The following is a 144,179-nucleotide window of genomic DNA, read 5'->3' as shown; positions in this document are numbered from 1 at the left end:
GGTTGGGTCACTGAGAATATGTCCCTTTATGTGGAAAAAGAATTAAGAGAACTTCTAAGCTCTTATGAAACAGTCTTAAGAGATACAGATGACTTCCTAAATAAACTAAATACGGTTATGGAAAGCAAAAGGGATGACTGTGACTTCTTGTTAACCACCTTAGATGTTAACAACCTTTTTACTACTATCCCAAATGATATTGGAATAGAATCCATTAGAAGGATACTATCAACTAAGAAGACCCTGGAACAACCTCCCCACTTCTTTAACCATAATGTTTTGTTGATGATTAACGTTGCAACTGGGAGTCCACACGGAACAGAGAAATACAAACCTTACAGAAACTGGAACAACCTCCCCACTTCTTTAACCTCTGCTCCTTCACTCACCATATTCAAAAATTATCTCAAAGAGCACCTAATGAATAAATTGTTATGCCCCTGCATCACATAACAATCCACATTTTCAATCTATATGCTGTAAGCATCAGGAATCTAATGCAAACCTAGAATTGTAATAAGTTGTTTTTCTACATCCTCTTTCAAGACTTGTTATTATGTTATTTCAGTATAATATCTCAGCCTCTTACTCTGTAATGCATAACATTTAACTGTAAGTATGTTGTTTCTCCATGATCTACTTTTGACTTGTTGAATCAAGACAATACCTTAGTATGCTGTAATGTTTTCCTGCTCTTCGTTTAAATCTATGTATCCTTATGTAATATGTAAATGTTTTATCATGTCAGCTTCTATGATAACTTGATGGAGCTTTTCTCCCCGGGCCTCTGCTGTAAATGGACATGTGCCCAGTTGGACTATCCCGGCTAACAAATGTAAAATAAAATAAATAAAAATAAATAAAGACCCCAGCAGAAACCCAAATTATTTGTGACTTGCTTGAATTGATCTTGGAGAATATTTTTTTTATACATGGTGAAAAAAGTTATTTACAGAAATGGGGGTAGCCATGGGCACCCCCTGTGCCAACAGTTATTCAAATTTAGTCCTAGTGGAATGGGAATTACAGCATGTTCTACACACTAATAATCTGTGGTACAGCAACATCTTGTACTATGGACATTTTGTTGATGATTTATTCATCTTATGGAAAGGTGATGTGGAACAATTCCAACAATTCCATAGGTACCTTACTACTTCATATCTGACATTCACATTGAATTATTCCAGATATGTCATCAGCTTTCTGGATGTAAATATTAGACTCAATGAGACAGGAAAGTTGGACATTGAATTGTACAGGAAAAGTACATGGAGAAATCATTATCTATTGAAGAGTAGCATGCATCCTAGGCACATTACGAAAAACATTATGACCAACAAAACTATTAGAATTCATAAATGTTGCAACCGGAATCCACATGGAACAGAGAAATACAAACCTTACCGAATAATCTCAAAGAGAGAGGTTACAAAGAGCAAGATCTACAGCCTATTATTAGAGAACGAAATGAAAGGTCCACACAAGAGAATACCACAACCATGTTTCTCTTAACTTATAGTACTGATAATTACCAAGTCCAGAAAGGGATAAACCAGTTCTGGCCTGTTTTAACACAATATCCACAGTTAAAGGACATAGTCGGAGAAAGGCCACAATTCAGTTATAAAAATAAAAAGAATATAAAAAGATTACTGTGTATTAACCATCACAATAGAAATTTAATAAAAGGGGGAAAGGCACAGTTATGTGTAGCAATTGTAATATTTGTCCACTCATAGATAGTAATAACCAGTTTGAACATCCAGTAACCAATAGAAAATACACCTTTGATGCTAAGGCAACATGCACAACCTATAATGTAATTTACTTGGCTACTTGTAAATCTTGTCCATCTTTCTATGTGGGAAAGACCAACCAGATGTTTAAAAAACGAGTACAAAGACATCAAAGAGACATCATTAATAAAGATGTGCATAATGCCCTGGCTCTTCATATAGATGCAAACAGAGGACATTCATTTCTATTTAAAGTCATTGAGAGCATTTGTATTGGACCAAGGAAGGGTGATATTGAGAATATGACTGAATTAAGAGAAACCAAATGGATAATTAATTTAAGAGCTGATCAGCCTCCAGGTCTGAATAGTATTTTCCCTCTAAAACCAGTATTGAAACTGAGAAGACTGACTATAAAGAAACAGCATATTTAAATCAATGGTTCACACTATGAGCTAACATTGGTGTGTTTTTATCCACACGTATTCTTTCTCATAAAGGAGACCTATTATTGATTGAATAAGTTCTACATTCATCGTAGGATCCTTTTCAGTCTTATAAATAATGCAATTCCTACTAAAATTGATGCTATTAAGAGGTCACTATTTTCCAATTGTGATTTGTAATTCTTGTATTTTGACAACTTGGATTGGTTTAACTTTATCCAATCACTATTGCCCTCTGACTAGTTAAAAGCGAATCGCTATTGTTAAATTGATCATACCTCTGTTTTTGCAAAGAAATCCGGCCTATCTTTGAGGAATATCATATTAGTATATAAAATAAGATTGAATGACCTACAATATACGTTAGGTGAAATGAATTGTTTTCATAAGATACAGGAAACATATGATACCCATATGAGTTGTGTAAATCTCCATAGCGATATGGGAAACCATCCAAGATGTGCAGAATGGGACTTTAACATCCCTTTTATTGTTTAGCGACTTTGATTGGCCTTGGAATCAAATCAATCATCTAGGATTGGTTATTTTTACAGACTAGGAGCTTTTGATTGGCAAATTATGTCTGCTAGTTTTCCTATTGACTATCATATACCAAGATATCAGTGGAAACTTGATTGTCACATAGAAACCCCTTGGATGATATGTTATTGAAATTACATAGGAAGCCTTTGAGTTCCCTAGAATGAATTCTGTGATGGTCATAACTTGTTCATTAGAGATATAGCAACACAGCCACAACTGTCTGTCAGTTTAATAATGTGTTGAATGAGACTACAGCACTTCTGCCATCTTTTGAGCGTCCTTGGTTGGCCATAGAGATTAGTGAATCAACAATGATAGGTTGCTTTTACACTCTGAATATTTTGATTGGTCAATTATGCTCCGTAGACCCTTCGTGGATTCTCATATTCCAAGATATGAGTGTGAACCCGACTATACAACTAAGTATTTTATCACATATGAACCTTTCAGTTAATTCAGTATCTAGTTACTACTTAAGAGGTTTTTCATCTTTTTGGATTTTTTGATTGGACATGATTTTTGTGTACATACATCGACTGGTTTGTGCTTGGCATGACTGGCGGGCTTTGTGTTTTTGGAACAGGGATTGGCTGCTTATGCCTGACAAATCATCTCTTCCCCATTGAGACAGGGAGTATTGGGATCACAGATTTTTTTAACAACCACATTTGTTTTGGCTGACTAATGCAGCCTTACTGAGACCTTTATACTATGGAAGCAATTTCAGTGATCTTTGGTAGGTATATACAGACGAATTAGAATTATCATAGTAAAGCATTATACTATTGGGATTCCCGATTGGGTACAAATTATACCTAATTTACATTCTATCTAGGATCTGCATTCTCTAAGTGAATAGAAGCCATGCTGGCAAAGAGCAGAAGTCTTTGGCTTCATATATGTAAAATGGGTGGTGTAACTATTTTTACTGTCTGTGGATTGGACGATCAATTACTGACATATTATCTAAATATGAACATTAGTCCCACACTCCACTACAATCTGAGGAAGATTTTATCGAAAGCGCTTATCGTGTGTTAATTAAGGGACTTTTATTTCGTTTTTTTTTAGTTCTGTTTAAATTAAATTGATTTTAGAAATTCCTTCATTTTGGACCTCATTTGAGCCACGTTTGCCTCTCTGCCGGACTAGCCTAGGTGAATTCACTGTCGTCGTTTTTTTGCTACCATAGAAACTAATGGGTGTGCACCATAAAAAATTGTGACAAATAAGAAAGGGAAAGCAGGCGTGACTTTTGGTGTGTTAATTTTCAAAGTAAATATTTTAAAAGTCAGTATCTGTTAATATGTTCAGTTCCATTTTACTTGATACCTGAATAACTTAAATCCACTTATACAAAAAAGATGACCGAATCACAATAAAGTATATTAAAAGGGAGATGAGTGAATGAAGGTAGGCATCCCATCTATTAACATATAAAGATGTGTATCACCCCAAATGTAATTGTCAGCAGTGTTGTGCTAATGTCAGTAATGAAGTTACTCATTTGCTTTTCATTTTTGTCTCCTTATCTTCTGTTAGCTATTTGCATTTCATGCAATGAAAGTATTCATTAAAATGGGCATAAAGTATTTTTTTAGAAATCCATATACTGTCTGGTGTACAACTATAGTAAAATACTGCAGTGGTAAGTTGTAGAAAGATCATTAGTGCATAGTTATGCCTCATTATAGCATTACTTCTCACAACTACCCAATACTTGAAAAAATAAGATTATGTGTGGACTGGGTCAATATCATATACATTTTTCCCCCTCAGCCATGCTGTGGATAAATAATGGCTGTCTTTTGGGGGAAGGGGCATTTGACTCTATGTGTGAGGCTTTGAAATCTATGGGGGAGAAAAGTATTGGGAACAGATTTCTAATAATGCTACACAGATGGGGAACTAGACTAGTGTATCACTATCACATAGTCACCATTCAGCAATTCAAAATTCAAGCAACCAAACCATGGTTCCAGAGAGTTTTATTATGAATATCTGTATATGAGAAGTACAATAATAATGCACAGACTGCTTATCAGAAAATATAAAGAAATCTTCACAGGGAATTCTTAGTCTGGTATTGCAGAGGATCAATGCTATGAGCTGTTAACAAGTTGGTTTCTGTAGTCCAGGGTTTGATTCCCTCTGCTTCCAATTGGCTACTGTTTTTCTTTGAGCAACACACTTAAAGAGAACGCTCTTGTGTTGCCCATGAAAAGAGGCATTTATATCCCATAGGCTTACAGGCTACACATAAATAATAAAAAAAAAGTGTTCTACTTACTGAATTATGTTAACATACCAGTGAGTAAAGAAACTCATTAATTTTGCTAGAAAATCTAAAAATTTTAGCTTCCTCTGATATAATAAAGCTGAGTTAGTAAATTAGTTTGTGGAGCTGTGGAGGTGTTGCATGTTGGTAAACATTCACTCTAGCATACATTTGTTTCATGTGCAACAAACCAGATTAATGTGAGTGTATTACAGTATTCCAGGCACACTGCAGTCTCTGTGATGGATATGTTAGACAACTGTAGTATCTTGGTGATTATATTTAGCAATCATTTTACAAATTACACTACTGGGTCTGATTACCAGAAATTCAACTAAAGAATAATCATAATTTTGCTAAATACTTATACTGATGGCCTGAGAAGCTTCAACAATAAAATAAATTTTCAATAAGCAAGTACTTTAGATTCTAAGTAAGCCAGCATGTATATCATAAACTCAATCAACTGCAGTACCTACATTTCATGTGCTTCTAATTTTTTTCAACAGTCGTATTTTAGTATCACTTAGAATTCTTTATGTGACAATGTGACAGTAATTCATGTGATACAATTAAGCATCTATGCTTACAGTGAAAATTATGAAAAGGTAGCAACATCTTCTGTGTAGGCATGTTGAAATACTTGCACTAATTTTTCAGCTCTTAAGGCAATCAGATTTTGAAAGACTTTTATATCTATTCCGTAAATAAACTTCTGTAATAAATTAGTGATATTCAGCTAAGCATATGTCTTGCAAAAAACTTACACCGTGTTAATTATTTTTTTCATGCACAATCTTCTGGGATGCTTCTGTTTACATATGCTGTCTGGCAGCCAGGGGAAAGCTATGTGATTTGTTTAGGGTAAAACAGTGCTTAAATCACGACTGTGAAAATCACACATTAGTCTGAAAAACATTAAGTATATTCGCAGTACATTATTTATCCTGTATATTTTGTTGCCTGTCCTGTAATAATACTTAATCCCACCTTTTTAATGACAGTTGACACATTGCATATTGTAAAATGGGGAAAGTAATTAATCAACTGAGATATGATTTTAAATGTAATGTCTAATACAATTTTACTGTGAAAAATGCACTTTGTTTTGTTATTGGTTTAGACCACATCTGTTGCAAATTAAACAGCCTGTTGAAATGATGGATTGCTACACAAAAAGAAAGACAAAAGTGCTCCTTAGCTGTGTTAGGACTGTCAAAAGGGTGACACTGTTTTGTGCTACTGCTGTAGTCTTCTTTTGGCTTTTCCCGGGTAGGGGTCACCACAGTGGATCATCTGTCTGCTCATGATTGACAGTGGAGTTTTACAGTATCAAGTTGCCAGCCTGGTGCCCAAACTTCCACAGAAGGCACACACACACACTCACGCTAATTTAGAGTATCCAATCCACCTATAGCATGTCTTTAGGATGTGGGAGGAAACTGGAGCACCCGGAAGAAACCCACACGACCAAAGGGAGGACTTGCAGACTCCACACAGAAGACACCCCAGCCAAGGATCAAACCAAAGAACTTTTTGCTGTGAGGTGGCAATGCTAACCTCTGCACCACTGTGGCTGCCCATGCTACTGCTACAGTAATATCTGCATACAGTAATATCCTTTATTTACTTCTCAAAATAAGGCAACATGGATATCCTGCTACATTTCAACTAGGACAGCAGAGATTATGTTTGCCTCAGAATCGTAGTAAAACACTGATTTTCCAGACTTATGGCTTTAGGTATCAGGTGACAACAAATGCCAAACCACATTCTCAGACAGTGAGTCATGCCTCAGGGCTGGACCAGACTTCAAACAAATTCAGAGATCAAACAATATGTGGTATTCACACTGACTAAATAATGTAGTACTTACAAAGTCACTAACAGGTAAAGACATACTTATAGAATAAGATGCTAAAACATGAAGTAGCCATAACACTGAATTATTGGCTCTAGATAAATTCAAGTGGTTAGTGGATAACTGGATTCTTATGCATTACAGAATTTGTAATTTTAGCAATAAGAATGCTGTATGAGTGACTATGGTGTCTGGAGTCACATATTTTAATTTCACTAAAATTGAAAATCTTGGGAAGTTCTCCAGGTGTACAAGCAGTTGATCAAAAATATATTCTACATATCTTACATCTATAAATGAATGGCAGGAGCAACGGGTCTCATAAAAAAGAATTTGCAGCCATACTTGGATATGCTACTGAAACATGTAACTCTGTATGACTTGCAGGAGTCACTTCTGGGCACAATGCACGTGCTGCAAAAAGCACCTCTGGCTATCATCAAAGATTGAAATAATACTTATTTCATAAACTTCAGTCATACTTTGACTTAGGGATGTGGTCCATTCCCATCATGGTATTAGAAAAGCAAAAGGCTTGGAGAAATTAAACCGGGAGAGACACGCATTTGGTAGAAATGTGCTTTGATGGAAGGGTCACATTAGATCTACATTCAGTTGGGATGCAGATTAGTTGACCTGTGGTATAGTTTTGTTGACTATGTCTGTTTTTTTTTTGTTTTTTTTATAAAATTTTCACTTTTGTCATGGTTTTGTAACCTTAAGGTTAGTATATGCAACTAAGGAGGGCTTAGGGAACAAAGACCACATGTTGGGGAGATGGGAATATTATACTCCTACACATAAATGGATGGTAACACTATCTTGAGGCCCATATATATATATATATATATATATATATATATATATATATATATATATATATATATATATATATATAAATATATATATATATATATTTTTTTTTTGTGGAATACAAACCAGTCTATAACATAAATGCTAGCATTCATCTGTGTACTGAAAAGGAAGAAAAATCAGAACAATTTAACTGCAGTTTTCCAAATTGCAATGACTTAAGTTTAAATTGGTATGAAATTAACATTTTTTCAATAATTTATTATTTACATTAGATTTTCAGTTGTAGTTGCTTTGATGTGTTTCTATCAATTCTTAATTTTTTGATGGATTTTTAAATATCACTTTGTATTATCTTGAGTTTCCTTTTGTAAAGTAAAAAGAAGATAAAAAAAGCATATTTTTTTTAAATTGTTGCAGGAATGGTAAAGAATGCCAAAGCCTTTGCATTTAAAAAGTATGAAACTTTCACAATTTAGGGGTGGCACAGTGGTGCAGCGGTTAATGCTGTCGCCTCACAGCAAGAGGTTCTCCGGTTCGATTCTCGGCTGGGGTGCCTTCTGTGTGGAGTTTGCATGTTCTCCCTGCATTCGCGTGGGTTTCCTCCCACATGCTTCTGGAGCATTTCTCCCCGAGCCTCCACTGAAAACAGGATCTGTGGAACCTAGTCGGACTTTCCCAGTCAACAAATGTTAAATAAATAAATAATATCTTGTCAAAAGTTATATCTATAGCCATGTCCACATCCATATATCAGTATATGTAATTTCATCAAACTACTTCAGTGAATGGCTAACAACTGAAAAAATTGATTGCAATATAACCAGTAACAACTCCTGGATGAGCTTTAATATCTCAAACAGGGAAGAAAACCCACATTTCACCAGCAAACAACTGCCACTCAACTCTGTGGTAAGCTTTAACATGGGTCTAGAAGTGGGGCATGTTCAGTACAATAAATTTGACTGGACATGCTTTAAGCACTTATTTTTCAACTCTAAAGTGTTTTGACCACTTTGTCATTGATCACTTGAATGTGATACCCCATATCAGTATCTAACCACTGCCTCTCTATCTCATATATCCATATACATATCTATATCTTTATATCTATATATCTATATCCACACACACAAATAATAGGATACATTTACTTAGTTGAAATATATAATACAAGGTCAGGAGACACTAGAGAATGGGAAACTGCCCTTTTTTCCAATCTTCAAAGCTCTTGAAGCTGATATATGTATAAAGTTGCAGAGGCTTAGAGGGCACAGTCCACCATATGGGGGGTGCAGGGAATCTGGCCTGCATGCAAGAACACTGTTTCTAGAATGTTTTTAAAATTAGGTATTCAGTGTGAGCCTAGTTATTGATAGTGTGAGATTCACTGTATTGAATTATCTATAGAGCATACTGATAATTCAATATATGCATATATATGTGTGTGTGTGTGTGTGTGTGTGTGTGTGTGTGTGTGTGTGTGTGTGTGTGTGTGTGTGTGTGTGTGTGGACATCTGTGTGTGCAGATATATATATATATATATATATATATATATATATATATATATATATGTATATAAATGTAAAATCTATGCCACAGCGTATATTTATAGCTCTCTCTCAACAAATATATAATACACAAACACACACACACACACACACCAGCTATACAAAAGCCCTCCATCACTGACTGCCAAACTTTGAATATTGCTTAAGTAAGAAAGAGTAACTCGCTTATAATTGTGGCAATGAGCTGCATACAATTAATACTGTATAAAACACGGAGGAGTTTTCATTATCTCTTTTGTAAGTTAGAATATATATTACAAGATAAACCGTTAAGTTCAGATCAGGACTTGAGTCTGCTGTTTTAAATATCACTTTCAATTATACTAAGTTTCCTTTTCCTAAAGCAAAAAATAAAGTAAAAATCATATTTTGGAGGAATGGTTGAAAATGCCAAAGCCCTTACATTAAAATAAAAGGACGAAACTCCATGTACAAAGTAAACATGATAAGAATATATAAATACTGCTTAAATTAATAATAATATGTTGGGGAATATTTAATGGTTTCCACAAAAGAACAAGAAAACAAAAACTGTTCATCCATGCAGAATCCTTTGAGAAAGTTATTAAAATAATAACCTTTCACTCACAGAAATTAATGTCTCCATTCACATAAATCTAGACGAAATGGACTGAAAAAAAGTAGTTAGGAAATTAGTGCATCATTATCTATAATCCACAAGAAGCCATTCCTTGAAAAAAATTGTAATACAAAATTGTATAGCTCAGCATTTCAAATAATAACATTGAAGAAACTAATGTCCTGAATATGATGTTTTTTTCATATTAAAAGCTTTTCAAAGACTGTCTGTTTGTCATGGGATATATATATATATATATATATATATATATATATATATATATATATATATATAACATACAGTTGAATGCGATTGATATTGGAAGGCAAAACATCAAGCATAACTGGTCAAAATTGAATTAATCAAAGTAAATAAATAAAAAGTAATAATTTTTTTTTTGCAGAGGGACTTAACCTCCATGCACCCCTACACTGCTTGCTAATTATATACAGCAACTCTAAGATCAATGTAGAATGAAAGAAAAGGGCTTGCCCCCCTGCAAAAATGTAAAACGAGGAAGATTTTTGTGGTGTTTTTTTTTTTATGTTCAAGTTTTCAGAAACTCAGTCATATGGTCCTGGCCATATGAATTTTCAGTTTCTGAAAACTCTATCATCTAATAGGGATCCATATATTTATAACAAAAAATTTATATACATATATATATATATATATATATATATATATATATATATATATATATATGTATATATATATATATATATATATATATATATATGTATATATATATATTTATAAAGACAGAGACAGAAATAGGCATTGTTTATAAAAATCTTTATTTCACTGTCTGAAAAGTGATTCTTTAGGAAGGAAAATTAAATTTTTATTTAAAAAAAAAACACTACAAAATTCATATTAGACCCTGGACATGTAGTTTAAATCTGTCTGCAAGAAACTGCTTCTTCATTGTGAGGTAAGTCTTGAATCACAAGAAGGGGATCTGCAGAATCATCTGTAAAAAAATCAGTGCCATAAGCTACAGAAAGAAAGAAAAACGGTTCCCATTTCTTTTCCTTCCACTGCAGAGTAGCAAATTCGATAACTATGAAGAGTGTAATTTACTCCTTGTCATGTTACTGTCATTTCTATCTGCTGTCATCCAGCGTACTGTGAGCCTGTTCATCCATTCACATTTTAAAATAAATCACCTCAGCAAGCAGTTGTGCACTTCTACATATTTTTATCATCATTTAGCTATGTAGCTCAGTTTTGCAGCAATTCTGCTGAAGTGTGATTCATGTAAGAGCTTCAACAATTGAGGATGCAAAGCAATAATTGCTGACTAAATAGACAACTGTTTTATGAATGCAAACAAGAGATATTTATTTTTCATTGCAGAGATATTCCACTGGCAGGATGAATGATTCATTGGTAAATGTTCTTTTCTCATTGATCTGACAAGGGGGTCTGTATAAGTGTTCTAAAGTAAATGTTTTTTGCATATTTTTTTACTCCTGTTCATCACGTCTGACATGACTTATCGCAGGACTTACTAGGGTGGCATCATTTTGAATAATCCACACAATGTTCCTCCTGATTGTTCCTTGGCTGTGTGGAAATGTAAATAAAATGAGTATGGGTTAGTTGTAATACTTTACAGTTATTTCTGTCAGTATATGTTCGATCAAGACCCAGTTAAACAATATCTTTTCACTTAAAAGATAACGTGTAAAACTCAGAATTGAATCATTGACATTCCATGTCCATCCTAATCCAAAGGGTTTGGACTTGCTTAAATAATTCCATGTGCATTTTTTCATAAAACTGTATTATTTGTTTGTCAAAGTAACTTTTAAAAATCCCTGATGTCACCTTTGATGTTACAGCCATTTCTAGCATGTGTTAGGCAGGCCTGGATTCATACACAACCTGACAATGTGTTTTTGAAACTGGAATTCTTCAGAAATTTATACAGAAATTTTGGAAGCATTCAGATTATGTTCTAAACCATTTTGCAACTCAATAGAGAAAAATCCTGCTGCCTTTTTTTCTAACAGAGACACTTAGCGAAAAACGGACTGGCATAAAAATGTATTCTAAATCATTCATGTAGTAAGTGGCTGTACATGTCAAACAGCTGCTGCCTTTGGGTAAACTTTCATCCACTGAGGAGGCAGTGCATCAGTCATTATCATCAGCATTTGTTGCGGGTTTTTAGAGGATAATCACAACTTTGGGCAGTACAGAGCTATCCAACTTTTGTCACATTGCAAAGACGTACTGGACATAGTAATTGTCAAATGAGTATTCAGAGTATACCAAGGAGGCTGGAGAGTTTGTATTTAAATCAAGATGCAGCACAACCACCCCAATACTTGCAGTGATACAGATAATGGAGAAGAAGTTGAAACTGATGCAAATGTTCAATTGGATATTCCTAGTTTTGAAGAAAATATATGAGAAGGTCCAGAGAAATCTGATTTGGGCAGGCCTGCAATGGTTCTAAGTCGCATAAATATTGATAGATTTAGTGCAAAATGACACAAGCTGGAAGGGCGTTCAGACTCAGGGAGCTCTGTGCCTAATTCTGTTCATACTGGTAATAGACTACATTAGCAAACAGCTCAGAGCGGATTGGTCAGTATCACTACTGTATGCTGACAATGTGACACAATAAGCAGAACTTCTATAGAATATAAAGGGCTAGAATGCAAAACTGAAGGTACATGGGCTGAAACTGAGTTCAGACAAGGCAGTGATCATACTGGCAATTGAGAGAAATTGGGGTTGAGAGGAAGTGACATCTAAAAGAGGGGATCAAAGCCAGAATCAGACACATGGCAGCAAGCCAGCACAAACTGTCAGGGATAGCATGTATGAGAGAAGAAAGCCAAAGAAGCTGAAATGCAAAACAGTGGTGGGACAAATGCATTTATTATAACAAAAACCTGGGCAATGAAGGTAGGACAGCTGTTATAGAGAAGGTAAAAAAAAATAACGATAAATTGGTTACATGCAGGAAGGCAAAAGATGATTTGATAAAACAGATTTGGGAGATATAAGGAAAGAAGAGGTGAGGATATACAGTGAAGAGATGACTGGAATGTATGAGATAAGACCTGAGGCAGACAGGCTTGATCATTGAATAATGTAGTTGAGCGGCTCTGAATCAAGAATAGTGGTGATACAACACTCCGACCTGATAGAAAAATAAGAAACAGAGAGGTGATGATGATGATGATTTTTGTGAAACTCTCACTTTTGTTTGTTCAGTAGATATCATACAGTATGGTCAGTATGCTTCCTGCCTACTCTCAGTCTTCTTATATTTGGTCAGCCACAATCACTCACACTAATGCCTTAACTTACTCACTTCCGCAAGGGCAATGTGTTACCAAGCATGACATGATGACATGATCATTGGAAGTCCTTAGCCATGGGGACAGCATGGACTTTGAAAATTAGCATATTTTACCTTCCTTATTTAAATAATTGCAGTACTTTGTTCAGTGCTTTCAACCCTTTCTGTAATGGGATTGTTCAGCCAACATGTACAGCAGCATGTTCAGTGAGAGCGCCACCATGTACTCTTTCTGCATTCGCAGAATCTTTAATAGGCAGGCACAGCTGTGGAAGCTAGGGTAGTATCGTACCCCCAAGGACAGCTATTGTATTTGGTGTATGTGAGACTTTTCTATTTGATGTTAAATAACCTTTGATAAATTGATTGAACTACTGGCATTCACTGAAAATATTTAGTTTAAGGTTTTCTTGATAAGGCAACCTCTTTCTGTTTCTCTTCTGACATAGAACAGCGCTGCCTTGTGATAGTTTCCCAGACTTTCAACAGTCAGTAGGATAAATTGGTAAAACAGACTACAGTATATACAGGACGCATAAAACTACAGTAGAGAAATATCATATTCATTGCTCTTGACTTCCACTATATATTTTTCATTCCTTGTCACACACTCATTTGACAAGTAATGCAAAACACTTTTGCAAGACACATAAATCTAAAACGTTGAATACTTACTACATACCAGTGCAAAAAACAATCAAAGTTACCTTGACAGAATTTCAGCATATAGATTCAGCAAAGCATTTATTTTATGCCTTATTTATTTAGTGGCTTGGGTCCTTCAGCCACAACCCAGTTGAAATGAAAATGAGTTAAAACAGCAAAGCACGTGGCACTCAGCTGTCCTGAGTCCTACCCTGATCTCTCTAGTCATGTGATTATAGAGTGTGCGATTCTGCTGAGTGATTTACATCATGACAAGAGCAGATCTTTAATTAACTTAGCTTATTATATCATATTAAATAATGCATTTAATTGGAATTCAGTAAGATATTCTGAGCTAAAACCCTTTTAAATCAGTTTAGTTATAGTTGTTCATACAACCAGCAAGATGCTTTTCCTCTAGCTTCAGATGTTGGGCAGCCACGGTGGTGCAGTGGTTAGCATTGTCACCTCACAGCAAGAGGTTCTCCGGTTCGATCCTCAGCTGGGGTGCCTTCTGTGTGGCGTCTGCATGGCCTCCCTTTGGTTGTGTGGGTTTCCTTCCTCCCACATCCCAAAGACATGCAGTAGGTGGATTGGACACTCTAAATTGGCCCTTGGTGTGAGTGCGTGTGTGTGTGTGTGTGTGTGTGTGTGTGTGTGCCTTCCGTGGAAGGTTTGGTGATGGGCTGGCAACTCAACACTGTAAAACTCCACTACCAATCATGAGCAGACAGGTGATCTGCTGTGGAGACCCCTAACTGGGAAAAAGCCAAAAGAAGAAGAAGTCAGGTTCAGATGTTAGACAAATCGCTCTTTAAGACATTCCGTGCAAGTAATTCATGGTGAAACAGAAGCTTTTAATTTCCACTTCAAACAACAAACAGCATTGTTTTTTATGCAGTGGTTAACACAATAATGGAAAGTGGCCAACAGTGCTGTATACATACATATATATATATATATATATATATATATATATATATATATATATATATATATATATATATATACGTTGAATGGGCATGCCTTTGTTGAAGGTTGGGTGTCGGGCTGGCAACTCGACACCATAAAAACCAACTGCCAATAATTAGCGGACCGGATTTCCGCTGTGGCGACCCCAAACTGGGAAAAGCCGAAAAGACAAACCAGTATATTTGTAACAGGATTTATCTGCCTGGTAGATGAGATGCCCTAGTAAATGTAACAGTCCCAGTGGGTGAGAATTAGACAGCTAGGCATTATCATTCATGTTTAAAAGTTCTCTTTGCCCCCAACAAAACCCAGTGTGTTCAAGGCTTTACTTGAGCTCTGGTTAAGTAGTTTCAGAAGCTGGTGGTAGCGACAATATACAGTTAAGTTATTTTTGGTGTGAACAAAATGGAAATTTCATTAACCAGTGTAATGTGGTGACTGAATCAGAGGTGTAGCTGAAATGTATAATTTATACTCGAACGGTATGCTGTCGCTCCCCCAACAGACACACATCCCTATCATTTGAAAAATGTACTGAATTATCAAAATACTGCCGATATGCACTTCAGAAAGGGACACTTTTATTTTAAATTGTTGCCATTTGTAACCATAAAACATCTGTTTTAGAGATACAGAGAATGTTTTTACAGCCGGTATGATAGATAATTGTCTAGTTCTAATCATTATGTTCTGTTTGAACTATTAAGTTTCCAAGAGATGTCAGGAAAAAATGTATTCACTTGACTACAGTGGTATGCCTATCTACACCCCCGGACTGAATGGATCCAGTACAGACTGTTAATCTGTGAGACTGCAGCTTCAAACTTGTTTACAATTGCTTAAATTTATTTCCATCGTACAACAGTAGACTACAGCTTTTTAGAAACTATACAACAAAACGTGTGGCAATAATGTGAATGGGTGCCACCTTTTCAGGTGTCTGAAGTGGAACATTTTTTAAGGAAACATGAAATTTTGAAAGGCAAATCAAATTTGGAACAGGTGCAAATAACTGACCTTCACTTATCTCACAAAAACAAAAATTCACTGTTGTAGAATTTGATTTGATTATGTTGTACCATATCGTGTTACATTATGATCAAAGCCATGAAAAATATGAATATGTATCTTTTATTTATTTATAATCATGCACCATGAGATCACAGTTTCAAATTAGCCTTAAATTATGTGCAAGCAAACACTAATTAAATGTATCCTCACTACTTACTTAATTATTTTCTGTTTTGAACCAGACTTTCAGTAGTCATCCGAGGTGCCCACATCTTGATAGAATACAGTGGTTTGGTTAATTTCTACATTTCTGTGTTCCAGTGTCTTTGTGTTTACCCCAAAAATGTGCTTCCATAAGTACTATGTGAAATCAGCATCTGGGATAAAAAATTCAGACTTCCAGCAACATACTTTTTGAAGTGACATGCCATAAATACTATGCTGACAATATGATTCCAAAACAATTAACTGATAAATTGTGTAGTACAATACTAAATACAGATTCTGAACTTTAAAGTGCCTCATGGAAAAGAACACATAAACTATGGTAAACTCTTTGCAAAATTTCTTCCTAATAGGAAATTCTGTAGTCACTAAATATTATCAGATATCCAAACATAATAGTGGCACAGTCCATGAAGTCAGGGACCACAGACTGCACTGTGCCAATCTCAGTTTTAAATAGTAAATATGGCATTTCTGTAACAAAAATATGCATAAATTGCTTATTTCAGTTAACAACAATCTCCAAAATAACTGAATATGTATTTTTGGTCCAGGAAAGAAAGGTCTCATGGGAGTCTTGCTGTTACAGGGATGGATCCCCTTTGACTGATACCTGTGGTGTTTACTTATTCCTCAGTCTGAGTGGTCTTCTTTTGACAATACTAGGGTCCAACACCATCAGGTCAGACAGTTCCTCTGGTTTGAGTAAGCTACCTGGATGGTAATGTGAAATAACTCTATTAAACACTTGTCAGTTTTTGATTTAGTACAACAGCTGTTTTGATTAATTATAAAAGTCCCTCCACCTACCACAGACCATCTTACACTTTGAGTGGCACTGATGTTGCCCATTCCCTTAGGGTTTCCTATTTAATTTTCATGCTGAAGTAACAAAAAAGAAAAGAGGAGAAAAGAAAAGAAAATGAGTCCATCTGTATTGTCACCAAGCCCTTACACTTTTATAGGTTCATAGGTTCATAGGTAGGTACTAGGCTATCTGCCCGAGGACATTTATAAGACTAGCCAGAGTGTGTCAGCTTTCGATGCCCCATTGATTAATTAACTGAGCCTCTGTCAAGCAGAGCCAATGAAGTGATACCAGGGGTGTATTTTCTGTTTCCCATCCACTCGTCAAGGTTTCTCTTCAAGAGTGTTAGTGAGGGGCTCTGCCTAATGTAGATAGGAATTTTGTTCCAAAGCATGGGGAGTCTCTGTGACAGGAATCTATCCCTCCAGCATGTTCTATTTATTCTTGTGGCGAGGTTTAGCTCACTAGAGCACATGGCTTGCAGTGACTTGGATTTCTTTAGGTGGAGCATGTCCATCAATTCTGAGTTGGACATGGCTTTGTAAGTCAGGCAGAGATCACCTCTGAGTAAGCGATATGCCACTGAGTACAGCTGGAGTTTTTTCAGTCGGTCTGCATAGGACATATGTTTGAGACCAGTAATCCTCTTGATGAGGTACTTTTGTGGTCTTTCTAACTGTTGGAAATGTCTTGTGATGTACATCCCAAATGGGGCATTGTATTCTATGATGGGTCTGTTGAGTGACGAGTAGAGGGGCACTATAACCTCTTTATTTCTAGATGTGAACCCTTTAGTAATTAGATTGGCTACATAGAAGGATTTCCTAACTATTTTGGCAATATGATTGTCAAAGGAGAGATTACTATCTAACTGGGTCTCCAGATCTCTTATTACCTCTTCTGTATTAAGGGGGCTGCCACCTATGTGGTAATTCATTGGTGTTTAGTTTTTCCCAAATGGGATGACTATGCATTTTTTGGCATTTAACTTGAGGCCATGACTTTGATACCAGGTGTCCATCTCAGTAAGGCCTTTTTGGAGGATGTCCGTGTCAGCTGGAGAGTCAATTATGTCTCCCAGTTTGCAGTCATCGGCGAACTTGGTTAGCCATAGTCCTCCTGTCTTTGCCTGTACTTCTGGGAAGTATATGCCGAACAGTAGGGGTCCCAGGACCGAGCCTTGCGGGACACCACTTGTGACTGGTTTAGAGTTGGACCTGGAGCCTGCTATTCTTACCGCATGAGTTCTGTCTGTAAACCAGTTGGCAACCCATCTTGTGATATAGGGGTTTATGTTCAGGCTGGTGAGTTTTTCTGTAATACCTGAGTGAGGAATGGTGTTGAACTCCTTGGCGAGGTCAAGGTAGGCTGTGTGAACCACCTTTCCCTCGTCTATGGCCTTGGTGACTGTCTCAAAAAAGTCAATCAGGTTTAGTAGGCATGATCTGCCCTTAACAAAGCTGACCTGGGTTGGGCCAAGTGTTTGGAGGCTCCCAATGTCTTTGTTAATGAGTTCCATGATGATGCGCTACATAGTCTTGCAGACCAGGCTAGTCAGGCTTATGGGGCGATAGTTACCAGGGTCAGTTTTGGCCCCTCCTTTGTGTTTGTTCTACATGTCTATATTCACCCTCTCAAAATCATGAAATTGTCTTCACTGAACAAAAGACTCACTTCAGGATGGGAAATGAGTTCAGCAATTCATTGTTCACAGTGACATTTTAAACAACAAGTTGTCAATATTAAGAACATTTAGCAATAACAAGAGACTGGCAGATTGCTGCCTTAACAATTGCACTCACCAAACCACTAGGCTATGTGTGTGTGTGTGTGTGTGTGTGTGTGTGTGTGTGTGTGTGTGTGTGTGTGTGTGTGTGTGTGTGTGTGTGTGTGTAGATATATCTATATATCTATATGTCTATATATCCAGATAAAATGTCATTATAATAGTGGCAATGGTAGTAATATCTACATAACTGGCTGGAATTCCCTCACCTCCTACTATACAGTCAACTCACAGTAGCCCATAAAATACTACATTAGCCTTCAAAAACTCCCGTACTCCAGAAACTACTAAACCCATACTCCAGTAACAGAATTCTCCATTCCAGTAATATAAGGCATAATATAAAGCAATCAATAGTACAATACAATCATAGTGCAGTACCACAATAGCAAGCAATAGCACAATGCAAGTTCTGGGTATTTTTAGATACTAAAAACAAATTAAGATAAGGATGTTAGAAGATCTGATGAGAAAAAGTAATAGAAGTGGGAAAAATAATTAACTTGGAGAGTGACAGGAGCACAGCCAATGACTGGTAAAGTATTCCTTTAGGAGTCATTTGAACTGATTGTAAATAGGATTTTTTGCTATAGTCCCTGGAAGAGCGTTCCAGAGTTTGGCTATTCAGTGTAAATAGAGGGAGTCACCTTGACAGTTGTGGGAGTTGGATATCTTTAGAAAAGTTTGGTTTAAGAAATGAGAGATCTAAGATTAGTACTAGGTTGAACTAAATAGGAGATGGCAGGGCAGTTGCTGGGATGGTAGATTATTTTGTAGGCTAAGGTTAGTTGATTAAATGATAAAAGGTTGTAGAGCTCAAGCCACTTTAAATGTGTGGGTGATTAGTGGCAAATTTAGCGAGTTTATTGTAACATGATTCTAGTTTGCTGAGGTCCAAATTTCAAGGTTTGTGAATATGAGACAACCACACAGGAGGGAAGATAGTAGGTGTGAGCGAGCAGTGGCTAGCCTGGCATTGGGAGTTAAGTATGGTTTGGCCCTGTATAGGGTGCCTAGTTTGATGTGGACATTTTTATAGTTTGGGCAACATGTATATCAAATTTAAGGCTATCATCTATGGTAACACGTAAAAGATTAGTGTGATTTGTGGGGACTATTTTGGTTCTATTTGTGGAGAAGATGAAAGGGAGTTGGGAAGGCTTGGGTTTTTTGTTACTGAAAACTATAATTTTGGTTTTGTTGGGATTTAAAATGAGTTGGTGTGGAGACATGTAAATCTCAACGACCTGAAAAGAAGATTGTATTTTTAGTTGGAGTTCTTGTGGTGAGGAGGCAGAGCAGATGAATGTAGCATCACTGGAATACTGTACTATGGAGGCTAGTTGAGTTGTTGAACTAAGGTTGTTTGTGAATATGATAAAGAGAGGTGGACTGAGTATAGAACCTTGGGGTACACCAACGGAGATGGGGAAAGAGAGTTTTCCATTCAGGAGCCTGTTGTCAATTGGAAAGGAACCAAGTTAATGAGGATAGACTGAGACCATAGGAAGACAGTTTATTAAGTAGTAGCATATATATATATATATATATATATATATATATATATATATATATATATATATATATATATATATATATATATATATATATATATATATATATACACATATAGGTCCCCTTCAGTAGATTGAACGTTTATAAGTTCGACCCACATATGGCCGAGACCATATGTTCGAACTTGTAAAAGTTCGATCTGACTGAAAAGAGATCTCTGTACTGAGCGGAAAGGAAAGATTCCCCATTTCCACAATGTAGTGAGATCTCGGAGTTTGTATATTTAAGTAAGGGGAGTGGGGGGGGTGCAGGGGGGCACAGCCCCTGCTATAGATGTTTAGTTTTGTGCTTTTTGGTTTTATGTGTTTTTACTTCAGTGTTCAAACTTTTACGAGTTCGAACATATGGTCTCGGCCATATGTGGTTCGAAATAGTAAAAGTTTGATCTACTGAAGTAGAACTATAGATATACATATATATATATATATATATATATATATATATATATATATATACTTTATATATCTGTCAATGTATATATATATGTGTGTGTGTGTGTGTGTGTTTGTGTGTGTGTATATATCTATATATATATATATATATATATATATATATATATATATATAGTCGAGACCATGTGATTGAGGTTTTGAAAACTCAAAGCTTTTGAATGGAGATCTCTGTACAACAAGGATATATATATATACTTTATATATCTGTCAATGTATATATATATATGTGTGTGTGTGTGTGTTTGTGTGTGTGTATATATATATATATATATATATATATATATATATAGTCGAGACCATGTGATTGAGGTTTTGAAAACTCAAAGCTTTTGAATGGAGATCTCTGTACAACAAGGATGGGGATATTTACCTTTTTCTTCACTGTGGTGAGATCTCAGAGGTGATACAGAAATAATTATAATTTGCAGGGGGGAAAAAAAGTTTTTGGAAACTTGATCATATGGTCTCTTCTGTATAAATTTCGAGTTTCAAAAAACTTCATCATCTGACATAGATTTGTAACACATACACACACACACATATATATATATATATATATATATATATATATGTATGTATATATATATATATATATGTATATATATATATATATATATATATATATATATATATATATATATATATACACACACATAAATATGAGTCTGTGTTAAAAGTTCCACTCTTTAACTAGTCAAATTTCATATGATCAAACTCATATGATCGGCTATTTAAAAAGTCAAATGTTTCCCTAATTACTTATTCAGCAGATTGTCCTTTTATGTACAGTGCACATCAGGAAATATGCCATTTTCCCCACTGTAGTGCAATCTCAGAGTCGGTATATATAATTAGCATTGGGTGTGGGAGGTGCTATATATAAAACAGTTACATGTATTTTCTAAGGAGAAAAATTCTCTTTACATTTCAGTATGACTCTGTGTGTGTGTACAGTATATGAGTATGTGCAGGCAAGTGATATGTGCATGGGTGTATGTGTTTGTACATGTGTGCATGCACACGTTTGTAGATGTGTAATAAATGACAAATGAAATACACTGTAATGCTTGATTAGGATGTGGGTTTAAGGGTGACAGGTAAAGTTATAAGTCACAACATGACTGCTACCTAACCACATATTCTATTTATTTAGTTATAATTGGAAATGGCCAAAGTTATTGAGTTGAGTTGGTTGTGAATAATAACTATGCTTTAGCTGATGTTTTATTCAAATGGACAAATCTCTAGATCACAGTTTATTTTATTATTATTTTTGTTTTATTTATTTATTTATTTTTGTGGTAACTCACTGCACAACTGCCACAGTCCTAAGTAACAAGGCACACACAACTACCACAGAACCTGTAAGATAAGCACAGAAAACCTTCATCAAAAGGTGGTGAGAGTTTGAGCAAAAATGAGAAATTGTTGCATAGATTAAAATAATATATCTTATAAATTCAGAATACAAATCAAAGCATCATAATCTAATTTATCTACAACTAACATCCATTTGTAAAGTTAGGGTAAAAATCAAAAAGCTACAATCTAACTTGTTAACTCCAACTAACCATTATTTATACATTCAGTTTACAAATCAAAACATTATAATCTCAATCATTATTAACAGCTAGGCTCCATTTCTTATTAGCCAATAATCAGCAGTATATGCACAATACTGTTCCAAAAGGTTACCATGGTAATGGATCTGTCACATCCATTGGCTAGACTTAGAAGAGAATGCCTTAAATTTAGTGCTAACAAAGTCTCTGAAGTGAAGAAAAGTGAGATTGTGTGACCTAATTTCTGAGTCTCCAGGGGATTTCATAAGAAGTCATGAATGAAATTAAAGCAATCACCTGGTACAACATGGAATATTAAATGAAGGGAACAGGAAAGTCATTCTCATGAACTGTGACTGGCACCATTAAATGAATACTAATTGTAGATGGGAATAGTAGCTGTCACTGACAAGCTCCATGTGTTAATGTATGCATATAAGATAGTTATCTTCTTTAGAAATCCTGCTTTGTACAGACCACGCAGACAGCAGGTTGTTTTATTTCTAACAGAATTCTACATTTGAAAAAATGACCTGCACTTTGGAATGGAAAGTAAATGATTTGTCTTTTGTGCATAAGTCTTTTAACAAGATATCTGAGTGGTATAAACACCTTAAGAAGATGTCATCATAACAGGCAATGGCATGTCATCACATTTCTCTTGGCTGAACTGCAGTTATTCAAAAATTACAGAATGTGCAGTGTTAGCCTTTCTAAATAATTCATTATTTAAAAACTGATCAAAAAATAGTAGTACATATTAATTACTGTTGAAGAGAGCAGATCATATTCCAGAACATGAGTACTGGTAAAACAGATATCATATCTGTACACACAGACAACAGAGATGGCCACAAGGTAAAACTGACAGCCTCCGTATTATGCATGATGAACCTGAAAGTGAGATTCACCTTAGGTTAGCTTTTAATTTCAGTCTTCAGCTTTCAAATATGTTTGATAAATGGCTGTCATAAATAATTGAAATAATAAAGTAGAGATGATGTAGAATTACGTTCAATCATTTTAAATTAAACAACTATTTGTTATATAAAATGATATGATTTTCTTTTTGACTGTGTTTTGCTTGTGATTTGTTTAGTGTATTTACCTCTAAAGAAGTGCATTGTACACATGAGTCCTGTCAAGACATGGTCCTTATTACAAACATAGCTGCTCTATAATCATGAAGCCAAATAAACTGAATTGATATGACTATTCATGCAGAAAGTAATTAGTAGTTGACATTTCTCTTTGGCATTCATACTGCCAGAGTGGTCTTAAAATGATAGGAAAGGTTAGAAATGAGGAATAATTCCATTTGGTGATAATGAAAGATGTTTCCCATGGCCCACATCTGCCAAGGACCCTGCATACTGCTTTATTAATTAATCACTTCTCTCACCTAGTAGAAATGAATAAATCAAATGTCTGTCTGGTAGCATAGAATCTCATCAGGCAGACTGAGGGGTGCCAGTGTATAAGTACATGGTTTGTGGTCAGTCATAAAAAGCTGCTCCAAGATAGAAGGTAAATGCATTAAGGGGACATTGGTGAACATAGAATGATCTTTAGATGTCTTGACGAATAAACAAGGAGAGAAGTAGCAAAAATACAACATGAAAACAGTATTGTTATGCATATCTGCTGATAATTCTGTCTGTTGGAGATAAAAAATGTAGCCTGAATCATGCAGGAAAAAGGAATAGGTTATGCCTTGCTACATATGCAGCTACTGCAGAAAACTACATTTCTAGGCGATTTACTTTGCGCTTCACTGCTGTTTAAACAACAGCTCTCATCCGTATCCATTTTTTCCTACAGGCAATTGTGTGCATCTCTTGCCAGTTATGATATGTCCTGAGTGATTTTCTTCTTTCAGAATGATAAATGTATCCTTAAATGATGTCAGTATAGTTGTTTATATGAATGCTACTAAGGACAGGAGCTGGCAGTTGTTGAAAACTGATTTCTTTGGAACACTCTATTTGACATTTTAATAATACTTTTATTGTCATCTGATCTACAACATCTCACACGTATAGTGCAAAAAATACTCTTTCAGCAGCCATACTACATAGACAAATACAAGACATACCAGCAAAGATCTTCTTATCATCCTTTATACAAGGAGAAGTGAATGCATTTATTAGGATTTCCAGTAATTCAAAATCATTCATGAGTATGTTATGTGAAACCAAGAGGGACCCCTAGGATCAGGTGAATTCCAAAAATTCCAATAATACCATTATAAAATATTATTGTTAAGTCTTGTTTCAGGTTTTGCTTAAATATAGTTCCCACAGCTGTGCATTTTCTATTACATGATTATAAAAATCAAAAAGCCGTTACTGTTATCCACAGACACTGGATGCTCTCATGCCTTAAGGTATTACTGTCTGATAACAGCAGGCATCTGCTTGTTTGAAAATGAGTCTTAATAGTTCATTTTTGATCAACATTTTGACTTTAATCATGTCCTTTACTACAGTAACAGGTTAAAATGTATTTTATGGCCTGACTACTTAAGGAAAATAAACAAAACTAATACATATTGCAGTGAATGATTGATTAGTTCTGGATTATCTACATCAAACCTTGTGCTCCTTTACTTCTGAAAGTTATGCTTCATTTACCATGGTACATGTAGAGATGAAGCACGCAAACCTTCTGCATCCTGATCTAGTTCTAACAGTCTCTGTGTTAGCCTAAACCAAGCCTGTAGTGCAAATCTAATTGCACAATGCACACACCACATTAAGGTATTTTGTTTAGCACTTCCTGACCAGCATCTTCTATCAACGGTCTACACATTTGCTTATAGAAATATAAAAACAGAAAAAAATACAAAAAAATGTAGGTTGGTCGCCACAACAGTAAAAAGAAAAATTCTTATTTATTTGTTGGCACTTTCACAGGGCTTCCACTTCTTCAGGCCAAATGAGACAACAAAAAGATGCAGTCTATATAAATACAAATAGTCACCCAATAAAAACATTAAAAAGCATCAGCAAACTATAACCAATAAGAAGAGAAAGCTAAATTAATTACCGCCACCCCTTCAAAACAGGCTTAAGGGGTATGCTACAACTCAGTCCAGGCATTTTATGTGGTTGAAGATCTACAATCCACTTAAGCTCCACTCTCTTAATATAATTGTTAAAATCACCACCTCTTGTATTTAGTGAAAGCAACTGTAAAACCTTAAAACTAAACCTACTATGTCCTGGACAAGAAGAGGCATGGCTTGCTAATGCATTACTCAACACAGAGTTAAGAATATTATAAAGATGTTCCAAAATGCATTCCTAAGTTGGCATGTGCTTTATCCACATACATACTAGAACATGTGCAAGAGGTGGCCAAATAAACTAAATTACTGTTCCTACATGTTGCAAAAAACCTGGGCGAGAAAACCCACAGAGAAACAGGATGGCTAAAACCTGTATCTGAAGCATAAAAATTGCATACTCTGCAACCAAGGCAGGAAAAATGCCCTTCCTACCATATAGAACACTATCAACATATACATTCTGGGAAGGTCCATTGCAAAGCATCCTTTTAAGGGACAAAGTGTTTCTAAACATAAAATGAGGTTCTCTCCCAATCAAATTATTAATCTTGTTGTCAGCCAACAAAATCAGCCAATTCTTCCTAACAACCTCACAAAAAGGATGTACATTACTTGAATAAGTAAACATAAACCTGGGAGGGCCATTCAAGTGCTTGCATGTGGGATGCACATTAGTCCTAGTGACACAAGAAAAATAAGGTGCTCCTCTGCTACCCCTACAATCATAAGTATCCTTCAAAGAGGCAAATACCTGTCCCTTACAATAACCTCTCCCCATAAAATCTGCACAAAGGGAGACCATACCCCAGTGAAAATAAAGGTCATCTGTCGATAGCCTGGAAACCCTCAAAGTCTGCCCTTTGAGTGCCTTGGAAAAATACGGGGAGGGTGCATACTACAATGATGCAACATTCTTCCAACAAGGTTTCCTGTACATCCTGGTTTCAAGGCCTTTGTTGTTATTCTTGGATACAGTCACATCCAGAAAGTCAATGGACACCAAAGAATAATTCATAGTAAACCTCAAAAAACAAGATGTAGACTCCAAATATGAAACAAATTGTAGAAGATCCTGTACTTTCCCATCCCATAGGAGAAAACTATCATCCACAAACCTGGCATAGTACCCAATTAATTCAGAAAACAAATTATTGTTATGGACAACTTTTTCCACGCATTGTACCAACATGAGATTGAAATAACTGTTGGTGCATAGGGCCCCCATTGCAACACCAAGTTTCATAAAAAATGTTTTCCTTCAATCAAAAAAAATTGTTATTTAGAATAATGTCAAGCAATGTGCAAATAACAGTAATCATACTATGGGTGTTGCTGCTACGATGCGTCAAGAACATTCTAATGGAGTCCACTCCTTCCAAGTTCGGTATGATTGTAAATAAGGTCTTGACATCAAGTGTCACCAAAATACATCTAGTCACATCCAGACCAACAGATTGAAACAAGGAAGAAAGAAAATGTGAGCTGTCCCTAAGAACAGCTGGTTCTTGAGACAACAAAGGTTTAAGCTTATCTTCCACAAACAAGGACAATGGCTCAGTGAGCCACCACATCCAGATACGATCGGACACATAGGTGGATTGACTAAACTCTTGTGAATCTTAGGTAGTCCATGTACTACAGGAGTTAATGAAAATTTGACAGAAAGAAAATCATAAATGGGGTAATTAATCAAACCACACATAAGCAAGTCATATAAATCATTCCGCACATCACTTATGCGTTTTACAACATCCTGCTGAGGCAACAACAGACTCTCCTTTATCAGCAGGCCTAATACGTATTGAATTAATGTTTCTAAGTTCCTGTAAAGCCTCTCTATCTCTCTCAGTTAAATTGAAGAAATGATAACCAGTTTTACTAAAATTATTAAACATGTCAGATTAACATAGCTTAACAAAAGCTTCTAACAAAGGAAGCAATGATGGATTAAATGCACTTGGCTCATGAAAAGGCTTATTAGTACCTGAAGTAGAGGATGGAGTTTCCTTCCCATAAATATACTCCTATATAACCTTCCTCACTAAATGTCTGACATCAATAACGACATCTGTAAGGTCAGACTTATTAGCTGGTACAAAATGAAGTCCTTTATCAAGAACGTCAAGTTGAGCATTTGTTAGTTGAAAGCAAGACAAGTTATAAACTAAGCAGCCACTCTCCTGATAGCTAGCTGTTGGTTCCTCATCATTGGAAGGTCCTTCCTCAATGCCTTCCATTTCCATGCTCCTCTGCTCAATGAGGGCCCCCTCCTGGTTGTACAGTTCATCCTCACTGGCAATGGCAGAGACATGAAAGGATTCGAGTTAAGAAAAGGAAGTATCCCACACATTACCGATTTTGCTACATGCTCCCAGATCATAAGTCTTATCCAAAAAAGCAGTATTTCCTATCAAAGCAGGCAAAATACTAGAATTCCTAGACTTAAACTCACCAGTAACCATGGCAGATGCATTATTAAGCAGGACAGATTTCACCGAAGTTTCAAATGCAGAACTAAAGGCAATATCACGAGGCCAAACAAAAATATTACCTTTAGCAAAATCAGAATGGTCCATCAAAAGTTTCTTATATTTCTGTTGCAGTAACCTGTTCTCATACACAGAAACATCAGTACACAACTCATCTAACTTCAGCATGCAATCATCTCCTGGAAACTTGGTTATGATAGTACACAACGCTCATTCAACATTCACTCATAAAGTCTTTTCAACAGGTGTAAAGTAGTCAATCAGAAGGCTGAGGTAGTTAAAACTCAATTCTAAACTCTTTTCTTGCCAGTGTTTAAGTAAATCAGGTTGATATTCACCCTGGGTAGACATTTTCAATACTCATAAGCCGCTAGGAATAACTTTATATTCCAAACAAGCTTCAAAATGAAATCTGTGCCATTCAAGTTTTTTAAGTTTATAGAGGAAGCTCTCAAGCTGTTTCATATCTTCCAGGAAATCACACATGCCATGCAACTCATCTTCTTGCTGGCCATCTCAAGTGGATAAATTAGGACCTAATAAAGGGCTAATCTGATTCCGAGCAAGTCTGGTATACCTGTCCACGCAACTAAGATTTCCAGTCACAGTCCCTGCAGATGCTTGTATATCACTGGATAAATTCACAGTGACATCCAGTTTCTCAGCCATGTGCAGTGGGGTTATTTACTAAAATTCAACAAAAAACAAAAAATCAAGATACCTCACTGCTTAAGGCAGACCTACCACAAAGAAACAAAACAGAAAAAAAACATAACCACCACAGCAATGAAAAGAAAAAAATAATACTTATTTATTGGTTATTGCTTTCACGGGGCTACCACTTCTTCAGACTGAATGAGACAGCAAAAGACACAGTCAATATAAATAGAAATAGTCAACCAATAAAAACACTAAAAAGCATCATTAAAATACAAAAAATAAGAAGAGGAAAAGTGCAATGGATTACTGCCTCCCCTTCAAAACAGGCTTAAGGGGTGGCCTGCAATTCAATCCAGGCATTCTATGTGCTTGAAGACCTACAAGCCACTTAAGCTCCACTCTCTCAATATAATTGTTAAAATCATCACCTCTTATATTTGATGAAAGCAACTTCAAAACCCTAAAACTAAACCTACTAGGCCCTGGACAAGAAGAGGCATGACTTTCTAATGCATTACTTAATACACAGTTATGAATATTATTAACATGTTCCAAAATGCATTTCCTAAGTTGGCGTGTGGTCTTACCCACATAGAAACCAGAACATGTGCAGCAGGTGGCCAAATAAACTAAATTACTGCTCCTACACGTTGCAAAAAAATTAGGGGAGAAAACCCACCCAGAAACAGGATGGCTAAAAACTGTATCTGAAGTGATAAAACTGCATGCCCTGCAACCAAAGCAGGCAGGGAAAAGTACCCTCCCTACCAAGTATTGCTTTCAGCAATTATAAGAGGTGGTGAGTCCTTCTCATCCTGGAAGACATTAACATCTACATAGTCACTGAGACATGGTTTAAAATAGTGGAGAGCAATCCAGCTCTGCAGAGCTATAACACCTTCCACATGTTTAGACCAGCTACTGCGCAGAAGTGGAATAAAGCTAGAGGTGCATCACTCTACATCCCAAAGAGACGCACATCATGGCTGATAAAACAGCACGATGCACTACAGTTTCTTCATGTCAAAGTAACTATCAGACAGGTCTTGTACCATATATTAATTAGCTAGAGACAGAACTCCCTCTAGGACAAAGGAATGCCACAGTGCTTTTCGACAAGAACTAGAATCACTCACTATTAAACCCAAATCCATTTTCCTGTGTGATCCAAACTACCCAACTATAGAATGGGAAACCTACGTCATTACTAATGAACAAGCACAGAGATTCCTGGACTTTGTCAGAGTACCAACCAGGGAGGATAACTTCTTAAATCTGGCCCTTACTAATATGGGAGCATCTTGCACAATCCCTTGTATATTTTCATCAGTTGTTAGGTTTGACCACAAGACAGTTTCCTTCAAAATAAAAGTGAAACTGGAGATCAGTTTCACCCAAAGTACCTTTTGAGATTTCTTTAAGGCAAAATACCTACTCCTAAGTGACACATCAGCAAGCTTCAAATCCCTAACAAACCCTGTTAACTCCATTGAATATGTAGAAATGTACATCACCACACTAAGAAAGCATATAAAGAGCTGCACAGATGCAGCTGTACTTCTTACAACAAGTGCAGGGCAAACTCCAGAAACAACTCGCACGGTGGAACAATAATAGTCACTGAAATAAACAAAACAACTCAAGAGCCTAATAAACTCTACCAAAGCCAAGTTTGAGGTTAAAATAGTTACCCAAAGACAATCACAAAGAATTTTTAGGGATGTTGATGATCTCAAAAGCACAACACAGCAATGCCTGAGTTGATTGCGAATGATGTTACCTACACTGAGGCTGAGAATATAGCAAGCATACTAGCTCTCACTTTGCCACGCTCTCCCACTCCACCTGTCCATCAAGATATCACTCACTAAGTGCCAGCCAAGCTAAAACCTGACTAACCATAAATAACTTGCCTTAGAGATTTATTGTGGCAGCTAAAAGTGGATGCAAGTAGAAGCCAAGATTAAATGATGCTGTTTCCTTAGTTATTCTGTTGAAACTGAGGGCAGCAAAGTTATATTTTTTGAACAATTTTTTTCATTTTTAATGTTTTTCCAAAAAGTTTTTAAATTATACATCATAAACCTTTTATAGTGCTTTCTGACAATTTTGGAATGTTTTACATATACAATACAAAAATTACCACAAGGGCATTTTGCCACAAGCCAATAAGTCCAAAAAATGATAAAATTGGCAAAGCACAGCAGAAAAGCAGGGAGGCATATACTAAAAAGTCAATCCACTTTTAATAAATAGTAAAAGTTAAGCGCTTTCACAATTAACAATTGCTTCATCAGAACTTACTAGAAACATACATCATTTCCTTTTATAACATCACACATTCAAATGAACCAATCACAGAACATAAATTATTTAAAGAAACACATTCTTAAAAAGCATATACAAAACGTATAAAGCATCATCATTTCTTAAGTTTCCTGTCCCTCAGTCTAGCAATAATGGCTAGATGATCATTTAGCCCTTTGCCCAAATGTGCTCTAAGTTTAATAATCCATCTGAGTTCCTTATTCTCAGTGGTATTAGAAATATCACCTAGTCTAATGCCCTCAGGCACCAACCTTAGTACAGTGAATTTAAATAAATGCATGTCTCCTGATTCCAGCATATGTCTGGCTATGGCACTATAAGTGTGTCCTTTCCTGTGACAGTATACATGATCTCTAATACACTCATGCAAACATCTGTTGGTTTTAATTTTCTTCTGGTGAAGCCATTCTTTAGTTGTTTTGGATGTATGCTTGGGGTCATTGTCATGTTGAAAGGTGAAATTCCTCTTCATCTTCAGCTTTCTAGCAGATACCTGAAGGTTTTGGGCCAAAACTGGCTGGTATTTGGAACTGTTCATAATTCCCTCCACCTTGACGAAAGCCCTAATTCCAGCTGAAGAAAAGCAACCCCAAAGCATAATACTGCCACCACGATGCTTCACCATGGGGATGGTGTTCTTTTGGTTATGCGATGTGTTGTTTTTGCGCAAAATGTACCTTTTGGAATTGCAGCCAAAAAGTTCAACCTTGGTCTCATCAGACTATAACACATTTTCCCTCATGCTTTGGGAACACTTGATGTATTATTTTGCAGATTTTAGCTGGACCTGGATGTTTTTCTGTGTAAGAAAAGGCCTCCGTCTTACAACCCTACCCCATAGTCCAGACATATGGAGAATACGGGAGATTGTTGTCACATGTATTAGACAAACAGTACTTGCCAGAAATTCCTGTAGCTCCTTCAGTGTTGCTGTATGTCTCTTGGTAGCCTCCCTGACCAGTTTTCATCTTGTCTTTTCATCAATTTTGGACAGTCATCCAGTTCTTTGCAACGTCACTGTTGTGCCATTTTTCTCCCCTTTTTGATGACTGTCTAAACTGTGTTCCATGGTATATCCAATGCTGTGGAAATTTTTTTGTACCGTTCTTCTGACTGATACCTTTCAACAATGACATCCTTTTGATGCTTTGTAAGCTCTCTGCAAACCATGGTTTTTGCTGTAGCAGGCAACTGAGTAAATGTCAGGAAAATCCTACTAGGACAGTTGAACTTTATTCGGGGTTAATTAGAGTCTCTCTAATTGATGGCAGGTGCGTACCCAAGAAGACTGAATGCTGTAATTAAATCAATAGGTGCTTCAACAAAGTATTAGTTTAAGGGTATGCACACTTATGCAACCAGCTTATTATATGCTTTTTATTTTTTATATTTTTTCCCAAAACAGATTTGTTTGTTTTTCAATTGAATTGTACAGGTTATAGGTCACAATAAAGGTGGGAAAACCTTTGAAATGATTTATTGTGGTCTCATTTTTTTACATCACAAAAACCTGGCATTTTAACAAGGGTGTGTACACTTTTTATATCCACTGTGTGTGTATATATATATATATATATATATATATATATATGATATATATATATATATATATATATATATATATATATATATATATATATATATATATATATGTGTGTGTATATATATATATATATATATATGTGTGTGTTTTACATGTATGCTTGTAATACAGTCTTTTTGATTGGTTCTGTGGTGCTATTATTGGTGTTAATATCTCTTTAATTGAATGTTAGAATCTTGTCTAATTATTTATGTAAATGTTTAGGTGATGATTGTTTATTTAAATAATGTCCTAATGATTCGGTATATTACATAATAGTGACAAAGAGGAGACCTTTTAGTTCTGATGAAGTCCTGACATTACAGCACAAAAGTGCTTAACTTACCGGTAAATAAATTTGTTTATACACCAGTGTAAGTTCTTTGATTGCTTTTTAAGCCAAACTCTTTGTGGTTGTCCCTCAAGATATACCTGAAACTGGCTCACCTCCAGCTATGACACAAGACCAAGTCATAAAAGTGCTACCCAAATCTAGAAATGGGCCCTGACAATATGCCTGGATACATCTTAAATAGCATGAAGCACAATTTAGCAACACCCCTAACAACACTATTCAGTCTTGGCCTCCTTACAGGATTTGTACCAAGCAAATGGAGAACAATTACAGTCATTCTCCTACATAAAAAAGGAACTTCCAAAGACCTAGGCAATTACAGATCCATATGTCGGACCAGCCTCATATGCAAAGCCATGGAGAGACTTATCATAGGATTAATTAATCAGGACACAGGGAACCTTCAAACACTGGACCCATCTAAGTCTGGATTTGTCAGTGGCAGGTAATGCTTAACTCAACTTGTTGGATTTATTTAAAAAGGTCACCAAAGTAATGGAAGAAGGTGCTGAGTTGATTGGGAATGATGTTACCTACACCAAGGCTGAGGATATAGCAAACATACTGGATGATAAATTTAGCCCTCACTTTGGCCCACTCTCCCTTCTGTCTGATCCCTCAAGACATCAAGAATGCTTAGACCTAGTCAAGGTTTTTAACACATTTCCCCAGACAAGCATAGTAGAAAAGCTAAATAAACTGGGGATAAATCCCTGCCACCCACTGGATTGTCAACTGGCTCATAGATGGAATGCAGATAATCAATGCAGGGGAAGTTACCTCCACAAAGAGACAAGTCACTAGTGAAAGTAAATGCCAAAAAATACATCTTTTTTTCATTTTGCTACTGTAGCACAAACTTCATATTGCCACTGTACCATTTAGACGTTGATTAACAGATGTTTGTTTTGTTTCAAGTTACCTCTGAAAATAGGCAGTGTCATGTCAAGTAAACTTACTTACACCAGAAAACATAACTAATACACACTGCAATGTAATCTATTTTTCTGACTCCTTAAAATATCCATCAGTCCAAATGATCACCATTTTTCATGCTCAAACTAGCACAATAGTCCATTTGGTGGCAGCCAAAAATGGTATGGAAATACCCTCCTCTTGAAATTCCTCTTTAGGTTTGACTATCGCCTTCATTCATTCTTACTGTTCTAACAAAATTCCCAAGGCTAAGACTCTGCACAGGCATTGTGAGTGATGCCCTGAATTTCAGGACTAATACAATTGTCTTGCCTGGCAGGATGATATGCTTTATTTATTTTAACATTCACATTTGTATTAGTGTTAGCTACATAATCTAGGCAAACCCAAGACTGACATAATGCAGCTTCAGAAATAATTAGGAGGACCCAGTCCCCTTAAATGAAAGTGTATCCATTAGTCAATAGTGAAGCTGGGAGGATTATATACTCCTTAATTCCAGTATGTTCTCTGATTGTCTGTTAACGTAGGCCAGTAAAAACCCAAATTGTCCTAGAAAACAGAACAAAGTTAAATTGTTATGAATCATAGCAGGGCACCTCTCTGAATTCTATGCCTTTTCTATTGTCAGTATGCTTAGTAATAGAGCTATCTCCTAAAAAATTGGGTTTCTCCTTTTAGCTGTTTTTATTGTTAGCTCATTTGGTTTACTTACTTGTTAAACCAAAACTGACTTCCTCTACTGAGGACCTTTTTCAATCAAATCCTGGGACACAACAGCAAAGGAAAATGCACTAATACTGTTTTGAGGAGCTTATTCATGGAGAGTGAGTAAAAACATTTAAGTTTAGTGATTATGTCATGGCCGGCCACAGCATTGCATAATAATATGGGAGTATAATGGCAATGAGGCAGTTTAGAAAGGGATGCTTTATTTTTTAATAAAATTGCAAATACCATTTAGGGAGGATCATGGTTCTCCTGTTGGCAAATTCTGCATTACCACAAAGAAATACAAGCATTACCTTTTACTCCCTTCATGATGGTAACTACTTAGGCCTGAAAAGGATGTGATGTTTTCCATTCAAAGGTTTGGTAGCTTAAGACATGCTTTGTGATGATTTGTGGCTAATGCAGTGGTAAATGAGGCCTTACTGTCTCATGTCTCCACATCTGCAGCCCATATCGTTATGCTACACCCCTCCAAAAGAAAGTATCATTATTTTAACTAATTTCTATCCAAATGGGCCTATGCAGAAGGCACTCATGCTGAATAAGAAACTGCGTGTGTAGAATTCAAGACTTTAAAATTCTTTGCCTGGAGGACATAACAGGCATGTTTTATATCACACTGTACATGATTTGTAATAAATTCTCTGATTTCATAAGCCATTGCAAGATACAGCATAAGACCATCTAATGCTGAGAGAAAAAGTTTAGCGATAAGCTGTCTTCAAGATTGCATGATGAGAAGACATCTTAAACAATCAATGTGGTAGATGATGCTCTTATCCTAACCAGCAGCACATAGCCCTCTGGTTTAGCATCTTCAATCAGCATACACCCTTCTTGGCACAACCATATAAGACAATTTTATGTAATGGCATCTAAAAGTAAAATAATGCATCTTGAAAGGTGTCAACTTCTGTCCTCAGTATGAACATAAAAGTTAAAATTATTAGAATCATGTTGGGGCACTATAGTTTTTCCTTATCTGAGAAGCAATTTGAAGATTTAAAGAATAAGAAACAGACTCTGGAAGATAACAAAACTAAAGTAAATATCTCCCGAAATCAAAGAAAGATGATTTAAAATATCTTGATAATAATAATAAAAAATAATAAATCAACGACTGTGACTATCATAAGAAATATGAAATCCTTACTGAAATATATACAATAAACCAAAGGAACCCCTGCTGAATGCAGAATAGCATTCCTACTAGGAATACCTCTGTGAAATTAAAAAACACTGCTTGTACTAAGCACAATGCAGTACATTTATTTAAAATGCAGCTGGCGCAGTAAAGACTACTACTTCCAACTCTCTAAAAGTAACTGCTGAAAGGAACTAGGATGGAAATGGCAGATGATGTTTTTTCTGAATGGCCTTTGAGATGATTTATTATAATCATTTCCCATTTGTTAAGAAACCTTCCTCTGGAAACAGTGTATTTCACTGGAGAAATCAACAGGTCAGTTAGCTAAAAGATGAGTAATTTTATTCTACATGACAGAATGCAGTTATGCATAAAAATGGCACAGCTTCAGTACATCGTATTACAGGACTGCTTACAAGGACTAGTTCATCTCTCCCCCCACTCTCTCTCTCTCTCTCTCTCTCTCCCCCTCACTCTCTCTCGAACTCTCTCTCTCCCTCCCTCACGCACTCTCTCTCCCTCTCTCTCTTTTATCTACGTTGACAGCTTTTAAAACAGAGAAATGATACTGGGCTGCAGGCAAGAGATTATTCTCATTATTCTTGCTAGATGTTCTCAACAGAGAACTTCTTTAGGCTATTTGGACGTGCTGGGGCTTGTGGCTACAACTGAAACAAAGTCTGGTTAGCATGCTTTATTATACCACTAAGGCACGCCAACGTTAAATGCATGTATCAACAGGTTCTTGTCAGGTCCTGTTACTTGTTGGGGGTTTGCAGCAGGATCATCATCTGTCTTGGTTAGGGAGCTCTAAGACATGCCAGTATGATACCCACTGTCCTTGGGGGGGGTCTTACAACTGATACACTTTCATTAATAAAATTTTCTGGCCAAGAAAAGTGAGCAACAAACTGTTAAAATATAATAGTCTGCAGGAATTGCATTAATGCCTTTAATTACATTAAATTACATTTACAGCACAAAATGTTGACACCTCCAAAAGATACAGAATAAATGCTATCTCACATGGCGACAAAACCATGGCATTATCCCCATGCCCGCTACAAGGTGGCAATGATAACACTCATACACTGAAAATGAGGCTGTTCCTTCTGCTATTTAACTGGTTGTTAACTGGTACTCAGCAAAGTGTTTAACATATCAGATAGCATGGCGAGAAAACCAAAAATATTCATCAAGGCAATCACCTCAGCATGACTGGCTGGTGGCCTCTCCCAGGCTGTGTAATTAAATGCACGCTCATGTGCCGTCATCTGTACATGCTGCAGGCTATGCAGATGGCTTTGTAATCTGTATATTTCATGATTTATTAATTTTCTTTCATTCCTTTAGTATTTTTATGCTAACTGCATACATAGTTATCTTAAAGAACATCCACTAGATCAACAAGCCAAAACTCAGGTCTAAACTTATCATTAAAGATCAAACAAAACAAACATCCTTTACAACAAACAAATTAAAAAGAAACAAATGTTAGCATTCCTTGTGAGATCTTATTCAGGTGTAATATTGGTAATGTAATACAGACCAAGTACCTGTTGCTGAGCTAGAACCCCCAGTTCTTAACTGTCAGTGTGCACCCTACTGACCTGCTAATACAAGACAGAATGCAAGTTAATGGGTATTTTTAATTAATTAATCAACCAGAAACAAGAAAAAATCCAGTGGCTAAAACTGAAAGACTTAAAAGTTCAAGTAGCAAAGTGTGACTGTGCTTTAATATATTCAGACTCTGAGATGGCAGTAGCTCACTGAAATTCCCATGATACACCAAAGAACAGAGATCTTGGAGTTAATAGAGATACAAGGGGAAGACAACACAGCCCCCATCATGGTGGGGATGAGCAAAAATGCTTTACATGCAATTGTATTGATTCTGAACATTATCTGCCTGTTACTGAAATCACTATCTCTTGTTTAGGAATGGATAGCAGAAAACACTACACTGGGACACCAGGGAAAATTCAGAATTGTCTTTAGTCCTGGGGCATGTAAAGCATTTCTTTTTTCAATAAAGCAACCTTCTTTGGTCATTTCTCATGAGCCATGCTACGTACAGGTACTATGCAGTAATACACTCAGAAGTCAGTTATAAGGCCATCACTTCATTAGCAATAGGAAACTGCTACTGCAGAAGGATGTATTCCACACCAGTAATCATTCAATTTTAGAAAATGGGCAGAACATGGAATAAAACTTTACTAGACAACAAATCTTCTGCAAGTATTAATGTGTGATGAAAGCCTACAATAAAAAGAGGTTTGCAGCTTTACAATAATGTATGAAATCAAGGTGTAAATATGTATGTACTAATCTCTCTCTCTATATATATTTTTGTGTCTTTCGGCTTTTTCCGGTTAGGGGTCACCACAGCAGAACTCTGGTCCACTAATGATTGGTAGTTGATTTTTATGTGCCGAGTTACCAGCCCTGACACACAACCTTCAACAAAGGTACGCCCATTCACGCATGTCTCCACGCAGAAGATGCTCTAGCTGAGAATCGAACAGCATCTGACTGTGAGGCGACAATGCTACCACAGCACCACCACTGCGGATACACACACACACACACACACATATATATATATATATATATATATATATATATATATATATAGATAGATATATATATATATATAGATAGATATATATATAGATATATATATATAGATATATAGATATATATATATATATATATATATATATATATATATATATATATATATATATATATATATATATATATATATATATATATATATATATACACCCACACAGACACACATGTGTGAGTGCGTGTGTGCGTGTGCGTGCACGCATATGTGTGTGTGTGTGTGTGTGTGTGTGTGTGTGTGTGTGTGTGTGTGTGTGTGTGTGTGTGTGTGTGTTGTGTGTGTGTGGGAGTGTGTGTGTGCGTGTGCGCGGGTGTGCGTGCATGCGTGCGTGCGTGTGTGCGTCTGTGCATGTGTGTGTGTGTGTGTGTGTGTGTGTGTGTGTGTGTGTGTGTATGTGTGTGTACATGATGTCCTTAAGGGGTCCTTAGGGGATCATTTGTATATATTCCACGGGTCTCCATTACAGGAGGTTTGACGTATCATACAATAAAAGTTGTAGCTTTTTTACTGAATAGTTTGTCTGTCTGACCTTTTCCCCTTTAGCACTACACTGAAATAATAGACCTTAAAACACCCTGGGTTGTCTTTTATGTCCATGTAAGGGACTTCTATAATAAGGCTATTATATGCACAGTTTAATGTCCTATTGTCTGATTCTCAGCAGAAGGAAATAAAAGACTTTGGTCTTTCTTTTTAGTGCAGGTTATGTAAATTTTCCAAAATTACGTAGCTCACTACACAGCAGACTTTATTTGGTGATAGTACTGATAATTCTTTCAAAAAACAGCTTCTATTCTACTTCTAAATACTTTTGAATAAAGGGCAAACCTATCTTTAGTCACAGCCTAGAATAGTGAGTACAGGACCTTCCAAACTCATAGTTTTCAAGATTCCTTTTGCAGTTGTTTGGCTGGCTTTCAGATTGTAGGCATTGACTGTAGTGTTGACTTAGGGGACAGGGAGAAGGTCAGTTTTACATTTATTTTCACTTCTTCCCCCTGTTTGAGATTCTGTGACCTTAATGAAAGTATTTATATAGAGCGGGGGTATAGTAACTTCTCACCACAGTGTTTGAGGTTTGCTGCCCCCTGTAAAAACAAACAAAACCAAACAAAAAATAAATGGTGAGGGGGTTACAGACTGAGAAGTATCTTTGTATGAGGCTGAGACCATCTGCGGTATTAGATCTTTAAGTTAATCACTTGGAAAATAACCAACACAACCATATGTGTTTACATTTTCAGCTGTGTAACAAAATCCTACATCTTGTTTGGTTTTAAAGGCACTAGGCCTTTGTTGTTGAGTTGTACTACAACTCACTTTTTACTCTTAGGATTACATGCAGTCAATTCTCTACCATATGCATGGAATACGGTTTTTGAATTACTTTTAGATAATGGCTGTTTGGGTCTACAACAGAACTTCAGTATAGGTAACATAGATGAAGACCCTACCTGATTTGTCATTACAAGTATTACTATCAGCCTCCTATCAAGGAATTAGTCATTCTGAAATGCTTGTATTTGATGTGTCTTGTGGCATTTTTTTTTTTTTTTTTGCATTTTTCCTCCTTGATTGTCATCTATCCTCCCCTAAAATAACTCACTTGTTATTTCTATGGTCTCTATCTCATCTGTCCTAGGACACAGGCAGAGGGGTGTCATCAGCTGATGTTTATGAACATCATATAGTGGTGGTTTGGAGATTTTTCATATGCTTCTAACTCCCCATCCCACCAACTGGCAAGAAAAAAAACATGAAACAATAACCACTTGTAGGACCCAGTACATATACACATTTTAGGGCTTGGCCTATGCACTGCTGCAGTTGTTGCCCCTCCAAAGATGGGCAAGTGGGCACTGGTTGCTTATTCCCATCATTCTCTGGGCAGCTCTTGCAATACCCCAGCACTAGTCAAGCCCAAGTTGCCTTGGATATAATTGGAGTACCACTTCTATGCTGCAGGAAGAATCAGATGCCACTTTTGCTGATGTTGCCAATACAGTCCCCTTTGGCTCTCCAAGAAGAGTGTGTTTTTTTCCGCTGGTCTTGGTTAAATGAAGACTGGTTTCCAGTTCTTCTGTTGTACATATACTTGATCAGGGCTGCGTTGCTTAATGCTGTCATGCTTAATGTTGGTTTGGTTCTGCAGCTAGGATATGCAGTTACTAACCTGGCCCCAGCAGCACAAACATGCAGTGAGCTGGTGACATGTTATTTTCGACAGTGATTTATAGATGACTTGCTGGACTGTTTAGTGGTGATCTGGTGGCATGGTATTTGAGACAATGATCCATGTATGATTTGTGGAATGTTTAGTAGTGATCTGTGGAGATGGTATCTAAGACAGTGGTCCATGGATGATTTGGTGGAATGTACAGTGGTGATATGGTGACATGGTATCTGAGACAGTGATCCATGGATGATTTGATGATTTATACTCCTCTCAAATCATTAAGTGGACCATGGAACCCAAACATCAACCTTAAATGTCTGGACTGTTCTGCCAATATAACCTTCAGTTGCTAGCTTGCATCATATCAATAGTTCCTTTCCTTTTCACATAGATGAGTTATGATTGTCTATTACAAGACTTGTTTTTTTACTGACCTTTTTGTCAGTTGAGGGAAGAGCAAAAGCTGGTAACCCTCAGTGGTCCTCATGTTATACAACTTATACAGACTTTTGCTGCACTTCCTTGATGGCTTTCTTTATATAAGATGACTGTTTACTATTTTTCAACTGTCACTCCCTGTGGCCTTTGTTGCCAAATTTTGCAGCTTATGTTATCTGTTTTTTAGAATGATGAGCCTGCCTAGCCAAGTGTCTATCTTTTCTATACATTCAAATGTGCATCAGATAAGATGCCATATTTTTTCCACTAAGCACAAGCAGTCACACTACATCCCACCTTAATTTAGGCAACACAGCACATAGAAAATATTTATTACTTTTTCATGACATATGACAATTTATAATGTCATATTAGTCACATGACTATTTTAAGTCATCTGATGTGACATTAAAAAATATTTATTTAAATTTCAGTGCAAGGTATTATGAAATAATGTTGACTTTGTCATCTGGTTGTGCAGTACTGTCTCAAGCATAGCTCTCAACCTTCCATCTCCAAAATGAGGAACACTTGCCTTCATAATGTGGAACAAATTGGCAAAATGTGGAACACATACTAAGGGTTTGCTAACAACTTCAACTAGAAAAGTCATAGAATGTTTAAAATATGCTGGTTTTACTCATAAAGAAGATCCTTTAATGAATTAATATGATTAATTTCTATTTACCATGGATTTCACTTAAAAAAATTCCTAACACTGAATGTGTGAGACTCTTTCAATGTGGAACTTTGAGGAACTTCGAGGAACATGAACTTTTTAAGACTCCAAATGAGGTACGTTCCTCGTAATGAGGTACACTTGAGAGGTATGGTCTCAAGAAATGCATTTTCAAAATACTACACTATTGCAAGGACATTTACATCTGATATATGTTAGAAAAAAACAAAGAAGCACAATAGTAGCAACATAGATCACTGGCATCTTACATCTGCCAACGTCACTGTCTCAGGGTCCATTATCTAAGAAAGAATAATAAATACACCCCCACAAGGATTCATTAACAGCACCCAGAGTAGGCCATACAGAAAAGTCCTTGATCACATGATTCAGTATTTTATGATTCAATGTGACATTAGCCATAATGAGGAAATACTTCATTTTAGGCTAATTTGCATGTCTCTGAATCACAGTTAACTACCTCAAAGAGCTGTTCAGCATTACCCATGGTAGTTGTCTGTTTTGGCTAACTCATGTAAGTACAGACAGCTTTCCCTGCAATCGTTCTCCCACACACACAAGCATACAGTAAAATATAACCCCACATATCCCATGCCTGTCCCTGGTGTCATAATGCCCCTGTTGTCTCCTTTCTCCAGCAAGGATGGCCACAATCAATCCTTAATACCAGGCACTCAAGTTTCACAGTTCCTATCATTTATTAAATGCATGCTAGGGTGAAAACCATTTATGAGGAGGGCAGATATGCCTAACATTTCCCGTACCTCCTCTTCATATGTTATGACATGTTGCAGGCACTGCATAATTCCCAAGATCCTCATTATAGAGAAAAAAAAACCTGCTGCAGTAAGTTATCACTCATTGCAATACGCTAATGTAGGAGTGACTTGTTTCAAGGAAGCATGGTTCAAGTCCCCTTCCCCAATGATTTTTTATTTTTATTTTTATTTCTGTTACAAATCCTGTGTGAATATTGTTCCATGAACCCCCCCCCCAATGCCATTCTGTTTACATGCTTTAAGGCACTATGGATTGCTACTATCCCTGGAGTTGATCCCTGTGTTGTCTTATGTGTCATTATGGCATGGCAGTAGTATTCTTGGCATTTAGTAATCTCTGCAGCCTCCATTCCAATCCATTTTAAGTGCTGCAGGGCATGAGAGTGGAATCCCTGATGTCAAGTTACCCAATGTTGCAGGCCGTGCTTGCTACACTTGGGTTGTATGACAGCCACCCACATCTAACTACCCACAGAAGCAAACACACACGCATCCATTCAATGGCAATCACTCACACACTCAAACAGTCATCCATATATACACACTCTCACACACCTAATGTAACCCTTCCACACCCCTGCTGCTACCTCTCCAGCAGACACATACTCACAAATATGCTCACACATGCAGCCCCTCTCATATAAGCATGCATTACCCTCCTAACCATACCTTACCACTAAACTCCCCAGCATTTACCTCTTTTGTGATGACTGAACACAGCCTTTTGGCCATGACAACACAGTAACATGGTAGGAGTAGCAATGCAAATCTACATGACAAGTATTTGCTTTCCTGGAGGTGGTCCCAGGGGAGGGAGCTCATAGCTGATTAACATATGCTTCTATCATGAGATGACACATTAGCATACAGCATGGTCTCAGAGACGATCTAATGCAGTGCTGTACGTCTTTGTACAAAAACACCATGTTAGGGCTCTCTCTGAATACAAAGGTGTTATCTTTTATATGGTCCACTGTCTTAAAAAAAAATCTAAAATAATAGTCAGCTTCAGCAAAAAGCAGCGATTTATTTCAGGTTCAGCAGACAGAGGACAAAGAGGAAGGAGACCAAAGTGAAAACCAGGATCTTCCAGACATTACCAGTTTTGCTGTTCAGGAGTTTAAGCAGTAAATTAGTTGGTTAATGGTCAAGTGTTGGATATATTTACTTGGACATTCTAAACTGGCTGTAGATATGAGTGTGTGTGTGTGTGTGTGTGTGTGTGTGTGTGTGTGTGTGTGTGTGTGTGTGTGTGTGTGTGTGTGTGTGTGTGTGTGTTTGCATGCATATAGTATGACAGAGCATCCATGGTAGGTCTAGCACCCAGTGGTGTGAACAGTGGCTCTAGATATTTGTCACTGTTGAACTGACACCCTGGCCTTACATGAAATAATTGGAAAAAGGGTGGTGGATGAATAAAAGTAAAATTAGGAAACTTTGTTAAACTATTAGTAGTACCTTACGAAAGCCAGACAGCAGAAGATGTAGCAAACATCTCTAATTAAGTTAAAAGTGGAGCAAATAATGGATACCAGCAAAATAATAACAATACTAAATACATACAAAAAAATAAAAACAATTTTATGAATGCATTTGTCAGTTCAGACCCTTCACTTACAGTACAGGCAGAGTACAAGGCTATATGCCCCCATTGTATCCTTTTAGGCAGAGTCCAGCTAATTGCCCTCCCATCCTAAAACTAAAGCAAATCAAGAACCAGACAATATCAAGGTAGCACTGCTCAATATTAGGAATCTGAATAACAAATGTCATGACCGTTAGGCTCTGCTGCATTTGGAGCATATCCAGGTGTGTTTTATTACTGAAGCTTGGTTTAAAAGAACAGACAGCTCTCCTACTATATGAAGGTTTTGTGCCTACCATGCCTTTATACAAGATGGAAACTCTATTGAAGTGTACATATTTATTAAAGAACACATTATCTTCAGGGAGATTCCTAGGCATTCACAAACTGAACTTAATGAGTTAAAAATCCACTAAATAAAACCAATTATCAGATCACAACATGTTACAGGACCCCCCCCCCAATGTCTCCTGAAAACCACATTAGATACCTAAATATACTAGATGAACTTTTTTGTTTTTATTTTGTTTCATTTCATCTTATGCAGCCTTGGTTGGGTCCCCTTCACATAACCAAAATGCCACTTACCTGACTTTCAGATTATCAAGCCGAGAACACCAAAAGTACAAAACACTGACCGCTCAGAACACTGACATTTAACTAACAGGAAGTAACCCATTGGCCAACCCAACAAACACACTAAAATGGAAGCAAAGAAAACACACCAATGTGGGGGGCTTTGCCCCCCCCACACCCCTAACTAAATATACCAACTCCGTGATCACACCACCATGGAGGTCAGGGGCAAAGGTCAACATACTAGCTAAGCAATTACTTACCATCAGTTACACGGTGTTCGGAGCAGTCAGAGTTTTGTACTGTCAGTGTTCTCGGCTCAATCATCTGAAAGTTGGGTAAGTGGCATTTCAATTATGTGAGGGGGACCGCCTTGATTACATCTGATGTTAAGCTGTTGATATGTCCCCAGTCATACATATTACTGATCCTGGTATGCATTCATGGCACATGCTTTCCAAAGATCTTATTTTATAAAATATACATTTAATAATTTCTTGTGTTATTTTTAGGCACTACTGTTCTCCTGAATATTGTACACTTCTCTGTGCCAGTTGTAATTAATAGTGAAATATTCAATGAAGATGTTTGCTATTTCTCATGGGTATTCCACACTTGTTCATTTCCACAAGGAGGCCATCTTAGTTTTACATACTCTAGTTGTCAGTTCGCTTACCTAAACAAGTTCTTATTGTCATCAGGTTTCGTAATCAAAGAGTACTTGTATAGCGATTTACAATGCCTGTTGTCCTTTTCATTTTCTGATTTTTCTCTTAAGCTGAAGTTAGTTTCCACATGCTGGGTACTTTTTATAGATGTGAAATTAGTCCCTCCCCTCAATTCAAATTTAAGGCTCCTTTCCAACCAAGAGGGCAATGTTTGATATGACTTTTTGTTTCATTTTTTTCCTAAGACCATTATCTAACTTTCTAAGGTTAGTATTACACCCTTGTGTTACAGTTTTACATTAAGTGAGCAAAGTATTATTCTTAATGGCTTCAAAATCTGCTCTGCTATTATCATATATATTTATGGTGGATAATATCATTTTTGGTGGGGAAATACCAACAAGTATTGCATACTAATACAATACTCCTATTAGATTAAACATGTCAAACTTAATAGTTAATATCTTAACATTTCTTGATATCATGTCTAGTCTGTTATTATCCATAAAAGGTTTGTTAAACAGTTTTCATATGTTAAAATAAAAATAAAGTTTTCATATATTATTCATATAGATCCAACACTGGGTGGCTAGCCCTGCCACAGTAGTTCATCTGCGGTGCAGTGGTGAGGTTGTTAGCTGTGTCACCTTATAGCAAGAGGTTCTCCAGTTCGATTCTTGGCGGGGATGCCTTCTGGCAAAGTTTGCATGTCCTCCTTGTTTTCGTGTGAGGTTCCTGCTACATTCCAAAGGCATGCAGCAGGTGGATTGGGGTTGAGGATGGATGAATTCAGAACAGAAAGCTCTATACAAGCATACATAAAATGATAACTAAGATGCAAAACAATCTGTTCAGAGTATCAAAATCCTTGCAATTTACAAGACATATTCTATAACAGTTTGAGAATGAAGATAAACATTATTATCAGAATAAGATACTAAAAATATGAAAGAAAAAGCAAAATAAACTGAACAGACATTGTTAGCTCAGCAGGTAACCATGTAATAAGTTATGTGAGCAACAAATTTCACAATATATCTATGTTTCAGAAATTATTTATATGGACCATTTAATATGGAAATGTGAGTCTTTTTTTAATTGTACAAATTGTGCATATTACTAAGTAACATAAAAGCAAGTGTAAATATCTCGGAGAACATAACATTTTACAAGTGCAAACAGTGCAGATGGAAACAAGACAAAGCTACTATAGGATGATTTCTGTTATAACAATGCTCAGAACACCATAGCAGGAAGATCAGTAGATTGTGTTTGTCAAATTAAGGGAACATTAGTACCAGCCTGGCCTCACACTTCCTCTAGCGTTGCACACAGACAACAGGAAAAGGTGAGTTTCAAATTTCTTTTTCAAGCTTCTGTAGTTCGGGCATAGTTCTCAAAATGCCCCAGTTATCAGATATAAGTTTCCTTATACTGTTCCTGCATCATAGTGACATTAATATGCTGAATTCGGACCGTCAGATGATGAATGATGTCACCATGATATCACCACTGATATTTTCAATTATTTTACTATTGCTTGTCCTGTCCAGTTACTTATTTTAACTGTTCTAACCTTACATTTCGTACACCCATTAATTAATAGAACATATACCTTTAAACATTTTGCAACCTGTAATTCTATCAATGTGGTATGCCTTGCAACCTGTAGGACATGCCCTAGTTTTTATGTCGGGAAATCTACGAGGAGATTAAAAGATAGAATTATAGAACATAATTCAGCTATTAGAAGGAATGTACTAACTAATTCATTGGCAAAACATATTAGTGATACTGGTTCATCCCATACTTTTACTTTTAGAAATATAGATGTAATTACTAAAAACATGAGAAGGGTCGATCTAAATAATAGACTTGAGGTTAAAGACTATAAGTGGATACTACAATTACAAGATGACTGTCCACCAGTATTAACCAAGCTATTATACGTAAAGCAGTGCTTAAGTTTAAACAATCATGCTTGAAATAGTTTTATGTCAGAATTTTTTGTAGGTAATTGCTATGTGTTTTTAAAAATGTAAACTGTTTTAATTTATTTCAAATACAACTACTGTAGAACACACGATAAATGCAAACCACCAAGAAAATGAAACCAGTGAATAACAGCTCTACTTTCCTGAATAAAATTTATTCCACAATGCAAATTTCTCTAGCGCCTCGGCCACAGCCTTTACAGAGTAAAAATTCATCTGTTAAAACAAGCTCTTTTTATATCCTTATATAACAATCTAAGCATTCAATTAAACAATTAATCAATTAAAATACATTCACCCATTAAAGCTAAAAAACTAAATTAAACTTTGCCAGTTGCATTCTTTGTTTAATCCACAAGGAAATAGTGTGTTATATTTCATTATTAACACAGATTCTTTATGTCTCAACATATTTTTTTGTAATTCTGCATTGCCATATTGCATTGGTATGCGTTCCAACACTGTAACATTCATGCATTTTATATCTCCTTGATGTTTATCATTAAAATGTTCTGCTATGGGGCTCAAAATTTTATTCTTTTTGACATCTCTTACATGCTCTTTTATTCTTTCTGCCAATGTTCTTTTAGTCTCACCTATATAATATTTTCTACATGAACAAAAAATAACATAAATTACTCCTCTGCTCAAACAAGAATATGTGCCTCTAGTGTCAAAACTTTTTCCTTTTATCTTGTCTACTTTAGTAACAATATGCTGACAAATAGAACATTTTCCACAAGGTATAGTTCCCACCATATTAACATTAACCAATATATTATCCCTTGGTTTTTTTATATATGCTATGCACTAAAAAATCTTGAAGGTTTCTTCCTCTTTTATAAGATACTATCAACTCCACATTTGTTAATGACTCAATTTCTTCTTTTACTTGTCTCCAGTACTGTTTTACCAGCCCATTCATTATATGGGAAAAAATTGTATATCTAGTAACAAAAAATATTTTTTCTTTATCTTGTTTACCCTTCTTATATATTATCTTTGTATGTCTATTATCAAATTTGATATGTTTGTTTGTTCTATCATTACCATATATTTTATCAAAACTTTCTTGTACATCTTGTTGTTGATACCCCCTGGCAATAAATATAGAGGCTACTTTATGTGCTTCTTCCTGTGCTTGTTTGCTATTGCTACTAAGCCTTTTTATCCTAAGTAGCTCCCCATAAGGAATGGCTGCCAAGGTGTGGCTAGGATGACAGCTGTTACCAAACATTTTACAATTTATTTGATTAAACCTTCTATGTATACTAGTCTGAATTTTCTGTTTTATTATCCCTCTTAGTGTTATATCTAAATAATTAACTTGACTTCCTTTTTGAGTGTCATCAAACTTGATACCATAATTATTAACATTCAAATTCTCTATAAATTCAGATGACAAACTTTCTCCACCTTCACAAACAAAAATCAAATCGTCAATAAATCGATAATATTTCACCACATATTTTCTAAAAAATTCATGTCTATAAATATACATATTTTCAACTAAACCCATAAATAAATTTGCATAAACTGGGGCGAAAGCCACCCCCATTGCTGTTCCAGTCTTCTGCTTATATAAAATACCATTAAATTCAAATATATTGTGTGTTAAACAAAACTCTATCAATTCTAATATGTATTGTGTTTTAGGACTCTCACCTACAAAATACAATATAGCTTCAAGACCAAATTTATGAGAAATGTTGGTGTATAAACTCGCTACATCTGCTGTTATAAAATACATTTCTCTGGTCCATACTATATCTTTTATTTTATTTAAGAAGTCAAAGGAATCCTTTATGTATGAAGGTAACTTCAGTGCTGCCTGCAATAAAATCTCATGCAATAGACAACTAAGGTTATATGTAAAAAAGCCATTTGCAGACACTATAGGGCGACCTGGTGGTTGTACCAATTTTTTATGAATCATGGGGACACAAAAAAAATTTTGCCACCCTACTGTTCTCAATCATAATTTTACGAGTTACATCACTATCTGTAAAATAGTGTAATCTTATACCTTTCCTTAACAGAATTTGAAAAGCATTTTCTGCTTGTTTCAAATAAATCTCATCTATCCTACTGTAGATATCACTATTATTTAAATGTTCCATACACATTGTTAAATAATCCCCAGAATTCATTACCACCAGTTTGCCCCCTTTGTCCGAAGGTTTAAAAACTATGTCTTCATTTCTACTCATACTTTGCAACTTCGTCCATTGTTCTTTTGTTAAGTTATAGTTTTTGTCTGTACTTTCAAAATCCCTAAGTTCTTTATCCATTATAATATTTAAAGCATTGTTAAACCTCTGTATGTTAACATTTTTACACTGAGGCATAAACGAGCTAATATTTTTCAGTTTACTTGTGTCTAATAAACTGTATGCATTAACTTCCTGCTCAGAATCACACGAAAAAAAACTTTCATTGCTATCTGAATCTGTTTCATCAATACATTCAGTTATGTCATTGTAATCAGTATTAAAAAAATATTCTCTTAAATTCATTTTACGAACTAAATTGCATATCTCAATTTTTATCTCATGCCTTCTAGGTATACATGTCGGTATGAATTTTAAACCTTTATCCAATACCGACTGTTCTATGGCATCAAATGTATAACTAGATAAATTAACGACATAATCCAGTACCATAGTACCTGTTACTGTATTGTTATGTCCATCTACCTTTTTTATATCGTCCTTCGCCCGAGTCTCTTTGGCATTCATATCCTTGCCAACCTCACTTCCTGGTAGTAGTGTTCTGTCCATTCAAACCCCTGTAGGTTCTCCAAAATGATTCTGGGTTAGCAGCCCCTTGTAAATTCGGAAAATCTTCATTTTCTCTTTCCTCCTCGTCTACCGACGACGCACCACTCTCACCAGAAAGGAAGCTTCTGTTTTTATGCTGGTCGGTAGTGGTATTCCCTTTTTGAAAGGTCACGCTCTTTGTCCTTGTCTGCTGATTGGTGGAAAAAAGAAAAGCCTTTTTATATTCATAGTCGTGAATATCCCTCTGCAACTTATACTTTTTTCGATCCATTAGATCTTTCTCATAACTAGCCAACCTCGTATTGATGTTCAGTTAGAAAGTCTCTAATACTGAACTAGATGTAACATTGACAATCTGTTCGCATACTTGCTTGGTCTCATTAATAAGTTTCTCTCTTTTTATGTTGTCTCTTTCGATTAGAATGGTAACCCATTCCAAACTGCAGCGATGTACTGCTGCTATCCATCATTCTTGAAATTTAACTTCAGTCTCTTCAGATATTTCAAAAGGGGAGGAGGGATTTTTTATGGACCTAAGTCCTCTCATGTTATCTCCAATTCTGAATATCTTTGTAGACTTCCGATATTGTAAAATACTGAAGTCTCTTTGAAAATCAATTTTTCCAGCCTAGAGCATAACTCTTGTGCTGCTGGAATATCAGAGACTTCCGATCTTTTACCCACCGTGGCAAATGGATTTGTTTTAGTCCTTTGACGGGAATCTTCCCATTTTTTCATTATTCCTATTGCTGCAACACCTTGAGCATCTGGTACACCATTCTTAGTGCCATATACATGGCTTTCATTATTATTACTGGTTGTTGGTACATTACTGCGATTCACTGTCTCACCATTTCTGTTGTTGAATTCCATGCCCGTTTCACGAAAAATACAGGGAAAGGAGCAAAGCGATTCACTGGTCATAGTCCAAATACAACTACTGTAGAACACACGATAAATGCAAACCACCAAGAAAATGAAACCAGTGAATAACAGCTCTACTTTCCTGAATAAAATTTATTCCACAATACAAATTTCTCTAGCACGTCGGCCACAGCCTTTTCAGAGTAAAAATTCATCTGTTAAAACAAGCTCTTTTTATATCCTTATATAACAATCTAATCATTCAATTTAACAATTAATCAATTAAAATACATTCACCCATTAAAGCTAAAAAACTAAATGAAACTTTGCCAGTTGCATTCTTTGTTTAATCCACAAGGAAATAGTGTGTTATATTTCATTATTAACACAGATTCTTTATGTCTCAACATATTTTTTTGTAATTCTGCATTGCCATATTGCATTGGTATGTGTTCGAACACTGTAAGCTTCATGCATTTTATATCTCCTTGATGTTTATCATTAAAATGTTCTGCTATTGGGCTCAAAATTTTATTCTTTTTGACATCTCTTACATGCTCTTTTATTCTTTCTGCCAATGTTCTTTTAGTCTCACCTATATAATATTTTCTACATGAACAAAAAATAACATAAATTACTCCTCTGCTCAAACAAGAATATGTGCCTCTAGTGTCAAAACTTTTTCCTTTTATCTTGTCTACTTTAGTAACAATATGCTGACAAATAGAACATTTTCCACAAAGTATAGTTCCCACCATATTAATATTAACCAATATATTATCCCTTGTTTTTTTATATATGCTATGCACTAAAAAATCTTGAAGGTTTCTTCCTCTTTTACAAGATACTATCAACTCCACATTTGTTAATGACTCAATTTCTTCTTTTACTTGTCTCCAGTACTGTTTTACCAGCCCATTCATTATATGGGAAAAAATTGTATATAAAATACCATATAATTTAATGTTTAAATTTAATGTTTTAATAATTTAATAATGTTTTAATTTATTTACTGATGGTGAATGTATATTGGCTGTGTGATTCAGGTTATAGTATTTAAATAGAAAGCTTTGCCATTTGAATATTAATGTATTTTTATTTGCTACATTGTTAAGTTTGTTTTACTGCTGCTGCACTTTTGTATGAGTCTATGCTTTACTTTGATTCTTAAGTTTATGCTGATTTTAGTCTTTGCTGTAAGGGTCCAAGAAGTGCTGCTTTACTTTGTTTTATTTCTCCACACAGTCATTTTTTTTTAAATGAGACAAAAACTAAATGACATGCTCACTGTTCATTCTAATCCTTTTTTATGTTTGATGAATATTACCAATTTTGTACAAGATGTGAATACTCTTCTGACTGATGACGATAACAGTTTTTTCCAGCGTTTGAATTCCTTAGAATGGAAAGTTGAGAAGTGTAAAGCACTACAATGACAACTCTTCAGTTTTTTGGCATTCCTGGAACTAGGCATCATGCCATGTGGACTGAGGATCCTTAAGATGCCTTCCTTTGGGAATACTTATCCTATGTTTTTGAATAGGTGGGAGGAACTGAATTTTTTCCTGGCCGAGGGACAATGGTAATAATAAATACAGCAACAGAAATGTAAGTGGGGCAGTAAATATTAATAAAAAGGGGAAGATGTCAAAGCAGTCCATGCACACACAGTAGGACTCACAAATACATACTGTAAATAGTGTGTTGTTAATTTATTGGATATTGTTTTGACATCAGCTGACTTGTGCTTATTGAGAAAGGGTCTGAAGTTTGTTCCAGCCAATATTGACACTTTGACTGATGTAATTACTGATTTGAAACTATTTACACAGAGATTGGACCTGAAATTGACTTTTAAAGATTCCTCAGCTGCACAAGACCGTAACTGTAAGCGTACAAGTACATTTATTCCTTTTAACCACCCTGTCGTTAATGCTTTCACGATGTTTGTGAACTATATCTACATCGATATTATAATCAGAAAGAGTTTAGGAGATTTTATAACTTGTCATGTGAAGAATGTGAAGCTCTTCTGAAATTGGAAAAGAATAATGATATTGTGATAAAAGAAGTTGGCAAGGGTGGGGCTATTGCTGTAATGAATAAAAAAGATTATTTAGAATCAATGTTCTTAATTTATCAGATGAACATATTTTTAGGGAAGTGTCTGATTCTGACGTAAATAAGCTTAAATCTGAATTAATATGCTGATTTTTGATCTTCAGATGATGAATGACATCACCCTTGATATTTTCAATTACTTTCCTGTTCGTTGTCCTGTGATATGGTATTATATGGATTACCACAAAGTTCACACATCATTAGAACTCTCCCGATGAGACCAATTGTCTCTGGGAGAGGGGTTAGTCTACTGAGCCCATGTCTTTCTACTTATAGATCACACTATTTCAATATCTTAAGTATGTAAAGAGTTTTATCAAACATACCAGTGACTTTTTGAGGCAACTGAATGAGTGGTTTAGAAAAAGGACATGTGTGTACATTTTCAAATGATTGTCCTTGACATAAAATCCTTGTTTACAGTGATTCCTAATGATTATGGTGTGTTATCCATTAGGGACCTGTTATGTAAATATAGCGAACTTCCAAATAGACAGGTTGAAACCATGTGTGAGTTACTTGAAATTGTTTTAGAAAATAACATCTGTATTTTTGATAAGAGGTATTATCCCCAGGTCTCAGGTATAGCGATGGGTAGTCCCATCATTAACACATATGCTAATCTAGTATTAGATAAATGGGAGAATGAAGTTATTTACAATGGCCTTGAATGTTTTACAGGTAAGGTGGGCTCCTTTAAATGTTTTGTGGACATTTTTCTTATTTGGGATGGTGAGACTAATGAGCTTATTCAATTTATAGATTTCTTAAATAACAACTCACATTTGTTTTAATTTTTTTTTACCACTGCCTCTTCCAGCAACATTGAATTTTTGGATGTTGCCCTAAATTATGATGGGAATGATATGCACACATCTATATATAGAAAGTCTGTCTATAAAAATAAATATTTACATAAAAAAGTATGCATGCACCTCGTGTTTTTAGAAGGATCCTCAAAGCACAGATAATTCATATGATTAGGTTGATACTGATTCTGGGTGGCTGTGGTGGTGCAGCGGTTAGTGTTGCTGCCTCACAGCAAGAGATTCTCCAGTTTGATCCTTGGCTGGGGTGCCTTCTGTGTGGAGTCTGCATGTCCTCCCTGTGGTCGCGTGGGTTTCCTCTGGGTGCTCTGGTTTCCTCCCACATCCCAAAGACATGCTGTAGGTGGATTAGACACTCTAAACTGGCCCAAGGTGTGAGTGCATGCATGTGTTTGCCTTCTGTGGAAGGTTGGGTGCTGGGCTGGCAACTCGATACCGTAAAACTCCACTGCCAGTCATGACGGGACAGGTGATCCATTGTGGTGACCCCTAACCGGGAAAAGCCGAAAGAAGAAGGTTGAATACTGATTCTGAACAATGTATACAACAAATGGATGAGATAATACATGAATTTATTGACAGGGAATATGATGCCAGTTCACTAGATAGTGCTAGTCTAGCATTTACATTGAAAATGCCGTTCAGTGAATTCGCTGTTATGGGGGGGGGGCTGCACCCCCACACCCCCTGCTAATTATATATACCAACTCCGAGATCGCACTACAGTGAGGAAAGGGCAAATTTTCCGATCTTCACTGTACTGCGATCAAACTATTAAAAGTTCGCTGAACGGCATTTTCAATGTAAATGCCATTCACTGAATTCATCTTTTGATTATGTGATATAGACCCAATGACAGTGTTGTACGATATGTAACTACAGATAGTAGTATTTATCTGATAATTGGGGTATTTTGAGAACTATGCCCAGACTACAGAAGATTGTTGGAACCCAACCCAAGTTTACTTATCATAACTGTTCTAACCTTAAACAAATTTATGCTACAAGGATGTGTGAGTTGGTTCTGTAACTAGACAATTTGGTAAAAAATGGTACTTTTCCGTGCAGTGACTGCTGCTGTTCCAACCTCATCAATAAAGATTTACATTTCGTACACCCATTAACTAAAAGAACATATACTTTTAAATATTTTGCAACCTGTAATTCTGTCAACGTGGTATACCTTGCAACCTGTAGGGCATGCCATAGTTTTTATGTCGGTAAATCTACGAGGGGATTAAAAGATAGAATTACAGAGCATAATTCAGATATTAGAAGGAATGTACTAACTAATTCATTTGCAAAACATATTAGTGATACTGGTTCATCCCATACTTTTATTTTTAAGGTTGTAAACATGATTACTCAAAACATGAGAAGGGGAGAGCTAAATAATAGACTTGAGATTAAAGAATATAACTGGATACTTCAATTACATGCTGACTGCCCACCAGGTATTAACCAAGCTATTATACTTAAAGCAGTGCTTAAGTTTAAACAATCGTGCTTGAAATAATTCTGTTTTAGAATTTTTAACAGGGAACTTGTTTTATGTCTTCTTAAAATTTTGATTGATTTACTGATGGTGAATTTCTAATGGTTGTGTTATTCAGGTTACAGTATTTAATCACACTAGTATTATTTTAATGTTTTTTGGCACTGAGGAAGGGTTTGTGAAAGCCCAGAAGCTTTGCTATTTGAATATTAAAGTGTTTTTTATTTGGTATGTTGCTGAGTTCATTTTTAGCCTATCAGTCAACCCCATGAGCCACCCCTGGTGCTATAGTGAGTGAAGGCTATCAAGCCTTACTCATAATGTAAAAAACAAATTGTGAAGAATGGGCCTGCAGGTAACATTTCCCAGCAGTGTGTCTATGGCAATAAACAGTAAACAAGGAAAGCTGCTCTGCAGTAAGTTAAAACTAGCTAGTAAAATTATCTTTACCGGTGACTCAGCTTTTATTGCTGCAAGATCAAACTGCAAGCACAGAAGTGATGCATACCGCAAGAGAAAAGTACACCTTGCTTTGTCCTTGCTTTGTATCTTCGTTCAATCAGCCTAGTGTATTTTCTACATTTGTGTAATTGTGTACATGCCTGCATAGTTCTGCACAGAGGAGTGTAGTCTGTTGCTATTTCAGTATGGCTTAGTGGTCTGTGACCATATGATGCACCAACGAATTGCAAAGCACCTGTCCTGTAATTAGTACTTAAGAGGTGCAAAATGATAACAACTGGGAAACAGATTTTTCCTTTGGGTGGCTGGATTTTTTTTTCAAGCAAAGAGGAAAAATAGTAGAGGCCTTTCACTTTCATTAATGGCTCCCTTTTATTCAGCCAGTTTGCTTCAGGTTTGCTAATCTGTTCATAAGTTGAAGAATTGTGAATGAAGAAACAGTCAGTACAAATTCTGTGCTAAAGAATAGTGTGTTATCATGTCCATTAAAAAAGGAAAGGTATAAACTGTACAAGGCAATATGTAAACAGTTTAGCTGCTACTGTAGGAGTAATCGCTATAAATAAGAGACTTTGATACTGAGTATACTTACTTCAAACATCTGGAAATTCTGGAGTTCTCATACATCTTCAGCTATTTATTATGACACTGTAATTAAACTGAGCAAATTAATTATAATAAAAGCATTTCCAATTAAAATCCCTTTTCCTTCCTTTCTTTTATTGATGATGATTGTCTTTCGGCTTTTTCCCAGTAAGGGGTCGCCACAGCGGAACTCTGGTGCACTAATCATTGGCAATAGATTTTTACGAAACGCCGAGGGGTCAGCTCGACACCCAACCTTCAACGAAGGCACACCCATTTAGGCACGCATGTCTTTCGAACGCTACCCAACCGCGGGGAGGACATGCAGACTCCACACAGAAGGCACTCCCAAGCCAAGCTTTCCTAAGTAAAAAAAATCATCATTGTAACAGCAATGAGTTGTTAAACTCATTTCTTTGATTCAATATGACTGGGTTCCCATCACATAGTCGAACTTTTACAAGTTCGAACCACATATGGTCGAGACCATATGTTCGAATTTGTAAAAGTTCGAGCGTTTGAATGGAACTCTCCATAAGCAGAGGTTTCCATTCACTTTAATGTGGTGCGATCTCAGAGTTGGTATATTTAAGTAGCAGAGGATGTGGGGGGTACAGGTGTGCTTGCCCCCCTGCTTGCAACACTTTATTATTTTGTCAATTTTTAAAAAAATTTTTTTTACATAGTCGAAGTTCTGTAACTTCGAATATAGTGGTTCGACCATTAGGTGTTCGGAGATACAGAACTTTGACTATGTGATATAGACCCACTATGACTAAATGTGAGTTATTTAGTCAACAATTATTAATCTAAATTAAAACATATAAATCATATGAAGGTTACAATCTCTAAAACAGCAAAACTGCTGAGGTCAAGAAGCAGAAAAAATAAAAAACTATTTGTACCCCCTGATGTAAGCTCAGACCTCAAGCTCTGATCTATAAGTATATGTATTGAGAGGTCACGGAAACTCAGAGAAGATAAAGAATGTGGAAAGCAAAAGTAAAACTCACCTGTTTTCTACCTTTTTCTTCTTCTTTAACTCCACAACAGAATAACTGCTTGACATAGGCTGTCCTGATTTAGTGAATTTAGTGAAACATTGACTACAGGGAAACTGGAACCTTTCTGTTTCAACATTACAAGTTTGTTATTCCAGGCTGAAATTACGCTTAGGTTTTCCTTACTTTGATCCACCACAATGGAGAAATAGGAGCCTGTACACAAAAACAGATCTGAAAAGTACATCTGGGGGTTGCTGTCCCATCTATTGAACAGAACACTATAAATATTTAGCCAGATAAATAACTCCCCTATGCTCAGTGCATCTTCTGTTAGGAATGAATTGAGATGTCCATATACAAATGAGACTTTGAGACATGTTTGGTAAACTTTGAAATTTGTAAGATGTAACAGGCCTGCAGTGTTATCTGTATTCCCTGTAATGATGCATCCCCTCCAGAATCCAAGGTGGTGGTCGCAGCCATTTCCACCATACCTAGAATAATGCTTTGGTTGCATGCTGTATATTTTTTTGTGGGAGAAAATCCTTCAAAAATGCGCATTATATTTCTTCTGTGATGAATAACTGAACCATGCCATGTGTTAATGGTTTTCATTTACTAAATCAAAATACAAAATGCTAGTGATTCAAAGGGCCATCAAATTGTTTGGACCTACTACATAATCCCTAGATTAAAATTTTGCTAAGAATAGCCTCTGTATATGACTCTGTCCTTCACCATGGTCATGTGTCAGCTACTAAAGGCTAAGATGCTTCATGGACTGGTGTCTAGTATCAAGAATAATGACACTAAAGTAAAGGATTCGCAGTGATGTTACATGTAAAGAAAAGCTCAGCCTGTCCTCAGGAAATAGCTTAGAAATGTGGGTCAACAGCTTTTTATATTGCTTTATACTAGACAATAAGGCAGCAAAGGAGGACAGTTTGTTAATCTAGGCTGGCCATGTGAGTGCATCTAATATGTTGGTACTATCCTGGATTGACAAATCCTTTTTCCTGTTCCTCAGCCTTCTAAAAGGTCCCTATATTTTAGCAAGTCAGCATCCACACAAGGAAGTCTCTTCCAAGTTATTGGCTATCTGCCTCCCTTTAATGAATCCTGTTTGATTGAGCAATAAGAGTATTGGGACAAGATTGCTGAGTTTTCTAGCAATAATTGACATGCACAACTTGTATTTGTAGTGTTTTATTGATATGGTAAGATATGAGGATGCCTGAAGAGAGTCTTTCTCTTCTTTGTGAATGGCAGAAGTTATCACATTTTTCCAGAAAGAGGGTACTTCTTTTGTCTGGAGTATGCTGTTAAATAAGACACTCCAAATACTAGGTGTTTTGTTACCCCATAGATCCAGTGCTCAAAGGGGCTGCTGTCCAGATCCTGGTGATTTCCCAGGACTGTGATTTTTTAACACTTCTTTAATCTCTTCTTCTGTAATCCCCTAGTCAACCCTTCCATCTCCTCCACTGTCAGCTTCTATAACTTTGGATTAATTAAGATTTCCTCCATTAATCTTTCTCTATTCAGTTCTACTCCATGTGCACAGATCCTTGTAGTATTTCCTTAAACCTCAGTACTTCTAATGCATGTGTTTCCAAGCAACAAAAGTGTCAGTTAGTTTATATATTGCTATTTCATGGTCCCAAAACCTCAACCTCATACTCATAAGAAATCTTGGGGAATTACATTTGGATTCTCTCTCTGCAAAGTGTTCCCTCTCATTTGTATTCTCCTGTCTTCTACCTCTTGGACTTTTTGATTTATTTGTCATAGCTGCCTTATTTTCTCATCTGGTAGCTTATCTCTTCCCCGCTGCAGATCCCTTTCATGCTCATAATAAAACTTTTATCCTCCCTCTCAATTTGCATATTATAGGTGCCTTCCTCTCTGACTTCATATGCTGACTCTCACTTCTTCTACCTGTACATTCTTTGCCTTGTCTAATATCTCTTGAACTACTGTTGCAATCTTGTGTATCTATCCCCATTTAGCTAATTTGTACATTGAGATTCTTCAGTATTTAATCTTTGGACCACCACTGATATGTTTTAGCTTTGCCCATAAAAGTATGGTCACAGTGTATGATCAACCCCACTTCTACCCTTTCTAAGTGGCTATCATGTTTCTGGAAGATGTTACCTCTATCAATTCAAGACCGCATATCATGCCCACTAGATGAAAATGTAAACTCAAGCTGCTCTATTCCATTGGTGGATGCCTTCTGGATATCTACTAGAACACGATAGGTCAGTGTCAACTTAGTAGATGTTTCTCTCTTGATTAATTTATTTATTTTCTGGGATTTTAAACTATCCTCAGCTATCCTCAGCTATATGAGTCTGGCTCCAGTCTCCTATGGAAGGTAGCATCCCTTCTATAAACCTCAAAATGCCTGCCAAGATGTCCTTTATTTCCTTGTTGCCTGCTCCAGGGGAAATCTATACAGCTATAATAGTAGCTATCTGTCTGTGCACTAGGTCCTTGACCCCTGTGTATCTACCTTTCTGGTCTTCTAGTTTCCCTATAATCAAGACGGGAATCTGTCTCACCTCCAGGATCAGTGTGCCCCCTGCTCTGATCCATGTTAAATACAGTTTCTGCATGTCTCCCTTCCTGACCTCCTACGGTCTGCATGGAATAAACAGATCTCTAACAATGCTGCTAGACCTGCTCCTTCTTTCATTACTGAATCATCTCTGTTTTTACACGGTCTGTTGACCAGTGAATATTGCAACTCAAAATGGCTGTGATTCCCATAATTAATGTATTTATGTCTGCACTCTTGTTACATTCTATCTTGGTCTTTAAAACTGTGTTTTCCAGTGTTCCCTTCCCCTCTTACCATAATACTTTGCTGTGTCCCAGTTGTTTATGGCTTGAAATTCCAATATACTTTACAAGTAAATATGAACATTAATTTAGTTGCACAACAATAATCATAATATAACCTGAAAACATGGCATAACATTAGACGTCTGTCAGCTTCATTACAAGTGATTACATGAATGAGAAGTAGGTGAGGCTGCAGTTCATCTGGCACAATTGTTTAAGCTGCAACTCATTGGTTTTGTTTAATCATTACTTTTTTCTTAGCAAATTACCGTCAGCAATGTTTCTATTGCAGCACAAGTGATTCTGAAGTCTTTATGAGATTTTTATTTTCACCACATTTTTGTGGCAGTGGAGTTGGTATCATTTAGTAGGGGAGTCTGTATAGTGAGGACCAACAAACCACATCCAGGTTGAGGTTTCTGATAGGGGTGCCAACCAGGAATTCCTCAGAGACAAATAGCAATGCTGGATTATGGGAAGCATTGGCCAGGATCTGAAAACTGTAACTGGCTTTTTTACTTGGTGTGACAATGATGTCTGATATAAGGTAAAACTGACAGTAGAAGCTGCAGGGCCTATTTCTGACATATGGGCCTAGAGATGCAGCTCCAGCAGTTAATCCAGCAGGGCCTATTTCTGACATATGGACCTGGAGACACAGCTCCAGCAGTTAATCCAGCAGGGCCTATTTCTCACATATGGGCCTGGAGAAGCAGCTCCAGTAGTTAATCCAGTCCTACACATTTCATCTACTCTGGTTTCTATGAATTCAGTTAACTTCAAAAAGAATATTTCACTTACCGCAAAAACAAAGATCTCAAAAAGAGGTTAAACATAGCTCAAAGTATAGAAGCATTGCTAAACTGCTTTAATATTCAAAAGCCAGAATAATGCAAAAAGGGTAACAGACTGCAAACTGCACAAGTATAACTATGTATGTATGTAGCAAAGGACCAATACAAATGCAAGCAATGGTTACTGGAAAGAAAGACGAAGTACTGATTATGTGAGCTCACTCTGTATAACTTGTTTTACAAAGCAGAAACAAACAAAAACATAGATCTTTTTACCAGAGTATTAGTTATTCTGCTGTTCACAGGTTCTGAAATACAGTAGAACACATGCTGCCTTACCTTATTGACGTCCAGTGACACTGAAGGCTAGGACAAGTCCAACTCAGTAAGGTCATTGTGCTTTTATTTATTATGCTTTACCCTCTGTCCTAGCCTGGCCTTTTACCCAGTTTGTGATGACATTAGTGTAGGATTAGCTGCATGTTTTCCTGCTCACATCCAGCCATGGATATCAGCATACTGCCCTTATTGCTGCAAGTCATCAGCACACATCTCCGTTTCACCAAGGAGGGGAGCGCCAGGGAGTGGAAGCACCAATACCCACTCCTCTGATACAAGACAGATGGGCATCACCTGCTAAGATGTTTCCAGAGGACAGACTTACAACCAACAGCCCAGGGTGTTGAAATAAAAAGCAGAGCACCTGTCTATCCCAATTAGCGTAGAGAATCAGACCATAAAGTTAGAGGAAAAATACAAAGCATTAATCGCTAAAATAGCTCCCACTAGTGGCTACCTTGTCATTTATGCTAAGTGACATGACAAGACATCAGAAAGTGCAGGCTCCTGGCAAGGCATTGTGGAATAAGGAGAAATTAATCATTTCATACTTTTTGAGGCAACAGAAATAATACAAATATTTCCAACAAACTGTACCCAAAACAGTTAAAACTCTGTGTAAGTTACTTAAAGAAGCAGTTAGTACTGGATATAATTAAAAGAGGGTAAATCAGTGAGCAGTTGACAAACTTCATTCTGTTGTCCTGTGTTTGAGTTCTTTGGTTTTCCTCTATACTGTCCAGCTCTGAGCAAGTCATTTAACCAAACAGCCCACCAGATCACCAATGCATCTTTGCCTTGTGGGGTTACAAGGCTAACAAGTAAATAAAAAAATAAAAAAAACATAGACATGCTGCATTCTTGACATACATAATTGATGTTTTGGGATGGAAATGATCAATCACTGGTACCTTTTGCAGAAATGGAATTGTGAGGGTTCTTTTGAGTCATGGAGAATTCCACAGTAAAGACATCATCTTTCCCCAAGTTATACACATGTCCACTCCTGCTATATTAAGGCGGAGCTAAAATATGTAGCAAGTGCAAGGGATTATTATTCCACACTTTCACTGGTACAAGGTCTGATGTCATACACTAAAAGAGAAAAAAAGAAGCATATATCCTTTGCAAGGCTTCACCATCAGAAGTCAACCTTTCCTGCAGATCACTAATAATATCCCTGCCTGGATAACAATGGTAACAAGTTATTCACCCCCCCCCCCATATTTTCCTTCTCAGTGGCCATTAGTTTGTTCTCTAGGCCTGTATATAACTCTTGTAGTAGTCATTAATGTCGTTTTATATTTTTTGCCTAGTTCTAACTGCTGCAGTGTCAGTTTTGGGTTGCTTGGATCACTTTTCAGTGACATGAGTCCCCTACCATCCCTCCTCTCAATGATCAGTGTAACCAACTCATAAGCCCCCCAAACCTGATACCAATTATAGACAAACTCTTAACCCCCACCTAGCTGTCAGAAATGGTGACATGCAATCCTTTCCAAAACTACCAGCAATTAGAGTCTTCTGACAATACCACCATCCTCCCTGCACTCAGGCTGTTATGGTCAGAGCTCTTGGCTTCAGTTTCACACAAAGTGACTGCATCTGGTGTTTGCTCCTACATCTGCACTCATTTGATTTATGATTATAGCTTTACATCTAATACTTTTTTCTGTCTTAGTAGAGACCAGAATGACCCCTACCTTCCTACTCATCCTGTTCTCTAAGTTTTCTGCACCCTAATTTTCGCATGCTTTATGCCAGTGACTGGTTCTGGTCCCTGACCCACAGGCAATGCCTCCTCAGCAGTTGTGGCATGCTATGTGAAACACCTGACTTACATTGTAATAATGGCATTGACATGCATAAGTCTATTAGTAAATTATCCTTCACTGGCATAGTATCCAGTGACCAGTCTGCAATGCAACTGTACCCCTACAGACTTGTATGCTCCTCCGCAAACTCTTACATTTGGCAGTTACTTTTCTTAAGCCATGCTCTACAGCTCCAATGCCTCTCAGTCACAAACAACTGGACGTGAACTTCAGTTTGATCTGACTTGGGAAAGGGGTCCATAACCATTGCAGTCTTAAAACACAAAATATCTGGAAACATTAAACTCATGACAAATCTATACTAGCTATCATAAACTCACACAAATGTTCACAGGCTTACTTTGATGTATGAGAACACATGTGAAAGTATGTTTCTGTGAAGCACACGTGTAATAGAATACACATCTGCATTTTGCTTTAAGTTCTTTAGTGCTGTTTCAAACTATTTGTTATCAGCCTCCATCCTATACTTTTTTATCTCATTCCTTGTTTGTTTATTTACTTATTCCTGTAACCATAGTTTTTTTTTTTTTTTTTCTTCCTGGCTTTACAGTTTTTCATGTTAGACACCGATTATGCTCTCAGAATTTTAGTTTGCTTCACACAATGAAATCCCTCTTAGCAAGTACCATTTCCAGAAATGTTCTTACTTTGCTTTTTGTCTCACTAATAATTTTTAAAACATATTCTGCACACAACTTGTTTTAGTAATAAAGCATTTATCTAAAATATAATCTGTTTTACTTAGACAAAAGGAAAATTGCAAATGAGTAACTTACAACAGACCTAGGTTTGACTCCCATAACATCTATTTGCATTCTGTGGGATTCTGAACACAGTGGTTGGCCAAACAACATTCACATATTACTTGAGTTGTATACCTTTTAAGCTTTTAACATAAGTGCATTAAATATAAGGTGGAAAATCAGAAAACCAGATAAAACTCAAGGACTAAACCTGATGCAAATTTTTAACCTTGTTTTGTTGTATTCACTTTTCATTATGGGGCTATGGTGGTGTATTTTACTACACTCCACATAGCTTTTTAAAAGCAACAATACTTCATGTTGTGCCTACCTGATATTCACTATTATGATTTTAAGCAAAAATCCACAATAAGCAATCATACTGTTCATAGGTTCACAGGTAGGTACTAGGCTGTCGGCCCAAGGGCCTACGTAAGCCTAGCCAGCAAGGTACCATAGCTTACGCCACCCAAGAAAGTTATTTTCCTGTGCTACTGTCCAGCAGAGACACAGAAGTGGTCCCCAGGGTGTATTTCCTATTTCCCATCCACTCATCAAGATTTTTCTTAAAGAGTGCTAATGAAGAACTTTGCTTGACATAGATGGGTAGCTTGTTCCAGAGTATTGTTCTCAGGAAAACATTCTGTATGCATCAGGCAATATATTTACCCATAGCTTCCTTTTTAAATTTGTTACCAGGAATTCCACAATTTTCCTGTTTGCTTCACATAGCGACACGTTGTTTGCTATTTGTGTGTATTAAGGGTGAGAGCTATGAGTGGACATTAATCTGACCACTGTAATTGATGGGTCTGGGCATTATGATTCTTACACTATGAATGACATGATAGACATAGTAAAAGGGAGCGTAGCCACATGGGTATAGAAAATCACAGGTAATCAAAAAGTAGACAAATGAGACCGTGCCTAAATACAGGATTAAATAATCTCCAGGTTTTACATGCAGATTAGCACTGCAGGCATTTGCAGTTTATGTCTCTAACCTTCCTCCACTAACTGCTATCTCAATCTGCCACTTTCTATCTCTGAAACTGAAATCATACATCAGTAGTACAACTTTATATACTGCTGCCTCTCAGTTTCAAAGATAATTGCAAAGTCCTTTCCTTGATTACATTTTACTGGCAAATAGCAGTAGCAGATCAGAACAGCTCTTTGCTTACTGCCATACTCCCACAACAAATATAAATGTGTTCTTTTTCCCCTAAATTGCTTCCATCCTAACTATATCAGTTACTTACCCTTATTAATCAATATAGTTATATGAATGTCATCTCTCCCTTTCTTTCACATTCCCCTGAACAGCATTTATCCAGGTATTTTCACCAAAAAAAGTCTTCTTGTCTATGCGTTTTCACATGATCCTTTTTTATCATGACAACACTGTGTAGCACCATCCACATCTTCCATATTATTTTAAATGGCCCTTATAATCCTAGTAAATTTAACCCAGGAGAGCTCAGACTACTTTGCCTTCATTTTCACTTACAAAAACACTGAGGAGACATCCACCTTTGCAGATGTATTAATTTCTAAAGACACATTCTGATTTACACAGATGTAGGAGGCGGAGCTGTCGTTGGCTTCCCTGTCCTTTTTCACGAATAAGGCTTAGCACAGGGAGATATTGCTAATACAAAAATACCATGCACCAGGCTGATGCCAAGTATCAGTAACTCTGCCCAGCACATACAATGCTTGCATTTGCATTGCTAGCATCCATTTGAGTTGTTTCCACATGTTCTGTCTTTCTACACAGAAAATACATTACCAAACACATAAGGTTATCCATCGCAGTTAATGGTAGACAGCTTACAATTTTATTTTCATATTCTACCTAATAAGTAAACTTAATTAATTAGTTTCTAGGTGGCACTCACAGTGGTGGTATGATTTCTTCTCATGAGTGCTAGTAATTATCTCTGATGTATCATGACTCAGTATAACTCCACGTACTTCCCTTAACCTACATTTTCTCTTTTTTTTCTGAATCCCATATTATTTTTAAAAGTACAGTTTGCATGTATATGTCTTCAGTGGACCTGTTTATGTTTTTGTTTTTTTTTTTTTTACTTATTTATTTCTTGCCTTGATCCATGCCTGTTTTGGTCACCTGGGAGCAGTTTAATGACCTTAAAGAAATGATATAAAACCACGGCCAGTGATTCAGTGAGCCATCTCAGCACTCGGGACAAAACCCTATTTGAGCCTCAGTGCTATATTTGTGAACTGTAATGTAATGCAGGTGATTGTGTTCTATCTTTTTCCAAGACTTTGCTTAAGAAAAGTGATTCTTCTTATAACTTCATAGTAACTAAAAGACAATTCCTCTGCCACCTCCATTTTGTTATACAATAAGATAAACTGAAGATATTTATCTGTTTATCTATGTATGTTTAGTGGGGTATAAAACTGATTTTATTGCACAAACTCCAGGGCAGACTATCCTGCTGCTATGAACCCACATTCTTTTTACTATTCAGTTTTGAAAAATAATGACCAATAAATGCGGCTGATATCATGCCATATGTCCATTCTTACCTGATAATTCTCCTTTGTGCCCAACTTCAAGACCTGCCGGTTAGTATTACAGCCTTAGAATACTTAATCACTGTTTGCTTTCCATTACATTACTTTCACCCCTATAGAAGCAGCATAACCAATACATTTCCTCATTGTATCAAAGCTGAAAAGTGCAAGAAAGATACAACCAAGTTACAGTCTGTGAAATACCTTAAACCTCCTGTAGTGGAGGCCTATGGAATATGTGAAAATGACCCCTTGAGGAAATTGCAGTGTTTCAGCTTCATGGCTTCAAAATGCCCATGATGTTTTTACTTTTTTATTAAGTCTTTATGGGTGCATTCAGCCAAATAAAGCCAAACCCCACTAGTTTTACAGGCTGATTTTAATCTCTGTGTTTCTTAAGTCGTGCCAAAGAATGCACTTCCATTGTTCTGATGATGACATGGAAAACATTGAAGCATGTATGTCTGCAGATAGTAGGTTTGGCTTTATTGGCCTGAATGTACCCCTAAAGACTTAAGAGGTAAAAGGAGAAAATTTAATGATATTCTTAAGCTATGTAGCCAAAACACTGCAATGTCCTTAAAGGGTGATTTATATATATTACATCGGCTTCTACTACAGGAGGTTTAAGGTTATCACACAGCAAAGACTCTAACTTGGCTGGGTTTTCCTTTCAGTTTTCTTGAATGGCTTGTTTTTGTGACCTTTTTACCCTTGGGTTGGAATTCATACCACAGTTGCTACTCCTTCTCAAAGGTGCAGTCTCTCTATATCTGTCATTACAAATTAATGTCTGGGAAGGCTGTATGCTTTCTGGTTAATAACTACTTTAGAGTCTCCTATTCTAATACTTTTTTCCATTACTCCTTGCAATGTAGTGTATAGTACCAGCAGGCTAACCTACACATTTGTGCTGTACCATTGGTGAGAGGATGACGTCTGAAAATTCAGTGTACCCGTTAGATTCACCACAATGTACTGTGCATCCATTGGTGAGAGGATGACGTCTGAGAATTCAGTGTACCCGTTAGATTCACCACAATGTACTGTGCATCCATTGGTGAGAGGATGACGTCTGAGAATTCAGTGTACCCGTTAGATTCACCACAATGTACTGTGCATCCATTGGTGAAAGGATGACGTCTGAGAATTCAGTGTACCCGTTAGATTCACCACAATGTACTGTGCATCCATTGGTGAGAGGATGATGTCTGAGAATTCAGTGTACCCGTTAGATTCACCACAATGTACTGTGCATTTTTTCCCTTTTCTTCACTGTGGAGAGTTGGTACATATACTTTTTGGGGGAGGGGGTCTTGCCCCCATGCAAAAAATATTTTGCTGCATATTTTTTAAGGTTTTAACTCTATACTCAGAAATTGTAGAGAAACTCCCAGAGCAAGGCATAAATCCCTAAATAAGTTGCTGGATTGCTAGCTAACTCTGTTACATATATATACTTTCTACACATGTAACTTCTTACCTGTGCATTGTGGTCCTTAAAGATTAATAATGTAAAGTCTGTACTGTACTGTATTGCATATCTCTGCTCTTATACATGTCATCATCATCATCATCAGCCCCCTTTTTCCCATTTTTCTATATGGGGTCGGGGTATCGTATTAACTGTCGCCAACTGTCTCGATTCAGTGCCACACTCCTACCTTCTTCAACACTCATGCCTGACTGTCGCAGATCTTCTTTCACACTATCCATCCACCGCTTTGCTGGACATACTCACTTCCTCTTACCTTCTTCCTGTCTGTCCCAAATCTTCCTCACCAGATTGTCTTCTGCTTTTCTATACATGTGCCCAAACCACCATAATCTGTGCTCTTTGATCTTCTCTGCAATTGGAGCTACTTTGGCTTCTGCTCTCATGTCCTCATTTCTTCACCTGTCCCGCAGTGTGCAACCTATCACCTTCCTCAGGCACTTCATTTCCATCACCTCTAGCTTCTTCAACTGTTCTGCCTTTACTGTCCAGATTTCTGTACCATACAGTAGTACTGGTCACACCACTGTCTTGTACACCTTACTTTTCAGCTTCTTTGGCATTCTTCTGTCATAGACTACACCTGATACTCTATGCCAGTTGGCTGCAGCCCCTCTGATGCTAGCTTTGAGCTCTTCATTCAGACTACCCTTCTCCTCAACTAGTCCTCCCAAATACTTGAAGCTGTTTACCTGTTCAACTATCTTCCCTTCCATCTCTGTTCTCAGCTTCTTCTGATCTCCCCAATTTGCTGCCATTACCACTGTCTTATCTGTGCTTAGTTTCATCCCATGTGCATTCAGATTTGCATTCCATTCTCCTGTCCTTTGCTGAAGTTCTACCTCAGAGTCTGCCTGTACTGCCGCATTGTCTGCATACAGCAGCTTTGTTGATCCATCCCCTCCGACCTGTTTGCTAATGTAGTCCATCACCAGTATGAACAGCAGTGAACTCAGAGCTGAACCCTGATGTACACCCACACCCACTGGGAACCCCTCTGTGAGGCCAAGCACTGTCCATACTTGAGTCATTGGTCCTTGCACATAGCCTGCACTAATTCTACCAATGTTTCTGGGACTTCAAACCATGACAGAACTGCCCAGATCAGCTTTCTTGGGCCTTGTCATATGCTTTCTCCAAGTCTAGGAATGGCCAGTTGGACTCTCTCCTCATCTCTAGCTTCTTCTCAAGTATCTGTCTCAATGTAAACACTGGGTTAGTTGTACTGCATCCTGATCTGAATCCAAACTGCTCATCTCCTGTCTTACATTCTACTGCTCTGCATATCCATTTATCAATCACCATATCCAGAACTTTCATGCAACGTGATAGGAGTTTGATGCCTCTGTACTGCCCACAGTTGTGGATGTCCCCTTTGTTTTTGTACACTTGCACGAGTATGCTTATTCTCCAGTCATCTGGGATGCGCCTTTCTCTCCACACTGCTATTAGTACCCTCCGGAGCCATTTCTCCCCTATCTCACCCAGCATCTTTATCATATCTGCTGTGACCTCATCTGAGCCTGCTACTTTCCCTGACTTCATCTTCCTTAGTGCTGTTCTCTCTTCTTCTAAGGTGGGCTCCTCTTCTTCTCTCATCGTAGGCTGTTTCTGGAGCAGTACAGCTTTTGTGGGGTTTTCTTCATTCAGAAGCTGCTGGAAATGTGGAGCCTTTCTCCCCGGGCCTCCGCTGAAAATTGGCTTCGTTTCAAGTCAGACTTTCCCAGTTAACAAATGTTAAATAAATTAAAATAAAATAGATACTCCTTCCATCTGCCTTTGATATCCTCTGGGCTTGTGAGCAGGTTGTTGCTGGCATCCCTTATGAAGGGTGTCTGACTATCTTCTTTATCTTTCTGTCTTTGCCTTGCAACCTGATATAGTTTCTTTGTGCCCCTTACTGAGTCACTTTTCAGAAGCTGGTACAGTGCCTCTGATGCCCTATTCTTTGCTATTGAAACTTCTTTCTTAGCTTCTTTGTTAGCCAACCATTAGTCCTTCCTAGCCTGGTCAGTCTTTTCTGTCTCCCACTTCTTCTTGGACTCCTTTTTTCTTCTGATGTTTTCCTGGACTTCTGCATTCCACCACCAGCTTTCCTTATGCACCTTATTTCCATACCTGGCTCAGCCACATATCTTTTCTGTAGTCCTAACACATGCTGTTTTTAGGCGCTGCCATTCTTTTTCAACTACACATATTTCCTCTTCTTCTTGGGGTGCTAGAGCCCTGAGTAATTCCTTTAACTGTTGTACTTTCTCTCTAGTCAACTTCCAGGTCTTCAGCCTGGTCTCTGTTGATGTTAGAGCCTTCTCTGACCACTACATGCAGCTGATTGTGGCAACTAGTGGTTTATACTGTGGACCGACTGTTTTGCTGGGCATGACTTTGCAATTATGGATTCTGCTCCAGTGCCTTTTCCTTACTAGGAGGAAGTCTACCTGAGTTGCATGTTGTCTACTCTTGTATGTGATCTTGTGACTGTCTCTCTTTCTGAAACATATTGAACCATGTCAAGCCATTTTGGCAGACAGAAGTCTAGAATGTCACCCAGGCAGTCCTCATATCTTGTTCTGTTTGTCTCGATATGTGCATTCATTATCAACACCAGTTCATGTTGCAATATCTAGTAGGTCTTACAACTGCTGTCTGAATGCTCACTATCACAACCCTGCTGTGGGGCATAGGCTGAGATTATGAATACTGCCCTGTCATTACACTGGAGTCTGACTGCCATGAGTCTGTCATTAATTCTGGTGCTATCCCTTACTGCCTTCTGAAGCCTCTCTCTTGCCACAATTGCTACAACATTTCTAGCCTGCCCTCCACCTGAGTAATAGACTCTGGATCCCAAGCCAAGTGGCTTTGCTGCACTGCCCTTCCATCGTGTCTCCTGGATACATAGGACATATCATCATGTCATCCACTTCCAAGCTGCATCCTGTCAATGAACCTACATTAAAAGTATTTTGGCAGGTTGGTTGGTTTTATGTCTAGCATTCACTCAATAGAACTATCCCAGGTAACGCAGGCTGGGCAACTAGATACCAGCCAGACAGCAGCTTATTGACACAGGGCTGCTAGGCTTTACGGTGGGCACACACTGGCCAATCCTACTGTTAGCACGGGTCCCTGGCATGAGTCTGTGTTGGACGGGTCCTCAACCGTTAAGTACCCATGCCCATTTTTGGTGACATTAGTCAACATGACCAAATCACCTAGAGCCATATTTTACACAGTCAAGTGACTAGCCCTGCCACGGCACACAGTCTGTGATCAGTGTTCTCCTATCTTGAGGATACTGCACACCACAGTAAATGCCCAAAGTAGTTGATCTATACAACCCTTCCTCCTATAGAGCACCATGGAGAGTCTGTGCTGCTGCCCACAGCTCCATTTATTATTGGGTTTGAGATGGAAACACTCAGCATGTTTTTTGGACATGGGGAAACCCCACGGAGACACAGGGAGAACATGCAAACTCCAAACATGCATTGGTCAGAGGTCAGGATTGAACCTTGTACCTTGTGCATGGGAGATGAAGACCTTAACAACTAAGCCATCTGGTCTGTATACATGTATCCTCAATTATTTTTATGTTAAATTAGAATACTTTTTCTCCCTGGGCCTCCACTGAAAACGGGTTTCTGATCCAGTGGACTTTCCCTGTCAACAAATGTCAGCAAATAAATAAATAAACTCACAGATATGATCCACAACATCAGAATCAGTGAGACCATCTCCACCAGGACACCAGTCACCAGTGGAATACCCCAGGGCTCCTTGTTGGGCCTGCTTCTATTTGGCATCTACTTATCATAGACCTCTGGCTCACCAAGTTGGCAGATGATTGTAAATTGGTAGCTATCATAGATTTTGCCATGACTCCAACATCCTACAAGACGGTCTAATACAAATAAATGCCTGGTGTCAAAGCCATGGATTAAGACTCAACTTTAGTTCAAGGAACTTGAGGATAAAACTGAGTTGGGTTACACGGCTAGGCCTGTAAAGACCCTGGTGGTTGTTAGCCTAGTATCAATCTATGAACTTCTGTTTTTAGAACGTAATTTGCTATGAATGGTGCACCAAAAAAAATCTGCCTTTGCAAATGCATAGGGAAATTGTATCAGCGTATACCACTCTAGGTTATAGAGCTGCAGGTACCCTAATAAGACAGTTGGATTATTTTTCTGTTGTTTGTGATAACAAAATGGTATACAGCTTATTACTGCGGTGGTGCAGCGGTTAGCATTGTCACCTCATAGCAAGAGGTTCTCCCATTCAATTCTCAGCTAGAGCGCCTTCTATGTGGAGTCTGCATGTCCTACCTGCGGTCGAGAGCTGTTAAAGACATGCAGGTAGGTGTGAGCATGAATGGGCGTGCCTTCGTTGAAGGTTAGGCTTTGGGCTGGCAACGTGGCACCGTAAAATCCACTGTCAATCATGAGCGGACCAGAGTTCCGCTGTGGCGACACCTAACCAGGAAAAGCCAAAAGACTAACTGTATGTTAAATCTACTGTTTTACTGAAGTATTCTATTTGGAAATATCTTTAGTGTATATTTTTATGCCTTCCATTTCTTATTATTCTGCTGTTGTCTTTGCATTTTTAGGCCGGGATCATTGCTTAAAATGGTCCCCAGACCATATCACTTACCTGGTAAATAAATTTTAAATGAATAAAATAAGAAATAAATTAAATGCACTGTCCGACTTTGTTGCCTCATGTGCTGTTATATTGCCAACATCATACCTCTCAACAACTTCACTTTTGGCAGGGCATTCCAGGTATTGCATTTGTTTTCATCTGTACTTGGCTGTTCTGATTTATCTTTAGATGGCTCTTAATTTCTGCTCTTTCATTGCATCAATTGCAGAACCAGTGAAAGAGAATCTCATCTAAAGCAAAACAGAGTCTAAAAGGAGGAATCAACCAATATCACAGTACAACTGGAAGCCATTTGTTTCAAAGCCAAAAGTTAAGAGATTCTATCTTTAATTTGTTTCCTTGTGGAATTTTGCATATTATTTGCATTTTACTTAGATTAAAAAATTAGCACAAACAATGATTCTTTGATTGATTAGCAGCTGTTTTGAAAGCCTGTACTAAAACAACAATTTAATTTGATGGTACGGTGTTAAACCAATGAGTGCAAGCTGGAACGTCTACTGAGACTGATTGTTTCGATCTACACCCACTCAGCTACTATTAGATTGCCTGTATGTGAACATGCTGTTGACTTATTTAATGTCTGCTTTGTGAGATGTTTATGTAACAGGAGTGATAAGTGTGATGTCATGTGACATGTAATATAAGGGCACGTGTATGCAAGGATCAGTTGTAGTACAACAACCAGGTTTTGGGTGTTTGTTGTAGAAGGTAACTGTATTTCAGATATGTGGTACATTGAGGGAGATCACAAAACTTAGTAATCTGTGACTTCATGAGTATGCCTGACCTCTTTATTAACATTGTATTTCTCAAGGCTTGTGTTTCAACCACTACACACACACACACACACACACACGCACACACACACACATACACACACACACACACACACACACACACACACACACACACACACACACACACACACACACACACACACACACGCGCACATTTAGTGCTTTCTGATAGAGTTAAACATGTGAGATGTCATGTCTGTAACCCAGCCTCTAACATGATATCCTTACACTTGATTTTAAGCAGTATATTACACTGCTGACATTATAGGTAATTACAGAAAAGACAAACCAAAGCAGGAACAAGCAGCACCCCAAAGTCTTCAACTCTTCAGCTCTTTATTAAGAATAACTTGAGTAAAAAACTGGTAGCAAATCACAAGTAAAGCTAAGTGCTTTTCATCTAGTTTAGTAACTAGACTTCTTCAGACAAAAAACAGCAACTCAAATTCACTTAAATACACTTCCCCCTTCCTTCTCCTATTAACTTAATTACTTAATATGTACTAATTAGATATGATAAATGGCCTTAAACTTTGCAGCATAAATTAAGTTAAACAATCAATGCTACTAGTTGGTATAGCATACAAACATAGTACAATAACATAAAATAGAATGAAATAAAATAAAATAACGTAAGCTACTGTACTTAAAAAGAAACAAAATAAATCATATCAGCCTTTATATTCCAAAATGTTAGTTAATTACAAAACTAAAATTATTAACCCTAGGGGTTTATAATTAGTCAATTCCCTATTCATTGGAAATCTAAAACACGGCAAATTGTTTTGAACTTTTAATAAATAAAAATTCAATAAAGGATATTAAGAAAAAAGTAAGATGGGCATAAAAATAAAACTAAAAATAACTTACCTACATCCTTTCTTAATAATGTTGTTTTATTTTACATAAAACATTACATTTTAAACTACCCGTTCAAGCTCTTAAGTCTCAAGAGGCACTGGATGGAACAACAGTCGTTGATGCCTGAATCCTTCCTTCTCCTATTAACTTAATTACTTAATATGTACTAATTAGATATGATAAATGGCCTTAAACTTTGCAGCATAAATTAAGTTAAACAATCAATGCTACTAGTTGGTATAGCATACAAACATAGTACAATAACATAAAATAGAATGAAATAAAATAAAATAACGTAAGCTACTGTACTTAAAAAGAAACAAAATAAATCATATCAGCCTTTATATTCCAAAATGTTAGTTAATTACAAAACTAAAATTATTAACCCTAGGGGTTTATAATTAGTCAATTCCCTATTCATTGGAAATCTAAAACACGGCAAATTGTTTTGAACTTTTAATAAATAAAAATTCAATAAAGGATATTAAGAAAAAAGTAAGATGGGCATAAAAATAAAACTAAAAATAACTTACCTACATCCTTTCTTAATAATGTTGTTTTATTTTACATAAAACATTACATTTTAAACTACCCGTTCAAGCTCTTAAGTCTCAAGAGGCACTGGATGGAACAACAGTCGTTGATGCCTGAATAGTGACAAGCATCCAACCGGATCTGCAACACTAATTCCTTTTTCTCTAAAAGTAGAGATCTTGGTCCACCTCTTACATCTTTTGGGATATGATCAATAATGTTAAACCTGAAGCTATGAGTGGGATTCCCTTTAATATGACTAGCTAGGGCATTTTCGATTTTCTCCTTTCTGATATAATAAAGATGCTCATATAACCACTCTCTTAACCTATGATCGTTTTTCCCATTGTAGAAAGCGGAGCATAGTTGACATTGAGCTAGGTATATAACATAGGTAGAATTAGAATTACAATTAAATCTACCTGGTGTAATGGTGTAAAGTTGATCCCTAATATGTGTAGGCCATAACTGTGTTAGCAAAGCTGGCCCCATATAGGAACTCCATAGCCACCCCAATTTTCTGTAAGTAAAACTGGATATCAAACAGAAAGCAATTATTACTATAACCACTTTTCAAAATGCAAAACCTACCACCAAAGACCAGGAACTTTAACCTCCAACACGATGTCAGCAAAAGTTCTTTAATTCAATAACAGATGTACTAAATAGCAGCAAAACAGTCTCTCTTAGCTCCTCGGCTGAAACAGCCTTTACAGAGTAAATAACACCTAGAGAAACATCTCCTTTTATATAAAAAAAATTAGAACTCTTAACAAGTTGATTGATTAAACACTTATTCAATTATACATTCAATTAATTAATAAAAAAATGCTTTTTTTTTTTTTTTTTTTTTTTTTTTTTTTTTTTTTTTTTTTTTTTTTTTTTTTTTTTTTTTTTTTTTTTTTTTTTTTTTTTTTTTTTTTTTTTTTTATGCTACTTTTTTTTTTTTTTTTTTTTTTTTTTTTTTTTTTTTTTTCACTGTAAAAACACTGGATACTTTCATTTTAAATAGTAGCATAAATGTGCTTTTAGATGGTATTTTAGTGGTATCTAATCTACTGTAACCATTGTTATCTATGTCTGACTCCGAGAATAATGACTATCAGCTGATTAATCAGTTTCTTTTTAGATAGATTGCATCCAACACTTTCTTGACTATTTCATTCTATTTATGTTGTTTGTATGCTATACCAACTAGTAGCATTGATTGTTTAACTTAATTTATGCTGCAAAGTTTAAAGTCATTTATTATGTCTAATTGGAACATATTAAGTAATTAAGTTAATAGGAAGGAAGGAAGTGTATTTAAGTGAATTTGAGTTGCTGTTTGTTGTCTGAAGAAGTCTAGTTACTAAACTAGATGCAACTTACTTTATTTGCTAGTTTTACTCAAGTTATTCTTAATAAAGAGCTGAAGAGCTGAAGACTTTGAGGTGCTGCTTGTTCCTGCTTTGGTTTGTCTTTTCTACAGTTTGTGGTGCCTTTGTGTTTATTCAATAGATTATAGGTAACTGGGCATGTGCAGGAGACAATTGGCAGCCCAAGTGTCTCAGTGCCTGTTTAAGTGACTTGATCAGCATCACACAGTAGAAAGGAATCAAACCCTGAACCACAGGAAGCAACTCACTAACACCTCATAGCCTTAATCTCTCACTGTGTGAGAAATTCACTGGAAGAAGTTTTAAAACAGGTCATAAACAGGTATAAACTGTTATCTCAATGTGACATTAACAACAGAGTGGATTAAAAAATGATGCCAGCGTATATATCATGTGCAGTTAAACAGTTTATTGTCTGAAGAACCGGTTGTCATTACATTTATGTCTCCAGTTAATCTGTCCTAGTCTGTTACAATAGGGAAAAAGCATCAGGACAATTGGTTCATTAGCCAGTCAGTCTGTATATAAATAAGGTGGCTGAAGCAGTGGGCTTTATCTCTGGACATAACTATGACTGGTTTCATTGAGTTTTAGATTTGCCTAGACATAACACAGTCATTCATTATGGAACTTTGTTGTTGATCCAAGTGTAATAACCTCAGAATTTAAATTGTACAAATGGGAACTTTGTTCACCTGTCAACTGTCATAACATAATGACTAAATTCTTACTTAGGAGACCAAGCAAGACAAGGTGCTTCAAAATACAATGCTCTGTGCAATTAGGGAAAATAAAGATTATATTTCTTTTTTGAGTTGTGCTTTATGTCCATGCACCTCTGCATAGTGCTTTAAAGCTCACATTTAACTGTTATGTCTATTGGCATACATCGTCAGATACTGAACTGTCAGTTCAGTCTTTATTAAAGTAATAAGGGGCTTAGATAGTCCTTTGTATCGGTATGCAAGCTCTTTACAAGGATATATTACTGAAATGATGTTTCACCTGCCTGATTCCAAAGAATTATTTTCCCTCATGTAAGCTAATATTTGAAACTGTAATAATTAATAAATAATTCGGTAAAGATATAACAAAGTATGTGTGTGTGTGTGTGTGTGTGTGTGTGTGTGTGTGTGTGTGTGTGTGTGTAAATAAGTCAATTATATCTACTTGTAAGTATGTAAAAGTGTGGTGTGTGAATAAAGATAAATTAATTAAATGCTTAGTTTTATGTTTTCCTGAAAGGCAGTGATTGTATAATTCTATTTAGTATTGAGGGTAATAAAACAAATGCCAAAAAAATAATTACATGTGCAAACTGAGACTTGTAAGACAATTAGCACTGATAGAAACATGCTTTATATGGCACAGTAACAATCTGCTCAAACAGATGTAATGACAGCTTGGGCACAAAACATTCTCAAGTTTGTATACAAATTATCTCTGCACACACAACACACACCACAGCACTTTATTCTAGAGGATTCTGCAGCTACAGCTTCAGAGTATATTCCAAAATGTTAGTTAATTACAAAACTAAAATTATTAACCCTAGGGGTTTATAATTAGTCAATTCTATTCATTGGAAATCTAAAACACGGCAAATTGTTTTGAACTTTAATAAATAAAAATTCAATAAAGGATATTAAGAAAAAAGTAAGATGGGCATAAAAATAAAACTAAAAATAACTTACCTACATCCTTTCTTAATAATGTTGTTTTATTTTACATAAAACATTACATTTTAAACTACCCGTTCAAGCTCTTAAGTCTCAAGAGGCACTGGATGGAACAACAGTCGTTGATGCCTGAATAGTGACAAGCATCCAACCGGATCTGCAACACTAATTCCTTTTCTCTAAAGTAGAGATCTTGGTCCACCTCTTACATCTTTTGGGATATGATCAATAATGTTAAACCTGAAGCTATGAGTGGGATTCCCTTTAATATGACTAGCTAGGGCATTTTCGATTTTCTCCTTTCTGATATAATAAAGATGCTCATATAACCACTCTCTTAACCTATGATCGTTTTTCCCATTGTAGAAAGCGGAGCATAGTTGACATTGAGCTAGGTATATAACATAGGTAGAATTAGAATTACAATTAAATCTACCTGGTGTAATGGTGTAAAGTTGATCCCTAATATGTGTAGGCCATAACTGTGTTAGCAAAGCTGGCCCCATATAGGAACTCCATAGCCACCCCAATTTTCTGTAAGTAAAACTGGATATCAAACAGAAAGCAATTATTACTATAACCACTTTTCAAAAATGCAAAAACCTACCACCAAAGACCAGGAACTTTAACCTCCAACACGATGTCAGCAAAAGTTCTTTAATTCAATAACAGATGTACTAAATAGCAGCAAAACAGTCTCTCTTAGCTCCTCGGCTGAAACAGCCTTTACAGAGTAAATAACACCTAGAGAAACATCTCCTTTTATATAAAAAAAATTAGAACTCTTAACAAGTTGATTGATTAAACACTTATTCAATTATACATTCAATTAATTAATAAAAAAATGCTAACGATTTTAAAAAACCCTTAAATTTAAATAAAACTTTTCCAGTTGCATTCTTTATATTTTAATATGAAAATTGATTCCTTTTTCCCTAAGTAAATATTTGATCATATCTTCACTGAGAAATCTTGAATTAATTTGTTCTAAAACTGAAACTTGTAAACTAACTAAAATCTCCCTGATGTTTCCTATTAAAATGCTCTGCTTTTGGGCTCATAGCCTTATTATTGTTGCTGTCCCTAACATGTTCCTTTATTCTTTCACCTAGGCTTCTTTTGCTTTCTCCTATATAAAAACTTCCACAAGGGCATTTATTGGAATACACAATGCCTACACATCCTTGTGTTTGAAACATCTTTCCATTAATTCTTTCAAAAGATGCTACTACATGTTGACATATCGTGCACTTGCCACATGGAATAGTGCCGACCTCAGATAGTGCCCCTGTTATGCTTTCCAATGGTCTTCTATATCTGCCATGAACCAAAAAAATCTTTCAGATTGCATCCCCTTTAGTAGGAAAATTTTAACCCCACCTCTGTAAGAGATGAAACTTCCCTCTTCACTATGTTCCAATAATCTCTCAATAACTTCTGTAACTTAGTTGAAATAATGTATATTTTGAAACAAAAAATAGAGTTTGATTTGAAGTTAACTCTTTTTCTGTTCTCCCATAGTTTTTAACTTGTCTGGTGTCCCTCTCTTTCTCTACATCTCTGTATATTCTGTTATAATTATCCAGACCAGTTCCCTCATTGTATCCCCTATTTAAAAACATAGTAATTGTTTTTTTAGCTTCCCTTTCTGATTCCTGTCTGTCACTGCAAAGCCTTTTTATTCTCAAAATGTCTCCATAAGGGATGGATGTTAGAGTGTATGCTGGATGGCAGCTAGATGCATGTAACATATGGTTAGGCCTTCTATATATTTTTGTTTTAATCTTCCCATTCCCAAGACCTTCCAGGGTTATATCTAAATAATTCACTATGGCTCCCTCCTGCAAGCCATCAGATTTAATTTGATATTTATTTTCATTCAAATATTTAATAAATGGATGTGCTGATAGGTTCATAGGTTCATTGGTAGGTACTAGGCTATTGGCCCTAAGGCCTACATAAGCCTAGCCAACAAGGTTCCCTGTCTTACGCCACCCAAGAAAGTTATTTTCCTGTGCCCCTGTTGAGCAGAGCCACAGAAGTGATCCCTGGGGTGTATTTCCTATTTCCTATATCAAGATTTTTCTTGAAGAGTGCTAATGAAGAACTTTGCTTGACATAGATGGATAGCCTGTTCCAGAGTATGGGAAGTCTCTGGGACAGGAATCTATCCTGACTTGGTTAATAGTTTGGAATCTGCTACATATATACATTTGAAAACACATCACACATATAAATTTCATGTTAGAGCCACCTGTACTTCTACCAACGTGGTATACATGGCATCATGTGTTGCATGCCCTGCATACTACGTTGGTAAGACTACACGTAGACTCAAAGATAGGATTATTGAACACAAGTCAGAAATAAGGAGACAGTGTGCTAACAATGCTTTATTTAAGCATATTGAATCTAATGGGAATATTCATACATTCAGATTTAGGGTCATAGATTTAGTCGTTCCCTCGAATAGGTGTGGTGATACTAATAACTACCTTGAGACCAAAGAGTATCAATGGATAGTGCACCTAGGAGCTGACAGCCCCCCTGGTATTAACAGTACTGTTAGTATCAAACCTATCCTTGTTAGATTACAACGCAACCTGAAATGAATACTATACTTTGTTTTATGATGCATTTGATTGTTTTATTGTTATGTTTCATATCCTTTATATGTATATTTATATATTTTTATATTTAAAATATATATATATTTCTTTAAATTAGCTTTTTTTATTGAAGCTTTTTAAATTTGTCATGTGATTTTGGCTGCAGTCATGTGACTTTTTGGCTTGTATAAAAGCAGTTGCTTATTGTATGTTTGTATTCAGTATTGAAAAAGGGTTATACCCGAAAGCTTTGCGTCTTATAAAGTTTTGTTCTCAGCATTCCTTGTGTGGATTCTTTGGATTATTTGCAGCTTTTTATCTTTTTCTACCATTGGTGCTACTTTGCTGGACTGTTGAGTAACTTTATTTGGTAGCCTTTTTTTGCAGCCTGTTACTTAACACTTAAAAAATGGAATCACTACAGTCTTTGTTTATGCAAGAGGTGAATCCCTTGTTGGATTTTGTTCCTGTTATTGCTCCTGAGAATGGAACGCAGGTCAACTTGGATAATCTACATAAAGGTGACATTGATGTTTTTAATCATAAAATTATGCTTTTTGAACGAAAAGTAGGTTCATTCAAACGTTTTCAGTGACAGAGGTTCAGCTTCTCTGCATACCTTAAAATGGGAATAGTTCCTCGGGGTCTTTGGATCCTAAAAATGCCATCTTATGGGAATGTGTATCCCGAGCTACTCAAAAGATGGCAGCAAATGAACTTAAAACTCAGTTTAGACTATATGTCACTGATGAATGAATATTTTCTATCTGTTGAACAAGAATTAAAAACTGAGATTATCAAGCTAGATGAAGAACTTAAATCTTTGGCATGTTTTTCTGATATGTCTTCTAGATACAACTCCCTGTTTAATAAATTTCATGAACTAGATGATAAACTCGAGATAGTCAAGAAACGAAAACTTTCCCGAGATATCAACGATTTTCGTTTGGGTCACATCTTCTCTTGGCCAAGGAATGACCCAAGAGATTCAACACTAGAAGTGTCTACTCAAAAAACTTATGCCAGCACTTCTGTGAGGGCGCTAGATGATTTTCAACCCTCCATCTCTAGTTTGATTATTGGCGCCGATCCTCCATTAAAGGACAATGTCACTTTAAATCTTACTGAACCCATAACCACTCCCTCCACTACTAACGTTGATGCTGTAATGGCGCCAGTGAAGGAAACTTCAGTTAATGCTCTGACTCCGGTGATGGATGAACAACAAGTAAATAAGAAAATCCATCAGTCTACTTTAAACTTCGTAGAGAAACGCTTCCAGTTAGAGAAACCGGAACGTGTGCAGGAGCACCTAAAGAAAAGGGAACCCTCTATTACGAGGCAAGAAACTACATCGACGAAACGAAAACACGACAGTCCTATGAGACAAGGCAAGAATGCCCGCAGACAGTAAGAGGAGTTTTAAACCTCTCTTCTTTCATCTTGAATGACTCTCATATATCTCTTCTTTCTAAGGGGTTAAATTTTATACCTATGGGAAGTTTGGATTTGGTTAGTATTATTACTGACCTCAAAGTGTTTGTGAGAAATTTGAATTTAAAACTACTGTTTAATAATAATTCTGATTCTAGTAATGTTCTTAAAAAACGTAGTGTTTTCATACCTTTATATGCACCTATTGCTGTTGCCTTTCATAATGTTTGTGAAGCTGATTTTAGAGAACAACATAAAGTCCATGATAGGATGTTTAGTTATAACATGAGTTATGAACAACACCTCGTGCTGGAAAATCTTAAACGTAATGAGGAGATCATTATTAAACAGGCTGACAAAGGTGGTAGTATTGTAATCATGGACAGGGCTTGGTATAATTTATCGATGGAGAAGTTGTTGGTTGATCATTTATCGTTCAAATAAATCAGTCTATTAGATGTTAAGAAACATATCACTAATGTTAATTTGTCTATCTTTGATATGCAGTTTAATAATAACATTGATTTAGAATTGTTCCACTACTTTTCTGTACTGTGTCCAATTATACCACAATTGTATGGACTTCCAAAAATACACAAATGCCAGTTGGACCCTCCTATGAGACCCATTGTCTCTGGCAATGGATGGGTCACCGAACCTATTTCAGTGTACCTTCAAAAACAACTCTTTCCTTTTTTAGACAAGTGTAATTTTGTTATAAAGGATACTGGTGACTTTTTATCCAAATTATCCACCTGGTATTATAGTGAGCCACGGAATTTTGATGATTTTTTATTTGTTACATTAGATATTGTTTCACTGTTTACCGTCATTCCTAATCTATATGGTGTAGAGTCTATAAGAAAATTTCTAACAGCTGAGAAATCTCTGACTTATGACTCCATTCAAAATATATGCCAACTTTTGGATTTGGTACTTAGTCACAATGTGTTCATCTTTAATCAACAACCATATCTACAGGTCATCAGGGTTGCTATGGGCACCCCCGTGGCCAATAAGTATGCAAATCTAGTACTATACCAGTGGGAACTAGATAATTTGCATGATGGCGTAAACTTTTTAGATACACGTGTTGTGTTTTACCAACGTTTCGTTGATGACTGTTTTTTAATTTGGAATGGCTCTATGTTCAGTTTGGAACAGTATATACTAAGTTTGAACAGTACTACAGCCTTTTTAAAGTTTAAATCAACTATTACCAGTAAAGAGGCCTCTTTTCTTGATGTTAGTATCTTTCTAAATAATGGAACTCTTAATACTACTGTTTTTTAAGAAAGAAACACATATAGGTAGATATGTACATGCAGATAGCATGCATGCCCCACATGTCTTTCGGGGTGTGGTTAAATCTCAATTCATTAGAGTCAGCAGACTCAATACAGATGATGCTAATTTTAATGAACAGTTATCTGAAACATGCAAGGATTTCCTTGACTGTGGTTATGCTGCTACTACTTTGGATGAACTAAAAGATTATGTTTCTAACAATAGACACTCATTATATCCTCCTTATTTTAGAAATCCACAACTTACAGTTCTTGATACTAGAGCTAATATAACCTCTAATACTGATATGCATCAGAGGTTTAGATATGTCACTGGTTTTGGTAGTAAGATTACTCTTGTCAAGCGTACAATTTACAAATACTGGTCTATTTTAATGGCATCGCCTGAACTTTTAAAATTGCTAGGTGATAAACCATTTTTTAGTTTTAGAAATATGAGAAATCTCAAAAGTATGCTATGTTACAAAGATTTTCGCCCTCCCTCTGGATTATCTTTTGACAGACTTTTGTATTCAGAATCCCATTTTGGCACTTATCAATGCCATCATTGCTCCTGTTGTTCTGACTTGGTCAACAGTTTGGAATCTGCTACATATATACATTTGAAAACACATCATACATACAAATTTTATGTTAGAGCCACCTGCACTTCTACCAATGTGGTATACATGGCATCATGTGTTGCATGCCCTGCATACTACGTTGGTAAGACTACACGTAGACTCAAAGATAGGATTATTGAACACAAGTCAGAAATAAGGAGACAGTGTGCTAACAATGCTTTATTTAAGCATATTGAATCTAATGGGAATATTCATACATTCAGATTTAGGGTCATAGATTTAGTCGTTCCCTCGAATAGGTGTGGTGATACTAATAACTACCTTGAGACCAAAGAGTATAAATGGATAGTGCGCCTAGGAGCTGACAGCCCACCTGGTATTAGCAGTACTGTTAGTATCAAATCTATCCTTGTTAGATTACAACGCAACCTGAAATGAATACTATACTTTGTTTTATGATGCATTTGATTGTTTTATTGTTATGTTTCATATCCTTTATATGTATATTTATATATTTTTATATTTAAAATATATATATATTTCTTTAAATTAGCTTTTTTTATTGAAGCTTTTTAAATTTGTCATGTGATTTTGGCTGCAGTCATGTGACTTTTTGGCTTGTATAAAAGCAGTTGCTTATTGTATGTTTGTATTCAGTATTGAAAAAGGGTTATACCCGAAAGCTTTGCGTCTTATAAAGTTTTGTTCTCAGCATTCCTTGTGTAGATTCACAGGAATCTATCCCTCCAGCATGTCCTGTTTATTGTGGTGACAAGGTTTAGGTTTCTAGAGCGTGTAGCTTAGAGGGATTGGGATTTCTTTAGGTGTAACATGTCCAACAGCTCTGGGTGGAAACCCAGAGCTGTTGGACATTCATTGTTTCCTCCTTGACATATAAATATAAGGTCATCTATGAACCTGAAATATCTTTTTACACAATCCTTATGATCCTTATAGAATCTGCTTCTGTATATGTGAGTGAACTCCACCAAGCCCATAAACAAATTAGCATACATTGGGGCGAAGGCCACCCCTATGGCTGTACCTTGCATTTGTTTGTATAAATTCCCATCAAATTTGAAAACATTGTCAAATAGAAATACACTAGTTCCTTTATATACTGTGTTCTGGGACTATCTCCCAAAAAATAATCCAATGCTTCCATACCGAACTCATGTTGTATACTTCTATACAGGCTGGTTACATCCACTACCAAAAAGTACATATGTTGTTCCCACTTTAATCTTTCTAGTTTTTTCAAGAAGTCAAAAAAATCCTTGATATAAGATGGCAATTTCACCACTTCTTTTAGTAAAAATCCATGTAAAAAACACGCTAAATTATAGGTGGAATAGCCATTTGCTGACACTATAGGGCATCCGGGGGGATGTTGTATGTTCTTGTATATTTTTGGAACATAGAAGAATTTGGCCATTGTACTATCTTTACTAGAAAATGTGTCAGTGACATCTGATTTAGTAAAATAATTTAAATGTACTCCTTTGTTTAACAGTTGTTCGAACTCTCTTTTAGCTTGTGGGTAGACATCCACATTTACTATATAATAGATTGCTGCATTACTTAAATGCTCCATACACATATCATAGTAAAGAGTAGATTCCATTATCACTAACGTGTCCCCCTTATCAGAGGGCTTAAACACAATGTGATCGTTTTCACTCAGCTGGTTTAATTTTAACCATTCTCTTTTAGATAAATCAAATACTTTCTCTGCTTTATTAAATTCTTGCATTTCCTTTTTAATACTAAATTGAATGCACTGTAAAAACACTGGATACTTTCATTTTTAAATGGTAGCATAAATGTGCTTTTAGATGGTATTTTAGTGGTATCTAATCTACTGTAACCATTGTTATCTATGTCTGACTCACGAGAATAATGACTATCAGCTGATTAATCAGTTTCTTTTTTAGATAGATTGCATCCAACACTTTCTTGACTATTTCATTCTATTTATGTTATTGTACTACGTTTGTATGCTATACCAACTAGTAGCATTGATTGTTTAACTTAATTTATGCTGCAAAGTTTAAAGTCATTTATTATGTCTAATTGGAACATATTAAGTAATTAAGTTAATAGGAGAAGGAAGGGGGAAGTGTATTTAAGTGAATTTGAGTTGCTGTTTGTTGTCTGAAGAAGTCTAGTTACTAAACTAGATGAAACGCGCTTAACTTTACTTGTGATTTGCTACCAGTTTTTTACTCAAGTTATTCTTAATAAAGAGCTGAAGAGCTGAAGACTTTGAGGTGCTGCTTGTTCCTGTTTTGGTTTCTCTTTTCTACAGTTTGTGGTGCCTTTGTGTTTATTCAATAGATTATAGGTAACTGGGCATACAGTGCAGGACAGACAATTGAGGAGCACAGCCCAAGTGTCTCAGTGCCTGTTTAAGTGACTTGATCAGCATCACACAGTAGACAAAGGGAATCAAACCCTGAACCACAGGAAGCAACTCACTAACACCTCATAGCCTTAATCTCTGCGCTCACTGTCTGACAAATTCTCTGGAAGAAGTTTTAAAACAGGTCATAAACAGGTATAAACTGTTATCTCAATGTGACATTAACAACAGAGTGGATTAAAAAATGATGCCAGCGTATATATCATGTGCAGTTAAACAGTTTATTGTCTGAAGGACCGGTTGTCATTACACGATTTTATGTCTCCAGTTAATCTGTCCTAGTCTGTTACAATAGGGGAAAAAGCATCAGGACAATTGGTTCATTAGCCAGTCAGAGGTCTGTATATAAAAAGTAAGGTGGCTGTGAAGGCCCTGCAGTGGGCTAACTTTATCTCTGGACATAACTATGACTGGTTTCATTTGACGAGTTTTAGATTTGCCTAGACATAACACAGTCATTCATTATGGAACTTTGTTGTTGATCCAAGTGTAATAACCTCAGAATTTAAATTGTACAAATGGGAACTTTGTTCACCTGTCAACTGTCATAACATAATGACTAAATTCTTGTACTTAGGAGACCAAGCAAGACAAGGGGTGCCCTTCAAAAATACAATGCTCTGTGCAATTAGGGAAAATAAAGATTATATTTCTTTTTTTCTTTTTTGAGTTGTGCTTTATGTCCATGCACCTCTGCATAGTGCTTTAAAGCTCACATTTAACTGTTATGTCTATTGGCATACATCGTCAGATACTGAACTGTCAGTTCAGTCTTTATTAAAGTAATAAGGGGCTTAGGTAGTCCTTTGTATCGGTATGCAAGCTCTTTACAAGGATATATTACTGAAATGATGTTTCACCTGCCTGATTCCAAAGAATTATTTTCCCTCATGTGACGTAAGCTAATATTTGAAACTGTAATAATTAATAAATAATTCGGTAAAGATATAACAAAGTATGTGTGTGTGTGTGTGTGTGTGTGTGTGTGTGTGTGTGTGTGTGTGTGTGTGTGTGTGTGTAAATAAGTCAACTATATCTACTTGTAAGTATGTAAAAGTGTGGTGTGTGAATAAAGATAAATTAATTAAATGCTTAGTTTTATGTTTTCCCTGAAAGGCAGTGATTGTATAATTCTATGGATTTAGTATTGAGGGTAATAAAACAAATGCCAAAAAAATAATTACATGTGCAAACTGAGACTTGTAAGACAATTAGCACTGATAGAAACAGGCTTTTTATAATGGCACAGTAACAATCTGCTCAGAACAGATGCCTAATGACAGCTTGGGCACAACACACATTCTCAATGTTTGTATACAAATTATCTCTGCACACACAAACACACACCACAGCACTTTATTCTAGAGGATTCTGCAGCTACAGCTTCAGAGTACATCTTACATAAATGTACAGTTTGTTATTTTACTGGTTAATACAATCTTCATAAGCTGTGCTAAAATATGTTAAGATTCTGTCTGCTCCTCACTTCACCCCACTGATATAACGTTTTTATCATGATTTCATTTTGTACATTCACTATTAAGGCTGCACTTTTATGTGCTTTTATGGCATGAGATGGTTTAATTTACATAATTCCACATCTGAGAAATTGCACCTGACTAAGAGGGTGCCCCATTTTTGTATTGTTAGGATTTGTGATGTGATCTTAGTATTGGTGCCACAATCATTGTCAGGTAAAAGAACACTCCTACAGCATACAGTACCACTGGATATGTAATAAGAATCGCAGATGCTGGATGTATGCAATAATACTGGCTTCCATATAAAAAAAGTATGTGTTACCACTAAGGGTCTGGAGTTAAAAAAATATTAAAAAAATAACATAAGACCACTAATAGAGAAATGTTAAATGCACAAAAGAAATATACCTTTATAAGTATACAGACTTGTATTTTCATTTACCATGTCTCCTTTTCCTCACCAAAAATGAATCTCAAGTTGCTTCCTGAGAAGTAGTATTAACTCAATTGTTATTGTGTTCATTACACTTGCTATACTCTTCTCTTTGTAGATACCCTAGATAGAAACTGTAGCATTTGGCAGGCAGTCAAGCTGCACAAAGGCACTGAATAGTTTCTAACCAAAATTGTGCTCAGACTACTCATGAAGTCCTAAACACACTGCCCAGTCAGAGACCAGCAGGAATCAATACCATTCTGCCCCTTCTCTCATTAGAAGTAGAGAACAACATTATGCCCTTCTGGCACTTCTCTTATCAGAAGTAGAGAACAACATTATGCCCTTATGCCCCTTCTCTCATCAGAAGTAGAGAACAACATTATGCCCTTCTGCCCCTTCTCTCATCAGAAGTAGAAAACAACATTATGCCCTTATGCCCCTTCTCTCATCAGAAGTTGAGAACAACATTATGCCCTTCTGCCCCTTCTCTCATCAGAAGTAGAAAACAACATTATGCCCTTATGCCCCTTCTCTCATCAGAAGTTGAGAACAACATTATGCCCTTCTGCCCCTTCTCTCATCAGAAGTAGAGAACAACATTATGCCCTTATGCCCCTTCTCTCATCAGAAGTAGAACAACATTATGCCCTTCTGCCCCTTCTCTCATCTGAAGAAGAGAACAACATTATGCCCTTATGCCCCTTCTCTCATCAGAAGTAGAGAACAACATTATGCCCTTATGCCCCTTCTCTCATCAGAAGTAGAACAACATTATGCCCTTCTGCCCCTTCTCTCATCAGAAGTAAGAAGCAACATTAATTCCAAAGTGGCACCTAGGAAGCAATTTTAAGACTTTCTGTTTCTTGGTAATCCCTAAAAAGGCTAGGAAATAATGCCCTTCTGCTACTTCTCTCACTGGGAGCAAAGCACAGGCACTATTCCCAAGCTGGTTTCTGAGAAGCAGTTTCTGGGGTCTCTCCAGTAATTGGTAATCTTTTCCTAGATGTTACAGATTTTAGAATTAAAATGGCAAAAGGGATTAATACTCTAAATACTGCAGTGTGTACTAAGAGAGTGGGATGCGATGAAACAAAGGCTGTCTAAAGCTTTAAGAGCCTAAGGGGAGGTCCTTCCCAGTCTGATCATTCAGAGACCAGTAGAATGCGCAGATGAGATGAGAGTGGGAGGAGCTTTCAGAGTTAAATTTACAGTAAGGGTGGTCAGCTCAAAACCCACCATGTTTAAAAACACATCAAGAACACCATACCCTTTTTGTAGCAAAGGCATGCAACGCAGTATTATTTCTCCAGGACGGATGCCTTCATAACATAACAGACTTTGTTTTACAATAACTACTTCCCAATGGCCCACTCATGCATTTACAGTGTAACATCCTGCAGCATTTCCTCAGAACAAGACAATGGAGTGTTGCAGAAAATGAAGGAGAACTGGGGTGGAATATGGTGCCATACCTTAACCTTTACTATTAAAGATAACAGAAGAAGGATATGTTACACTGCTTCCAGCCAGAATGCACACACATGAGATGAGTAAGCAACTTTCTTCTTCTGTTTTCTTTTTTTTTATGTCTCAGCTGTCCCTGGGGGAAATTGCTAACAACAGGAACAGCAACAGCAGAGAGTGGCCCGGTTGGTGCAATGACCTCTTAAGTTTAAAAATACCCAAGAGAATAAAATAATAGAAAAAGTTACATAAGATTAAAATATGGAAATATGGTAATAGTGATTAATGAAGTAACACAAAGTTGTCAGATTATCATAGTCACAGCATCGGTACATAGTGCATACGAACAGTGGGGTTTATGGAAATGTATTACGCCAAATTAGTGAAGTGGAAGAAAATGTACTATGCCAATACTGACTTCTATGGTATGGAATGTATTATCTGTAACTGAAACAGTACTTGTCAATGTTTACTGCTGCTATGCTTGACTGAAGATTACTTATATAGCACTGAAGAACTTAAAGCAGTTATTATTTCACATCTAAAATTCAATAAAAGTGTTTAAAAAAAAACAAGAAGCAGAAATCCCAATGAACATCAAGAAACATTCATCAGGATTCAGTAATTTCATTAGTATCTGCAAGATATGCAGTATTGCTCAATGACACATTCATATTCAAGAATGAAATGTTTGATTTTCTGTTATTAAAAGCCTTTGCCTGTTAGCATTTTGGGTCCATCTGTTATCTCCATTTTTCTCTCTCCTTCTCTCTTATCTTTCTCATTTATGTTACTTTCTCTGCAGGTTCAGCAGTACCTAGGCCAGTTCAGCTGCAAACTCCCAAGTGAAGGAAAGATCACCACCTCCACTCCCCCTGACACCCAGTGATTTTTCACAGGGTGGGGTGGTGGCTCCACTCCTGTGGGACCACCTGAAGTGGTAGCATGTAAGCCACCACAGTGAGTTTCAGGACCTGGTTGTGGCTGTGGTTACGCAGGCTATGGAGGGATGGTGATACCCATTTAAATCTCTTCAACAGCTGGTACAAGTTTTGCTGACCTAGCCAGGCTGCAGTCATTGAGCCACCTAAGGCCTTGATCCCCACACTATCAGCATCATCTCCCAGGTCCATCAAGGGAGGGGAATGGTTTGGGTTCTCCAGACTGGAATGGAGGTTGCATTCCAAATCTCCTCATCCTCCCTTTGTATCTGTCTGTCATCTGTATGTCTTATCTCACTCCACATTGTCAACTCATCATTGGGCTCCTGTCTGTTGCTTTTTTCTGTGTCCTGTTTTCTTTTCTTTTTGTTTTCTTTTTTTGGAAAATATCCTTAACTCTTTCTTAACCTTCTCTCCTACACCCTCTGTCCTTAAAAATGGAGGTCTATCCCATCTTCTCCCACCACTTCTAGTATAACTCCCTTAATGTGCTCCTTTTACATTTCCTTGGTTTCCTCTCTCCCCTTATCCAACCTTTACAAAAGTCAAAATAGGATGTCCATATAAGGACACTCTTTACAGTCAGAAAAAAAAAAAAAACTTCAAAGCAGTTTGGGTAAACTGTAGGCCAGCAGAGCTCAGTTTAGTTCAGCACAGGTTTTCTTGGAAATTATCAAAAGATCTGCACACTTCTGCCCAAGTCTGCCAAAAATGCATAACACTATCTGTGACTTTAATACATACATATAGATTATTCCACCCACACCTACACCAATTTCTTCTTCTTTTACACCATTTCAGATGTCAGAAACTGCTGTAGGGATGGTGTCACTGTGCTGCGACGTTCTAAAACCACTGCCACTTCTTTATGTTTTGTTTATTTACATATATAGACAGAGTGGAACTACTGACATCTGTGAAGCATGAAACTATGAATACCATCCTGCAACTCCTAAAACCATCATTTAAGCACTTAGTTCATTCACCTTTTAAAACCTCTCACCGCGAAAAGCTGGGAGAGATCTGGAATGTTATGCAAACAACAAGCTTATATTTGTATATTCACTATGTATATTACTTCCCATGTAATGCCAACAGAATACAGCCTGAGATGGGCAAAGAAATGTTATCCATGTGCTTATATATTGCAAGTAATCCATATACTATCACAATGAAGTGTGCATCCTCTTTGCACAACTCTGAAAAGTCTCTGGGCTACAGTCACAATGCAGAAACATGTTCCTAGCCTTCTTTTGACAATTTTTAAATATGATTATTCTCAAGAATACCTTCAATAAAAATACTAAATAATAATACTAAATAAATAATAAATAATACTAAATAATAATAAAAATACCTTCCATACAGTGGAAAAATGGCTCTCCAATCAAAAACTAATCCTAAACCCCAACAAAACTATGTTTCTTCTCTTCTCCCCCACATGCAGGACCCCCCTACCATCCTTCAGCATAACTGCTAACAATGGCCCTATCATCTCCCCAGAAGCCCAAAGTAAACTACTGGGTGTCATAGTTGATAACAACCTGAAGTTTGATGAACATATCAATCAAAGTATCAAAACCATTAATAAAATACTTGGCTCTCTTTACAGAATCAAACCTTTCCTTACCCCACTTGCTAGAATTGCAATTGCCTGTTCCCATCTGCTATCAACTCTTCTCTACACCTCACCTCTATTCTCCAACTTAAACAAAACAGATCTTAATAAACTATCATCTTGCTATAACCACATTGCCAGATTTGCTACTGGCACAGCCTACCGGACACACCACTGTCACAACCTAAATTGCCTAGGATGGCTTGAACTGCCAAGACTACTGCAGTACAACCAGCTAATAGTGGCACATAAAGTCCTTTACCAACCAGAAAATACACCTGCGCTAAGAAATATTATCAGCCCCTACACCAGCACCCGGCCACTGCAATCATCCACTAGACTCCTAGTTCAAACATACAAATCCAACTATTCAGCTGGGGACTCTCTGTCCCAACTCTGTTGGAAAAATATGGAACAGACTCCCAGCTGACTTGACCCTAGAACCGTCACTAACTCAGTTCAAAAACAAACTCAAGAAATACTTCAAAACTCATTGGTTATGTCCTTGCACTAACCCCGACTAGTAACCTTTCTATTTCTTAGTTGCCTTACCTTCAACTACTTCTAACTTTTTTCTACCACTCCATTTCAGGAAGGGTCAGTTGTATAACTCCTGCTCAGTGTGTCTTAAACCTGAATGTAAGGTTATGTATGTTTAATTTTGAAAATAATGTTATGTTTTGTAAAGTGTTTTATAATAAGTTAGTACTATATGTGCTAAATGCTGGTTTTGCTTATGACTGTAATCTGCTTGAAACTAGCATTTACTAAATGTTCAATGTGAATTATTATCTTGGAGCTTTTTTCCCCAGGCCTCCACTAAAAATGGACATGTATCCAGTTGGACTATCTTGGTCAACAAATGTAAAATAAAAATAAAAAAAAATAAATAAGAATACAAGTGTCCCATGTTGTAGCTTTATTTCTCTTTGATGAAACACCAGAGTATTAGACAAGATGTTGAGTCACATGGATGGTTTGCATCTTCAGGCTCTGCCCTTTGTGTAGCAGCAGTAGCACTCATCTGATGTGTTGCTCCTTTAGCAGCAGTGGAACCCCCAGGGCAGGATGCTGGTATCTCTCAATCACATCTATATGTAAACTAGCCAGATCTTCCAGATCCTAATCAAACCTGGGTCATCCTATGTATAGTCAGGCTTTCAACTCTCTATGCCAGGAAGCTAGTGAGTTTAACTGCAAATTCTGTATAAATGGTGACAGAAATCCCACAAAAATGAATACAAAGGTAAATCTGCATGGCACTTTTGTCATTTAGCTGCTAACAGTCAAAGTTTGTCATTATTCTAGGGATGAGGAGAGACCTGTGACTGAAGATGCGGAAGTGTTGATGACAGTATATAGGTAGTGTGGCAAGTCTTCAGAGGGAGAGTCACATGGGTGAGAAGGACAGTGAAAGAACATCTAAACTCAGAACAAGCATTTTTTTCAAGGACTGACAAAGGCACAATGAAGTCCATTAGCATTGTTAGGTGGCTTGTGACACTGTAGGTCAGGAATGTACATGGTGATCCACCATATAGTACTTATGAGTGTGGATGGTATTAATATACAGAAACTGGTTCAGGGGCAGATTCCTTGTACCAGGGGCTGACACTTGTAAAGAATGACTTCTTACAGTACTAGCAAAGTGTTAAATGACCTTGGATACTGGCACTTCCTATGGCACTGTGTTGGCTTTGTGTTTGATTATAGTAAATAAGTCTGATGTTAGCGGATGGGGAGGTGTATAATTTAAACCAGGCATAGCTGTATTGAAAGACATTGTGTCTTTTTTCTATTACAGAAAACTGCCCAGCAGCCACTATGGCAGTTATTGACAGTGGTGGGTTTCGCACACCTCAGTATCATCTCAAAGATTCTGCATCTATATGCATTATGATCACTATTCACAGTAGTTCCTGCACTATGCAAAGTAGTATTTGTTCCTGCTTCTGCCACTCTGTCACAAACAGACAGACAGAGACACACACACACACACAAGCTCTTACTCTCAAACCCACACACACTTGAAAACATTCACATGTCAGAGCATGCACACTCACGTACACACACATTCACTCAACATATACACAGTGTGTGTGTGTGTGTGTGTGTGTGTGTGTGTGTGTGTGTGTGTGTGTGTGTGTGTGTGTGTGTGTGTGTGTGTGTGTGTGTGTGTGTGTGTGTGTGTGTGTGTGTGTTTTGTCTGCCTTGTTTGTCTTCTTACAGCAGATCTGCAAACAGCATATATATACTACAAAGCAACAGTTGGAATATTAACAGTCGATTTTTAAGGTTAGATGTGATGAGATTGAAAAACATTTAATTTTAGGTAATTGTCCTATAATTATATGACAATATAAATAGAAATAAAATATCATTGTTATGAAAATAAAGGATGCAGGTTTGCTGATATATGTATATTACAAATACATATATATGGTTGCAAAGTACTAATCAAAAAATCAGCAATGAATATTTAGTGCTTGCTACAACATGAAAATGACTGTACTGTACATCCTGTAGCCTTGTGAGATCTCAAGAATTTGAAAACATTGCCACTTAGCATCTATCACCTGGCCAGCTGCATTTAAATAATTTACTGAACAAGCTAGTAAAATGTGACTTGATAAATGACAAGCTGTCACTTATATTTCCTTCTGCAGGGGCCTTAGTGACCAGAATTTGCTTATTACACCACAACTTGCTGTAAAACAGCAAGACAATAACCTGCAAGATGAGAGTAGCAAGATCCCTTGTGTCTTGTTACAAGAAATGTGTTTTACATTCACTGACATCCTCTAACAAAATACTGTTGCCAGCAGTATTACATGGCTGTATTTCTTTCCTGTAGATATACCACATTTATGCACCACATGATACAGCTATAGCATGGTGGGGGAAACGACAAGTGTAATTATAATACACTTTGCTGATTGCACTTACTGCCACAGGTTGCCCGCAGTTTAACTATTTCCTGAGTTTAACAGAAATACAATTAATTCAAAAAAATAAATAACCATGGACCATCTATATAACCAAACAATAAAAAAGCAAACTAATGGTCTAAAAGTGCAGTGTGTCATATAATCAAATTACAAAAACAGCAGTAATATTATAAAGGACTTTTTCTGCTAATCCAACATGTGGAGCTCCTGTAATAGACCCTGCCCCCTCCTCCCACCAAAAACAGCAAGTAGTCACGATTGCAGCATACAAATATAACGGATAAGACTGACATAGTCTCTTTTTTTTGTCATACTCCTCAGTGCATTCATGAGAAATAAGGAGGAATCTGATAAAAATGAGTCTACTTTATTCTGTCGAAAGCTGAAAAAGGTGAACACAAATAGCTCGACACATAAAGAGCGAACCACGAATACGTCAAACGAAACCGCAAAAAGAGAAGTGTCGAATCGTCATAGTTGGCCCATCTGCGGTATAGCTCCGTAAGGTAAGTGTGCAATAGTTATGGACCTTAGGGTTAGGGTGCAGGTTAAGGTAAGTGAATAGGTAGGTAATGTGTGTAAGATTTAGTATAGGGTTTTGTTAAGTGTATGTGTGTGGAATATTTAGTTTGTTTGGGTATAGCTCCATAGGGGAAGTGTGCGGCAGTTACAGACCTTAGGGTTAGGGAGGGGGTTAAGGATAGTGTATATATAGTTGTGTATGTGGGGTTTAGTGTAGGGTTAGCAGTAGGGTTTTGCTGGTTTAATTTAGGGTTAGAAGTAGGGTTTTGGTTAGTGTATGTATGTCTTTTTTTAATTGTGTTTGGATAGGTAGTGTGTTGCGGGCGGTGGGTTGGCCGACTATGACGGTTCCAGGTTTTAAATTTCATAGTTTAGTACGTTCGACGTATTTGCGGTTTGCTCTTTATGTGTCATACTATTTGTATTCGCCCTTTTCAGCTTTCGATAGAATAAAGTAGACCCGATAAAAACATGTCTTCCAGTGTGTAACCACACTAATCTAAGCCAGCTGTTGTTAGGTGAATTATAACATTACTGGCCAAAACTTAGAAACAGTGATCCAAATTATGCAGCCGCTATTAATATGACACTGAAAAGTTGTTCAATTCCTGTTTTATAACAACTGTGATCAACCCATGAAAATAAAGGAATCTGCTTAGGTGAAATGGACCTGTGTTGCATTTATTATTACCTGAAGAAAAGGTGGTAGCAATCACAAGAGTTTTGAGTAAGTAATTCATTGGAGTAAAGGATATGATTCTGCTCCCTTACTAACTGCCATTCTGAAACCAGCAACAAACGCAGTATCCATTCTTTATCATGTAAACAGCTGTGCAAAAAATAAACTCACCCGTTTCCCACAAGAAATGTAAATATGCCTGTCAAAACAGGCTGTATAACTCAACAAAGCACAATGCAGACTAAACTGATTTGTTCCCGAGACACATCTAAAAATATCTAGCAATACAAAATGCCTACATATTCAAATTAGAACATAAAATAAGAATTATTTTTCCCCACTGTATTCTTTCTCACTTTTAATTGCTCATAAATTGCAATCCAGCCACACTTGTGCTGTTGTACAACAGGCTAGCAAGCAAGTAATGAGACTCCTTTTCTTTAAAGAACAAAAACGAGGCATATACACACGCACACACATGCATGCACACACACACACACACACACACACACACACACACACACACACACACACACACACACACACACACACACAGAAAGGGTACCTCTCCCACACACAAACACACAAAGTAAACCACACATATAAAAAGAATTGCATGATACAAAAATATTTAGCTAAATCTGGAGTAATGCTGGATTTACCCTGTGATGTAATGAGGTTTAGTGCCTCAAAACTCCCATGAAACTAAATAATGATACAAACTAGTAATGCCAAAGTTACCCTAGCCATACCTCAAATTTTCTAATTACCCACTTTCATTTTAGGGATGAGCGAGCATCACATCCTTTTCTGGCGCACATTAGAGAAACTAAACAAGGAATACTGCGTGACAGGGTGGGCATTGCTAGAGATAATGTTGTTTAATTGTTTTATATATATTTTTTTATTGCTATAAACTTTTCTAAAATTTTGATGCAAAATACTTCCACCACCTAATGTCTTGAATTTACAGTAGCATACGTAATTGTTGTTGTGGGAAGTATTTTACATCCAAAATATGTTATGTAAGCAATTTACACAGAAACACAAACATAAATACACACACACACACACACACACACACACACACACACACACACACACACACACACTCACACTCTAACTCACTCAGTCAGACTCAAGACATGCATGAAATTCCTTCCCATTTTTCATAATTTTTGGAACTTGTTTCTTCTTTTGAAATGATCATTCATTCCTTGGGTTAATATGACTCAATTTTTTGCTTTTTTTTAGTAATTTGTTTATGTAATGTAATGTTAGTATTTAGTGGAGTTTTTTCCCTCGGCCTCTGCTGAAAATGGACATGTATCCAGCCAGACTAGCCCGGTCAACAAATGTAAAATAAATAAAATAAAAATAAAAATAAAATAATGTTTTTTTGTAAGGAGGAAGTAAAATGGTAAACTGTTGTATCTGTTATTTTTGTCTTTTAACTTTTTTATGCTTTCTAAACAGCAAAGCTACATTTAGCAAGTGTAAAACAATGGTGGTGGTCAATTACTTTTTATCTGTGTGTCTGTCTGCCTGTGTTTCATAGCAACTTATTATGCTGCTGTGAAGCAACAGATTTTGTTATTTTTTGTTTTTTTGCTGAAATCACCTCTGCATTAACTCCCTCCTGGAGAGTGTTCATTCTCTGGTCAGGGTAACGATGTACAATTATCCCATTATCTGCTCCCGAATAAAACACCAGTAAGTCACAGGAAGTACGCAAGGACACCCCCACTCAGAACAGTCATAGGAAGTACGCAAGGACACACCCACTCAGAACAGTCATAGGAAGTACGCAAGGACACACCCACTCAGAACAGTCATAGGAAGTACGCAAGGACACACCCACTCAGACACAGACACATCCACTCAGTCACACAGCAGGCACGTCTGTGGGCAGTGTGGAGAATCACAGACTTATCTACAGCATGTCTGAGCTTTGGAAGAAACCAGGGCACTTGGCAAAATCCATATGGTTAAAGGGAGGAACTGTAGACTCCAGTCAATTCCTAACTGGAATACCAGCAACAACACTAGCAACAATGCCCCTGTGCCCCTCTCAACTAACTGTACCCCCATTCCCTAAATATAAAGCATTTGATAGTAGCAACACTGCAGGCAGAAAATCCAGTTACGTAACAGCAATATTCAATCAGAAAGAATAACTTAAAATCATTTAGAAATTCATGTTAAAAACACAAGAAGAGTGACTATACATGGATGAAACAGTGTAACTCACAGCCCCCAATATACATCTGGAGGAAACATTTCATAACTACAGTATAACACAGGAAAAAAAGTGCATAAAACCTATCAGAAAATTACACTCCATACTTGCAATTTCTTTCCCCTCATCATGTGATGAAGCGAAGAAATCAAATAGACTGTTAGGTAAGAATAGCTCTATTTCAAGCCCCATTACGAGTTACACAAATGACAAAACACCCATGATTACATATACCCCTACCAGGGCCAGTGTTAGTATTTTGGGATTCCATAGCAAATGTCAAATTTGGGGCCCCTAATCACTTCCACCCTGTGGCTGCCACTCCTCTTAGCCAACCTTTTACTTTATGCTGCGAACATTTAGGAGTAGTACTCACAGGCTAAGCTGCAACTATAGTGCTCTTACACTACGACAGGCCCGTGTAACACACTGTGTTGGCCCATCTCACAAAGGGACATTTACAGTTACTGGGATTGAGTTCCAACAATGATACATTACCACAACTTATAGGGTTAGCCTTAGGTAAAATGGTGCCCTAGACACTGGCTACTGTTTCAGCCCCTACACACTCATCCATCAGTGCTCCCCATACCATCCACATTACATTTTTCTTCTGTTTCTCATATTTTGCCTTACTTTTTAGCTTTCTCAAGAAGCCATAACTTTCTATACCCTCTGAAGTTCATTTTAAAGCTGTATTTTTTTCCTTTCACATAAACTTTTCATCCAGTGATGGCATGAACATAAATTATGATTAAGGAAAGAAATTAATTGTTGCTGTTCAGCTTTAGTTTTCCTTGTATTATTTCAATACACCTGTCCTAAGCAAGACAGCAGAGATATACCCATTTAGGAAAAACTCAATTAGGCCAGTGCCCCCAGAAGCCATAGGGGTTATAGATGCTTTAGGATCCATTTTAGAGAGTTTTCCAGCCTTTTAATCTAACAGTGGCCTAAAAAAATCATGGATAAAAAAAGAATTTCAGTATTGTCTTTTCTTTTTTTTTTGCTTTCAATGAAGAAATAAGTTGTGCGCAAGGCATGATGCTCAAAGCTGACAAAATAGTAGCTCACAATAAACTAACAAGACAATTGTTGTGAAAATGCATGGGACCTCTCTGGGATTACTGCCTGCCCCCCCCCAAAAAAAAGACAGTCACTTCCTATGCATCCTGCTGGTGTCAAATTGGGATGAAAGCAAATGTCCAAATTGCTGCAGTCATGTTTTTCAAGTGATCGCTGGCATTTATACACCTAGCATGCCTCCTCACTCTTGACTCCTAACCCCCAAAGGCAGCCACAAGTATATCTGCCTGATGTGTGATTGTGAGGACAATGAAAAAAATGATCATAGCAATGTATTCCACGTTGTTGCTCTTAGACAGTGCACTTCCCCTACGCAGGCTATAGTAACCTTTTTTGTACACTTCTGAGGTCTGTGAGGAAAGTAAACCCCCTTTGGTATATATCTGACCAGAAACATGTAGCAACTAGAACATTCCTTACAAAAAGAATACAGGGAGTAAACTCAATATCCTACACTGATCACCCCAAAGCCCTGTCCCTTTAAAATCAGTATGATACAGACTTCTGAGGTGATCTTTGCCTGGCATACAAGGCATCTCTGGACCCTGTTTTGATGAATATTTGGCACATGTGCAAAACAGAGAACATCAGTACCAGTAGATTAAAATACCCACAGTTTGCTTGCAATATAAATAGGACATGTTGGAGAGACAGGCATGTTTCTCAGAGAATTCCCATTCTTGGGAAAGGGCTACCCATCCATTTGTAGCAGACTTCCTCCCTATCCCTATAGACCAATGGATGGGTAATCAGAAATTTACCCGTGGTCTGGTACCCGTGGTCTGGTACCTATGTCTCTGATGGACAAAAGCAGTCATTAAATCACCCCCTATATAAATCAAATGTGTGGGTCACATTTGGGTTGCATGGCTAGGCTTATGAGGGCCTGAGTGGTCATTATGCAAATATACACCTATGAACCTGTAAAAGAAACAATAACCACACTGTCCTCAGCTCATATACAAGCTATAATAACCACTGTGCACACATTTATGGTTTCGCTGTGATGACAATTAAAGAAGTAATAATCAGACAATAACCAGCCACTCCCCCTACATAACCTGCAACAACTTTCTGCACACATACATCTGAGCAGGGCTACTTTTAGAAAGGGTGCAGTTGAGAGCATAGAGCATTATCAGCTTTATCCTAACAAGGTCATATCACAGCCTTTTTCAGGTTAAAGAGCAGAATAAAAAAGAATGTATTTTATCTTCCTCATTTGCTCCCAGCTAGCAATAGGTTTTGTCAGCACCCCCCCACACACACACACACACACAGTCACGCATGATTGAGGGGCTCCCTGTATCCATTTATAAAATCTGGTGAGCGAAGGCTATCATAATCCTAGAAGTTCTAAACATCTGAATGTTCTATAATATATTTTATGCCTTACTTTTGAAATATAATTACTTCTTAGCTGTATTTTTTACTTTTGCCCAGAACAATGTATGTGTCCTGGCATTACTAGGTGTGTGCACAGATAAAAATCTGTGATAATTTTAGCGCACACACACACACACACACACACACACACACACACACACACACATGCTCTAACATACACACTCAAACTCACACACACACGCACACACACATGCTCTCACATATACACTCAAAGTCACACACACACACACACACACACACATATGCTCTCACATACACACAAACACACACATGCTCTCACATACACACTCAAACACACACACACACACACACACACACACACACACACACACACACACACACACACACACACACACACGTATATTCAGTGACTCACATACACACACACACACACACACACATATGCTCTCACATATACACAAACTCACAGATACACACACACACACACACACACACACACACACACACACACACACACACACACACATATGCTCTCACATACACACTCAAACTCACACACACACACACACACACACACACACACACACACACACACACACATGCTCTCACATACATACTCAAACTCACACACACACACACACACACACACACACACACACACACACACACACACACACACACACACACACACACACACACACACACACACACACGTTAACATATACACACATACACAAGCCATAGCAATACTGTTTTTGCCCTTATTTCAACAAATAACAATTTATTGTGCAACTCTGGTAGTGCCACACCAGATCAGCGGCAGCCCTTTAGTAGGGGTAAGTCACTTTTATTTACTTCATTGAGGAGCAATGTACACCTTTCATTGATCCTGACTTCACAGACTCTTGACTTTGCCCCATAATTTTGGTCTGTCCTTCTTAAAAAGTTGATTTGCTGGTAAATTATTCAGGATTAAAGACAGTCAATTAATCAAGACATCAGAGTTTTATAATTCTTATTGTTACAAAAATGCACGTTGATGCAAAATGTGTTATTATATTAACATTTTAAGTGAATTATAGCAGTACTGAAAACACATTTCTTATTTTGAGCCTTTATTCTGCTATCAGTTTGGTACTGTGAGAATTCTTCACCAAAGAAGTTGAGAGTTATAGCATCTAGTGTCCTGCCAGTTTCTGTAAACTCCCTGAAAAAGAAAACCATCCTGAAGATCAGATGCATCAGCTCTTCTTAAAATCCAAGCTGTGCATTGAGATCAGTCACCCTAGGCTGCTAATTTCTATACTGCTTACCTTGTTCATGTTCATTATCAGCTTTTTCCTAACAGGGTCATATCACAGCCCTGTTCAGGTTAAAAACCATAATCAGGAAATTAATACATTTTTTCTCCTCATTTTTCCCAAACAGCAGAAGCTTTTGTGGGACCCCAACACATTCAAGGATAATTAAGAGGGGGGCCTGCAGCCATGGGTATTACAGGTACCTAAGGCTGGCTATGGTGTTAGTTTAATAGGAAAGAATATCCACCAGCAGGGTTTAACAAAGCCAGAGGCACTACATTAGTGGTAAAATATTTCATGCAATTGTGACACCTGTTGCTTGATAAAACACTGTTACTATTACCAGGGATATCTTTGAATTTTAAAGAAGATATACATGAGTTATTATTACCCACCTGATTTATTTAGTATACAAGATTGCTGTTCTAGCTTTTGTTGGCTTAACAGATGCTACAAAATATCAAGATAAGAAAACTTGCTGTATTTGGGGGCCCCCAACTAACAGGGGGCCTCCACTGATGGCAGGGGTCATTGGTGTTTAAAGACGGCTATGCCCTACAAGTGTATGTTAAGCAATGCAGCTCATAGTGCCATGAACACTTAAAACTCAGCAAAAAACTCAAAACAGTTCCTCACACAAAGAGATGTAATAATATTACTTTATCATTATTTTTTTCTTGTCTGGAATTCTGCTGAATATTAGAAATAGTTCATTGAATTTTAAACACAATGTCAGTTTTGTCCTTACTCACCGCATAGGTAAGCAGGAGTTGTGAACTGTCTTATTCATCTGGAACATGGTGAGAGTATCTTGTATGGTGTCTGCTTGTGTTTTTTTCTTGTCTGTGTATGCCACTATGCATGCATACTCATACATACCCCCTTACCCATACATGTACACACAGACACACAGACACACACACACACACACACACACACACACACACACACACACACACACACACGTGCACACACAGGTGCACACACACACACACACACGCACACACGCACACACGCACGCACACACGCACACAGACACACACATGCACATGCACACACACACACACACACACACACACACACACACATATACACACAAACACGTACACAAACAAATATATAACAGGCAAAAATGGCTGTCAGGTAAAACCCGGTATATAAAAAAGGAACGTACTGAAAGGACAGGTGTAGAGAACCCTCAGACTACATAATAATGACAATGATGCTACATTAGCTATAAGGAGTTTAAAAGCTGATTTTTTAGAAAGAGGTTATCACAATCATGAAATAGACAAAACTATATCCGATGCTTGGTCTATGAACTGGGCAACACAGTTGGTGTTGACAAAGAGGATTGCTTGGCTAAAGTACGCTCTAACTTGAATGACAACAAAAGTAGGCGTACTTGCTACAATTCAGTTGAACACTTTCTGGAGTTCTCGGATAATCCTTTTAGTAATTCAGGCAACCATCCAAAAGGTGAACAGCGTTGACATTAACAAGAAGCGTGAACTACTATTAAGGCTCCTTAAAAGGTACCGCTCTTTAGAATTGGAAAACTGCTATTTTTTACGTTGCATAGAATTAAATATAGTCCCTAAGGGACTAAGATTCTTTAAATGTCCCAACGGTGTTTTTGTTGATCATCCGTTTTTTGAAAATTTAGTAGCCTTTTTCAATGATGCACGGTTACGTTTACTTAAACTACTCATTGACAATAATAATTTTAAAATGGGTTTACTTAAGGATGAGATCACTAGCACTGAAACTAGTTTAAAAGCAATGTTTTCTGGTGACACTTATACTGAATTTTTTAATTCATTATTTGTTGAAGTTGAAAACCATTCTAACGAAGTCATTGGGCGGAAACTATCTAAATTAGCGCGGGACATTGCTTCGTATCAGAATCAAACTGCTTATGACAATTTTGCTAACAAGGGGTACAATGCTACTAATAATACCAACAATGTTGCCAATCAACGTTTTTTTGGTAACTATGGTCAAGATTTAAGTTACGGCAAAAATAGAACTTATAGTTCAGTGACTTCCAAGTCTAACACTGCAGGTCAACGCGTTTTTACTAACAGGAGGGTTGAGCAAGAATTGTCCTTTGCTCCTGTTGGTGAAATTAAACGCAGTGAATCTTCTACTGTTGACTTGACTTCTGAGGTTGTGAATAGTGTTGACCGAGGGGAAATAATTGAAGATGAAGCTTCTATAGCTTCTAACAACGACAGTAATGTCAAAAATAAAGCGGGGACTGTTTCTAAAGTAGCAACAAAAGGTTCTACGTCTGTTTTTTTCAACAAGAAGAATTACGGCAACAAACAGACTATTTTAACAAGAAGCCGGACTTTTCTTGCCTCAGGATCTTCGGGGGACGAAACATAGATTTTGTTGTTGAAAAGTTTGGTCTGGTTAATTTAAGTAACCATTGTTTTAGTGACACTGAGTTAAAGATTCTTAGTTACGGATTGAACTTTGTCCCTGGAGTTAGAGCTAATTACAGTAAAACTGTTGTAGAAATTAAAAAATATACAAGGAAGTTGAATTTATTTTGCATTATGAATGACATTCCTGTTAAAAACAAAGTTTTGGTTAAACCTTCTTCTTTTACTCCTCTATTACATCACACTATTAGAGTGTTTGAGGAATTGTGCATTCAAGATTTAGAACAGATGTTTAAAACTAAACCACACATACATTCAAACTTAAATTTTGAGGAAACAAAAGCACTTTACAACTTAAAGAGTTTATGTAAAAATTTCAGATTTATGAAAAGTGATAAAGGTGGCAATACTGTTATCATGGAGCAAGAATTATACAAGGCTAAAATGTTTGAAATTTTAAACAATACTGAAGAATATGAAATTATTAGTTTCCATCAAATTTTGCAGAAACAACAAAATATTTACTCATATTTATATGACGCTCTCATGTCTGGTGACATTGATTATGAGATTTTTGATTTTTGTACTATACAACAACCCAGAATTGGTGTCATTTTTGGGATTCCAAAAACTCATAAGTGTTTACAGAATCCTCCTATTAGGCCAATTGTCTCCTCACCGCATTCTGTAACTGAAGGTATTTCCCTTGTTATAGATGCCGTATTGGGACCATGTTTGAAAAAAGAAGTCTCATATGTTAGAGACTCTTGGCATTTTTTGAGTAAGTTAAATACATACGTACAATGTGGAGCTTTTGACTATCGGAAACACATTATGTTAACGATTGATGTGGTATCTTTGTATACCTGTATACCTCACTACGATGGTGTTGAAGCTGTACGTTGTCTTTTATCCAAAAAGAACTATGGACTTACAACAAGCGTCATATCCACCATTTGTGGTTTTTTGGATATAATCTTAGAGAACAATTATTTCATTTTTGATAAAACTTACTACAGGCAAAAGAGGGGAGTTGCAATGGGGTCTCCTGCCGCACCAGCGTATGCTAACCTGGTAATGGCTTGGTGGGAGCATGAATTTTTACCCCATTTAGGCAAGAAATTTAACATTTCCTTTTTTTGCCGTTATGTTGACTATTTGTTTTTCATCATTGAAGGTGATTTAAACACTGTTGACTTATTCCTTTCAGAAATTAATTCACTGTCTAACTATCTTAGATTCACCAAAGATTGTGTTGGATTAAAAGTCAATTTTTTAGACGTACTTCTTTGGTGGGACTTAGAAGACTCTAGATTACACAGTCATATTTATCGCAAGGCGATGTTTAACAATAGTTATTTGCATTATACCAGCAACCACCCTAGACATGTTGTTAAAAACATTCCTAGAGGGCAATTTATAAGAGCAAGTCGTATGACTTCAAAATATGCGGATTTTATTCATGAGTTAGAATTTATTATTAATTTGTTCACGGACAGAGGATATTTTAAACCTGATTTATTAAAAGTTAGTAATGAGATTAAAAATAAACACACAAATGACTATAAGCCATTGTTGGATTATACTGTTAAAACAGAGCTGTGTTCTGACATTGTTTCTTCTAACAAAAACATAGACACAAATTTGATTTGTGCTCTTGAGATGACACTTGATAGTCAGCACATTCAGCAAATATTAAGAAATAACTGGAGGATTATCAGGGGTAATTTGGATTTATATAAAGTGCTGGGTGACAAACCTTTTTTTGTATCAAAGAATAATAACAGTTTAAAGAAAATTTTAGAATTTCATGACAACAATTTTGTTGCCATTCCTACTGACAAAAAAGGAATGCATTGTTGTCAACAATGTAATATGTGCCGATATATATCTGAGGGTCCGTATATTAATATTGTTACCCATCAGAAAATCATAGGTGTGCCATCATTTGTGAATTGCAATACGAAAGGTGTTGTTTACATTAGTTTATGCTCTGGTTGTCCTGCTTTTTATGTGGGGATGACCACCAGGCACCTAAAAGTGCGTATTAGGGAGCATCTTTATGCTATTCGTCAGAAGGATGGGACTAATGCATTGTTTAGGCATTCAGTTAGTTGTTCTGTTTTTAAGAAATTCGTATTTTCAGTATTAGAGGTTGTTCATCCTGATCTCAGAGGGGGGGATTTCAAAAATTATTTGGAACAACGGGAGACCCTTTGGCAAATTAAGTTGAAATCTGACGTACACCCGGGCTTAAATGATACAATAAATGTAAAATGTTTTTTAAAATATAGGGGTTTGTCTGTAAACAAGAATGCTGACATCATTTCTGTTTTTTCTTGATTCTGTGTTTTTAAAAATTTTTTTAATTAATTAACTGAGTTAATTGTTTAATTTATTTTTGATTAGTAGTGTTATATATACCTTGATTAAAGAGAAGTTTTTTATTCTGATGAAGTCTGTTGACGAAAGCGGACAATAAAGGAGTGTACGCTATTTTTTTGATCCGATTATCCTTGACTGTGGTTTTATTTTGCTTTGGTCTATGAGGGACTCAAGATGTAAACCATATTTTCAAACATCAGTTGCTAACAGTCCTCACAACAACAATACCAATGGTACACCAAACTCTGGTTTTAGAGCAGTGTTTCAGTTCACAAGTAATGTGAATCAATATACAGATATCATTTAAAAGCATTGGCATATTCTACAAGAAATTCCTAGCCTACATTCAACTGTTGGTAATGTACCTAGATTTAGTTTTAGGAATAATTTATCACTTAAACAACATTTACGTAACAAAGACACTAAGAAAACTGTCTGTGCCTCTACACACCAACGTACTTTTCCTTGTAGGTCATGCACAGCTTGTGCACATATATATAGTACCAATCCATATGTTCATCCTATGAGGAATTTTGAACTCTATTTCTATATATACGCTGATTGTAAGACCACAGATGTTGTGTATTACTGCTTCTGCTAAAAATGTCATGTTTTTTATGTTGGGAAGACCAACAGAAATCTGAAGGACAGAATTCTAGAACAATTACGGGACATTAGAAATAATAAAAAAACTAACGCACTTGCTCAACATGTCATGAACACAGACCCTTCACATTCTTTTAAGTTTTTTGTTTTACAACGTATTTATAGGAATATGAGAGGAGGGGACATAGAAAACTTTACTGAGAGTTGTGAACAAAGGTGGATTATCAAGCTCAATGCTGATAAATATCCAGGGCTAAATGGGTCCACATCATTAGTTCCTTTCCTCAAAGCAAGACGTCTCTCACACAAATAACTTTTTAAAACATCTTTTCATACATTTTATACAACCTCTTATATTTATATTCTATTATATTTATATTCTCTTCATATTTACACATTTCATATTTTATACACATGTCTTTAAGACATATACATACACATATATACACTTTTATTATATTATATTATATTATTTTATTTTAGTACTATTTATAGTTATACTACTTATTTATACATGAGATATATACAGAGTTTTAACATATGCTTATACATGTTTTTATGCTTATATGTTTTTATGTTGTCCTTTTATAGCAGTTTGACTTTGTATCTTGGTTGAATATAACTTTAAATTTTTAAATGCATGATGTCACTAATTGAGAGTTAATTGAGTGTATAAGTATTTAAGCAACAGAATGTTTTATATCTATGTCTGATGAAGCAACTAAGGTTGCGAAAGCGCTCACCTCTCTTTTATGTATTTTATTTGTTTGTTTAATAAAGACGTTATTGTGTGGTTCCTGGTATAGTGTTGTTTTTACACGTACACAAACAAGCATGTATGTGTCTCTGAAACATTATATATGTGGTTCTCTGCTTTGTGGCCGTTTTCAGGAAGGTCTTATTAAGTAATAATTAGCCAGCTGTGTTGATGTCCAGGGATTAAGACCTGACTGACCCTCAGATTACTCAAATTCAGTTAGTGGCTCAAGTGCTTGTTGCAGTGGGCAGGGGAGGAAGAAGGAATGGTAAGACTTTACCTGGACACCTGTTCCTGGAAGGAACTGGTGGAGATGAGCTGTTTATGTGTGGTTCAAGTGATGGCAAGAGTTCAGAAAGCTTATCAAGCCAGTTGAATTGGTGTACATGGGAAGTATCACTAACCCTGTGCCCAGGGTGGGGAAGGTCCTTAGTCCATGCTTCTTTACCTTCATAACCTATATAATGATACTAGAAGAGAGGTTGGGTCATACGTGCCTCTAAAAGCAGCAGCCATAGCTCCCAGGCACACATATCTTCCCATGAAAGACACAACTTCATCAGGGAGGGTACCAGACACCCCAACTGAGACAGATTCAAGGCTGCATGTAACTACCTGCAGTAGTGGAGTCAGTTGTGGCTGAGTGGAGCTCAGCATTTCCGTAGTCCAGCCAAGAGAATAACTGAATGAAAGAAATATTGCAAGAAACTAAGTTATTCTTTTTTTTTTTGTCATTTCTTGACAGTTTACAAAGCCACAGCCCATCCGTCCATCCATCCATCCATCCATCCATCCATCCATCCATCCATCCATCCATCCATCCATCCAGTTCATGGTTGCTGAGATCCAGACCCTATCTCAGCAAGCAGCAGGCTTAAAGCAAGTGTCTGTCCCCAGTGCAATAATACAGTTTTTGATAGTTCAGGAAATTTAACAAGATCTGTTTTTCTGTATGGTGAAGACAGAAGATATGATCTTGGCACATTCACAGAGAAATTGTTCAGTGTAATTCAGTCATATTGCTCTTTAAATAGGTGATGCTTGTACCTGAATAAGTGTCACACATTAGGTAACAGTATAGTGAAGGACAAAATGTACCATTCAGCAGACTGTGCAGAGTACATTTATCAGCAACAAGCAGTTGTGCTATTTTTTTATGCATTATACAGTAAGCTTTTGTGCATTAAATAAATGCAACCATGGCAACCACTAAGATATGCAGCCTCACACTTTCTTCATTGCTCTGAGATGGACAGCACAGTTAATAGTATTAAACTTAGCAATAGGAATTGTCATAAATAGGATGCACAGGAAGTAATACGGTCATAAACTGATGCAATGATGTTTGGTTCATCTGGTTTCCAATGATGTCATCTTATGTTGCTGAGCAACAGCAGATAAAATGCTACCACACGGTTTATATTTAGTCATACCAAGGAAAAGAAGAAAATAGGTTAGGAGGTTTCAAATACTGTTCTCATCCATACACTTCTGATGTATACTGCATTATTTTACTTATGTAGATGTTTGCACATTACTGAATGCCACTAGGATGAAAATGGAAGTTTAATTCTAATAGCTGTAAACCAGTGTCCCTGTCTAAGTTGCAGTGCTCCCTTCTGACCATGAAAGAACAACTGCCAAATGCTGCCTCTCTGCAGTGGACTCACTCAGCCTTGTCAAATTATATGGTTTATCTATCTTATATTATTGGACGGTGCAGTTGTGCAGCAGTAGCATTGTCACCTCAGAGCAAGAGGTTCTCCAGTTTGATTCTCGACCGGGGTGCCTTCTGTGTGGAGTTTGCATATCCTCCCTGCATTCATGTGGGTTTCCCCTGGGTGCTCCGCTTTCCTCCTATGTTACAAAGACATGCATCTAAAGCATTTCTCCCCAGGCTGCCGCTGAAAATTGGCTTCATTCCAAGTCAGACTTTCCCAGTTAATAAATAAATAAAATCTAATCAATGCATGAAATACACAGAGCAAGATATATAGGAGACAGGCCGCTCACTCAGAACTAGGATGAATGCCCAAAGACACACAGTTACAACAGAATGACTGATAAGTCAATGTCAACATATTTTCCCAGTCTGATCAATCTGCATCAGGTATAACAGTTATGGATCTTCATGGACATTTCCATATACATTTGGTGGTAAAAACAATGGAAATTAAGATAATTCATTGTTCAGTGTAATAGTCAGTGGTTTGAACCTCAATATTTGTTTTATGAGACAGTATAGCACTTAAGAATTTTTCTCTCAGAGCAACTAATAGTGGACAAATATAAGATGTACTAAATAGCAACAAATGTTCCTTTTTTTGTTGATGCATGATTTTATTATGAATATACCCTGAATGCAAAATGATGACTATCTCAGAGTTAACAGTAACTGTATGGTTACATAGCTTTGTGTTTTAGCATCAGTGTTTTATCCACAAAAAACAGCAGGTGTTATCATATTGATAACTGCAGCAGTAGCCTAAGAAATATGGGTTATATCCTGCATAGGATATAACAGCTAGCCAACTTCCAAAGCATTGGGTACCTTCCAAAATTTCAGGGCACCATGTTCCTACTGCTGAAGAGAGAGCGCTCTTCTGCGGGCTCTCAAGGATCAAAGGTTGCCATGCTTCCATTGCTCCATGCTTCCATTGCTCCATGGTTCCATTGCTGAGCAGATAAGTTCCCTTTGGAGGAAAAAAAACTTCCACATATTACTTTTTAATGTATGAATTTACCCTCCTGTATGAGAAAGTACTTTTTAGCTAGGAATATGTGTTTTTTTTGGCCTGTCACACAACTTTGCTATACTTTTAAATGGGATTGCACTTTTGTGTTTGGCAGTATAAAAGAAATAATTAAACATTCCAAAACCATTTTTTTCTGAGGAGAAACTTTGTTTAAATTACTTCATGGAGCTGGTAAAGTGTATTAGACTGATTTTTCTTGTGTTTTGTTGGGGAAAAAAATGTATATTACTTTTGAAATTTTACTGGCTTGTCCTGCTTAGTTTATTTTGGAAAGAGGCACCATTATCAGCTTGACCACAGATCAAAGTACAAGTCCCAAAGCTGGTTCCTTCTTCCAGCCACAAAAAGAAAAGGTTAACTAATCAGTCTATGCCACTATGGCAGGATAGCAATTTGCCTCAACAGTACGTTGGTGTCTCTGTTGTGGCCAAAGCTTCATCCTCAGACCACTCGTCTTTTTCCACCAATCCTCCCAGTTTTGCACATACGGCCATTATGGACCAGGGGCTAGCCACATCCAGTTGTTGAGGTCTCCTTAGTGCATAAGGGAAAGTCACTTCTGTAGGTGTTGGGAGAAGGGTCAGGGAAGGTGCTTAATTAGAATGGTGTGTCTTTCCCCGGGAAAACTGTTGCTACTACTAAAACTGCTGTTTGCCTTAATTTTCCAGTCAAAAAGAAACAGAAAACTAAACATATATCTTCTCCTGCTCCAGTTTCACTAGACATGAGTAGTTTATTATGGCTGGCTCGGGGTGCCGTGCAGGCTATTGACTGTTATTATCAGATGGTTTCTGGTAAGAGAAGAAGGTATACTTCTTTTCCTGAAGATATTCAAGAAACTGACTCTAGAGAAGAATAAGATGTGACAGGCAAAGGTTTTTCAGCTCAGAATTCTGATTCAGACTGAGAAGAGAGCATGTTATCTGAATCTCCCTGTCAAGGATTCTCTTTCTCTGAGACTATTTCCAGAATGTGCCTGTGTTTTTTGATTGGGAGAACACTGATTTTTCTTAGCCCCACAGAAAATAATACGAAATGTTACAACAGGAATTTCTAGAACTTCCTCCCATCCGCCAGTGCTGCCTGCATTAGAGTATATGCTTACCACAGCCTGTGGTTACCCTGAAAGTCAGACTGCAGCACCAAGAAAGCAGATAAAATGCACTAAGTTCTGCAGTGTTTCAAATTTTTATGCACTCGTCCCTGACCTGACCCAGCAGCTATAGCTTTAGTCAATCCAGCTGCTGCCAAGCAAATTTTATTAATTCTAATCCTTCCTCTTCCTACAAGGATGGTAAAACAAGTAAGTTTGCGAAAAAAGTATATACTTCTACAACTTTACTTTTTTAGAATTTTGAATTGTCAGACTCATATGTTTGTTTATTCTGACCAATTGTGATACCCTGAGGAATGTTTTACCTGCTGTTCCTTCCTGTGAAGAAACATTTGCTTTGTGTAGTTTAGTTTCTTCTGTTTCTCTGGTTACTCATTGTGTAAAGTGTGTTTATGACTCAGTTGATACTACACCCAGTATTGGTATTGTACTGGGAAGGTCTGCCTGGCTGCTTTCTCAAAACCTCCCGGTGGATGTAAAAAATGAAATTTTAAATTCACCTTTGAGTAGAAATTTAGTTTTTGAACTCTCTGCTGCAGACATTATCAACAATGTGATGAGAGAGACAAGCTGATACAGGGAACCTCTCAGCTGTTTCCACCCCCTCCTTCTCTAAATTTTACAGTGGCTGTTCCTACTTCCTTGTCAAGTTTAGACAAGAAACAAAATAAACAGTCTCAGCAAAATACTGGTAAGCAGACATTTAACAAACAATGGCAAGGAGGTGCCAAAGTGAAAGAAGGACCGTCCAAGAACAGAAGACAGTCAAATAAGTCAGAATGACTATGTAAGGTATAATGACCCCTCCCCCACTCCCCTCACCACACCCTGGCAGTCCCTTATCCCTCCAGAAAGGCTGAATCTTCATTTCTCAGTCTTTGACAACAGCAGGTCATTTCAAATAAATGGGTTCTAAGACTGCTTCAGCAGAGGTACAGATGCCAGTGTGAAGAAATCCATTCTTCCCAGGGAATTATTCCACATCCACCAGAGCAGACCCTATTGTTCCTTCCTATCGAACAACACATGCTTTCTCATGGGGGAATGAAAACAGTTTTGTCTTCCCAGTGGGGAAGACATTTTTATTCAAGAATGTTTCCAGAGCCAAAGAAAATAAAGCCTGGAGACTTGTTCTGGACCTTTTTTTCCGAAAGTAGTTTGTGATAATGCCCAAATTCAAAATGCTTTCACTATACAGCCTCTTATCTCTTTTTTCATTTGAGTTTTTTAGATTTAAAAGATGCTTGTCATCACTTCAGATGTTTCGTAAGGTTTTATGTGTCTGGATCACATTATCAATTCCCTACCTTACCCTTTGAGATCCACTGCTCCAATTGAGTTTGCAAAGTGTCCAGCTACAGTTATAGTACATTGCAAGTTACAAGTTATCTTTATTTTTCAATATTTAAATAACTTGCTTATCCTTGCAGAGTCTTTCTTAAAGTGTTAGGAGTCTCTTACTTGGGTGAGAGATCTCATATGAAGGCTGGGATTCTAAGAGAACATTCAAAAATCTTTTTTGACTCACAGAAATGGGCTCCAAGGGTGTCTGCTAGACACATCAGTACAAAGAGCTTTTCTTCTTCAGAAAAAAAAAATAGATCTATACTTATATTTATTCCAAGGTTTTCCACTCAGACTTCAGTCACTGTGAGGGAATACTTCAGGATTCTGGGTCCTGTAGCATCTATGATTTTCATGATACTTCTAGCAAGACTCCACATGAGAAAGATAAAAGGATATCTGAAGTATTCTTGGTACCAGCACCAACACCAATTGTCTTTTCATATTCCAATTCAAGGATTTGTGAGAAGAAAAGTGACTTGGTCAAGACTTCCCTGAATCCAGAACTCCCCTTTTCCCTTCCTGCTACAATGCACCACAGATGCCTTAGAATTCACTTGGAGAGTAGTGCCAAGGCGGATAAAAGTACAAGGTATCTGGGACAAAAGGACAGACACGAGAACATAAATGTAAAAAACATGCTTGTCTTTATCAAGGCAACCAAATCTCTGAATCACCTTTGATCCCCAGGATGATTTCAAGTTGTTATGGACAATACCAGAGTGCTGTGTTATATAAACAAGCAAGGCAGAACTATATCTTACCCACTATGCAGACTAGCTATGTTAGCATGAGCTTTAATTTCAAATCCCTAGTGCTGTAGGACCTTGTTACCGGCCTCTACCTCCTGAGGTCTTCCCCTGCACAGCGTGAGGCAGAAAAGAACTTCGCCCTTTTCGAGGGGCTACTCTACTATTGCCCACAACCTGTAAAAACAAAACAAGTCTTCCCCTGCACAGCGTGAGGCAGAAAAGAACTTCACCCTTTTCGAGCGACTACTCTACTATTGCCCACAACCTGTAAAAACAAAACAGGTCTTCCCCTGCACAGCGTGAGGCAGAAAAGAACTTCACCCTTTTCGAGCGACTACTCTACTATTGCCTACAACCTGTAAAAACAAAACAGGTCTTCCCCTGCACAGCGTGAGGCAGAAAAAAACTTCGCCCTTTTCGAGCGACTACTCTACTATTGCCCACAACCTGTAAAAACAAAACAGGTCTTCCCCTGCACAGCGTGAGGCAGAAAAGAACTTCGTCCTTTTCGAGCGACTACTCTACTATTGCCCACAACCTGTAAAAACAAAACAGGTCATTATCTGGTCATTTTAGTATAGACTTTAAAGTAAAGTATTATTTAAAGGTCCTCAGCACTAGCACAAATCTCCCTAGGCTTACCCAAACAAAAAATCCAAGCTTGTTTGCATATACTCCACTTAAACTACAGAACACACTCTAAAACTAAGGCAAACAGCTATAAAATTTTAAAAACAAGCTCCCAAAGCATAGGAATTGAACCTGATGTTTGTTTAGACAAAATTACTCACCTGCAAGTTAATTATTCAGGAGTTACATCTTGAAACCTGGGCTCTTGTGGCTTAGTGTAAACCCCCACCCCCATTCTACCCCTGTTACAAAGGTTTGAAATAACCCTTGTCTGGTGCCTTTAATTTCAAATCCCTAGTGCTGTAGGACCTTGTTACCGGCCTCTACCTCCTGAGGTATGTATTAAGCTGTTATTCATTGTTCCTAATAGACTGTTAAATGTATTTAAGTTGAATTGTGTGATTTAATAGTAACTGATGTAACTCTTCTTTGCTACATAGTTACATAATGCACTATTGAATGCATTGAATATTGTAGCTACTTGTTTCTTTAAAGCTAAGTTGTGTCTCTAAAGCTAAATGTGTTTGGTAACCAGACTTTAGTATGACAAGCTCTTTGCAGGGTTGTTCATTAGAGTGAAAATTGAGAACCTTCTGTATATTTTTTGAAAAGCAGGATATTCAACATTCAACATTCTTTGACTCTCAGTCATAAGGCACTGTTGCAGTAAAATGCTAATGTGTTATAATGATTTATGCTATATGTAAAGATATGTGAAGATTTTACTAACGTAGTTTAGGGTTTCCTCTGGTAGTCTAATGTTGTTTAAGCTACACAGCTGCTTCTGACTGCCTCTGAAATCAAGCTCTCTCTCTATCCCTCCCAGGTCTTCCCCTGCACAGCGTGAGGCAGAAAAGAACTTCGCCCTTTTCGAGTGACTACTCTACTATTGCCCACAACCTGTAAAAACAAAACAGGTCATTATCTGGTCATTTTAGTATAGACTTTAAAGTAAAGTATTATTTAAGGGTCCTCAGCACTAGCACAAATCTCCCTAGGCTTACCCAAACAAAAAATCCAAGCTTGTTTGCATATACTCCACTTAAACTACAGAACACACTCTAAAACTAAGGCAAACAGCTATAACATTTTAAAAACAAGCTCCCAAAGCATAGGAATTGAACCTGATGTTTGTTTAGATGAAATTACTCACCTGCAAGTTAATTATTCAGGAGTTACATCTTGAAACCTGGGCTCTAGTGGCTTAGTGTAAACCCCACTCCGCGAGCACTCGCTTCGCTCGTGCTCGCTCCGCTCCCCGCCCTGCCCCCTATTCCCACCCGCCCCCAGTACTCTTACTTTTATAACCTCAAACCACTCCCCCTACTGTCCACTAACTTCCTCTACCTCACTACCACCCTCTAAGATCAAACGGAATATGACACCACCCAGGAAGCTTATCATACTAACTCTTTTTCCCCTCCTACTTGTCCCTTACCTAGCTACCCTATATGAAACCTGGTCTTACATAGGCTTCCACCACCCAGGCTACCACACCAACCCCTCCCCCATAATTAACAACAGAGGCCATGACTCAACTCCCTACTCACCCTCCTTGTTAGAACTCGAATGCTATGTAATTATCAAACCTACCAATATTAGGCCAAATGATAAACATTACTACAAACTTCTACTCAAAGCCCTCAAATTCATTACCACTCTGAATCACAGACTAGCCACAGATGGTGATATCCACCCCAACCCTGGCCCTTCCCCTCCACTCAATTCTAATTTCACCCTATCCTCCCCTCCACTTCTCATTCTAAACTCTAGACCCTTTAACTCTCTTCTGACCTGTCATTTAAACATCAGAAGTGTAAACAATAAGATTCACAACCTACATGCCCTTTTAGCTACTTGTTCCCCAGACCTACTATGTCTCACAGAAACCTGGCTTAAACCAAGTACGAAAGACACACAGATAATCCCACCAGGGTATGATATACTAAGAGCAGACCGAATAACTCGTAAAGGTGGCGGTGTAGCCATACTCTACAAAAATACATTACAAATCTCCCTTGCCTCTCCACAACCCCTCCTAACAAACAATGCTGAAATTCTACTTGTAAAACTTCAACCAAACAAACATAAAAGCATAAATATAGCATGTATTTACATCCCCCCAGGCAACAATAATAACAAAACCTTAGAGGACTTTCTCCACTGGTTAACTCAAACTCACCCCCAGGAATCCATAGTGTTAGGTGACTTCAACATCAATTGGAATTCCTTCTCATCTAGCTCCCCATCTAGCAGCATAAATCTACATGGCTTTTCTCAGCTCATATCCACTCCTACCAGACTAGGTAAACCCCAAAACAAAGACAGCATCCTGGACTGGATCCTTACTAATAAAGATCCTGACCAGTACTCAGCAGGTACTCACCCAGAGGACATGAGTGATCACTTACTCACCTATGTTATCAAATTCAAGAAAATCACCCCCCTTCTTACAACCATAAAAAAAATCAGGAACAATAATAAATTCAACGCCTCCATTTTTCAAACTGAACTTAAAGCCCACAACTGGACAATACTCAAGTCTCTTCCTCTTGAAGAGGCAGTTATCTACTTCAACACCACCTTCCTCAAGATTCTAGATTCCCATGCTCCAATACGGTCCATTAGAACTAAAACCAAAACCACACCATGGCTCTCTAAGGAAACAAAATCCAAAATCCTATCTAGAAACAAGATGTGGGTCACATGGCGTACCTCTAAAGACCCACACTCCCACCAAACCTTCTGGCAACTTAGAAGTGAAACTAAAAGAATGATCTTAAATGATAAAAAAAACTTCTTCCTCCACCTCCAACACAAACACCTTAATAATCCACAAAATTCTGGGCAGGCTTAAACAAGCTCCTGCACCCAGGCCAGGCAACCACCCCCACTCCAACAACTTGCAAACAACAGTGCTCTGTAAACATTGCTAACACATTCAATAGTTTCTTCACAGAAACTATACAATCTCTGGCCACACAATTCAAACAAACAACCAGCCCACTCCACTACCCATGCCAGCAGAATACTACAACTACATCAGATTATCTATTTACCTTCGATCCAGTACCCATATCCTCTATAACATCTCTTCTTAAAAAACTAAAACCCACTAAGCTAGCAGATGACCTTCTCCCAGCTGAGTTTCTGCAAAAAGCAGCTGAGGCCATTTCCTATCCCGCTCCATAATCATAAACCGTACCTTGTCAGAAGCCTTCATCCCCTCCATATGGAAAATGTCCCACATTATTCCTCTCCATAAAGGTGGTAGCTCACTAGAGCTAACCAACTACAGACCTATAGCTATACTCTCACCCCTAGCCAAAATTATGGAAAAGTGTGTCCACAAACAACTGATGGAACACCTCACCAAAAATAAAATTCTAGCCAACTCCCAACATGGCTTCAGGCCAAATCACAGTACCACATCAGCCCTACTATCCTTTTCTAATACCATCAATAACTTCAGAAACAATAATAAACTATCATCTGCTCTTTTCTTAGACCTCTCCAAGGCCTTTGATATGGTGAACCACATTCAACTCCTCCATACATTAAAAAAACTATAACTCAGCAATTCCACGCTGAAATGGTTCCAATCCTACCTGTCCAATAGGCAACATGCTGTCCTATGGCAGGACAAATTATCCACATGCCTACCTGTTACACTTGGAGTTCCCCAAGGATCTATTCTTGGCCCTCTTCTCTTCACCATCTTTGTTAATGACTTGCCCACAATCACCCCCCATGCCACATGCATTCAATATGCAGATGATTTGACTATCATCAGCACTGCCTCCAACCTGGCAGACCTCACTGCTTCAACCCAAGACACCTTCAACCTTATAGAAAAATGGTTCTCAAGTCGTCAACTAGTTCTCAACCCCAACAAAACAAAACTACTTACTTTCTCACCCACTAACAAGACTCTTCCCCCCACCTTCTCTATTACATCCTCCAATGGAATCACTATATCACCAGAAGCTCACACAAAGCTATTAGGTGTTACCATTGATAACTCCCTTAAATTTGACACCCATTTCAATCTAACCATCAAAACCATCAATAAAAAGCTTGGCTCTCTCTATAAAGTAAAACACTTTCTCACTCCTCACGCTAAAATTACAATTGCCAGCACACACCTACTATCAACTCTTTTCTATGCCTCCCCCTTTTACAAACCTAAACAAGACAACCCTTAACAAACTTGCTTCTTGTTACAATCACATAGCTAGATTTGCCACAAATTCCACCTTTAGAATGCACCACTGCACTAACTTGAAGCAACTAGGGTGGTTAGAGTTATCCAGCCAACTCCATTTCAACCAACTCAAAACAGCTCACCAGATACTGTATCACCCAGAGAAAACACCAGCTCTGAAAAACATCATTCACCCCTATATTAACCTGCAATCTTTACGCTCCTCCAATAAGATCTTAGCTCAAACTACCAAAGCCAATAATTCTGCTGGGGATTCTCTATTCTCAAACTTTGTAGGTAAAATGTGGAACTCCCTACCGACCATGCTCACCTCAGAACCTTCACTCCTACAATTAAAAAAAAAGCTTAAACCCCATCTCAATACTCTCTGGCAATGTCCCTGTTCCAAACCTGATTAATCACTATCATTAACCCTTCTCTTACCTCACTATCCTTAACCGCTTTTTAACAAGGCGCCTCACCTTTTTAACTGACCTATGTTTTTTTTTATATGCTGCTGTTATTTTTTTCCCAAGATGTGATGTATCTTTATATTGTATTTAGAACTCAACTATCTTCCTTTTTTTGCATTAACAATGTTCATATGTCTGTTATGTACCTGGAGCTTTTCTCCCCGGGCCTCCGCTGAAAATGGACATGTATCCAATCGGACTCTCCCGGTTAACAAATGTAAAATAAAATAAAATAAATAAATAAATAAATAAATAAATATAGCTTTACACCACAGTCTCACTCTACAGGTTTCCTACATTCCATCACAGAAAAATTGTGTGGCAGAGAAGCTGAGTAGGAAAAAGGCAGACCCTCACAAATGGAAACGAGATTAGGGGTCTTCCAAGATTTGATCCATCTGTGGAGATTTGACTTCAAGTAGACCTTTTTGCATCCTCACTGAACAATCAGCTGACAAAATTCTGCTCCAAGACTCCATGCAAGAATGCCTGAAAGGCAGATGCCTTTCCTTTTTCTCGGACAGGAATGTTCCTATATGCCTTTCACCCTCTCCAATGATAAGTACAGTACTTCTGAAGATTCGGAAGGAATAACCTCAAGATCATTGTGGTGACTCACTTCTTACCCAGGCAACAGTGGCTCTCCCTGCTTTTGGAATTGGCAGGGTTGACTACCACAAGGTTCCTCACAGATTGGATCTACCCACACATGAACAGGGGTGTCTGATACATCTCAACACTAGACCAGTTTGGCTGACTGCATGGAGGATACTGAGGATGTGCACATATACTAATAGAGGCAAGAAAGCCTGTTATTAGCGAATTATATATTAAGAAATGGAAAAGACTTTGTTATTGGTACCAACAACATGATCAGCATCCATTCAGGGCTAGTGTTTCTCTAGTTTTACAATGTTTGTGTGAGTTACATTCCAATGGCCTGTCTTACTTCTCTGTCGATGGACCCACCCCCCATTCAAGGCATTCCTGTGTCAAAATGTTTTTGAAAGGGATATTGCATAACAGACCTCCAAGCAAAAATGTCTCTTGCTTGAGATCTTAAGTTTGTATTAATGAATCTAAAACTTGTTTCATTTGAGCCAGCTCACTGGGCTGACTTGGGATTCTTAATATGAAGAATAGTTTTTATTCTTTGATCTCATCTCTGCAAGAAGAGTATCTAAGCTGTAAACTCTTATGGAGGGTCAACCTTATCTCATTTTCCAGAAAGACCGGGTCTCTTCAAGAACTAATCCTTCTTGCATGCTTAAAGTGGTATCTGAGTTTACTTTCAGCAAAACTATCTATCTGACAGTGTTCTTCCCTAAACCCCAATATGAAGGAAAAGGAATACTTCGTTCTTTGGATGTCCACACACAAGTCAGGTACTATCTTGACAAAATTAAATCTTTCAGAACTTCTGATCAGTTCTTCATTTCGTTTGAAGCTAAGGAGAAGGAACAACCTGTATTAAAGCAAACTATTTCCAAATGATTATCTCAAGCTATTACCTTTTTTGTTCCCACCACATCTATGGCTTTTTGGAAAAGGTTGAACTGAAGAAGTATTCTAAATGCACTAAGTTGTTCCTGAAGCCACTATAAGATAGATTATTTCACAAGGAAAAGGTGAAGCTTTGCTAGGACTATTCTCTAGGGGCTCCTAGACCTTTTACCTTCAACTCCCAGCTATTCTAAACTATGGTAATCTACCCATGTCGCTTAGGCTACTTCAGCGATGATCAATATGAAGAACTTCGTATACCTGTGTAAGTAAATGTACCATAACAGTAGATGTTCCAGTGATCACTACTGCAATCCCTCCTTCCACTCTCCTTGTTTTGTGCTGTGTTTTTTCTGTTAATGTGTCCACATTTAATTTTTGTTGTTCCTAGAACTGTCTCCCCAGGGTTCAGCCTCCCTCTCTCTGTTGACATGAAAGCACTGAAGAACTTAGCACCTAAACCCATCTTTTTAGTCAGCTCAGCTTGAGCCAACTAATTGTTTGAGTGCATGCATGGTGCCATGAAACTTTGAAAGCTGGCTGGCTGTTATATCCTATGCAGGCTGTAACTGAAGTAACGAAGGCTACTGCAGCAGTGACCATTCAAACATCTATTTTAACGCTAAGTTTACTTACTCAACTGTAATTTGTTTTCACATAAGCTAGCATTCTAATCAGAATACTAGAAACCATAAGCTTAGTAGTCAGTAAGGTCATAATATTCAAACAGTTGTCACAGTGTAACAAAAGTCTGTCCAGTAGAGCTGCTCTTCACAGGTATCTACCAGAACCTTAGACTGGCATGTTTTTTTTTCTCTCTCTGTCTTTCTCTCGATCATTTAGCTAAATCACAGCCTGTGTAGTGTACTGCACACAACATGCATACATTCAAATACAGTTCTTATTCAGTAACCATCTGAAATATTGGATTTGCTCTAGCTCTAACTCAGAGACTCAATAGATGAAAAAAATGGATTTAAAGATGCCCATTTCTTGAAATATTCCTTTTTACTGAGGTATGGCGATCTTGGAGTTAGAATATGTAAGTTAAAGTGGATGAGTGATGTTCAGTATTTGCTCTTCTGGATTTTCTGTCTTTTTTCAGCCTGTTGTCATTGTACATTTTGAGTCCCTGCCTTTTTTATGAACACATCACAACACTACAAACTGGACTGAATTACAGATTTGTATTTTCTGTTAACCAAAACATCTATCTCACAAAGACTGCTTGTTTAAATAAACAAACAAATTATTAATTTCTAACTTTGTGTTTTCCTAACCTCCCTACACAGCTCTTGTATTGTGATTTATTTTCTTGTTAGGTGTCAGGTTATTATCTTCCCTGCTGAATGAACATTAACTCTGTTGTGACATGCAAAACTTTGATTTTTGTAGCATGGTATGTCCTGATCTTCTACAGTTTCAGGCTCACGCAATGAGACACACACACACACACACACACACACACACACACACACACACACACACACACACACACACACACACACACACACACACACACACACACACACACACACACACACACACACACACACACTGTGTCTTTATCTGAGGTGGAAAGTCATTCTAAACATCTGAGTTGCACATTTTTCCTACATTGGCATTTTTCTAGTGTCTTTTTGTAGGCAGTTGGAAATAAATGATTCAATTCCATTTCTAGGCACAAGTGGATATTTAAGCACTACATTTAATGTGAGTAACTTAAAAACTCCCGATGAAGGGCTCTTGCCAGCCCAAATGCTCAAGTAATTGCAAAACCTATGTTAGGCAAACAGCAGGTATTATATCATGTCTGTCTTCCAGTACCTTTGTGTTTTCTATTAATGGACCAACATGATGTTTGTTAATGCTGTGTACCTTATTAACTGGGGTACCTAGAAACATTTAGAAGTGGTACTAACATGGATTCCCCCCTGCCCAAAGAAAAAGGCAGCTGCCCAAAAGGAATTCGGCGGTATGCTGTTTGGAAATGTCCATACACTAAAAAAAGAACTTCTGTTTACAGTATAAAAGAATTGCAGAAATAATACATATGTGAAGCAAAATAATCCTAAAACTGTTTGCAGTCCTTCAGGTGCCTATAAAAGGTGCACCGTGATGCCCTTGCACATTTGGGACATGTGCCTATGCATGTGTTGTCAGTTGCTATATCCTCAGTGACCCTTTAAGAACCCCACTATCTCATATTCCTATCTAATGAGCTCAACAATCGATATGCCATCTGTTTCAGATGTAAAAACAGAATCCCATTGGGATCAAAATAAAGATCAGAACTGCAGTCCCTAAGCATGCTCACATAAAAAATAAGAAAAGAAAACGGAAAAAAACAGAAACAAAAATCTGCATACTCCTGCAGTTATGAGTCTGTAATTCAGCCTTGTTTTATTTAACACCACATTCCAACTATGAAAGAGAAAATGATGTTAGTGGTTATAAGGCCTCCCAACCACCATTGCATGCATAGTAAATATTTACCTGATGGCTAAAGTTCCCTCAACTTTCTGTCACAAGAAACAATGAAGTAGGAGCGCATGCACATTCATAAAACACTACTCATCAGACAAGAGAGGCAAGCATCTATGTACTCTGCAAAATCACTCACTTGGCAAAACCTTCCCACATAAGGAAACAGTCATTGATTTAAAAGTGTTAAACACGGAATGATCCCAAAATGTAAATCAAGGAAGTATATATATGTTTGTAAAAGTAAGTGGGGTGTGCTAGCAAAACTGATGCTAGAAGGAACTTAACATTCCACTAATAACACTGTCTGAACAATTTCCAGGCTAGAAACAACCACAAGGTTGTATTATGTATTTTATAGAACCAGACAACTAAATCTGCAAACAGATTTTGCAAATGGAGCATACATTAATTTGTACTTTACAGAACCAGACATCCGTATCTGCTAACAGATTTTGTGGATGGAACATGTTTCATACTTGCTTTTATAGCGACAGATATGTATAACTGCTAACAGATTATGTAGATGGAACATGCATCATATTCTCTTAGTTTTACATCTTATTCAGTGTTCAACATCTAGTCATAAAAGGAAAGTGAGACACTGAGAATAAAACATGCTGTCTTCAGATCCTTTATGAGCGGAAACAAGAACAACAAAAACAAAAGTAAAAATGCATGTTTTACAAAAATAGTGCAAGTGTGGTATCGGCTTTTGCTCCACATATTGTATGACACCATATAGTTGATGTCAACGATAGAACAGCAGGTTATGATGTAACTAATATTAAACAGCCCAGTTTTAACACCCATGTAGTGCATTGTTATAAAGTATGAAATTTAATGCCACAGCAGCAAGATATGAATGTGTTTGGTGTGCATGATGTATTAAGAATGTTAATGAAAGCAAGACATGCAGGCTTCAACTAAATCTGACAATCACACTACAACATATATGAGATTAAATAAGCCATTGACATTACAGCTAATGCTGCACAAGTAATCATGTATGCCATTCAGTTGTTCATTAAATCAAAGTACAGTGCTACTGCATATTTCAGCAGTCCTCAAAGATACTGTCAGACAGCTGTGGCTTAGTCAAGTACATTGCCAGGACAATATCCTGGGTATGTGCTAAGAACAAAAAATTAATAAAATAGCAGTACTAGCTAGGAATGTGTTCTTTCTGATTCTGAGCATATAGCATATGGAGTCCAGTGTTTTATTTCATCACCACTAATCTTCCTAGTTTCATTTGGTATTCAGTTTACTGACAGATACACACCACCCTTTGATATAAGACAGAGTATTCTGTACAAAACAGGGATGTGCTTTTCTGCTACTATACATCGTGACAGTTTAAATACAATATACACTGTTAATCCTCAGATCCTTATATATATATTCCAGTAGTAGATCATCAAAAAAAAAGAGAAAACAGGGCAGAATGTGCCTGTCTGTGTAGGTTTGTGTATGTGTGTGTTTGTGTGTGTGTCTGCATCTGTGTCAACATGTGTCTATATGTATGTTTCTTTGAGACATATGCCACACTTTCTCCACACATACACCAGTCATAATACCCTTGTATGCATCAAACTGAAAATTGTCACAGTTGTTAAAATAATTAAAATAACCTGGAATGATCAATTACTACACCTTAAATTTATGACAGTAAGGAACACTTTTCAAATAACTAACATTCCATTTCAGACATTATGAATGCAGGTGGGATGGACATCCAGTAGTGATGACATGTCTGATACAAGAAAACTTGAAAGAAGTGTTGTGCAAAAGATAAGGCAATTCTGGGACACAGGAAAGGCCAAGATGTGGGAGGACTTTGGCAGGACCAGGAGAATGACATTTGCATTGCTTCAAACAAACTACGGCAAATCATCTGGGAACTAAGGAGAGAGACTAAGGGGGAAAACCCCTTACAGTGGTGAGGAACAGGCAGGAAAGAGAAAAACAAAGAAGGACTGGACCCTGGCAAAAAAACACAAAGCTAATGATTGTGTGTGAGGTTAGAAAGTACCAGCTCTTTTTAGCTGGCCTTACATCTATAAACAGAATTGGTTTTGGAACAAGACTTCTTAATCTAAGGTGTTATTCACAAGACTCATGCTGAGAAGGTCACTTTGCTATAGCAGTTGCAGAGTTGAAAATCCTGCCTGTCATTTTTGTGTATTCACCCAACAGCTATTTACAGTATTAAGCCTTCTTGGAAATCAGTGGTGTAATTCATGATAGGGTACCATCAAAATTATTGTTTAGTCCTACTAGAATTCTTCAGTGCTTATGTGAGGAATTTGACTGGGAAGAATATATTACACAATTTGAACCAGACAAACACCATACTGATACAAGGCCGGTCTTCTATCTGCTTGAAACAAGAGCATCCACACCATCAGATCCTGAGGCCATGTGTTCCTAGCCAGCCTTAGGCATAGGCCAACTAGGTGGCTGCCTGGGGTGGCACTCTAGCAGGCACTTTTTCAGTAAACTAGATGGTGTAAATAGACCAGGATGGGGGCACCAGACAGTGTTGGTTGATGCTGTGGAGCCCTTTTGCCTAGGGCACCACGACCTAAGGCTGACCCTGCATGTGTTCTGGATGCATAGATCAGGAGAGGTGCTAAGTTGTCAGACAATCATCACCTAGTGTTTTGAGGGGTGAGATTATTACAATTGTGAATGGAAAGCTCCATGCAGTGAGGGTGCCCTGAGAATGCCTAACAAATGCTTCTGTGCAGGATGTTGAGCCATTTAAAGCCTGGGTCATTGTTACCTGAAGGAGCTGGTTATATTGTATTGCCCCGCATGAGTTTTGTGATCTACCTCTGAGGGGCTGCTGGCAATTCCACAAGTCAGCCTTGAGACCATGCATTATCAAACTTTTATCTACCAAGTTCAACACCTGTGCAATTTGCTACCAAGATGCCTGTGAGAATGTCCATCACTGGATGGTTTCAGAAAATAACTCAAGACTTATTTTTTTCTTTTTGAATGGGGTGGTGCAATGCCTTTCTCTATTTTCTTTGGGGAAGTCTGGTTTCATTGGGGAAGTCTGGTTTCATTGGGGAAGTCTGGTTTCATTGGGGAAGTCTGGTTAAATCTAAAAGTTAGGAAAATAAAAGTGAACAACTTGTACATTACCAGTAAGCCCGGAGATTATTTTTTAATGGTCTGCTTAAAAGGTTTAGGTCTATAATTGACTATTTTCATTGTGGCTTGTGGTCATAGGTAAATAAGCCCATGTTCTTTGAAAAAAAAATGTAAAGGTTCATAAACAGGCAGAATTATGCTATTTGGAGAAATATGATATCATGTTTACAGTGATTTTTGGAAGATCTGATGGGTCAAATGTGTTAAAGCTTGAAAACTCTGAGGATCTGATCCTATGGAGACAGAGGACATGTGGTATGTGTGTCAGAATAGGATGTTGCAAAGTCTGAGATATATTGGAAAATTCATTAGGTCATGAATGATTTCTTTGCAGATAGTAGTCAAATGTGAAACATATGTGTTAGTTAAGGCAGAAGGTTTACAGTGGCCTAAATCTGTTTAATGCTTGGGATATGAGAGGTTTCTTATGAGTAAACTGTGTTATAGAATGCTAAAGAGACAAAGACCTAATCCGAGAATTGTTAAAAAGTCAGAGTTGTTAAAAGGTATTCCAAATCATGATGGAAATAAAAAGTGCATAATAAGTTGTTCTGTAACCCTACAAGTGGCTCAAAAGAAGACCAGGTTCCATAACGTGCCTGGTTGCCTGTATTGGTCTGATTAATGAGATTTTGTGGTCACATACAAGGGGGGGGTCTTGCACTCATGGTTTTGAAGTTAAAGCAGACCGTGCCCCAGGTGTTCCAACTTAAGGCTTAAACTGCTACAGTATTTCCAGATAAGGTCAGAGAATTCTCTTTAAGGAACACTATTATGAAAGGTGAAGAAATACCTAACCAAACTGCACTGTTTGCTCTTAGAAAACATTTGAAAGATGTGGGTTAAGATAACTCTCCAAACACTATTAGACATCATATGTAGATTAATGCATGTTTTGGTGCATATCTCAACATCAAACCCCACTAGTACAGAAGCTCAAGTTGAGCTAAATACAATAATGTGGTGGTGGTTCTAGACACAATAATGTGGTGGTGGTTCTAGACACAATAATGTGGCAGTGGTTCTAGACACAATAATGTGGTGGTGTTTCTATAGAATTAGCTTTTCATGTTACTGGTGAGTGTCTGTGAAAGTCAATGAAATGAGATGAGAAATAAGATCACTACCAGATAGTTTAATCCTATTGCAACAAATCTGTTCCACTGATAAAAGTTAAGTACGCTCATGTGACAGTAATAGTGATTACTTTGTTCTGTCTTTTGCAGTGAGAGAAATAAAATAGCTTAGGAAAGTATACACAGTTAATCTAAAAAATGTGTCTGACTTGATAGAAAGCAAAGTGGAGCATGGCAATAACTTGCCTTTTCCAGATTTCCAATCAGGTTGAGCACGCTATTCAGCTATGTAACTGTAAGGCAAAAAAAGAGAATGAAGCTGTAAGTAGTATGTTTAGTCATCTAGCAGATGGTTTTGCAAAAGAAGGATGTTCTTCGTCTCCCATTGCTGCAGTCCTGACATAAGGATATTCCGCTGCCCACCATCGGCCCGAATACCAAAGGGCTAGAACCGGCGTCGGTCATCGGCGCTCGAGACTGACATCAGTACGTGCCAGTACAAATGTGCATGACCGACGCCATAACCTCAGTCTTTCTTGCCGCATGGTCCCTAAGCAGAAGCAGCATTTGCAAGTGCCGTTCGGCGTTCTGGAATTGTCGGTTTTCGAGTTTCAGACCAGAGACCAAGTTGGGCTAAGTACCCCTTTGGGGACATTTTTGTCTTTTTCTTGCCTCAGTATTGACGGATGTCAGAAAAAGTTAATAACTGTATTTCTTGTGGGAAACAGATTTCTCATAGGGATTACCATTCACTCTGCATTCCTTGTTTAGGGCCTGAGCACGACGTTGTTGGGTGTCGCTTTTGTGCTACTTTTAACAAACGTACTATTAAACGCCGGTTAGACTGTGCTAGGCTAGTGTTTGGTAAGCGTTGTAATTATAACATGCCGCCGGATTCTCCGCGACTGGTTCTTCTAAGAAACGCAAAGAAAGTCTTTGCGGTCCAAACAGGATGAGGCGCCACTCGGACGCCGGTTCTGTAGTACCACTGGCTACTTCAGCGGCTCCTTCTGAAAGTTTACCTGAGTCTCAAGGGGAGCCTTTGTTACTGCAGGAAGTGGCTTCTCCTGTGTTAGGCCAGGCAGAGGGTGCTTCTCTGATGTCAGTGGTTCCCTCCCCTCATAGGGTAGTTAGGCCTCCTCCTTCTCATAGCAAAGCCCATTCTAAGTCTAAGTCTGCCCCTGTTGGTGCGTGTCCCCAGGGTCCAGCTCCTAGGAAGCACATGTTAAAAATGGCTGAAGATTTGATTACTTTAATTAGGGGTTCTATGCCCCCCCCCTGCGAAGAGGCCCAGGGTAGAGCCAGAGTTGGAGGGTTTGGTTCAGTCTTCCAATGAGTCAGATTCCTCTGTAGAAGAACGATTTCCTCCCTATTCTGATTCGGAGGCTGAGGACTCTACTCCTCTCGTCCCCTCCAGAAGATTTTTCTTTCTCTGAGACTTTGCATTCCATGAGGGAACATTTCAAATGGGAGGGCCAGGATTATTCTGATTCCGTAAAAGACTGAGAGAATTCTTGTTTTGCCTCAGCATAGGCCCTTGGCTATTCCCCCTGTACTGGATGTTGTTCAGGATGTGTTTTCTGAGGCTGCCCTTAACCCAGATTCTCTGCCTCCTGCCCCGGTTAAACCAGACAGATACTACAGGGTTCTGGAAGCTCACAAGTACTTATATAAGAGTCCTAGGGCTGATCCAGAAACTATTACTCAAGGCCCCAAAGGGGTTAGGGCTTCTGTGGTTAAGAATCCAGTTCCTCTGGACAAGGATGCTAGGGCCCTGGATAGGTGGGGTAAAACTGTATACCTCTTCTACTTTGGCTATGAGAGCTTTAAATTGTCAGTTTCATATGCTTCGGTATCAAAATTATTTGCTGGGCCAACTGAAATGTAAAGTAGATGCTTTAGCTGAAGGTATTGAATGTAAGGAGCTTCAGGATTTAGTGCATGCTTCAGACCAAGTTGGTAAGCATTCTTTGCAGTGTGGTTTTGATGCTTTACAGGCTTCTTCCAGGGTGGCTGCTACTAGTTCAGTCATTCGTAGGCATGCTTGGCTTAAAGATCAGACCTTGTCAGAGCATGTTAAGGCTCGAATTATGGATGCTCCTCTACAATCTGATGTTCTTTTGGTCCTCCAGTAGAGTCAGTTTTGAAAAAATGGAGGAAAAAGCTAAGTCTATGCAGAGAGTTAAGGATTTTTTACAGGTTCAGCCCCCTAAGTTCAGTAGGAATTGGCCTGCTAAGGGTTGGCCTTTCCCCTCTTTGGATTATCAGTCTAAGGGCAGGTCGGGTAGGGCTTCCTCTCAGGGCCCTGTTACTTCTAGGTCTTTGAGTTCTTCTACCCCTTCTGCTGGGGAGGGCAGGGGTCAGTCCTTTCGGAAACAGACCCAATGACCCGTGTCTTCAGCTGCCGGACTCTGCCTTGCTGGCAGCCCCTCTGGGAGGAAAACTGAGATTTACAAAAGGAATTGGCATTTGGTTACCCAAGACAAATGGGTATTGGACATAATAAATCGAGGCTACAAATTTTATTTTCACACATTCCCTCCTTTCAAAGGTATGCGGATGTGCCTCGTCAGCAAAACTGGAAGCGCAGACTCAAATTTCTTCTCTGCTTCAGTTGGAAGCAATACAGGAAGTACCTTCTGCAGAAAGAGGCACATGGTTTTATTCCTGTCTTTTCTTAGTGCCAAAGAAAGGAAATACTTGGAGACCAATTCTGGATGTGTCCATTCTAAATACCTTTCTGGAAATTCCAAAATTCAAGATGTTAACACTGCAACAGCTGTTACCTATGCTGGGCAAAGATCACTGGATGGTGACTCTGGATCTCAAAGAGGCCTATCTTCACATTCCCATCAGGCCCAGTTGCAGGAAATTCCTGAGGTTTCGGAATGGGAATTTGCATTATCAGTTCTCTGCATTGCCCTTTGGCTTGTCTACTGCCCAGGGTATTCACGAAAGTCCTGGCTCCAGTAATAGCTTTTCTCAGGCTAGCAGGAATTCAAATTTATCCTTATCTGGACGACTGTTTGATTCTGGCTCAAGGCAAGCACGAACTTCTTCAACATCTGCAGTATGTAATGACAGTTTTCAGATGCCTAGGGTATTCTGTGAACGAAATAAAGTCCAGTCTAGTACCCTCACAAGAGATGTGTTTTCTGGGTGTGAAACTGAATACAGCTGCTCAGATGGCATTTCTTACCCCGGACAAACAAAGGAATCTTCACCTATACTTCCAACAGCTATCAGTAATGTCCAGGCTGACTGCAAGGACAGTCCTTCAAGCCTTGGGGTTCATGGCATCTTGCATTCTAGTACTTCCCAATGCCAAACTGCATATGAGGAAGCTACAATGGTATCTCAAGAACGTTTGGACTCAACACTGCCACGATTTGGACACTGTCATTCGGATCCTACCTTGCATTCAGAGAGAATTTCTGTGGTGGGCTCAGGAATGTCACCTAAACAAGGGGCTCTCTGTGACCCAACCAGAGGCAAGTCAGATATTAACGACAGACACCTCGAGTCAGCCTGGGGAGCTCATTTCAGAGGAAAATGGATTCAAGACCTTTGGGCCCCAGAGCTACTTCACTTGCATATCAACATGAAAGAGATGCTGGCAGTTCAATTTGCCTTGGAGGGATTCAAGGTCTACTTCAACCAGGACTGGTGTTGATTCAACAGACAACACGACGGTCATGTGGTACATCAACAAGCAAGGGGAACTCATTCTTACCCTCTTTGCAGACAAGCAATGCTGTTGTGGGAAACTGCTTTGAATCTGCACATCACTCTTGCACAGTTTCTGCCAGGAGCACAAAATTCTTTAGCAGATGTTCTGAGCAGACAGATTGTGGATCCTCACGAATGGAAATTGGACCCTCAGGTATTTCTTCAGTTGACAATGGCTTGGGAACTCCGGACATAGATCTGTTTGCTTCTCCTCTGAATTTCCAAGTGAGACTGTTTTGCACAAGGATATTTCATCCAAAGCCTGGAAAATAGATGCACTATCCTTCAGTTGGAGCAACCTTCACGTGTATGCTTTTCCTCCTTTGCCTCTTCTTCCACAGGTGCTGTTGAAAGTCAGGAGGGACAAGCCTTGCATGATCCTTATAGCACCGGATTGGCCTCGTCAGCATTGGTACCCTCTGTTGAGGAGCTTGATTCATGTACCACCTTGGCCATTGCCACAGATTCCTCATTTATTGTCTCAGGAGAACAATAATTTTCTCAATGTCAGGTGCACTCCTGCCTGACAGCCTGGCGCATTCTGTTTTAGAGAAGGAGGACCTTCAGCTCCCTCAACAAGTTTTGGATGTTATTTTGGAAGCCAGGCGTCCTAGTACTCGAAAAGTTTATGTTGGTAAATGGAAGAGATTTTTCTTTGGAGTTCAGCTAAAGGCTTTGATGTCAATTGCCTAATTTGAGTTGTACATTGCAATATTTGACTGTTTTATTGGACAAGGGTTTGTCCTTCTCTTCTGTAAAAGTGCATGCTGCAGCTATTTCTGCTCACTATGATTGTGACCCTCCTTTATTTTCACATCCATTGGTTAAACAGTTTCTTAGAGGGCAAAGAATATCAGACCCCCACGGAGAGCTCCTACTCCTACCTGGGATCTTAATTTTGTTTTGGAAAAGCTGACTCTGCCTCCTTTTGAACCTGCAGCTACAGCGAATTGCAGTTCTTGTCTTGGAAGACTGCTTTTTTGTTGGCTATTACTTCTGCTAGAAGGGTATCTGAATTACAGGCCCTCATGGCAGTGGAACCTTTTCTGATTTTTCACAATGACAGGGTTTCCTTACGTACTAATCCTACTTTTCTGCCTAAAGTGATTTCTAATGTGGCATTGAACCAGTCTATACATTTGCCTACTTTTTATGCTAACCCCCAAAATGACGGGGAAAAAGTTTTGCATTCTTTGGATGTACATAGGCAGTTGAGGTATTATTTGAGCAGAACCAAAGAGTTCAGGAGTTCTCAACAATTATTTGTTTCTTTTGCTTTGACTTCATGAGGGAAAGCTGTCTCGAAACAAACTATTTCAAAGTGGATTAGCCATTGTATTGCTTTTTGTTACTCTCATCATGGTGAGGATGTTCCAGTTGGGATCAGGCCTCATTCTACTAGGGCTACGGCCACTTCTACTGCTTTTTTGAGAGGGGTAGCTACTAAAGACATTCTAGAAGCAGCTACTTGGAGTTCTGTACATACCTTTACAAAGCATTATCATTTACCTCTTTATTCTAGATCTAGGGCTGGGTTTGCCACTGCAATCTTACAGGGCATGTCAGCAGCTCCTACTGCTATTTAGTTGACCAGCCTCCCTTTTTTCCGTTGCTCTGGGATTCTACCCTTATGTCAGGACTGCAGCAATGGGAGACGAAGAACATAGTACAGTTTTGTACCTACCATAAATGTAGATGTTCGAGGATCTCCATTGCTGCAGTCCAATTTTCCCTCCCTCCTTCCCCCTTTTTCTTTTTAGGTTAAGGTTTGGGTGGTGTTTTTTTTGCATTCTGACGTCTGAGGCAAGAAAGACTGAGGTTATGGCGTCGGTCATGCGCATTTGTACTGGCACGTACTGATGTCAGTCTCGAGCGCCGATGACCGACGCCGGTTCTAGCCCTTTGGTATTCAGGCCGATGGTGGGCAGCGGAATACCCTTATGTCAGGACTGCAGCAATGGAGATCCTCGAACATCTACATTTATGGTAGGTACAAAACTGTACTTTATGATTGTGGGATAACTGACCTTCGTGTTAATTGGGTGACAAATGGCCCTAGTAAAGGCCCACTATGGACATAATTCTACACCAACAAATAAGCAAGACTCACTTGAGGGATATGTTCCTAACTCATCATATTCCTAGCCGATGGGCTAAGTTACCAGTGCAGGTCAAAGTAGTACTTCGGCTACTTTTATGGTTGCACTTAATGGCTGGATGAGCAGACTCAAATTTACACCAGAGTTATTATGTACCTCTTTGCTCTGTTTGGGAGATGACTGCTATTAAGTGCTTGAAAAGGGTAACAAGAACATTTAAGTTTGTATGCTTCAAATATATAAGGCTAGACATTTTCTGGTCCCCCTGACTGCTTGCAAGAGATTATGGATACTCTAATGGGGACGAGAATTATAAGGGAGTTAAGCTCTATGTACAGTTCTCCTATGTGGCTGTATTCCCATAGGTAAGTGGAGGCTCACTATAGACTACAGAAACCTAAAGCAGCAGTTACTCTTATTTTGTTGGCCAATGACATATCTCAATCAAAGCTTGGTTAGGATTGATGGTATAAAATACTTCACAACATCATAAGTATTAACCCTTAAGGTCTATTGCAAAGAATAGTAAAAACTGGATTTCAGCTTTGGTCGAAAACAGTACAATTAGAAAAGGTGTCCCCCGCTTATCCCCCACCCGAGTTGTAACAGAAGAATAGAAACTTATCTTTCAATATGGCCTGCAAAATCCAGATGCATTTTTTTAAACTGAAGTAGGAATTTCAAATGGGGCATTATCAGACTACAGGTGTATAAGTCATTTGTGTCTTTCAGTATCAGAGCTAATGAACAACCCTGCATGTGTTTCCTTTCATGAACAATTAAGCTATCAGTATTTAATAGGGAATACATTGCTGCATGTTATACATAACTTCTCAGAATTTGTGGCACATTTCTGTAGCCAATGTATAATAAACCTGTCTCTTTCATATTAACTCGTACATCCACACATTTTATAGTTTTTATTTTTTTGCAGTTATATGCCATTGAACAAGCTTGCATCTGTAGGGTATTCAATCAGCCCTGGCTTACATCAAGGTTGAAAAGAGTTGTTCGTCAAGTTCTCTAATCATGTTAACAAATTAAAATAAATGAATAAATACATAACTAGACAAATAAATAAACAAACCCAATTTAATGTCTTTGTTAACAGTTCTTTGTAAGTCTAGAAACCGTGTGTCATCACTTGAATTACCCAATCCCTTGTCTGCAACCCTGAATTCCCATATCCATTTGCTGCAATGCTTATGCCTGATGCTTGGTATATACTGCAACTGTGCAGTATCTATTCATAGGATCATAGGACGTTACTAGGCTACTGGCCCTGAGGCCATGATGCATATTAATCCTGGCTGCATTACCACTTCACCTGCATCAAGAAGGTGAACGTTAAGGCTGGAGTCAAGAGCCTTCTAGCTGTTTAAAGATGACTTCCACCCTGCATACAGTATTGTCATGCTTCAGACTCTTAGAAGACTGGAAATAGAATGCATTAATCTGTTGCATTTATTTCCCATACCAGTAACAAATGCAAGTATAGCTCCTCAATATTCATGTTTTCTCAGGATCAAATGCATTATGAGAAATCTCCTTAGGTTAAAACAGATGTCCTCAATCTAACATCAGTAACAACAACTGCTGCTATTCCATAGCAGGCAATCCTTTGCTTCCATACTGATCATATTGAAAGCTGTCTTTTTTAATGTCATTTCTGTTTACTTTCTTTTTTCACAGATCATCATTTTGCCTGCATCAGTCCTGGTCTTGTCTTTCATCTTTTCCCGGTTAGGGGTCGCCACAGCGGAACTCCTGTCCGCTAATGATTAGCAGTAGATTTTTACGTACTGACTTGCCGGGCCTAACGCATAACCTTCAACAAAGGAACGCCCATTCACACATGTGGCTACACAGAAGACGCTCTAACTGAGAATCGAACGGGCAACGTCTAACTGTGAGGCGACAACGCTACCGCAGCACCATGCCTGCATCAGTGCAAAACCAAAACATCAGTAAAATATTTGTTGAGGCTTTTCATGGCAATGTACACTTTCTCACTAGTTTGAATGTTTGCCAGTTTCGTTGTGGCATTTTTGGTATTTTGTAAAGACACATGACACTTGGGGGGCCTGAAGCAGTTAGTGTGTATTAGTTTGGTGCATTTATTTTCCATACCAGCAACACATGCAAGTACAGTACAGAAAAATAAAGGACTTATCGAGATCACGGTCAGTTCAAGTGATTCATTCATTGTGGGAAGGCGTTAGGCTTACACAGGCATAATCAGACTGACACTGACCACACTGGTTACCATAGTCATCTGCTATCATGATAAGTACTACAACTTTTTTTTTCACCTTATTTTGCTAAGATAGCACAAGATACTCTGTCTGCTCATCAATGTTCTAGTGAGCCGTGACTCTGTTCATGTAATAAACATTTCTTGAAGGCTAGCAATGTATGTCTTATAAATCAATTTTACTTCCTGATTTTTTTTTCTTTTCTGAATGCAAATACCATTTAAATAGAAACAGAAATAACTATTCTGGTTGTTGATTTGGCACAGAAGACAACGTAAAAGAATGTGTGACTCTCCAAAGTCAGACCCAGATTATTTCAGACTGTCAGTGTCTAGAGGAGAAATTGACCTGAACACCATTCTAGTCATTTTACTGTGTTTACGATACAACCTAATTCCCTTTGCTTCATCATCATCACACGTACAGTGCAAAGACAACATGATATCTGACCTACTTTCCAAAGTTTGCTTTATTCTCTGTTGGGGGTTTCAGAGTACAAAAGTGAACAAAAACTAAACTGCCATGATAAGCCCAGTACTGAAATTTATACAAAAATACCTGATCTGCCACTCCAGAATATAAAACGCTAAATGAATGAGATTGAGGAAAACAAAGTGCTGCCAATTTGTTTCTTTTCTAAAATGCTTTATATTTGCTCCAGATTCTCTTTGGCTCTCTTAATCTTAAGGAATTCACCTTTTTATGCCTCCTCCACCTCAACCAATTAATTCTGCCAGTTCTATAGCTACTTATTTCCAAATGATTGCACATTATTTTCAGATTGTCCTGAAGAAGAATTTCAAAACCCACTGGGAAATGTCAGGCTCCAGTCTATACACAAATTTTTGATAAATGGCATAGGGAATGTTTTTCCACAATGATACATAGAAAAGCAATTTTGCTGCACTCAACACAGAAAGTTAAAAGCATTAAATAATGATATTTTATAAATAATGCAAATCAAATGAAATTCAGAGCCTGATGTAAAAAAATGAAGGTAATTCCTTATTGTTGATAAGTGTCATATTTCACCTACATGGCTAAGAACTTTACATATTCATAGACAATACACTGAGTACTTATCTGCTGTCATGTATTTCATGTACATCCACTTAAACCCTTTTCCATCCGTAATTACAGGCGAGAGTTTACGAACGTACATACTGCATGGTTTTCTGAAACCATTTGGATCTAAGAAAGATTAATTTTTTTCTCAAAATGTTTTGTATTAATGTGGAGCTTTTCTCAAAGGGCCTCTGCTGAAAATGGGCTTCTACTCAGTCGCACTTTACTGGTAATCAGATGTCAATAAATAAATAAATAATAAAGAACTCGACGAATAGAGGCTGCAGGTTGAAAAGCATTTTAATTTCCCTATTTCTGTTCTTGATGCATTAAGTGATCATTTTATAGGTAGTAATCTGTGTATCATATATTAAACTAAGAAGCAATTTTCTTCAGAAAGTTAATTTGAAAAGTGATAATCAGTTATTCTTTTCAAGACTTTTGTAGGCTGCAATGTATCTGCAGTCATGAAAGTAATGGGGTATATCATTTGTACTATAAGCTTTATTAAGCATTTAAGTCATTTTTATGTGTCTGAAAGAAGAGCGATAATTTCTTCTATAGCTTCAACCTTTTTTATTTATGACTATCACCTACTGCATTTGTCGTACTTTCTGTCAAGTATCTAAATATCAGTTGGCTTTCTTGCCTGTTTTAAACACTACAACAGGTATGCTGAGACCTGACCATTTCAACTTGACTGCTTTCTTTCTGTGATTTTGACTGCACATTTTGCTTCTCTGAGTTTAGATGAGTGAAGTCAACTGAATAACCAACAAAGAAATGCTATAGATCCTTGGATAACCGCTGGGGGGAGGCTTTTGCTTGACCTTTATTTTATAGTGGACTGCACCACAGGGCAGCACTGCTGTGAGTAATGGTTACATTTACTGTTCTAGGTCTGCAAGTCTGTGTTTTTATAAAACCACTCTCTGTCATAGTCGACAACAGAGAAAACTAGCTGCACAACTGCCATGTGAAACTGTAGACAAGTGTGGATTACAATGTTACAATGTAAGATTAGGGGGTATTAGAACAGCATATATGGGCTCGGTGTATGAGATGCAATAACACTTGATTAGTGGTTTCATATCAGAGACTGCAGGGTTTTCTCTGAGTGCTCTGGCTTCTTCCCATGTTATAAAGACATGTGTCTGGAGTGTTACTACCTGGGCCTCTGCTGAAAAATGGCTTTGTTCCAAGTCAGACTTTCCCAGTTAGCAAATGTTAAATAAATTGGAATAGCATACTGTTTACAGTGTCCATGCAATAAATATTATGCAGAACAAACTTGACGGCAGGTTAGAACCAAGGTTTTAGAGCATGTAAGGGACATCCATAACATCTCTGTCACTAGTTTTGTAGAACAAAACTTTTTACAATTCTAATCCAAATGGACTGACTTTTTTCCTTTATATATTTTACAGATATTAATTTATGTTTAGAGCCAAACTCAGCATATATTAGAAATTGAGGTACAATATGTTTTTCCCTAGAGACTTTCTATCACAGCAGGATTCATAATGATGCATGAATGAAATACTTGCCATGAAGAACTTTATTTAACTATTGTTTTTTATGTTTTAATGTTGTTTAGCTTTAAAGGTGGAAGTATTTTCTTTCATTCACTATTGGATAACTTACTTTTTGATGTAAGACACTAGTTCCTCTTGATGAAAAAATGAACATTTGGTTTTATTGAAGCCTTCCCTAAACATATAATGTTGCTTATGTGCCTAGCCCCTCTCCCTGCTAATGCATGCAGACTGTTAACTATTTTCTCTGTCTCTGGCACACAGACTGTTCATATGCCATGTAGCTTTTCCAGTAGATACATTGTTACTCTACATCTTGCTTTTACTGGTATTCCAGCTGTTACCATTTCATGTCCCATCACTCCGGCAGTGACATACACACAGCTACTGCCTCATTGTCCTATCTGTAGCATCAACACCATTGTGGTACATGTTTCATTGGCATACAGACTGTTACAATTCCACCTCCCTATCAGTAGCATGCATATTAAACTGTCCTTCAGCTTTTCCCGGTTAGGGGTTGCCACAGCAGAACTCCGGTCCGCTAATAATTGGCAGTGAATTTTTACGGTGTCAAGTTGCCAGCCTGGTGCCCAACCTTAAAGCAAGTCATACCCACTCATGCATTCACCTACCTGTATGTCTTTTAAAGTGACTTCGACTGCGGGGAGGACATGCAGACTCTGCTATCAGTATGTATCTCTATTTCATTGGCATATGCAGTCAGTGGTATGTACACTGTTACTACCCCATGTCTCTGTCTCTCTGTCTCTCTGTGCATGTTGTTACTATCTTCTCAGTCTGTCACTGGCATGAAAATAATTACTATCCTACCTTTCACTCACTGGCATGCAATGTGTTATTATCCCATCCATGCAATGTGTTATTATCCCATCCATGCAATGTGTTATTATCCCATGCATGAAATATGTTATTATCCCATCCATGCAATGTGTTATTATCCCATCTTCCAATCACTGGCATGCAATGTGTTATTATCCCATCTTTCAATCACTGGCATGCAATTTGTTATTATCCCATCTTTCAGTCACTGGCATGCAATGTGTTATTATCCCATCCATGCAATGTGTTATTATCCCATCTTTCAATCACTGGCATGCAATTTGTTATTATCCCATCTTTCAATCACTGGCATGCAATATGTTACTGTCCCATCTCCCCATCATTCGCATGAGAATAGCTACTAACTCATCTGCAGATCATTAACACACATACACAACATCGCTATTAAAACATTCAATTACTGGCATGCAGTCTATTACAATTCCATGTACCCATCACTGGCATGCAGACTGTTCATATCCCATGTAGCCATTTCCAGTATGTACATTATTACTGTTAAATTCATAAAGGTGAAGTAACCCAACAAACCAAAACACACCAAAAGGAACTGGCTACTGACAATTGAAGATACAATCCTACATGTCCTCCATAACCCATTTCTTAAACACCAAATGCAAACTGAAAAATAACATAGAATTAAATAAAAGTATTGAGTGCTTTCATCCTATTAGCCAGGACATTTTAGTCAAATTTATATACACAAAGAGCCCTCAAAAAAGGAAACAATTAACCTACAACCAATTAACTTAAGCAGTGGGACCCATTTAAAGAAATAGAACCTAATCTCATGTACCAGCTCTATTACCTATAAAAACAAGCTGAAAAAGTTAAATACAAATGTATTAAAAACATGTAAGTTAAAAAACTTGTACATGTAAATATATGTTAAAAATGTTAAAATATCCTTTTATAAAAGGCTGTAAGCCATCATTCTAAAATGATTGACTTGTAGTTTAACCATGGTTGAATACTAATGTGTTTGTTAAGTCCTGGCACATAAGAAGCATGCAGTCTTAGTTGCCATTTAATTTTGTTCACTTCAAGAAGTGTGCTAAAGTCACCCTCTCTTGGATTTGCTACTACCCTATCAGGAATACCAAATCTGAATTTAGTGTAGTGGGACATAATCTAGAATGGTTAAAGAGAGCATTGTTCTCATTTTGCCTTCCTATATCATAATAATGTTCATATATCCTTCTTTGAAGGCTCCTCTCTGTCTTCCCAATGTAAAAGCTAAGGACATCCCATACATTTCTTTGATAGACTAGACTAGATAGACTATTTCTTTGGAATGACAATTCCCTTTTTCAAAACATGCAACAGAAGCAACCCCATTATCTAATTCTATACTACTCAGTTCTAAGATCTAAGTACATTGGGCACACATCCCACACTTCTGGTTCTTTGCTGGTTCTTCCCATGGTGGTCAGAGGGGTTTGACCCTTATTCAAAACTTTCCTCCAAGTTTCTCCCTGTTTTGTAAATAAATAGGGGTTCAGCACCTAACAATTGGTATATTTCAGGATTTACTTTAAGGATGTTCCAACTCGATTTAATTCTTTTCTAGATTCCATCTGCTTGAGGTGAATATTCACCATCAAGGCCTTACTAAAATCCCTTCCTTCTTTAATTTGGTCTTTGGGTGGTAACCTTATACCCAGGAGGGGTTTATGTTTGTACCCCCATTGGGGGGATCTCTAGTATTGTGCCTTCCATTGCCAGTAGCCAGTTTCTTTTGGCATGTTTACATTATGACTGTCCATCTACCTGTCACTGGCATGCCAGCTGTTCCTGTCTTGCTTCACTGTCACTGGCAGAGTTATGCCCCATCTCCCATGCTCCTCTTCCTGTCACTGGCATATAAACTATTGCTATCACATCTTTGCATCCTTGGAATGTATGCACTTTGCAACCCATTCCCCTATTAGTGCCATGCAGTGTATTACTATCCCATCTTCCTGTCAATGGCTTCCAAACAGTTAGTATTTCATCTTCTTATCAGTGGCATGCAGACTCTTACTATCCCCCCCTGGTTATGCATGCATAATGGAGTTATCCTAACCCTCTGTCAGTGATATATTGACATTTTCCATCCCATCTCACTGTTACTTCTATGCAGAGGGTTACTACCACACCTCCCTATCAGTTGCATGTGTAATGTTTCTGTTTCATCTCCCTGTCACCGGGATGCAGATATTTACACCCCATCACCCTATCACTGGCATGAGGTCTGTTACTGTCCCAGATCTCTCAGTCACTGTCATGCAATCTGTTAGTGCCATCCCTCCCTATAACTGACATGCAGTCTCTTACTTCACATCTATTAGTAATGTGCACACGTTCACTATCCTTTTTCTCTCTCTCTCACTGGGATGCAGATTGAAACTCTCCCCTTTCCTTGTCAGCGGCATTCAAATTTAAGCAATCCCATCTCCCTGTCAGTGGCATGAACAATGTTATTATCAGCTGTCCAATCCAGGGTTTGCAAATTATTTCTACCTCATCTCCCTAACAGTGCTCAAAATGCTACTTTCTCCTTTCTGCATCACTAACATGTAAACTGTTACAGCCCCATCTTCCTAACAGCGACATGCACACTGTTATTCTCAGCTCTGCAGATCCCTGCCATGCAATGCTTACTCTCCCATCTCCCTAACTGTGTCATGTTCACTGCTACTATCACCTCTCTTCTCCTTTTCAGTGGCATACAAGGACTTCGGAAGAAATATGCACTGTACACATTCCTGTACAAGCTATGTGAAGGGGTAGCAACACAGGACACACAAGAAAGCAAATACTGTAAGAAAACACAGTGATTTGAGACCGCATAGCAATTTGCAGCCATAACTCTGAATTGTCAATTGATTTTCACAGAATGCTCAGATTTTTGCCTCATATTTTTAGTCTGTTCCTCATAAAATTTTTGTTTTTTTGCCAATCAGTAAGCATTGAAGTCACTAAATAATGTCATTCATTTCAGTTTCACACTTCATATCCTTCAGAAAATGTTATTATAGCAACTTTCTAAGTATATATTTAAAATCTGTCCCTATTTTTGGGCCTCCCCTCAATTACTTTCGGCTTTGTCCAGATTCCTTGTGCTAGCAGGTTAACAGGTATGTTTGAAGTTCATCAGACAGTTTACTTTAACAAATGTTTTGTCCTAGTGCTGTTTAGTAAGTTAAAATAGATAGATAAAAAAATGCAAATAAAAGTCAGGAGGCAAAAAGTCACAATAAACAAAATGGACTTTCTGGTTTTCCTTTATTCACTCTTATTGGTAGAGAAGTTCAAGTAATTTTGTCAGCAGTAGCAGCAAGTTGTACAGCACTGAGGGGGGGGGGGTTCACCAAGTTCAGAGGAGTACTGGCAGCTAAGTTTGATTTCTGGACCATCAACTTTAGTAAATCAGAAAACACTGTGTAGATTATCAGCACCCAGAACAAATAAAGAGACTGCTCTGTAATGTGCATAGTGTATATGGAAGTGGAAGGTTTTCTTTCTGTGCTTTCTTTCTGCATGCATTTCATGAAGTAAAATAAGTCTATATCTCTAATTATTATCATTATTTATTAGGTGCAATCTGCTACCTTTCTCTCAAAATCAGCAGTTTTAGGAGGTATTGGGAAAAAGAGCAAAAAATCTGAGTCCAAATCAGGGGCATTTGAGATGTAGGTCAATTCAAGCTATGGTTGTGGGCAGTTGATATAATGGTTAAGGTGTTAACCTTCTAGCCACAAAATGCAGCATTTGATCCTTATATAGGGTAATTGGCTAGGCTTAAACTGGCCCTTTGGGGCTGTTAGCCTAGTACTAACCTATGTTTCAGCTGTGTGAATCCTCTTTGTGCCATGGTCACGATTCAGCTTTTGACTTAAATGGCTCAGGAGAGCTTCTTTATTCTGCTGCTCAACTAATGTGCTCAGTGCATGACCTTGCCTTGTTTTACTTATTAATTTAAACCACTCACTTAAGGTAAGTAGGAAAACTTTATTTAGTTGTGCTGCAGGTTGTGTGGACTAGTCAGCTAATGTCTCGATTTCAGTTTTTATACACTTTCTGGACATTTAGATTGTGACAGTTTGTGCACTGGTGTTTGCAGTACTTGACGAAAGTTAGGAATTGGCAATAGATTAAGAAAAGCCAGAACAGATTGGCTATTCAACTAGAAGAAAGTTTCATAAACACGGACTGAACAATACTAAATTAGGCGCCACTGAATTAAGAGTTGTTGCAGGAGTTAAAGAGAGACAGACAAGAGTGGGTTATTATTTACTGTAAATTTGTTTAGTCCTGATTTGATACTGAAAGTAGAAAAAATTTGGGATGTGGGAAAGAAACAAAGCTGACAGTGGAGGTGAAAAAAAATTGTTCTGTGGCTAAGTTAATATCAAAGAACTCTGGTTATCAGACAAGTAAAACACCAGTAGATACATACATCTGTCACCTATAACATTTTATGCTTCCCCCCAGCTTGAGAACAGCTTCATTTTGCAAACTGTTTACGCTGTATTTAGATTCTGTAATTTGCTTGTATCTTCAGTTCCTCTTCAAATGACAGAATGGTGTAAGGATTGCCACTTATTCCAGATATCCTTCTTGTGGTTATTTTTTTTTTTTTTTTTTTTTTTATTTAAACCAGAAGGATCAATGCTGTCTTGCAATTCTGAATGCAATGCAAAGTATTACAGTCCCCATCCAGAAGACACAGTCTGTGTTATGATAACAGCCTGGGCATGTCCCTCCTCAGAGAAAGGATGGCAACTTTTGGATCAGTCTTGGGCATCATTTGGCAAACCAAGCTGGGAACATGGTAACCTTCTTCAGTAGATGTACTGAAGCATGAAAATGCAAGAGGAGT

This window comes from Protopterus annectens, chromosome 5.part0 (genome assembly GCF_019279795.1).
Source record: "Protopterus annectens isolate FY-2018-M chromosome 5.part0, PAN1.0, whole genome shotgun sequence".
Classification (NCBI taxonomy): domain Eukaryota; kingdom Metazoa; phylum Chordata; order Ceratodontiformes; family Protopteridae; genus Protopterus; species Protopterus annectens.
Note: the sequence above shows the minus strand (reverse complement) of the source record.